Source organism: Erigeron canadensis, chromosome 1, assembly GCF_010389155.1.
Source record: "Erigeron canadensis isolate Cc75 chromosome 1, C_canadensis_v1, whole genome shotgun sequence".
Classification (NCBI taxonomy): Eukaryota; Viridiplantae; Streptophyta; class Magnoliopsida; order Asterales; family Asteraceae; genus Erigeron; species Erigeron canadensis.
The window spans coordinates 3,060,830-3,205,008 of NC_057761.1; the positions used below are offsets into that span (position 1 = coordinate 3,060,830).

A 144,179-nucleotide genomic window follows, 5' to 3' on the forward strand; every position below is an offset into this window, starting at 1 on the left:
TTATGAAATTTATAGGGTTATGTGATAATTTGAGTTTATGAGAAAATATGAGTTTTTGCTAGTTAATGGAATATGGATGAAAATGGTAAGTTGAACTACCTAATGTTAATCTTGAGAATGGAAGTAACTCAATGACAAATGGGTTGAGTTTTGGGTTTAGAAAGGCTAGTGTTTGAGTATGAATAGGTTGAGCTAGTCAAGTTGTGAATGTAAGCTTAATGCATTTTTATGATATGATTATAGGTTGAGCTTGTTGAGCATTATTGTTATAGCTTTGTTGTCCTTGTTGCGGAGGACGTGAGTATATTTGCATACCTTTATGTATACGTTGGGCTAATTACCATGAGATGTGAATGTTCCAAGCATGGTAATTGGTTCGGTGTTAAGCCCATGTGAGGTATTGTTTATGAGGCCTAAGAATCCCGATTGACATGATTGTTATAATTGGTTAGCTTATATGGATCCATATATGTGTTGTTAGAGTGCAAGGTGAGCATGTAAATGTGTCATGACGATGCCATAGGTTACATGTAATAGTCCTTGTACATGCCCTCCTTCATATTCGTAAATGTATGCAAGTATATTCACTAAGCCTTTGCTTATATTTTAGTTGTTTACCATTTTATAGGTGGTTCCGGAAGAAGGAACTAATTCTAGTTGAATTGAAGTGTTGATTTTGGAGTGCTAGTTGACTCGAAGGTATTTTTGGCCATTCACGGAAGAATGGTATTCTTTTGGTTAGAGACTTAGTGCATCCCACCTCATATGGCTCTTGGTACAATCTTGGCATTTTGAATCTTATGGATATGTAAATTGTACATTGTGGTGTTTGTAACTAGTCTTGATAAATTGAAGTCAAAATGGTGTTTTGGATAATGTGGCAAATTGGGTAAAGTACCCATGAGTTGTTAAAATGGTGTTTGTAACTAGTCAGATTTTAATTAAGAAATGTGGCACATGCATATAGCATGTAGCACACCTAGGCGTAAAAAAAAAAAAAAAAGAAATTTCTTAGTTTTTCTTTAATCGAGTCGTGTCGTTTCAAGTTGGTATCAAACCCGAGGTTTAAGTGATTTAGGTATTCCCTCGCGTAGAGAGTGCCTAGACTTAAACCATAGTTGAGACTCGACCTTAGGTGACCGAAATTTTATATGGGGCCGAAAGATGAGTTTGATGATGCTAGGTTATCCACTTGTTAGTATTTAAAGCACAATAAGAAGCCGGCCTTATTGTGGTTGGAATACTAACAAATTTATAAACTCACAGCATCAAACCCTGGACCGGTTTTGTATAAAGTTATAGGTTTTGACCATAGCTCGTAGGAAGGAATAGGTTGTGTGTTTAAATCAGTTTGTTTATTCTTATTATAGTATGGAAGAGCAACCTCACCACGAAGAGACCGAGCATAACGAAGAAGAAGAGCCCGTATTTAATGAGGATAGTATGGATATATCCGATCAAATCGGGAGAGCCTTGGAAAAGTACACTCCTGTTTTACTCAAACTGTTGAATGCTACATTGGAAGGAGTCGTGAATGATCACATTGCTTAGATGATCAAGGAAGAAGTTGCAATTAATGTGCAACGAGAGTTCAAAAAGAGGGATGCTAAGGATAAGGGCAAGAAAACCGAAGATGAAAAGGAGGTGGAAGTTACCGGAGAAAGAATCTATAAGAAGAAGTTCACTTTTCTGGATTTTGAAGTGAGTCACCCACCCGAGTTTTACGGTGACCGTGATCCTATTGTTTGTACACGTTGGATCTCGGAAATAGAAGGGCATTTCGCACTAGTCAATGCCCCGAACATTTGAAAGTCTTATTTGCGGTGGGCATGCTAAGGAGTGATGGTAAGAGATGGTGGGATGGGTTGTTGACCATTAAGATGGGGGCTCTAGATAACGTGGAATGGCCCGATTTTAAGGCCATGTTCTTTAAGGAATTTCGGTCGGAGGCCGAAGTAATGAAGTTGAGAAGTGAATTTCTAAATGATTGTCAAGGAAACATGAGCGAATTTCGAGCCCAATTCTTGGACAAGGCTCAATTTTGTCCGGAATTTCTAGAAAATGACTAATTGCTCAAAGAACAATTTTATTTGAAGTTGAGGAAGAACATCCGGGAGAAGATTAGTTTGCGCCAAATGGAGTCTTTCTCCATGTTGGCGGATGTGGCCCGGGATCATGAGATTGAGATGTCAAGAGTCGATGAAGGTGTGTCGAAAAGAAGGTATGAAGATGTAAATTCTCCAAGCAAGCGGCCTAGACAAGAGGGTAGTTCCGGGAACCACTCCAATAAAAGAAATGTCCCATTTTGTTGTCAATGCAAGAAGAATCATCCGGGGGTTTGTAGAGCGGCGGACAAGGGTTGTTACACTTGTAGGAAACCGGGGCACACTAGTCGGGAATGTAGGTCTAAACCTCAAAGACCCATTATATGCTTTAAGTGCTTTGAAGAGGGGCACATGAGAAGCTCATGCCCAAATTTGACGGAGGAGGAGAGGTTAGAAGAAAGAAGAAGAGAGGCGGAGAGGAAGAATGCCCAAACACATGGGAATCAAAGAGGAAGGTCCTTTTAACACTCCGTGGAGCAAGCAAGAAACACCGATGATGTTGTCATAGGTACATTCCTTGTGCCTATGCGTATTCTCTTTGATTCGGGAGCGAATAGATCATTTGTTGCTATTAGAATGATTCATGTTATTCCCATGTCTAAGTCATGTTTAGAAAATGCTTTGCAAGTTGAGGTTGGTAATGGTAGGATGGAATTAGTAAAGGAGGTGTATAGAGGGTGTGAAATAAAGATTTCTTCGAAGATCTTTCAAGCCAATTTAATTCCTTTTCCAATGGGAGAGTTTGACATAATCTTGGATATGGATTGGTTGAGCTCTTGTAACGCTAAAATCGCATGTGACGAGAAAGCAGTATATTTGAAGACCTCTAAGGGCGAAGACTTGGTGGTTTATGGTGATAGGAAAGAACGTTCTATACCCGTGTGCACTTTTGCTCGTGCCAAACGTTACATATCCCATTGATGTCACGCTTATCTTGCTCACATCGTTGATGTTGAGAATAAACCCCTTTCTATCGAAGACATCCCTATTGTTAAAGATTTCGTCGATGTTTTTCTCAAAGACTTGCCGGGTATTCCTCCCGAACGGCAAGTTGAATTCTTCATTGATCTCATTCCGGGGGCTAACCCCATTGCTAAAGCTCCCTACCGTTTGGCTCCTACGGAAATGCAAGAAATGATGAAGCAACTCCAAGAGTTACTTGATAAGGGTTTCATTCGACCTAGTAACTCTCCTTGGGGTGCACCGGTACTTTTTGTAAAGAAGAAGGATGGAAGCATGCGAATGTGCATCGACTACCGCGAGCTCAACAAAGTCACCGTAAAGAACAAGTATCCCTTGCCTAGAATTGATGATTTATTTGATCAACTTCAAGGAGCTTCATAATTTTCAAAAATTGATCTTCGTTCGGGTTACCATCAACTCAAGGTACGCGAAGAAGATATCCCTAAAACAGCCTTTCGGACTCGTTACGGTCATTTCGAATTCGTTGTCATGTCATTTGGCCTTACTAATGCTCCCGCGGCTTTCATGGACCTTATGAACCGTGTTTGTCGCCCTATGCTCGATAAGTCCGTGATTGTCTTCATTGATGACATTCTCATTTATTCAAAAAGTTCATCCGATCATGAAGTTCATTTAAAGGAGGTGATGGAGACTTTACGAAAAGAGAAGCTCTATGTTAAGTTCTCCAAGTGTGAGTTCTGGATAAGGGAAGTGCAATTTCTTGGTCATGTGGTTAATAGTGAAGGAATTATGGTGGATCCGGCCAAGATTGATGCGGTGATGAAGTGGGAACAACCCAAGAATCCGTCGGAGATTAGGAGTTTTCTTGGTCTAGCGGGCTATTACCGTCGTTTCATTCAAGACTTCTCTAAAATAGCTTCCCCGTTGACCAAGTTGACTCGAAAGAACATCAAGTTTGAATGGAAAAGCGAGCAAGAGATGGCTTTCCAACAACTTCGAGAAAGGCTAAGTCAAGCGCCGGTTCTTGTTTTACCCGATGGTCTTGAAGATATGGTGGTGTATTGTGATGCATCATCTAATGGTCTTGGTTGTGTTCTTATGCAACGGGGTAAAGTCATTGCCTATGCTTCAAGGCAATTGAAAGAACATGAGAAACGGTACCCTACTCATGATTTGGAGTTAGCGGCGGTAGTCTTTGCTTAAAAAATTTGGCGCCATTACCTCTATGGAGTCAAGTTTACCATCTATTCCGATCATAAAAGCCTCAAATATTTCTTTGAACAACGAGATCTCAATAATCGCCAAAGAAGATGGTTAGATCTTTTGAAAGATTATGATTGTGAGATCTTGTACCATCCCGGAAAGGCTAATGTTGTGGCGGACGCCTTGAGTCGGAAGAGTTCTCATCATGCTTTAGTTGTTTCCCCCCTATGGGTTTTGATCACCAACGATTTCTTGGACAAAATCAGAGAAGCTCAAGAAAAGGCCTTGCAACGAGATCCAAAGAGAGAAAGAATTCAAGGTCAAAGTCAATGCTTCACCAAGGATTCCCGTGGCCTTACCTTACGATTTGGGAGGATTTGGATCCCATTCTCTTGTGAGTTGAAGCAAGTTCTACTTGATGAGGCTCACAAATCCAAATACTCCATCCACCCCAGTGCCACAAAGATGTACCATGATTTAAAAGTGGAGTATTGGTGGCCCGAAATGAAACGTGATGTAGTGAAGTACGTCGACAAATGTTTGACTTGTGCTCAAGTGAAGGCGGAGCATCAAAAGCCTTATGGTTTGATGCAACCGCTAGAAATTCCCAAATGGAAGTGGGAAGACATTACAATGGATTTCGTCACCAAGTTGCCCAAGACGCCTAGAAATCAATTCGATACAATATGGGTGATAGTTGATAGGTTGACCAAGAGTGCCTTATTCCTTCCTATTCGTGAGGCATCTTCCTCCGAAGTGTTGGCAAAGATTTATGTAAAAGCGGTTGTAGCTAGACATGGAGTTCCCATCTCCATTGTGTCGGATAGAGACACTCGTTTTACTTCTCACTTTTGGCGGAGATTTCATGAAGATATGGGCACCAAGCTCAAGCTTAGCACTGCCTATCACCCTCAATCGGATGGTCAAAGTGAGAGAACCATTCAAACGCTTGAAGACATGCTTCGGGCATGTATAACTGACTTTGGAGGCACTTGGGATCTTCACTTGCCTTTGGTAGAATTCTCGTACAACAATAGCTACCATTCGAGTATTCAAATGCCACCATATGAGATGTTGTATGGAAGGAAGTGTCGGTCTCCAATATGTTGGGGAGAAGTAGGTCAAAGAGAAATAGGTAGCACGGAAGTGGTATTGAAAACCATCGAGAAGATTGATATAATCAAGGAAAGACTTAAAGCGGCCCAAGATCGACAAAAGTCTTATGTGGATAAACGGAGAAGGCCAATTGAACTCAATGTTGGGGATCGTGTTTTGTTGAAAGTGTCCCCATGGAAGGGCGTTTTACGATTTCGAAAACGTGGAAAGCTAAGTCCTCATTTTATTGGCTCGTTCAAAATTTTGGCGAAAGTTGACAAGCTAGCATACCGCTTGGAGTTACCGGAAGAGTTATCGGGAATTCATCCTACGTTTCATGTGTCCCATCTTAGAAAGTGTCTCGCCGACGAATCTACTTATGTACCTTTGAATGAAATCGAGGTTGATAATAAGTTGAATTATATTGAGGAGCCTATAACCATAGTAGAAGAAGAGCTTAGAAGAGTACAAAATAAGACGGTGAGAACGTATAAAATTGTACATGGGAGTTCGAGCATCACGTCCTAGTTTATTATCCGTCTTTGCATATGGCTTGGATCACGAGGCCGTGATCCGTTCCAAGTGAGGGAGAGTTGTAAAACCCCAAGATTTTAAGGTCAAAGAAATTAACCCCTTTTTTTTTATAGTTTTGGCATTAAATTAATTTCCTAGTGTTTTATTTTTGAATATGGGGTTAATTTAGTTGGAACTTTAACGGTAGCGGTTAAAATATCCTCAAAAATGGAAGTGGGTCGTGGCACCCATAGAATGTGTCAGCCACACACACCCATCTAATTCTTATTCCAATATTCTTCTTCTTCTTCTTTCACATGCAATCCACCCCTATTTCCTTCAAAATCAAGGTCAAAATACTTTCAAATTCAAGACTAGATATCACCCTAACAATCATCACCATCAATTTATCTCCATTCAAGAGTTTGAAAGTTAGGGTTTTGGTGGTTCTAGGTGGTGGCCGAAATTAATTAAGAAAAGGGAAAAAAATTGGTGAATTGAAAACCTAAGCTATTATCTTCTATTGTGAGGTATTGATTTCTATTTCATTATTTCATTTGTTATTGAGAATTAGGATTTATGGATGAACCATTTTGGGGGTTTTGCTAGAATTTGAATTATGATAGTTTTTCCGAAATTCCTTAGTTAACCTAGTTGTCATTGAGTTATATGATGCATTTGATTATGAAATTTATAGGGTTATGTGATAATTTGAGTTTATGAGAAAATATGAGTTTTTGCTAGTTAATGGAATATGGATGAAAATGGTAGGTTGAACTATCTAATGTTAATCTTGAGAATGGAAGTAACTCAATGACAAATGAGTTGGGTTTTGGGTTTAGAAAGACTAGTGATTGAGTATGAATAGGTTGAGCTAGTCAAGTTGTGAATGTAAGCTTAATGCATTTTTATGATATGATTATAAGTTGAGCTTGTTGAGCATTATTGTTATAGCTTTGTTGTCCTTGTTGCGGAGGAGGTGAGTATATTTGCATACCTTTATATATACATTGGGCTAATTACCATGAGATGTGAATGTTCCAAGCATGGTAATTAGTTCGGTGTTAAGCCCATGTGAGGCATTGTTTATGAGGCCTAAGAACCTCCGGGGCCTAAGAATCCCGATAGTTGATGTGATTTGAGGCCTAAGAACCTCCGGGGCCTAATAATCCCGATTGACATGATTGTTATGATAGTTTAGCTTATATGGATCCATATATGTGTTGTTAGAGTGCAAGGTGAGCATGTAAATGTGTCATGACGATGCCATAGGTTACATGTAATAGTCCTTGTACATGCCCTCCTTCGTATTCGTAAATGTATGCAAGTATATTCACTAAGCCTTTGCTTATATTTTAGTTGTTTACCATTTTATAGGTGGTTGCAGAAGAATGAACTAATTCTAGTTGAATTGAAGTGTTGATTTTTGGAGTGCTAGTTGACTCGAAGGTATTTTTGGCCATTCACGGTATAATGGTATTCTTTTGGTTAGAGACTTAGTGCATCCCACCTCATATGGCTCTTGGTACAATCTTAGCATTTTGAATCTTATGGATATGTAAATTGTACATTGTGGTTTTTGTAACTAGTCTTGATAAATTGAAGTCAAAATGGTGTTTTGGATAATGTGGCAAATTGGGTAAAGTACCAATGAGTTGTTATCTATGTACATTTTGTTGAATGAAGTTTCTAAGGATATTACTTTACATTTTAAGTTCAAATTGTGTCCATAATCAGTGTTTGAAAGCTTGGAAATGAGTCTTAAAGATTGCAAGTTGAGTCAAGTGTTATAAAGGGTCATTTTGTTGTTCAGCGAAAATATGTGGCACGTACAGAAAAGGTATGTGGCACAGTTTTGGTTCTGTTCGGATTTTGGTCATTTGTGTGGCACATACAATTTGGATGTGGCACATAGAAAACTTGAAGTCAGGATATGTGGCACATGAAATACAGCATGTGGCACATATTTGCTTCTGTTCAGATTTTAACTCAAAAATGTGGCACATGCATATAGCATGTGGCACACCTGGGGGTAAAAAAATATATATATATTTCTTAGTTTTTCTTTAATCGAGTCGTGTCGTTTCAGATATAAAACCAATAGCAACATGATTTACTAATAAACATGGATCTACGATAAACAGTCAAACACACTCCAATAGAATCTAAACAAACACAGTAAAACAATAAACGTCTACATGATCACATCGATCCAAACAAATATTTAGCCTACTAGCTTAGCATTATTAAAGGAATAACAAAGTCTGTAAAGATAAAAGACATTGTTTGACAATAAAAGTAAATAGAAGATAAAAGATCTAGACCAAGAATGAAGATCGAAAAGGTGTTAAAAGCTCCAAAACCTCCTTGGAATCTGCAAAGTCGATCTAGGGTTGTTGCTGGGCGGCTAGGGCTGCTGAATCGGCTCTCTCTTAGGGTTTTGAGGGTTAATTCGGCTTAAATAGAGGTGAAAGTCAGTTGCTGAACTGGGCTGACTAGCGACTCTGGTGGGCTTACCAGCGGCGCTGGTCTTGGGCTTGAATGGGCTAGCGGCGCTGATTCCTGATGGCCAGCGGCGCTGATTCCTGATGGCCAGCGGCGCTGGTGGCTTCTGCTGCAGCTTTCGCTTATTCGTTTAGGTCCCGAATCACTTCCGTGTGTCTTGTAACTTCATAGGCTTCCTTCTTGAGTCTCTTGATGTCATTTACCCTCTTTCGCATCTTCCGTGAACCTGCATAGTCATACAATCCATTAAGTACCAATAGTTCCGGACTATTGACTCATTTAAGCATAGAAATGAAGCCTTTCGCTATGGGTTTTTATTACAAAATGGATGCTCATCAGTGATCATATACTAACAAATATAAGAACACCATTCAACAATACAACATTTTATTGATAAATAAAATTTGAATTACAACAAGATATTACAAGTAAATTAACAATGAACTAAACAATACAAGAAAAGTAAAAGAAATAGAAACATAAAAGAAAGAAGAAGGCAAAAAACGGGCTGAGGGTTCTGTTAAACAGAAGTCCCTTAAAACTGATTTCGGGCCACCCAAGTGAACCCGTCAGTTTCTCAGGGTACAACAGCCAAAGCAGTATGTACTGCCGGAGTTAACCAACAACCCGGAATTATACTTTGAAGAACAGCTTGAAGAGAAGTGAAAGAGAAGTACTCTGGGTTTTTGATCCAGATTGAAGAAGTGTTGTTTTTGTTAAAAACTGAAAATCCACTAAGTAACATTTATATACTTATAATCAGTTAGTTAAATGTTTAGTGGGACACTTGTTGTTTTGCATGCTTAAACAACAGGTATTACACTTGAGACTAAGTCAAGTGTACTGCTAGGTGCAAGCCCTGAAACAGGTCAATCCACTGAGCCATAATCGATACATGGAAGCCGTAATTGAATCCACTGAGCCATAATCAAGCCATGGAGGCCATAATTGAGCCGAGTCAAACTAGCCAAAAACAAAGGCGACTTTAAAGCGGCTCGCGGCAATGCGAGCGTGCAAAGTGTGCCACTAAGACGCCACATTACGCCTCATCGGCCACGACCCCGGTCATGGGCGCGGTCGCGGGTGCTTCGCACTCTCCTTGCCCACTTGGGGTGTAGCCCCTTATAAGGAATTATAAATTCTTCTAACACTCCTCCTTATAACACACTTAATGTTTATTCTTTTACCAATGTGGGACAAACCCTCATTAGTTAAGCACACTTTCAACTTCATTTTCACATATCTATTAACTTCAACTATGAACTTGTGTAACTACGGTTTGCACATATGAAACTACAATCTGCACATGTGTAACTACGACCTGCACTTATGAAACTACCATCTGCACATGTGTGACCAACAATCCCACACATTAATAGATATGGTTTTTTAAAGATAAATTCCGACAGTCAAGTAATGCAGGAGAAGTAGGTTTTACCCTTTGAACTTTCCTTTGTGAGTGCACTTAGTCTCCTAGCAGTTAGTAGAACTTGATGTCTTTGAACTAAATCCTTTTTACGTAGACGTTATTGCACATTACACAATACTTTCCCTATTCTAGTTAACCCCTCACTTTCGTGTCCGTTATGGTCATGGAACACTATCCTGATTCTGCGAGAGCTCTAGGAATTGCGCCCCCACAATTCCATTCGAAGCGACCACACTTCTCTCTAACATAGGTGATTGCTCACAATCATTAAAAGCTATAAGCTTAACCTGTATGATATCACTGATTTTATATAGGAATGGGCTAGGAAATTTGCGATTCACTTTATTGTGGTGGGTTATCCCCCCACAGTGACTGCAAACTCCCTTGGTTGTTTTGGGGTGTTCCCCCACAATGACCTCCATTATTCATACCATTAGGTTGTCCTATTGAACCTAGATCATTGGATCTCCATTTACATCTAGGTTAGGTTTTCCTTCGTGCAAGTTTACTCAATGGGCTTTAGCCCCATTCCCCTTGACGATTTATAAACTGCCTCACTACTTAAACCTTTAGTTAGCGGATCCGCAATGTTATACTTTGACCTTACATAGTCAACGCTGATAACCCCTATTGTGAGCAGTTGTCGTATACTATTATGCCTACGACGAATATGTCTTGATTTGCCATTATACATTGTATTTTGAGCTCTACCAATGGCCGATTGGCAATCACAATGTATACAAATAGCCGTAAGAGGTTTTGGCCATCTTGGAACATATTCCAAGAAATGTCGTAGCCATTCTGCTTCTTCTCTAGCTTTATCCAATGCTATAAATTCATATTCCATCGTGGATCTAGCAATGAGCATTTGCTTGGACGATTTCCAAGTTATAGTTGCTCCTCTAAGAGTAAACACATATCCACTTGTGGATTTGGAATCTTTTATATCGGATATCCAATTAGCATCACTATATCCTTCCAATACAGCTGGATCTAGACCAAAATGCAGCCCATAATTCCTTGTATATCTCAAGTATCTTAGTAACCTAGTCATAGCCTTCCAATGCTCCGAGCTAGGATCACCAGTATATCTACTTAGCCTACTAACATCATAGGCTAAGTCTAGTCTATTACCATGAGATACATTAGGCTGTCAATTACCCTTGAATACTCTAATTGAGAAACACCTTCACCTCTATTCTTCGATAGATGTTGCATGGTATTCATTGGAGATCGAGCGACTCTTGAGTCCTCGGGAATGAATTTCTCAAGGATCTTGTCCACATACTGAGATTGACTTAACATTAGACCATCTTGGGTTCGAGTAATTTCATTCCAAGAATGACATCCGCTAAACCCATATCCTTCATGTCAAATCTTGCTTTCAACATATCTTTGGTAGCTAGATTTGATCATACTATCATCACTACTATTTGGGGTCAGATTTTCTATAACTATGATCCTGAATAAAGATATTACTATTTGGGGTCAGATTTTCTATAACTATGATCCTGAATAAAGATATTACTAACATAAGTTTTTGTACACGATAATATATATTATGTTTTGCAGGATCCTGAACTAAGGATCACGATCAACGACATTCAAGAATCAGCCAACGGTCGAAAATAAGTATTTACATTCATCTAGCTTATTGAACAAGAAAATAAACGTGCAATCCCAAGAGAATCGCAACAAACTCAAAGAATAAGCGTGTCAAGGAAGACTCAACGTCTATTTTTCAACCTCAACACATTAAATGTTATCAACACAGAAGATCCCGGATATTTCGGATAATTAGTTAGGAATTTATATTATAAATAAGAGTTGATTGATCGAGAATAGGTTAATTGCCCACACACTTGTACTCATACACACTTATTCACTTCATAGTTGTTTTCTTTTTTGTTCATTAGTTCGATCAAATCACGCTCACCCATATTGTATTGTAATCAACATAAAAATAATAATCAATTTCACTCTTGATGGCTTTTTTCCATTGAGACGCTTCTTGTGAAGTAACCGCTTCATGATATGTTTGAGGTTCACTCATAACCATATAAGTAACAAAATCAGGCCTAAAAGATTTTTCAATCTTTTGCCTTTTGCTTCTTCGCGGTTCCACTTCTTTATCCTCTGATTGTTCTTGATGCTCATCTCGAACAATCTTATCAACTAGAGTTGATATAGTAGCTTTTCCTTTCTCCAAACGAGGAAATACATCCTGAAAAAAGGATGCATTTCTCGACTCATGTATACTGTTTTTGTGTACTTTTGGGTTCTTAGACTCGTGTACTAGAAACCGATATGCACTACTATGTTCAGCAAGCTTTGAGAATTCACAATCGCTACCATGCTTAGCATATCCAATAAATACATAATCAACAATTTTTGGTCTTATCTTTTGAACCTTTGGTGGTGGAACCACCACTTTTGCTACACACCCCCATACTTTCAAGAACTTATAGTTAGGTTTTCTTTTAAACCATAACTCATAAGGTGTAACATCTTTTCTTGAAAGGAATTTTGTTCAAAAGATAGTTTGCCGATAAAACGGCATCTCCCCACATATCTTGGCCTAAACCCGAGCTTATTAACATAGCATTCATCATCTCTTTAAGAGTTCGGTTCTTTCTTTCAGCAATGTCATTTTGTTGTGGGGTATAAGGAGCTGTTTGCTCATGGATAATACCATTTTGAGCACAAATTTCAGCAAAAGGAGAAACGTATTCACCTCCTCTATCGCTCATTAATCATTTAATCTTTTGCTGAGTTGATTCTCAACCTCATTTTTGTACAAGAAAAACTTGTTTATTGCTTCATCCTTGCTCTTTAGCAAGTATACATAGCAATATTTAGTACAATCATCTATAAATGTGATGAAATACTTGTTACCACCGCGAGTGGGAATTGTTCTAAAATCACATACATCGGTATGGATTAAATCAAGTGGCTCAGTGTTTCGTTCAATTGATTTGAAAGATTTCGTGGTTTGTTTTGATTCAACACAAGTTGGACATTTAGAATTTGATTCAATGGTAAAAGATGGTATATAATTTAACTTAATTAAACGACGCATTGAATTAAAATCCACATGACCAAGTCGAACATGCCAAACATTAGAAGACTCAATCAAATAAGCGGAAGTAGAAGCATTTTCATTCATATTTTTCATAGAAATTACATTAAGTTTAAACATACCATTAAGGGCATAACCCTTACCAACATACAAACCACGTTTAGTTAACACAAACTTATCACTTTCAAACATTAAACGAAACCCATTTTTGTTGAGTAACCATCCTGACATAAAACTCTTGTGCAATTCGGGAACATACAACACATTAGTGAACTGGAGCTCTCTTCCCGAAGTCCACTTGAGAATCACATCGCCTTCACCCTTGATCTCGGCAGTAGCGGCATTTCCCATATACAACTTATCTTCACCTGATGTTTCTTTCAAAGTATGAAACATAGTCTTATCTGGACACACATGACGGGTTGCACCCGTATCAACCCACCATCCTTTGATCCCATCGGTGGTTAGATTAACCTCTTCCAACTTAGCAGTGAGGTCAGAAATCATAGCAACAAGAAGCATGTCATCATCGACCATGTTTGACTTTCTTTCCTTGGATTCTTGCATTGACTAGCTCGGTGACCAGATCCACCGCAATTATAACACTTCCCTTTGAACATAGCAACTTTCTTCTTCACACCACCACTTTTAGGACTCAAATCCACCATTTTTCCTTTGCTTTTCTTATCAGGACGCTTCCCTTTACCCTTGAAATTACCTTTTCCCTTGGAACTTTGGCCATGCTCAACAAAGTTGGCCTTAGCAAGTACTTCAATATGACCATCATTTTAAGCAACTCTATTGTTTTCCTCAATTCTAAGACGAACAATAAGTTCTTCAACATTCATTTGCTTTCGTTTATGCTTAAGGTAATTTTTGAAATCCAACCAACTTGGGGGCAACTTTTCGATTATGGAAGCAACTTGAAATGTTTCACCAAGAACCATTCCTTCTGATAGAATATCACCGATAATGATTTGCAATTCTTCAACTTGAGACATAACGGTTTTTGAATCAACCATATTGAACTCTAGGAATCATGCCACAATGAACTTTTTAATTCCGGCATCTTCGGTTTTGTATATCTTATCCAAAGATTCCCAGGGTTCTTTGGTTGTGCTTATCTTACACTACACATTATACAATGAATCAACAAGGTCATTCAACACATAGTTTCGGCAGAGATATTCAGAATGTTTCCAAGTATCAACAGCACTTACCACTTGAACATCAGTACACCCTTCAGGAATTACAGGGGCTGACTCATCCAAGAATCTCGCAAGATTCACAGTAGTGGGGTAGAACAACATCTTTTGTTGCCACCTATTAAAGTGTGAACAAGAAAATTTCTCTGGTTTTTCAGCATGGTTGGCCACAATTTGGGCAACTTGGGTACCCATCAAAGGTCCCAAACTTGTAGAGACAGTATGTCCCACAGATTGAGAAACATAAGCACCAACAATGTTGGTGGTGGTAGAAGCAAAAGTTCCATTTGTTGAGAAGTTCATATCAGTAGCCATTTCTGAAATAAAATAGCAAAGTTTTACTAAAAAACTTGCATAAACAGAATATTAACTAAAGTAAATAACTTTACAGAAAAGTAAATAACAAAGTTTTGGGAAAAACAGTTTTGCAATTCGAATTAATAGAATGGTGTCAAAATATGTATACTGAATAAATGATTGAACCGCCATGATTTTTATGGAATAAAAAATCAAGATGTGAGGGGTCTTTCACTCAAGTTAGGTGTGAGACAACCTCACCTTCACTTTCCCAATACATAATTGGTACAAATAGATTAATAGTAAATGCATACAAGTAGCTACACAACCAATCAGTTGGACCATGTGGTCGGATCTTTTGCCACTGAAGACACATGAGATGAAAGCTTGGTTCTTGAACTCGCATACCGAAAATTTATACACCTTTAGTAAAATATGAAAGCATGTTTTCAACCTTAGGTAGGAGTAATATTGTCTACAAGCATCTTGCCAATCAAGCAGGCGGTACCCATAACCAGTTACATCTAGAAAACGGTATTGCAGTATCTCCTGAAAACGATATTGCAAGTATCTCCTGAAAAATACGACATTGGGAAAATAAGTAAAATTAAGACCCATAACCCGTTACATCTAGATAAGCATCTTGCCAATCAACTAATCAAGATGATTAAAAACGAGTTTGAAAGAAAAAATAAAACACACAGTGTGACTGTTAAATTAATTTTCTTGCTTCCCTGTTTCGAAGTTCTTCCTTAATCATTATATATGATAAAAATAATATGAAATTTAGAAAACCAATCTAAAAGTTCAAATTTTTTTTTTTAATATTTCAATTTTGAACATGTTTGATGAAGGGTGGCAAAAGTAACAATGTGGATAAAATTAATTATTCATAAATCAAATGTGTTATACTTAAGATAAGTAAAATGAGCCCGTTGAAATATTTTGATATTTATATTGCAGGTCAACAAAATATATTAGAAAAATCAAATAAATAAAAGAGTATAAGTGGTGGATCGAAATGGATAGACTCGATCATAGACATGGGGACTTATAAATTTCCTGATGGCATCTAGTCATGTACGAGTCAATTTGATTAGTCTTCATGAAATGTCATAAGTATACGTGTATAACTGTATAATGTCAACTAAATCTACAGGTGGACATTCCCAGCGTGATGAGGTGATGATAACTCAATGTCACCTAAATAGTCTTTGACTTTTTTTATATGAAAGATCATGTGATGATGACTCAATGGTTAGGCGATGTTGCCAACCGACCACTCTTTGAAAAACTAAAATGTTGGTTAAAAGTATTAGATTTGTGTGCCTTGTCGACATTTGATCATCTATGAGTCAGGTGGAATATGCGTGTAATACATTGTTTTGTTGTCAAGATATCGAAAGTGTAAGTACTTTACTTGAATCTATATTTGTGGAATTCACAGCAATGAGCATGTACAATTTTCGGTTTTTTTGTTCACAATAAGTCATTTTTAATTGGATTTACAATTTTATTAAAATTGAAAGTTTCTCACTGTATGATATACACTAACTAAAAAATGTTTCTGTATATGATATTATTACTATTTTAATTAACAAAGTTAATGAGTTTTCTTTAAAAAAAAAAAAAATTCAACAAAATTTTAATAATCATAGAAAAAAAAAAAAATAGAAAGTAGGCTTATGTAACCAATATCTTTCTTCGATACATCTTTATACATATATGCATACATCAAATTCAAATCGATTTGGTTATCTAATGATATTGAAAATTATAGACGGCAATAGGGATGTGCGTGGTCCGGTTTGGTCCGTTTTTGCTAAAAATTTCAACAAAACCAATGTAAACGGTTTGACGATTTTTAAAACCAACTCGTCCAAATTGTTATGTTAAACCAAACCAACCAAAACCAATTAACCAGTTTGGTTTGGTCTGGATAAACGGTTATCATACTTTTGACATTCAATATGTAAAAGCTTTTAAAAATACCAAATTGCAAATGTTTCATAAATACTTGAAACACAAAGTATTTTGAAAATAATAATTGGAAATAAATAACTGAAAATAAAATGTGTACTTTCAAACAGCAACAAACTTTTAAATCCTTCTTATTAACATCAATCTTTCACAGTATATCTTTGAAAAAATTAAGATTAGCATTTGAATATTTTCAAGTTAACTAATAATATATTAATTATAATTTATAATATTTGGAGAAGATTATAAATTTATAATTTATAATCTTTCACAGAGTATCAAATTTTTTTATATGTATATGAATGTGTTATGAAGAAGATTATCAAAAGTTATCCAAATAATAGTATGTATATGAATGTAACACGAAGAAGATTAATTATCAAAGTAAAAAAAGCGATAAAATCTAATGCATTCAGTAATTAAATGTTTACCGGCTGGTAAGTTAATATATATATATATATATATATATATATATATTAAACATACTATTAATATAATTAAATGGTCTGGCTTGGTTAAATCGGTTCGATAAAAGTCTAAAACCACTAACCAAACCATAATGGCGGTTTATTAAAAAGGCAAACCGATGGTCTAAGTTTTTGATTTTAACCCGACCAATTCGTTCAATTATTTCGGTTTAAACGGTTTAGCCGGTTTAGATCAAACCGTGCACATCCCTAGACGGCAACGTGCTTTTTTTGAAATTCGAATTCTTCTTTTATAATAGATCAAGTAATTATTAGTAACTACTATCATTTTACCTGCACAATGCGACGGTAGTAGCGGTAGCGGTGTGGTTATTGTTGTAAAAATAAGTAATGTAAAAGAGATCGTGTAGTTATTTTAAGAATTGATGAATCTATGTTGTAAATTATTTCATTAAGGGAATTATAGATATTTTAAGTAGAGATGTTTAAATTAATGAATAAAAGAGATATAATTAAGTAACCCATTAAGGGTAGAATGGTCATTTCGTATGAGGATATTTTTATGAGAGAGAGTGTTGAAAAGTGATAGGAGAGAGTGTGATAAATTTTATAAAGTAGTAGAGATAAAGTTCATCTAAATTAAATCGGTTCAAACGACCCTAGTAATTATAAAAAAAACAGATAAGAAGCCACCCATTACCTTTGTCCCTCTGCTCGTTCGGCTTGGAGGGACGAGTACACCTTTTGGTGGGACTCGACCCTGGGTCGTTCGCCAGGCCCATCCCTCCATTTTGTTCATCCAGGGATGAGCGTGAATAGGGTTTTTTTTTTTTTTTTTTTTTTTATGTGGCTAATAATGGATGGAGGGAAAAAAAATATGTTTCAAAAGTTGGCAAAACAGGTACCTCTGATAGCCTTTTTGACTAAAACAAGTTTGAAAAGGTGACACTTTTAGTCCTTACCGGCTAGTTTTTCAAATGCCTATATATACACTTCCATTTCATTAAAGTTCATACTAGTCTTTCATATATTCATAAATTTCTCTATACTGCTATACACAAACACATTTTGGATGGCAATCATGACTGTCCGTGATGCAAAAATGGGCATGCAGGGTCACATGCTTAACCATGACAGACACAAGATTGAAGTTAGCAATGTGATTCAGAGCATCACATCCAACAAGGCGGCTAATCCAGCTGAAATCGAACGACTTGAAGGTCGGATTCGTAATGCCGTCAAAGATGAGTATCTTATTTATCTTCGACAGAAAATTGATTGGCTGAATCAAACCATTTTTCATCTTACCTCTGCTACTACCACTTTAACCGCCATTCTAGATTACACGTTATTCTCACAAGGCGTTGTTGGTGGTAGTCGTCCTGATGATTACGAGACTGACCCTGTGAGGAGTACGCATCTCCTCAACCCAATGACGCTGCTGGGTATCCTGAACTATATTGGTACATTGATCGCAACGACAACAACAGTACGGTGGACTCGGAGTGTTAGTATTATGTTTTTAAGTTTTATGTAATATTGTATTATGTGTTTTTATTATTATTAAGTGTGTGTGTGTTAGTCTTTATTAATATCCTAGTATGTATGTTTTAGTTTGTAAAATAAAATGAAGTATTTGTTTTATTAGATTTTGTTATTTTAATGAAGTGTGTGTTTTGTTAGATTTTGTTATAACTTTGAAGGGTTAAAAGTGTAAAGTTTAGATAAAATGGTAAAACTAAATAATTTGTGAGTCCAAGACTAGTCATTGAGGGATGAGTGCATTGGGTGTGTTTTGGGGGGTTAGTCCTTAGAGTATTTTTTGCTGATGTGGCGCTGACAGGACCTAGTCCTTGAGGGATGAGTGATGAGTATTAGGTAGCCTCTAAGTGTGTCTGTTTTAACGACTGTTTAAACAATTTTTTCCCCACATACTTGTACCATTTCGGAGTTAATTTGATCTACTTTCCAAACAAATACTCCCTCCATCCCATTTTAGTTGTCATGTTGACTAACTTTGACTGTAAATAACTTTGTTTGTACTATATAGTAGTTGATGAAACTTATATGAACGAAAACTACATTAAAAACCCAATCCATTCATATATTTTATGTCAAGTGTTACATGATACAAACAAAGTTATTTAGGGTCAAAGTTAGTCAACATGACAACTAAAATGGGACGGAGAGAGTAATACTATAATAGTTGTAATTTGTAACCCTCTCTTGATGTTGTAATTTGTTGGTTACTCGTCTTGACTCCAGTTAGTTTTGTTAGGGCGCACGGAGTGGACAAAGGGCTTCAAGCGGGTTGGCCCAACCCTCCGGGGAACACCACTGCCGGTCACGCGAGCTACAAGCGGGCTGGGTTTGGGCGGTTTAGAAGCCAGCCGAGGGTTGAAGTGTGGGGATGACAGATATGACCGTTCAACGGTCAAAAAAGTGGGCCCCATTCGATTTAGATGCAACGGATACAAAAAAAAAAGCTTTTTCCCTATTCAAACCCATTATTTTCAAACCCACAACTACAAACAACTAAATATACATTTTACACACACTTTTTACACAAAACTTTCACCCCAAACATCTCAATTTTATCACAAAATGGATTCATCTTCCGACTCGTCATCGTATTGCGTTCCCCCTTCTCTTTCCGACTCATCAAACGGGAGCACTTTTCAATTTTTCCAAACGGTTTTAGACGCGTACGAAGACACCAGAAGCTTTACCAACACCCGTAGGTACATCGACCGAGACCGGGTAGACGCGCACGATAGGCTAATGCGCGACTACTTTGTCGAAGACTCCAAATTCGACGAGCCATTTTTCCGTCATCGTTTCCGCATGAGCAAAAGGTTGTTTTTGAAGATTGTTAATGATATTGAAGCTAGGTTCGAGTACTTTCAAACACGATATGATGCTCGGGGAAGAAGAAGCTTCACGGCTCTACAAAAATGCACATCGACGATTAAACAATTGTCCACGGGTGAACCATCAAACACGTATGATGAGTATTTATGCATTGCGGAAAGAACATCACGTGAGAGCCTCGAATATTTTTGTGATACGGTCATTGGTTTATACAAGCCGGAGTTTTTACGCAAGCTGACATCTCACGATGTTGCTCTCATCATACAAGGCATGAAGAAAGACACCACATTCCAGGAATGCTTGGTAGTCTTGATTGTACACACATCGAATGGGCTAAGTGTCCGAAATACTTAAAAGGGCAATACACGAGGGGTGATCATAAGGTGCCGACTATTATGATTGAGTGTGTTGCTTCTTACGACTTGTGGATTTGGCATTCGTTTTTTGGTCCCGCTGGATCAAACAACGATGTTAACGCTTTGAATCAGTTGCCATTGTTTAATTCCTATCGTAATGGAACCGCACCAGACAGTTCATTTACCGTAAATGAACAAAATTACAAGCGTGGATATTACCTTACCGATGGAATATATCCTAGGTGGTCTACGTTTTTTAAGGCATATCCCCATCCAGTCGAAGAGGATGAGAAGAAGTTCAAAAGACTCCAAGAGGCGGCAAGAAAGAATGTTGAACGGGCTTTTGGTGTTCTCAAAGGGAAATGGAAGATTTTGGAGCGTCCCCTCCGGTTCACGACAAAGGAGAAGATTGGGAAGATCGTCACTACATGTAGTATATTGCACAACATGATAATAAAAGACGACGGGAGGGCAATATCACCGGTTCGTATTACGGATCCACCCGCCCCTATTGTTTATGACCAGAACGTGCTGAGGGAGTTACATGACGAAGAAGTCCATCATCGCCTCCGGTGTGATCTGACAACGCACGTATCGGGTTTGGATTTAGCATACCTTGACAACCCACATGCGCAGCCACCACCAATTGAGGCATTGATTTAGGTGTCTTTATTTAGTTTATGTATTTTTTAAATTATGTTTATATTGTTTTTAAATTAAGTTTACGGTTATGTAATGTTTAATAAAATGTTTGTGTAGTTTTAGTTTATTTTAATAAAATGTTTTAAATTTATATTATAAAATGTTTGATTAAATTAAATGAAAAAAAAATAAAAAAATTTGAGAGAGTTGAGAAAGTGATGAATGCCTAAAGAAATAAGTTGGGAGAGTTGGTTGAGAGGGTTAAAAATGAAAAATGAGTTGAAGAGATGTGATTGGTGGGATTTGGGAGGATTGAATTTTTGAGCTACATGACTCCTTGTGCCTTAATAAAAGTTTTGCGTTTCAAAAATAATAATAATAATAATAATAATAATAATAATAATAATAATAATAATAATAATAGTTAGTTTTTCTCAAATCTCGGGTAAAATTCCGCGTAAATTCTAACCTAGGATTTTTGCGGTTTTAGAGGATGGAGCTATCGTTTTCTAGTTACCTGGCTTAAATGTAGGTTCAATAAAAATACTATTAATTATTTCTTAAGACATTGAGTTAAATCCGTTAATCCATATTTGTTATAACAAACCATGCTATTTAAATAATAAGATTAAAATGCTCACTATGTGAAAACGCATATATATATATATATATATATATATATTAATAACGCGTAATAAGAAGCTCACCGACCCTCATAAATTGCTGGAGTTTTTGAGGGAGTGCATCAATGTCAACCCCACCACCACTTCCCTTTTCCTTCTCCGAAACACCTGAAAACCCCCATGTGGGACTTTCCTGCGACTCACACTTTAACTTTTACATTCCACCCCCTTTACTTCCCAGTTGTTGACTATTTAGTCCCTCTAAAACAAGTGAACGAGAGAATCAGACAAACATGAGACCATGTCATTTTCTCTATTCATATTTTGTATATGTATTGTCAAATTAACAATATATATCAATGAAGGAGAATAATTGTTTGTATCAATATCAATGAGGTACATTGAATGAATATGTTTGCATCTAGATTCTAGACAACTCTCAATTTGGTTTATTAATGATGCTAGACAAATTACCAATTTGGTTATTGTTTAAATCACATACATGTCTTTAGGACCTAATAAAATACTATCCAAATCAATAGAAAAATCGTTTGTCCATGAAAATACTCGTATATATGCAACCGAGTACTGAGTATTATATAAAAAATGCTAATTTGCCAAAAATTTTTTTTTTTTTTTTTATAATGTTAACTTTATTATGTACACTCTAGTATCAATTATAATTAAATATATATTACATTTCAAGTCCTCTTAGTTACCGTAGCTATTTTATCCTATTTAAATGACAATTTCATAATTACCATCAACTTTATGGCCAGATACAAAAACACCAAAAAACATTACTAGTATACATACAGATAAAATTGAACAATAGCCAGAAACAACTACCGCCATTAGTAACTATAATACAATATGTTACGTTGATTTTTTTTTCTTTTTAGTCTTTCACACAATAGTTTTTTTCGGCAAATATCCAATATATATGAAACATCATCTTCTTTCCTCCTCTATTAAACTACTAACGTAACGGGGTTATTAATAAATTGAATATTTATCCGGCTAACCAAGCTTGAACACAAGTTCATCTCGGTCAACATTTGTACTTGAACTTTATCAAGCTCGAACTTGAGTCGAGTCCAAAAATTGAGCTTATAGCATCTATCGAGATGAGTCGAACTTGTATAGGCGTGACTCGAGATCACATGGACTTTTCAAGACATATTGAATTCATTTTTGTATATGTATCTTAGTATCAATATTTAGGCCAATGCGAGAAATATACTAAACAAAAAGCACATATTATAAAAGATTGAAACTAGATTCTTTATTATCATTGCACATAATTAAATTGGATTGTACATTTTGTTGTAAAATTTTTATTTGTCATTCTAAATTATTTTAATTCAGGTTTTTATGTATCTAATACTCCGTAATACTTTCAAGATTTTCACCTGTAACTCGATCAAGTTTGTGTTTTGTGTCCTTTTTTACAAATTTTTAAGTCGAAATCAAGCTTGCATCATAAATCTCGTCAAGCTATTGAATAGCACTCAAGTTTAGCATCACTTTTTCAAGTTGAGTTAGAGCTTGATTCGACATGTTGAAACTATATATCAATCGTTGTTGGTCACTTTCGAGCACTATCATCAACCACAAGTGACCATCTAGCACTGCTCAATTAAAGCCATCAAACCCGTCAATATTTCCCACTAAAATTATATAACCTTTCTGCTACTAGCAAGTACTAACACCATATTATGCATGTGCCAATGCTAATAATCAGCGATTAATACCGTGGCTCAAAAGTGTTTTGGGCCGGTCTTTAAGACATATTAGTTATTATGTTATATACTTAATCGAGTATAATTTATGATTCCATAAACCTAGCTAGATAAATGAATTGTTTAACAGCAATCATACGAGATGCTTGCTAAAATTTAATCAACCAAAATATAATAAATAATCGATGGGTTTGCCTTAAGCTTTGGGCAATCAATCAAGAAAGAAACACGTATTCATTGTGATGTATTTCTAAGATCAAATCAATTATCAAAATTTGGTAACGATAACACATGCAAACAGCGTATGGGGACACATCATGTTTGATGGCATTGAAATAGATATAATAAAACATTACTAATCCATATAAAATATAAAGGAAATGATAAATACAATCCTTAGAGTTGTATTTAACGTGTATAAAAAAATCTTGTACTTTCCATATTAAAAGTCCGCCCCCTGATTTTTATGGCAAATGTACAAACAATTTATACACCTTAAACACAGCCCTAAGGGCTGTATTTAGCAAACCCCAAAATATAATATCGATCACCAATATTTCAAAAAACCATTAACATGACGCATAGTATGATTGAAAATTGATATAACGTATTCTTACTATTTTCATGTGGTTGTTTTTCAATTAACTTTATAACAAAAATTATATAACTAATTGTGATAGTACATATTAGTCAAGATGTAAAATATGAATTATGGAACTTTATCGAAATAATTAATGTAAAATCTTTTATATATTGATATCTTGTATCAATATAGATTTATCAAGATTTATATGTAACGTTAAGTTAACTAGTAAGTACGTACATATCAGTTTTTCGAGTTTCCCCATCTAATATAAGTATGTTGGACTTAATTAAACATGAACTAGATAAAATGAAAATGTGTCACACATCGATGTATTTGGTCATGTGCGGCATTTAATTAGACTGTATTTGGTTATGTACGGGTGTGGTACCAAAATACAAATATCAAATTTAATCATGGATTCAAATCTTATCACAAGCAAATGTGGTGAGGGGTCTTAGCAATGCTATATCCATCTACATATGGGAGGGCAAACCCTTTAGGGTATTGTCAAGATTCGAACCCGGCATGAGCATATCAAAATTAGAAGTATTAGCCATTTATCTGCGCTGTCTTTAAAAAAAAAAACAATTTAAATTAGCCATATACATTTGTTACAATAATACATCATCGAGTTAATTATCCCTGGTTATTGGCGTATCTACTAATGTTGTAGACGTGGGGGAGAGCCATCCCTGCTTGAGCAGCACCATTAAAATGTTTCATATTTATGATACCGTATAAATGATATTACATGCAATAAAAATATATAATGCATAATAATGATAGATTTATTAATTAAAAACTGTAATGTGATTTTTAATTCCCTAATTTGAAGATATACATTAGAAACCAACCCAAAAACAACAAAGATAATAAAGAACCATGTCAAACACTAATAGGCTTATTATTTAGGGTATAATACTTGTTCACTTTTAAAATTTCAAAGTCAAATTTTACCAATTTTTATTGTAAATATTTTTATTTGTGTTATATAATAATTGATGAAAGTTCTACCAATGAAGCACATATCTAAAACACAATCAATTCCTATAATTTTTTCATCAAATATTATATAACATAAACAAAAATAATTATAGTCAAAGTTTGTAAATTCGACTTTAAAAATTTGAAATTGGACAAATTTAGTGGGATGACAGGCGTATACTTTTAGCCTTCGAGCTCAAGGATTCTTGAATTTACCATTGTTCCTACTTCCTACTTCCTACTTCCTACTTCCTAGTGTAAAGGTCATATTTTGCGTTGCTAACAAAAACATATTCTTTGGATATTTTTCCTTCGCAACTTGTTTATCCACAAACTAGAAGTTATTAAAGTGTGTGAAATAAATTTATGTTTTAAAGTATTACGAGTAATACTCACGTAAAATGAAATGTTATAATTGAAAATAGTTAGCAAAGAAACCAACATTGTTATGTTTCAGGCCTTTCTTTGGGTATGTTTGGTACAAAAGCTTGGAGCTAAGGCTGTAGTTAAGGGCTTGGGGTTGGAGTTTGACGTTGGGGCTAGGGGCTGGGGCTTTTTTTTTCAACTCTCTTCCTACGCTCTTTTATTTTAAAGACCTTTTGGGGTTTTTAAGAGTTTTTCGGGGCTGGGGCTTTTGATTTCTTATGTATTGACAAACAAGGTTATAATTTTCAAATGAGATTATTTTTAAAAGCTAAGGGCTTTTAAGCTCTTAAAAACCCTTAAAAAACCCTTACCAAACAGTCCTTTAGTATTCTCTTATTATAAAAAGATATCATCAAATTGATTTTTTATGATAATGATGATTTGGAGAATTAATTCGATATCATATCATGAAAAATCTGGACACTTTAACATGTGGTCATTAGGCGTAACTAAGGCTGGCATAACAGGTCATACGAAACCTGTTAAGATACGGACCTGTTAAGGCACGAACTTGTTGAGGTTAAACACGAATACGACCTATTAATTAATCGTGTCATTTTTTTCAAACACGAACACGACACGAAAATTAACAGGTACACCTGTTAAGACCTGTTAAGGAACCTGTTAACATGTATATTATAGAATTCTTGACTAATATTGAAAAAAAAACCTTATGGATACAAAAACTCTTTTAAATCTCAACTATTTTATAGCGACAATAATTCTTACATTACAAAAGTTCATAAACATCTTACCTTATAAAAATCATATATCAAATCATAATATTACTTCTTGGTATTTTATATATATTTATAATCTTAACATGTCTTAACAGGTCCGGATCTATTAAGACACGAATCTTAACAGGTCCGGACCTGTTAAGACACGAAACTTGTTAAGAACAGGTCGTGTCGTGTTAACAGGTTCCGTGTCAAAATTATCAGCCTTAGGCGTAACGCATTTCTATTATTTATTAGTTTAAAACTTGAAAGGAAACAAAAATGATAACTTTCTTTATATTTTGCTTATTTGAAATACTTTAATTCTATTAGATATATAAGCAAAAACAAATTTCATTTGGAAAAAAAGTGTTTGTCTAGGGTCAAAAAGTGGACACATGAATCATAAGTAGGAGTAACACAACAACAAAAAGGGGCAAAACCGTAATTTACTACACGAAAATATCAAAGCCCAACCACACTTGGTGGCTAAAAACACGAATGACTTGAAGAAAGACAGCGAACACCCAACTATTTTTCTATCATTTCCCCTGTCTATATAAAATATACATTTTATATTTTATATATATATATACTCCTATATATCATCACAACTCCAGCAGCAACCACTCTTTCTTATCACCAAATCATTTCCAATTCCCCCATTCTCTCTCTGCTTTCAATCCACCGCCATTCATTCTCACAACCAATTCCGGCAACCATGGCACCGTGCATCAACCGGGCCGCCAGCGACGGCGGAACAATAATCCTAAACAAATACCAACTGACTCGTCTCCTCGGCCGTGGCAGTTTCGCAAAAGTATACCACGGCCGGTCTTTAATAGACGAGTCAAGTGTAGCTGTAAAAGTTATAGAAAAACCAGTAATCGCAAATCCGAGTATGGAACAACTACTTGTTCGCGAAGTAGCCGCCATGAGAAGATTAGATCACCCGAACATCCTTAAATTACACGAAGTGATGGCGACAAAAACAAAGATCTACCTCGTTATGGAACTCGCCACGGGGGGCGAGCTGTTCACTCAGCTCGCCCGACGTGGCAGGATGAAAGAAAATACCGCGAGACGGTATTTTCAACAAATTGTCTCCACTTTATATTTCTGTCATCAAAACGGTGTCGCACACCGTGACTTAAAACCGCAAAATCTTTTACTAGATTGTGACGGGAATCTAAAAATATCGGATTTTGGACTTTCGGCGTTACCTGAGTCACATAAAGACGGGTTGTTACACACGGCGTGTGGAACGCCGGCGTACAGTGCGCCAGAGATTGTTAGAAGGAAAGGATATGATGGGTCAAAAGCTGATGCTTGGTCTTGCGGAATTATATTATTTATGTTTTTAGCTGGGTATCTTCCTTTTGATGATAGCAATTTAGCTAACATGTATAGGAAGATACATTTACGAGAATTCGTGTTTCCTGATTGGATCCCGAAGCAACCCAGGATAATAATCCAAAAGCTTCTGGATCCAAATCCGAAAACACGAATGAGTATCGAGACTCTTATGAGTCTCGCGTGGTTTAAGAAATCTCTTAAACAAGATCTTGTGGAGCATACTCATTTACATGGATCATCATTATCATCATCGTCGCTATCATCTGATGATAGTGGCGATTGTAAAACGAATACTACTGGTATGAATGCCTTTGATATAATCTCGATGTCGTCCGGATTGGATCTTTCGGGTATTTTCGAGGAACAGGTTGTAAAGAAAGAAAGACGGTTTACGGCAACCGGAATAACGGCCGGAGAGATAGAAAAAAGGGTGGTGCAAGTTGGGCAAAAGTTGGGTTATCAATACAAGAAAATGAAAGATAAAGATGTGGTTGGGCTGGCCAAAGGGAGGATTGTGGTGGTGGTGGTGGTGAAGGTGTTGGAGGTGGCGATGGAGTTGTTATTGGTGGAGATGACGGTGGTTAACGGTGGTGGTCGTGATGGCTTTACTGATGTGGAATGGGAAGAAATGAGAGGTGGCTTTCAAGATGTTGTAGTGTCATGGAATTAATGATTTAATGGTAGAAATTAATTACTGAAAGTTGTAAATATTTTCAGTTTGGTAACGTGATTAGGCTTTGTATTTGTGTTTTTGTTTTTTGGGATTTTAATACAATTGGGACTCTGATTAATTAGTATTGTTAAAGGCATGGTTTAGGGTTTGTACTTATAAAACAAATTTTGGACAATGGAATGTAATTTATCAATTTTTTACTTTGTATGTTTACATTAATTTCTTGAATAGTATGCTACTGAATAGTGAATACTGATATCAAATGCTACTAACCTATCTGATTGAATACTACAATAACTGTACCTAATCCCTGAACGAGGTGAGCTATAGACAATCTTACATTCACTTAAAGGTAAAGAGACTGTTTCCATAAGGACTTCTGGGCAGAAAAATGTAAAAGTCGTAAAAGGGTAAAGAATTCATACATGTCTGTCGAGAACAAGATAAGACGATTGAATATTGTTGTTAAATTCAGTTTAATTACAAAGAGTATTTAAGGTTGGTTAAGTTCTTCAATCGAACATCCATAGCGGATGTAATTAAAGTATGAGACACAGATGTAATGGAACTACTTAATCGGCATGGTTTCTAAGTGGTTTCATTTGTCAATTCAGTTTTTATCGTGGAGTAAGTAGGACTGTAGGAGTATTATTGTAATACTTGGTTACAGTCGTTATGAAAACGTGAAGGATCTTCGTTGCATCTTCAAATTGTTAAAATTCAAATATGATGTCGATATGATCATTTTTTCGACACAATAATAATAATATTATATGGTATATAGAGGGTATATACTCAAAGCCTCTTCTACAAGCGCCTAGTTGTTTCATAAAACGTTAAATACATAATGCTTGGACCACTTAAATTTACTTTGGTTATATTATATATACCCATGCCAGTGTCTAGTTGGTTCATAATGCTTGGACCACTTTCATTTGGTTCTGTTGTTAATGTTTGTATAATAACTTCAATTTATATTAGGGTAAATTACAAAAATCATAGCTGAGGTTTGTTCGAAACTGCACTAATCATATCTACAATTTAAAAATTACACGAGACATACCCAACGTTGTTAAAAACTTACACTGACCATACCTATCGCTGACGGCCGTCTATTTGGCCGTTAAGTCAAGTCACATGTCGTGCATGTGAGGTATCAAAATCGTAATTTCTAGTATACTTCAGGTATCATTTGTGTAATTTATCCTTATAAAAAATTATTAAGAATTTTAGAGTTTTATTTATACTTCAATTATTGAGTTGGGTAGATATATGAAAAAGAGAAAAAAAAAAGAAAATAATTTAATTATGAAAAAAGGTTTTTTTTTAATGAAAAATGTATCGAGAAAAATAATTGATACAAGAATGCATTTATTATTATATATATCATTATTATTTTGTTATATTTGTATAGTAAATATAACAAGGATGATAACCATAAAAACCACTAAAGTTTTACTTTTATATTATTATTATTATTTTATTTTTTATGATTTATTCTTTTTGATAGAAACCTATATATAAAAAGATACAAAACAAAAAAACTTTTTAAAAGCAGTATAATTTTTTCATATGATTTTTGTCATCCACTGAGATTAGAGGGGTAAAGCAAAGTTGAAGACTCGTTACGATTTTAAAATATTTCTCAAATTAGCAATATGTAGCATTTTGGGTTTGGAGTTCCAGAGAAAAACATGTTTTTTGTTTTATGCATCCATCTTGAATGCATATTCTTCAAAATGATGCATCCAATAAAAAACATGATTTTTCCAATTTTGAAGGATCAATGTATTGTTAAACACTTAAATAATGATAAATAGTTATGCACTATGTTAGTTTTATGGACTTTTAATGCATCAAAATGATGTATATAAGTGTTCTCAGCGTTCTTATTTTAAGAGTGTTCTTGCCGGAGTGTTACTCTCTATATATAAAATTTAATATAGAATATCTATGCACTTTAATAATTGAAACATATATATAATAATCTTAATAATTTTTTATTAAAGTAAATTACACCGATGATACCTGAAGTATACACGAAGTTACGATTTTGATACCTCACATGCAAGACACGTGACTTGACTTAACGGTCAAACAGACGACCGTCAGCGATAGGTATGGTCAGTGTAAGTTTTTGACAACGATAGGTATGTCTCGCGTAATTTTTAAATTGTAGGTATGACCAATGTAATTTCGAACAATCCTCAGGTATGATTTTTGTAATTTACCTTTTATATTATTAAATACTACAGTATGAGAAAGAAAGTAAACACATAAGGTTTTTCTAATCAACTTATTTGGAATAGCGAGTCATTTTTGACTTAATTAAATGAGTAATAGCTTAACGGGAAATATAAAATATTGTTAATAGCATTATTGCTACTCTCATAAAAGTCTCCCTCTTTTTACCACATGATAAATCAATAATTATCCCCTTTAAATGTAAAGTCAACAACGGTCAACTAAATATTGTTAACAACATATTAACTATCCCTATAGCTTAATTGGGTATCTTGCATTTTTGCCCATAGTGGGTTCTTATTATTTTTATATTCACCCCTTATCTACTTTTTGAGAACTTTTATAAGAAAATATGACCGAGGTCACCTTGCATAAATGATTATATATTGATATGAGAAGTTTCCATTCATGCATGGTAGCAAATATGGATTAGAATAAACTATACAATTATAGAGCAACTATTGACTTATTAAAATTAATATCACTACCAACTTACCTATAAGTAGTAGCAAAGTTCTCAAATTCATTGGAGGATACTAACCTACTACTTAGGACAAACTAATTTTGACTTTGTTAATGACAGTCTCACGTTTCTTTAAAGAAAAAAACATACATCTAAAGACATCATTTGAGTTACTAGTATATATATATACAACTTATATAAGGCAATTGGTCCTAAATCTTCTTCATTTGGTCAAATTTGGTTTGTTGTTTACTTTAGTACTCAAGATTTTTAAACAAGGGTTTAATTTTTAACATGTGATTGTAGTAGGCCAAACATGCATATGTCATGGTCGAATATGTCTTCTAAGTTTATCAAATCCGAAGAGATAAACTTTAGAACGTCGTGTACGTTGCATCTTTCAACCAAACTTAATCGTTTATTATGGACAAGTTGATGGTTAATGACGCATTACACATAAGCTCGATCAACAGCCAACAGCTGAATTCAACATGTGTTTTCCAAATCAAATAATCAATAGTAACAAATTAAGGCAGAAATCTAATTCACACAAACTAGAAACGTAACAACTATTTGAAGTTATATGTAATAACAACTAACTAATGTCGCATAAAAACTATGGTGTGCAAGTTTTGTTATATATATTCTCTCAATAATTGCTTCAATGGTTACATAATTTCCTTATCTAACAACACTACAATACTTAACTTTTAGGTTCTAACTAACCATTTTTCAATCATTAGCAAAACCAACACTTTTTTATTGCAAAATAATGGAGATGACATGCGTAAGAATACAGGAGTTAATTTGCAATCATATATGTGAAGGTTTTTGATGATTTGTACATATGATTAGAGGTTGCAAAGCTAGCTGGTTTGATCCAAAAGATGGGTAATGGGTCACAAAAGACACCTCCAAGACTTTTCTTTTTGTTGTCATTTTTAATTAAGTTGATAACTAAGAAATGCATTATTTTTTAAACTTATTTTTTCATCAACTAAAAATGCATAATGATTTGTAGTTATCTAATAGCTAATGATTTGCTGTTAACACGCTAATTTTTATAAATTGGACTAGTTCAGCTAATGCCTAATATGAATGTTGGTTGAAAAAAAAGACAAGAATGTTTCTGTAAAGTGAAGAAGTTTATATAAGTTAATATTATCTTTTAGTTATAAGTATATAGTTTCTGAACATGGATAATGTAATTAAACACAGATGAAGTTATGTAACCAAATAAACTTACAATTAATATAAGACCACATAAAAATTAGGGAAGTCATGGGTTCAAGTCCCACATGTGACTAAAAGTTAAGGTTTCACGGTGGGTTTTCTGGTCATGCATTTGAGAAATGGAGATGATCGGATGGGCTAATGACCCGTTAATGATCTAACTTGTCTAAAAAAAGTTGCTTACACCCGCAGATACTAAATATAAATATATGATCAGTGATTGCAACTGGTTTACTCTTTGCTGTTGGCTTTGCAGGTGCCAGAAGTGCTAAATTGAACTCATATGACCACATGTTCCTTGCACCGATGCCAAGTTCTGCCAATGCAAGAAGTGTTGAACTGAAAACCAGATAGATGAACTCAAGTTAGTCACTGCCAGAATATGTAATTCAAATTGTTATGACACCAAATCAAATAAGAATTTGACTAGGCACCTAAACATTAAATCAGGCTCTTTTTATAAACAATTTTTATTTTATGAAAACCTAACATCAATAGACACCTAGTTAGCCAAATCTTAGTAACCGGATAGTTTACCACTTCTCCATGAAATTGGTCGATAGAAGTTCTTAGTACAAGCAACGACTTCTATGTGTTGCGACGACATAACATTGGAACTATTTCATTTAAAATAGGCTGCCAAATGGAATATTGATATCAGTTGATCAATCTTGGTTCAATAAATATTACTGTATGTTGCTGAAACGGGTCAACCTGAATCAAGATATGGCAAACTCGATCAAACTAAAACGGGTTAACTGGATGGAGCCTTTAGATGCGGTTGAAAGAGAGAAGCTAAAACATTATAATACAAATATTAAGCTAAAATATCCATTTCCTATTCACCAGATTGTAGATACTTTGGACACATATAAGGTGTATGAAATTGCCAGATTGTAAATAATGTCGAAATTGAAATTTAATAAAACATCAAGCAAGAAAAGAAATGTGAATAAAGGTAAAAGCTTAATATTATATAAAGCTCAAACACATCCCAAAAGCCCTGGAGATTTACAGAATCATTCAACATCTGGTCTTCACATGAGTGCTTGTATCAGAATACAAAAATAACTCATTAAACTAGTTAAAAAGTATATCAATAAAAAGTCATAAAGAATTCTGCAGATAAGAAAATGATTAGCATACAGATGATACAACAGTATTTTTTTAACACTTGGTGACATCTCACTTTGGACTTTAGTATTGCGGCTTATATAGCATAAAGATGGATCTAGCACATAAGTTTTGACATGCTAGATCTAGCTTAACTAAGTTATAAAACTTTTGATCTATACATGGATAATACGTTTTGATACAAGTGACATTTACCCCAAATGTTCTAAGGAATTAAGAGAATTAGAAAAGTTCAAGCATCAAATACCCTATGGCTTAGTTTTTGAAATTACCCGTTTGACCCGTTTGCGACATCTGTAAATACAACAGGCCAACGAGATAAGCGTATTTGACAATGTGTGATATTAGTGTCAGAATGGTTTTTCCAAAACCAAAAGCTAAACTGTTCTTGGTTTAGTATTCATGATTTTTATGCTGTGCCATTTCTTACTAGATAAACTGTTTCTATTGGCATTTTATGCGTACGTAGACCGTTTACCAAATAAGTCAGATAAAATTTTTTGGAAGTCAAGTCACTGCCTTCAGGTTTTGAACCGATGGTTTTCTTCCTATCAAGGGAACTGGTAGCCTGGAACCAGTAAATTTTTTGTGTTGTTATCTAGGCAACCACTATTTCATTTAATGTAATAAATCTTGCCAGACAAGGCAAATTCAACCCACTGATTTCAAGGAATGAATCGGTTGGTCTGGTAATACGTTTTTATCTCTAGTTTCTGGTATACCGCTTTGAAAGTACCATTTTGACCCAAACCGGTTTTCACTCATGATCAATCCTACCCAATTCACTACCTTTAAACTTATGCCATTATTTACTATTCCACGACTAGTAATTTACATGATATGGAAGTAAAATTTTGTGAGTAGGGAGATCAAGATAGATTTACAATTACCTGCTGAAACAACATCATGTATTAAGGACACATCTTTCATCAAGTGTGATCCAGCATGCTGTTTTATAAAGCTTCATCCTATATTCAGTGTGAACTACAACAAAGTCTGTTTGTTGTGCTGATACATGAATCGATACTCAGGACAATTAATTGTAGCTCCATGAAGGAATAACCTCACAAGATCATGAAACACAAAAGAAAAAATCAAGATTCTATAAACTAATAATTAGTGATACAAGATTCAAAATATCTACGAATTTACATCAAAGTAATCCAAGGTTCTAGATTTCTTCCAATAGTGAAAGTCAATCATCACTGACTAATATCTTGAAAAGCCATACTGACAACTGAACTGAGAGTGGTCAGCCATGCTTCCATACCTCTTTGGTAATCGTCTCTCCACACAAATTCAAGATTCTTGATTGCTTTCTTTGGAGCTCCACGTTTCATGAGAACAACTCCAAGTGATTTAAAAGTGGAATCATTAGGTTGAGCACCACATTCAATCATCTCGCAGAGTAACACTCTTTCAAGCATACCCCTCTCTGAGTACATTCTAGACTTCTAGTAAGCGAATACTGTGTGATTTCAACCTCAAAAATCCTTTTATCCATCTACTTTCATAGCAAAGAAAAGAATGTACAATTATTGTATGTTAAATCTTCTTACAACTTTGCAAGTGTCACTTTTATTGTAACATTCGATAACTAAAGGAGATACATTGATAAAGATATTGAAATCAAATCTACACACATGATGTTGGTCATTAGTTAGCGTTACAAGCAACTGGAACTAAATGCAAGTTGTGTTTTAAATTAAGAGTGGCTCCATATTTCTCACTTGTATCAAGATCTTCGGGTTGTACTCCACTCGGGAGTTCCCAATTGAAGTGGTAAAGTAGTCTGGCAAGAGGAAGCTCGACATTGGCTAACCCCAAAGTCATGCCTGGGCATATTCTTCTTCCTGCCCCAAACGGAAGAAATTCAAAATCCGTTCCTACTAAGTTAACCGAAGTCTCATTAAATCTTTCCGGATCGAAACTTTCTGGATCACTCCAGTGATCTGCATCACATCCTATTTTCCACGCGTTGATAATAACTTTTGTACCGGCGACTATATGGTATCCACCAATGTCACACTTCTCTTGACTCTGTCTGATAAGCAATGGAGCAGGAGGGTGCAACCTTAAGGTTTCCTTAATCACAAGTTTCAAGTAGTCAAGTTGTTGAATATCCGACTCATGGATCTTTTTCTTTCCCTTTGCTACATGCCTAAGCTCGGCTTGTGCTTTCACCATTACCCTTGGATTTTTCATTAGTTCTAACATCGCCCATTCTATTGTCACCGATGAAGTATCTGTTCCAGCTACAAACATATCCTGTGTCAAAATTTCAAGGTCATGGATATAAGATAAAAAGTTGCACACCTATATTTCTAAGTCCACTAGTGAAAATAAAATAGCCAAAAGTAAAGAACAATGCAAATTAATGATTTGTCGTAATAATATAAAAACTTACCAACAGGACAGCTTTCACATTATCAGAAGTCAATGGAAAGTGAAGTCCACCATCATCTTTGATCCTCAAGAGAACATCAAGCAGATCTTCATTCTGGTCGCTCAATCCAGTTGCATTGTGTTGTTGATGGTCTGAGATAATGCGATTTAAAATTTTATCAATCTGTTTGTGTATCTTTGTCAATTTCTTTCTCGTACCTGCAACTAGATGCAGAACTTTGACAGAAGGAAACACATCTGACGCATCAAAACCACCCGACACAGATATTATCTCTTCAATCAATGCAAGAAGCTTTTCCTGATCCTTGCATTTGCTTCCAATTGAAACTCTAACTGCAATAGCATTCATCATTGAGAATATCTTCTCACTAATATTGATTGTTTCTGACCCGTATGGTGGCAAAGCTAGAAAATTTATACCAAAACTAATATTAGTATTGTTTGTATACCAAATAACACTAGAATTACTATAAAGAAAAAGTTGTAGACAACTGAGCTCAATATTGGCTTACATGTAGTTTTACCCCTAATGCCAATGGATTCGATGAGACTCCAAGACTCTTCATCGCGAATAGATTCAAAAGATCGGACTTTTTTGTCACTCAGAAGCTCCAAAATGCATATTTTACGCATTTGTCTCCAGTACTCACCGTAAGGTGTGAAAACGATACCTGTATAGTTATATCCAATGATTTCAGCACCAAGAATCTTGGGCCTGCTAGGAAAACAGAGATCATGGGTTTTCAAGACCTCCTTAGCCAAAGCAGGAGATGAGATTACGACTGCAGAGACTTCACCGAGCTTTAGATGAAAAATTGGTCCCAGTTTTTGGGCTAAGTTTCCGAGAGCTCGGTGTGGGAGATCTCCAACTAGGTGATGCAAGTGTCCAAGTAAAGGGAGCTTCCATGGTTGCGGAGGAAGGTTTTCGTTGCCTGATGAGCTTCTGTGTTTAGTAAACAAATAGAAGAAGGCAATACAGAGAATCAAGAGAGCAAAAAAGTGGATTTGGAGTTCCATATAACTAATGCTTAAAACTCAACTGCTTCTTAGCAGGTCTTAACTTCATAACTAGGTGGTCCAACAACTAGATATTTGGCAGCAGCCAGCAGTCCAAGATGTGGTTAATGACTTTCCAATTATATAACAATGTTTATTACTGTATATATGTATCCAACTAGGTATGTATTCTAAGTATTTAGCTTTTGAATTCTTAACATATATTGCATGTATTTATGTATAGATGACATCTTATGTCCGAGAATAAAGTGTCGGTTTACAAACATTTGATTAGCAATCGAAAGCTAGATAAAGATAATAAACAAGATTATATTAAAATACATATTAGTAGATATAGATTAATGTATTAATCGGATACATTGACCCTGATAGAGAACAAAGTGGCAAAAGAGAAAATCTAAATGCACGCCAGAGTGTCATTGACATTTTTGCAATAATTATGACATTTTTAATTAGGATTATTACTTCAAAATGTAAACGACTTTACACGAATTGTCATAACGTGTATTGAACTTTAATCCTATGTATTGTATGTAATGAAATTATAATATATGTGCATTGTCTGTATCCGACCAATCAAAAACGTATAAGTGACAAACTTATATGGTTGCCACATATACCCGGATACATACAATACACAGGATTTGAAAATTAATTACATACATTGTACAAAATTGAAGTTTCATACACAATATGATAATTCATGTAAAGTTGTATACATTCTAAGGTACTAAACCCCGTTTAAATGCAAAATGATTTGTAGTTATGTATTAGCTGTAAAACGTTAACTTTTATAACTGTACAGCTGCAGCTAATGCCCAATATGAATGTTGGTTGAAAAAAAAAGACAAAAAATTGTTATTTCTCTATAGAACATAAGTTTAGAAAATATTTTAGTTATAATAGTTTTCGGACAACAATGTAATTAAACAAATAAAAACTTATGCAACCAAATAAAATTACAATTAAACTGCAACATATAAGACCGCATAAATATGATCAGTCATTGCAACGGTTTACTCTTAGCTGTTGTTGGCTCTGCAAGCGCTAAAAGTATAAAATTAAACTCATATGACCACAGGTTCTTTGCAATGCAAGAAGTGTGATTTGAAACCAGATTAATGAACTCAAATCCGTAAGACCGTCACTGCACGAAGAAGTAACTGTTATGCTACTAAATTGAATAAGAATTTAACTAAGCACCTAAACGGTAAATCAGGTTCTTTATAAGTTTATATAAAACAATTATTTAAATATGAAAACCTATCATCATAGACACCTAGTTGGCCAAACCTTAGCAACCAGATGGTTTCTCACTTCTCTGTGAGTACACCAAGTTCTTAGTACAAGCGACGACTTCTGTGTGTTGCAACTTCCTAATATTTGTGCCATTTCATTTGAAATGGGCAGCCAAAGGAAACATTGATATCAGTTGAGCAGTGTAGTTTTAACAAATATTACGAGTATATTGCTGAATGGGTCAAACTGAATCGAAATTTGGCATACTCCAAACTGAAACGGGTCAACTAAATGGAGCCTATAGGAGCAGTTGAAAGAGAGAAGCTAAAATATAATATTACATTATGAAGCTGGCTAAATTAGTAAATTGTAGGTATTCTCAAATGGAAATAAGATTGTAATTAATGTCAAACTTGAGATTTAACAAAAACATCAAGCAAGAAAAGAACTTTGAATAAAGGTAAAAGGCTAAAAGCTTAATATTATATAAAAAGCTTAAACACATACCAAAAGCCCTGGAGATTTACAGAATCATTCAACATTTGGTCTTTACATGTGTGCTTGTTTTGTATCAAAACACAAAAAGAGCGCATTAAACAAGTTAAAAAGTATCAATAATAAACCATAAAGAACTCTGCAGATACGGACATAATTACCATACGGAGGATCCAACACGTATAAGTAATTTTTTATTTTTTTTTAATGGCAACACATATAAGTAATTAACTTTTGAAAATTAATATTGAAGCTTATATAGCATAAAGACGATCTAACACATAAGTTATTCGCACGCCAATAAAGAACTAACCATCTCCTGAATATATCCAAACTGACTAAATTATAAAACTTTTGAAATTTAAATGGGTAATTTGTCTTAAAACCATGAATTTTAATGCAGATATTCTAAAGAACTAAGAGAATAAGAAAAGTTCAAGCATCCTATCCACTATGGCTTAGTTTATGAAACTTACTGGTCTAAGATAAGACATACTTGGGGAAATAACATACTTTGTACCCTGGCACCAGTAACGGATGTAAAAGAGTCGAGCGCACAGATGTATCTGTGGTTGACACTTGAACACAATATGGACTTGTGTGGTTATCTATGCAACCACTACTTAATTTTATTTAATAAATTTTGCTGGATGAGGCAACTTCAACCCATTTAGTTTTAGAAGTGAAACGGTTGGTCTGGTTTATGTTTTTATCTCATATTTTCAGAAATAAACAAAAGAAGATAGAAATAGCTAGAAATGGGTTAAGTGGGTGGAACGGAGGGACAATCATTTGAACTCCAGTATACTTTAATGCATACGTCATATATCATCTACTCGGGTTGTCGTCATAAGGTTAACTACAATTTATTCAATATTATAGGACAGAAAAGTTTGTTGCCAGGTCAGCTAATTTAACTTTAAAAACACACTAAAAGTATTCATTTTGACCCAAACCCATCTTGATTCATGATCAATCCCACCCAATTTGCTACCTCTAAACTTATGCCAATATCTACGATTCAACGACTATTAATTTACATGATATGGAAGAAATATAATGAGAGAGTGGAGATCAAGAAAGATTTTTAATTACCTGCTGAAACAACACCATGTAGTAAAGACACATCTCTCATCCATGTGATCCAGCATGCGGCTGTTTAATAAGCTTCATCCCATATCAGTATGAGCTACCACAAAGTCTGTTCGTTGTGATGATATTTGAATTGATACTGAAGACAGTTGATTCTAGCTCAGTGAAGGTATAACCTTACAAGAATCACGAAAAGAAAAATGCATACTGGCATCATGTTAACGTTAAAAGCAATATAAAACATGAACTGATAATATGTGATCCAAGATTGAAGATTCTATGAATATACAACAAGATTCTATAAACTAATAATTAGTGATACAAGATTCAAAACATCTATGAATATACAAAAAAGTAATCCAAGATTCTAGATTCCAGTCCAATACTGGAAGTCAATCATATCATTGATCACTAATATCTTGAAAAGCCATACCAACAACCGAATTGAGAGTGGTCAGCCATGCTTCCAAGCCTCTTTGGTAATCGTCTCTCCACACAATTTCAAGATTCTTGATTGCTTTCTTTGGGACTCCACGTTTCATGAGAACAACTCCAAGTGATTTAAAAGTCGAATCATTGGGTTGAGCACCAGACTCAATCATCTCCTTAAAAATTGTCACAGCCTCCTTGAATCTACCATCGGAAGCATACAATCCAAGAACATGATTATAACTCAATAAATCAGTCAATATCCCCAATTCTCTCATCTGTTTTGCAATCTCGAAGGCTTCCTCAAAACTCCCAATTTTCTTGTACATACATAACATCATGGCATAAGAAAACTCATTAGCATTCCCATTTCTTCTCAATTTTTCAAAGATCTCTTCAGCTGGTTTTACCATTGATCGCTCGGTGTAGAGATCAATCATACAATTTGAAGAATAAACATCTGGACCCACGTCTAATCTTTGAAGCATGTAGTAGGCTTCTTCTGCATCTTTTAAACACCCAACTTTTGTGTAAAGTTTGATTAGAGAATTACATATAACACCATTCATCGCCAAACCCATGTCCTTCATTTCATTGACATAATGTAAAGCTTCTTCAATGTTTCCAGCATCTGCATAAGCATTGATCAACACACCGTAAACAACCACATCAGGTTCTATATTGAATCCAGCCATCTCTTTAAATAAGCCCACCGCCATTTCCAAATGGCCTAATTTCACGAAACTTGAGATCACAGCGCAGTATGGTATGCAGTCACTAACCAATCCAGATTCCTGCATCTTCCTTAAATATAAAGTAGCTTTTTGTGGGAGGTCAGCACTCGCTAAGGTTTGGATAAGTGAATTATAGCTGCATTTATCTGGGAACACACCATGGTCATCCATGCTATCAATTAATCGACATGCTTCATCATACTTCTTATTGATGCCATAAGCTTTGATCATGACATTGAACTCAAGAACATTAGGATTTCTTCGTTCTTGACAGCATTTGAAAACTTTCTCAGCTTCTAAAATATGACCACGCTCTCCAAAAGCATCAATACTCGCAGAGTAACACTCTGGACTCATCTTCCCCTGAATATGAAACCGATTAAACCATGACCATGACTTTTTAAGCATACCGGCCTCTATGTACATTCTAGTAAGCGAAGACTGTGTGAACTCATCTATCTCAAGGTCCCTTTTATCCATCTCATTTACAAGTTCTTCTGCTTCACTAACCATATGTCTTAATGAAAAAGCATATAAAAGCGTCCGGTAACTCACAGCATCCGGCTCAAGAGAAGCCTCTTGCATCTTTTTAAAGTACCCTCTAGCCATAACGATGTTGTCATGCTTAACATGTAAAGAAATAAGTATATTATACGTTCTAGTATCAGGTACACACTGATGCTGATCCATTTTTTGCATCAATGATGCAACTTCTTCTAACCGACCATGATTACCAAACATGTGAATCATCGTATTAAGCGTCACTGTATTTGGGACAATACCTTCTCGAAGCATCTGCTCAAATATCTCAGACGCGTCGTTTACCCTACCAGCTTTCCCATATGTATCAATCAAAGTATTATACGTATAGGAGCTCAAACTAACATTAGTTTGTGCATCACCATTCAACGTCACAGCTTTTTTCACTACGCCATTAGCACCAACCTTCACAGTCTCAGGCACGGCCTGCGCCACACTTTTACGCGCAGACCACTTTTTGAAAAACTCCTCGGCCTTTTCAAACTGTCCAGCGGTTTTATACATTTGAACAACAATCCCCATAGTCACCTCATCAGGTTCCATCTCTTTCTTATTCATTACCTCCAACCAATACATCGCTTTCTCTCTAACGCCTCCTTTACTATAAACATCAATCAATGTCCCATACGTAGAATTTATCGCCTCAATCCCATTCTTCTCCATTTCATCCCTCAACATCTCAAGCTCATCCCATTTCTGAGCTTTTCCTAGAATCCTAATCATAATATTATAATGTATCACATTCAACTCATAACATCCTTTCCTCTTAAACCACTCGAAAATCTCCATAGCCCGTTGCCAAACTCTTTGCTCCTTCAAAATTATCGTCCTTTCCTTATTACTTAACCTCAATTCCCACGGCTTAAACGCTTCGTCTAAATCACTAACTCTTTCCAAAGCTTCCAATATAGCAGGTATACACCCTCCATACCTTACCCATTTGTTGTTTCCCTTCCTTACCACCTCATTCTCATTCACGCATTTCGTCGAACACTTGGTATGCAACTTCTCCTTTCTTAACCAAACTTGCGCATTTCGTCGAACAGTTGGTGTGCATTTTTCAAACACACCATTTTCTCCATCTGGGTTTTCAAGAAAACCATCTGGGTCAGTTTTCGGTCTGAAAAAGATAGATTTTTTGTTAAAATCATGAGGTGGGAAATGGTGTTTCTTGATGGGTGGTTTTTGAGGCAGTGAAAGATTTCCATTGTTGTTGGATTTTGAAGTTGTGCTGGTGTTGTTGTTGAGTGAATGAAGAATATGTATATAATTTGTATCTATAGGTTGAAGCTTGATAAACATATTTTTGGAAAATCAGATATAATAATAGTCACCAATGTTAATATCATTGCCTGCTGCTGCTGGCTATGTTGTTCAAAAAACTGTTATATGAAAAAAGATATTGTTACTGTTAAAGATATATATAAATATGTAAATTAGATAAAAACAAAAAGCCGTCTTAGCTCAGTTGGTAGAGCGCGTGACTTTTAATCCCGTGGTCGTGGGTTCAAGTCCCACAGACGGCGAAACGCTTTTTGTTGAACACTTGAACTTTTTTTTTTTTTTTTTTTTACTTTTAATTTTTAAAAGAATTGAGTCTCTCTCAACCATGTTCCTTCAATTCCTCCCTCCTATTAATCATTTTAAGAACCATGTGAAGGATCTTTATACAAATACAATCAATCAAATCGCTTTAATTTTTTTCAATACGCTGGAGCTGGAAAAACAGTGTAGATTAATTATTTTAAAATATGAAATTTTCAATTAGTAACTCATATCGGATGCAATGGTTCGTGATACCCTTGTGGAACACTCACGCTTCCCTCAATCAAGAACCCACACCATTGTATGGGACTTACAGTGGCTCTCGTGTTGCATGGCCCGTGATGCCAACAACGAATCGATTTTGGTTTTTATTTTCCATGCATAGGTTAAATAAATTGATAAAAAAAGATAAGTAAATCCTAAACTAGCGGTTGATTAGTAATGTGTTGAAGGTGTTAGTGGTTGAAAAGTGATTTGAGGTATTTTCTAAGGGAAATGATCCCTACACAACCATTTTTAGCCTTACACAACATTGTATGCATTATACAGTTGTACAATACAATCATATAATGCATACATTGTTGTGTATGGCAAAAACATATTGTGTATAGATCATCTCCCATTTTCTAATGTGATGTCTTTTTCAAAGACTAGTTGGTGGTTTAGGGTGGAAAACTCATTGTTAATGCTCACATACAAGGAAAAAGGTAATTGTATATCTACCGAATAAAAGAAACATAATCAATACAGAATCGACATGGATAGTAGTTAATGACCATATAATATATGGCAAACAAATAGAATCAAAACGTAGTATGTTTCATAACATAGTATATAGAGGTGCACAAAAAAACCGGTTAACCGAACCGATTCGAAAGTTAACCTATAATCGTAACCGGTTAGTAACCGATACAGTACAAACCGATTATAGGTTAGGAAAAACCGCCGGTTAGTAATCAATTTGCACTTTCAAAACCAAAAACCGATTCCTAATCGGTTAACCGATAATCGGTTTTTATTTTTAGTTTTAACCGGTTAATCGATTAATTATATATAATTGGGATTGTTTTTTATTTTATAATTACCACTCACCACTTACTGGATGATATATATATATACATCGAGATATAAAAAGAAAAATGAAGTCACATACGTCTGAAATGAAAGAAAAAAGCATCAGAGACCGGAGAAAGAACCAATTGATCACCTCTTCAAGATCCTCTACTGAATCACCTCTTCAAGATCATCAAAAATATTACGTACTGTGTGGCTATGTGCCTGTGGGTGTATGTGTGTTCCACTAACCGCCCAGTCATATACATATATATATATATATATATCGATATATGTGACGGCCATGAGGGGTAGATGATGATGAAGAGAAGTAGTGTTATTAATGGTGTTTGTGGGTAGATCTGGACGGAACAACTTGTTTTATGTTGGGAAAAAGACCCGTTTTGGCTTATATATTATTGATAATGGGCGGTTAAAAAAATAACCTATTAGGTTAACCGGTTATTATTAACCGGAATCGGTTACTCAAATAAATAACCGGAACCGGTTAACTGGTATTTGCACCTCTAATAGTATACAATATATAATTAAGGACATATTAATCATATTATCCAATTCTATCTTGATTCAACTTAAGTCATACAGAAACACATATCTAAAGCATTTTATGTTTTCTATATTGATGTGCTATTTCTTAATACCACAACATTTTGACATATGTAATCCACTCATTATCATTCATTCATCACCCCCTTAATTTTTCCATGTGGCTTCATCTCATAATTATGAGGATAATTAGGTTGATCTATTAGGAAGATTTATCATTACTAAAAAAAACAACACATCACAAACATCTTTACTACCATTTCCTAAACCTTTCTACTCGATTCATTGATCTTGTTTACATAAAATGATACTTCCACAAATGTTTCAAGACATGTTTCGATGAAAGATGGCCAACGACAAATATATACATTTCGTAATGCAATTAGAACCTAGTAGTTACCATACACAAATATTTTAAGCCAATGATCACAAATGCTTAATAACGTGAAGGCTTGTCAAGCACCAATTTCCATCTAATTTACTTTATTCAAAACGTATATACATACAGTTAAACAAGAAAATGTTGCAAACAGATGTTATACATGTACAGGTAAAAGTTTCACTAAAGCAACAAAGACAATGAGGGAATGTGTCGGTGAGCTTTGCCATCGGTATCATTTGCATCAAATCTGCCTAAAATCATGCTGGAAGTGAAATAATGAAATCAATATGTTGACATTGTTGTGTTTCAAAAAATAAAAATAAAATTAGAAATGCATTGAGATTGTTTCCCGCTTTTACGTCAATGAAACACCCCTTCACTTGCAATACTTCTTGAACCAAACTCCAATGTTAACAAAGCTTTCAAAATCTGATTGTGGTCTGCAACACAAAAACAAGCAAATCATACTTCAATCTCTTAACAAAGTTATGCCAATGTTTAACAAATTTCCACGCGGAAAATTGTGATTTAGAAACTAAGGATGCATGGGTTGCTTTTGTAAGTTACGATAAAACCCTACGTTGTCAAGGTCCGTATAGCATAGTTTGGAAGATGTTTACCTGCTAATAGGATGTATGTCTTCAGGGAAAACGATAACTTTCACAGGAACTCCTTTCTCTTTTAGTGCCCGCGCAAACTTTGCATTTCATAAAAAGACTAGACATTAGTATCGGCATACAATAGGATAAAAACATAACAATAATACACTCAATAACATATTGTAATTGTTGTGTATGGTCAAAATTAGTTGTGTGCATATCATTTCCCAATATGTATATATAGCTATCAACGATCAGTTTCTTTCCATCCCCCTTCAACTCTGCTTTTTATTACAAACAATAGGCAAAGTCCATTTCTTTCATTTCACATTTCATTTGTTTGTATCTATTTATCTATTATCCTCGCATTTCACATTTCGTTTGTAGGACTGTACTTATTAATTAATCACTCCTAGAAACATGCACTATGCAACACAAAGCATAATTGCTCAGTTGAGTGAGAAAATTTAAGATAGGGCCCACAGATTTAAAAAGCAACTTTGATGCATTCAGACATGCTGTTCTGTACAATTCAAACACATAAGAATAAAAAGCAACAGTACTTACTTGCAATCCGTTTGAAACTGGGACACGAAGATCTTTAGCTCCTAAGAGTAACAGTGTTGGAGTTTTCACCTAAATGTATTAAATAATCAGTAGAAATACCCAAGTGCAACATCAAATTATTATCAATTAATAACTGATAAACATGACAGAAATCATAGGTACAGTCTTTGTAACCTTTTACATAAGAAGATTATATATTGTCATTCTGGTACATACTTGGTGTAACATTAAATGGTATGGATAGCATATTGTGTTCATATCAGAAAAAAATACCACACATGTTGATGAAAAAATGTGACATTTCCGTTTAAAATGTCTTATGAACGCTAATACATATCTTGTTTCTTTAACAACGTTTACTGAAGTTGAAGATTACATACTTGACCAATGTTCCGATTAGAAACTGCCGATGATGATACTGATTTGTTTCCAAGATTATTTTATCACTTGTTAATTAGATATGACTAACATCAAAAAAACTTCCCTTAGACCTTGTGCGGTTGCACCTATAAGTTGTATACGACGAAGGGAGGTATATTTTATCTTCTGCAATGATTATGGGTACCTACTGAAAAGCTTAACTGGACTTCAACTAATTTAATTTTATTCAAACAACAAATCTTGATTGTTGCAACTTCAAATGGAAATAATTAGTTCACACTCAACAGTTGCTATTTTAAAGAAGTTATATATAATAGAAGGTCTCTGTAGTAGATTCATCTAAAGAGCTCAAAAGTGGACCTTCTTAGAAGCTTTGTAAACATTTAATCATTGATACAAAGGCTTAATATTAAAATATAGTCAAACATACCTTTGAAAGATGTGCAATAGGGGATTTTTCATGAAAAGTCGTGAGAAGTTGAGGCGGAGGAGCCTCTGTGTAGCTAGAAACTCCATCAGTTCCAAATGTCTCCACAAAGCACCAATCTGGTATATCAGATGTACCAACCATCAAAGCAAGATTACAAACAGGGTTCCTGGCAGCGGCTGCAGCAAATTTATCTGGTGCCTGCAGAATATAAAACACGAGTAGCTAGTCACTACCCAAGATGTATTAGATACATGAAGAAAAGCTGAAAAACCAACTTTTTATACCTGGCCAATCAAGTGTGTAGTTAAAAACCCGCCATGGGATCCACCAAGCACTGTTATCTTGGATGTGTCTGCAAGCCCCATGTCAATGGCATGGTCTATAGCCGTGAGGACATCATTTACATCCTTCAAACAAACAGAGAAATTAAGATTAAAATAATGGATTATTACGTTTAGTGTTGATATTTTGCCTTTTTTTTTAAAGAAGATAGAAAATGAGGTTCCCTTAAAATAAAGAAGAAAACTATCACCAACAGTTAAACAGATATTTGATCAATGCTATAACTTTGTGCCATGACTGCCGGTACATTTTCTTTCTCGGGACGGACTGGACCTGGCCAGTTTTTTCTTAACAAGTGATGCCATGGACTCAAATCAGAAATTGTTGCCAAAAGGTTATCAGAAATGATGTGATAATGTGATATGACGAAGTTAAAATTTTTAGTGCTGGCATGTTCAAAAATAGTTTTACTACCCGGTATATGGACCAATTTTTTTTATTTTTTTTTGTCACTAGTAAAAGAGAGGTGGGTCTAGGATTTGTATCCAAGCTATGCATCATCAGAAAAAAAATAAATTAAAAAAAAATTCAGTAGATGCGTTACAGCAAGTTTTTAATTTATTCTATATCTTATACGATAAGAAATGACTTCCAGATAGGTCTGCGCATGTTGCAAGCATTATATATTATTTAGTTGAGCCTCATGTTTCTATCACTTTTGGTCATGACATCAAACCCACTTTGAAAAACGACTTGGCTAGCTCCCTTTACTATAATGATGAAGTTACAAAAACCAATTAGGGGTTAAAATGAAGCCAATTGGATCGCAAAAACTGGTTGAGATGCCAAAAAATAAAATAAAAATGAAAATAACACCTGTAGATTGGCATAAACATATTTCCCTCTAAGACCATTATTTGATCGATTAACATGAAAAGAAAAGGCACCTGTGATCCAATATTCCCCAAAAGTGATTGCAATGCTTCCTCACCAAATCCAATTGAACCTCTGCAAGACATTGCTATTAGTATTAAGATAAAGTATCAAAAATAAAGTTAAGAAAAATATAAATTCAAAATATTTGGCTATTTGCATATTATGTCAAAACTCTACATGTAATTTATGTATCCATACAACATGACACCTACATTGTCTATCAGAGTTAATTGAAAATCTAAACTTCAAAACTAACACAAATTACAAAACTTGCAGTCAATTCTAAACCAAGTAGTATAAAGGAGAAAAAGTCCAATGTCATAATTATGACAAACTGATCTTTTGTTGGCACTGAAGGAGTTCAACAACTTGAATAACTTTACTAAAAATTAATGAATCCTATTTTTAGCATTAGAATGATAATTTAGAGTAGTCTCCTACAATACGCATCACAATTATCTGAATAACTTCGAGTAAAAGGAGTAGAAAACTTGCCTATAATTTACAATTAACAGGCTATAGCCAATTGAAGCAAGAAAACCCAATGACTTCGAGAAGCTCGTTAAGGAACTGCCATGAGGGCCTCCATGAAGGATTACAATCATTGGGTCACAAGAATGACCTTTTGATTTTGAGGAAACATATATCGCTTCGATTGGTTTGCCAGCACCTAAGATAGATAAAGTTACAAGCTAATCAGATGCAGATCAAACAAGCATATAAAGATACAGAACACGTTCCAAAATAAGTAAAATATGTTTTTGGATTTCCTAAAGGCCGTTTGATAGGTTTCCATAAGAAAATGTTTATATGCTAAAAGCAGATCAACACTTCCATTCATTTACATCATATGTTTTGTCATTATCCTTTCACTACATTCATTTACATCAAAAATTTTGTCAAAACTTCCATTCAATCTTACATACTTCAATTAATGTTAAGGTGGCCCAAATTAGATATTTATTGCTACTTGCACCATATAAATATGGGAGCTTAAGAAAATGAAAATATCTCATGATTACATATTTATAAAGATATAAAAGTTGCATCTTAGTATGTATAAAGAACTGCTAGGATACCTTTTGTAACATTCTCAGAGACATTCTTGACTGGTATCTTCAATATGTCAAATTGGAGAGACGAAAGTAACGATTTGACCTGTTTAAATCACATCCAGATAACAAACAAGTTAAAGTGTCTCTCTAAGACCTTCATATAGAAAGATGAACATACTTTCTCATGACTTTCAGATGTGGGACTTGAAACATCCAGCCAGCTCCAAACAGCATCTATAGATTCCTCCTTAAGTAGACTACCGTATTTGATTTGCGGGACGTCTATAAGGCTGCTACATACTTCAAATGGGAAGAGGAAACCAAATGGATATGTTTAATAAAGCATGTTTATAAATAATGTATCATAATATACATAGTCTCAACAAGGGTTGGACAGACCCACCGATACTTTTTGTCCATATATTTTTATGTTCTACAAAGAAATAATGTATATGGTTATACACTAAGAAGTAAAAATATTAATAGAGCACCTTTTTTAGCACAAAACAACTTAAGAGTTTGTAAGCATCTCAATACACTTTGGGCAATCCCCTTTGGCCTTTCAATCCATCATTCCCCTTTACCAAAATTTTTCTTGTTTGACAAAATAAAGATAAAGTGACCCAAATCAACCCATTTTCTATGTAGTTACAGTGGTCCAGAATTATATATCGGTCAAGGACCAATATTTTAACCATCGGTTAGCGCGGTGAGATAGGGGTAATTTTAATTATGCACTATGATTATATATATTAGAATCAATACTTTATACTTGATAGAAATATTAAAAGTCAAGCTTAAAAGTGTCAATATTTGAAACATCTTTCTCTTTGATAAAAGAGGATCCCAAAAAAAAAAAGATTTTAAAAAAATGCCAAGTGGCAGCTTCTCACTTTACTTCCTCAACATTCCCGTCAAACGTCCATCATACACAAAAGATTTATCAGTTGATGCTTAAAAAATTACCCTGAACCAAACCCTGCATCTTCAAAATACAGAGCAAACAAAAATAAACTAGCCCTAACCAAACCTTCCCTCATATGGATCACCATCCCTCCGCCCCCCCTTCATTAATAGGCGTCGCTTCACTACTACCGGAACTATCACTGGCCCCTTTAATTTATCTGCTGTAACAAGTTTCTTCTTATTTGATTTTTTCTCCCTTTGCTAATGCATTGCTGATAAATTAATCATTTATCTATGTAATGCATTGCTAATAAATTAATCATTTATCTATGTAAATATTTGTATGAGTAACTAAACTTATTCCTGCAATTGAAAACTATATGATTGTTTCTATACACACACACACACACACACATATATTATAATCATCATATCTGTATTTATATCGAACCTTGGATTGCATGTGATTTACCATATACGTGTGTTTGTCTATTTTAAACTCGTTATAGTGTTTTCGAAACATATAGTAAATAGAAACAATGCTTTTTTATCTCAAAGTTCGGTATCTGCTTCACACTTTTACTGAATATTTCATTAATGTATAATAAAGCTAAAGCGATTCCCCTAAAAAAATGCATATTTATTATAGATTACCTATCTTTTTCTTACCCATATATTGTTGAAGGTATTGAAAAGTTTACCATCTGAAACTGCTAAATTGCCAAATGAAATGCATGAGCTTATGTTGCATACTCGCATGGTACAAGCTGAACTTTAATAAAACCGAATGTGAAGAAAACATATGTTGATTTCGTGCCTGCAACAACTATTCGTGGAGTAAGGAAGCATGTGGCTGTAGGGGTAATGACGGCCTGGAAACTCAGGTGGTTTCCAGTACCAGAAATAACTCGGAAACCTCTGCTTGCCAGACTATAGCTACTCAAGGTATTGTGAAAGGTGACTACTGTGCAGATAACTTATAGAGTTATAGTACAAGATCCACAAGATTGAAGAAAATTGCAGAGATGGGGGTGATGGACAGGAAAGCGAGTCAACCAGTAAAGATTGGTTCAATCTTGGAAGAAGAGGATCCGGGCAATCTGGTTTCAGAGAAAAGTTTGGGATCAGGTATGTTTTTGCACATGTTTAACTGATAATAAACGTTGGCTCTATCATTGTACATTTTATTGACTTGAAGCTGATTTAGTTGAGAAAACTCCTCAATGCGCAATGGTAAATTTGTATATAGGCAATTAATAGATCAAGTAACTACTATCTATGCAATGTTTTAAGTTCTCACATTTTTGAAAATCAGATTACACAGGAGTTGACCAATGTGAATATAACTCTAACATATATGCAGTGAACAAGCTAAGTTTATCCAAAGAGGATCTGGTTTAACAGACCAACATTAATTCATTGATACTTGATTTGAGCTTTTTTCCTTGCATCAGAACATTTACCTGTTATTGTAACTAGAGGAACAAAAGATCTTGTCATATACCATTAATTCAAAATATGACCTGAAGTTATATGTATGTGAGAAACATCACATGAGTCAAACATATCATTTGAGAACACCAAAGATAGTGTTGAAAGCTACTCAAAGGAAAAAGTGGAAGACGTCTGCAATATGTTTGACAATGTGAATTTAGAAAAGAGACAGAATGGGAGATAAGTTTGTTCTGAATAAGGTTGATAACTTTGAGGAAGAGGATGCTTATGTGGGTTCAGAGGAACATTCAGACACCTTGCTCTCTGATTAAGCAAGCTTTATTTCAGCCTTTCGGGTAAAACCATGTCTACAATTTCTGGTTCTATTCTTTGACCACTATCTTTATTCAAGTTTTAAACTGAATGAAATTCCGTTCCATAATCTAATCCAAGTGATACTCCAAGTTGACAACTTGAAGACATGTCCTATGTTGTTTCAGAGATGAAAAATGAGTCCCTCGAGAGCAGTGGTAAGTTTTGTATGTCTAATATAGATGTTCGTGCATTGCTTGAATGATAGCAACTCCATGATATATTTTTTTTCCAGGATTTACAACTAAGGCAAGGGATTTTATTAACTTAAACTATGAGAATCTCAGTGAACTCTCATAGTTAGATAAACCAGACAACAATTATGTTGCTAAGGAAGTGACTGAAGAGGGCATGAATTTTGGACCTCTTGCTGATTAACATGTGAATATTTCCAAAAGTCAAGGTATGTTTAAGTTATTAACAACGGTGTCTTCTCCTTACTAAAGTTAGTTGATTTATAAAAAGGTAGTCTGTTTTGGCTTCTGATATAGGTCTCAGGTTCAGTCATCGAGTTTTGTCATTAAAGATCGACTACCTGGTCGCTGTGCACTATTGTTAATTGACTACAGTTTTGGTTGAAAAGTTTAATAAGGAAACAGCCCAATCATTTGTTAGTTTGCTTCATCAAACACTGCTATCATGCCACCATTTGTTTTGGGTTTCAGAACTTTTGATCTTTGATTGGGTCAATAGTGTTGAATACAATATAACAACAAATGTGTATTTTTTTATTTAACATATCTTATTGGCAAAGCTTTTATTCAAATACCCGGATTGAATCCAGGTTGATTAGCTAGTTAGTGTTAATACTTGCAAATATTAGTGTTTTTGTAAGTTTGGGCCAAAAAAAATTAAAAAAACGCTATTTTACCGCTATTTAGACCGCGGGCACCGATATCCGTAAAATAGCGCCAATAATAGTGGGAGTGTGAGACCGTTATTTTGATTGAGGAGCGCTAACCGCTATAGCGCCACTATTGATTGCATAGCCCATTTTAGATCAATGTGCCAAATCGCAACCTCTATCTACGTATTATAATTTGCTCAATAAAATGGTGGAAAGGTTAGTTATAACTATTACCAGAAAGGATGTTGTTGCCATCAAGTGCAAGTAAACTCCACGAATGATCTGACTCACTGGGAGTGAGTTTTGAAACTTCCCCACTACAAATAGAGTCCAGTGCCAATTAGAAAAACTAGAGCGGAAGAGAAACATATTTGAGGAAGAGCCTGACTATATATACCTTAAAACATTCACAGAAATTATTACTCCAGTGCTGCGCCAAATAGAAGATAATATCATTGTAGATCCATCTGAAAGCCACGGGTTGCTAAGCACATTAAAACAGTAGATCCCCGGGAAACAACCATCCTCGGGACACATCACAACAGGAACCTAAAAAAAATGATTGTTTGTGAGCTCCATATATAGGATAGCATTATGGCAAAAACAGCTTTAACTTCACCCAAAATCTATGTTCAGAGGCCAATATAGCATTTGACTTGGTAATTGGCATGAAGGGTAAGGACCCATATTATATTCATAACGGGTCAAAAGGTAAAACTAAAAAATTATCTCCAAATGAAATAAGTCAACGTCAACCCATTTTGACCTGCTACCACCTAGCCAGCCCAACTGTGCAATTTGCCACCTATAAGGCTAGACACTAAACAGTTCAATTTGTCATCATATATCAACTCACCACATCAAGAATCTTTGAAGGACTTGGCGCTCCTTCATTGTTCCATTCAATTTTATGGAGAGATTGTGTAGCAGAATGTGCCCCAGAGTCTACACAAGTTTTGGAAGACAGAAACAAAAGAAACGTCCCATCGGGGCTGAAAATTAAAGAAACTGAGTTGTTAATTTGCCCACTACTTCAATATTTCATGCTCTAAGGTCTACCAAGTATACATCAAATGAGGTAGAACTGTAGGAGCACACTTACGTGAACCGTGGAAGAAAAGCACTACTTGTGCCTTCACTTAGATTTGTTAGTGATGCATCATCTATAGCATTATCTTTCATATCTGATCCAAATGATGGAGCCTTTACAGCATACAAGGCACAGGGCCTATTGAAGCAATAAATCATTCCAAACTTCCTAGTGTCTGATGGCCACCCAACGAAGACCAGATACTCATGTAACCCTTTTCTTGCTGGAGCCCATACAACTTGTCCGACACTCAGTGACCTCCCAATCCCATCAACTGGGCGGACATCTCCACTGCAATAAATATAAAAATAAAAATAAAAACACATATTTATATATAGATTTCTCATCAAGACAAAACGAGGCCATTGTCTGACCTGTTAACTTCAATGACAAATAAAGCAGGCTGCCTTTTTCCAACATAGGCTTCACCCCAGTCTTCTTCCCAATCTCCTTGACCTTTCCAGCTACTACAATCCTTATCGGTGATATTGGAACCGCCATCTTTCTTGTAACCGAAATCATTAAATGTTGGCTTAGGGACAGCTGGTTCCTCTGCAACATAAGCAATTAGACTTTCATCTGAGCTCCATGAAATTCCCTCAAACCTGATCCATTAGTAAATATAACTCAATACTCCTTTACCAAGTTTTATTACAACTGAATATCAGTGCCGGCCCAATTATTATAGAAGGTTAAATGGTTGCTTTGAGCCACCATAAATACAAGGCCCCCAAATTATTTTTGTAGTTTCTAGACTTTTGTATAAAATAGATATGTGGCATACTGGCATATTTCTATTATCTTTTTTTTTACCTTTGATAGTAATATTTTTATGGGATGAACATCTGCACCTTTGTTTTTTATTAGTTGATGAGATTCAAAAGCACAATGAAAGGCAACAATGCAGGTGCTTTTTACAGTTATTAGGTAAAACTAGACCCCTAAAATTAAGTTTCGCTTAAGGCCTTTAAAATGCTTAAGCCGGCACTGCTGAATATCATCAGTCAATCGCATACTCAATTTATAAATGGATATCCACACACCATCTAGTTATGTGCTTAATTTCAGAAGACCATTGACAGAAAGACTTACCATCCATCTGCATAAACAGAGCCATGCACGGATTGAGGAACACGAATCTCCTTCTCTAACTGAAGCTGACCCCAAATTTCAAATTGAGTGGGTGAATCATTTTCAGGATTCCGTACTACAAGAAGTTTTGTTCCTGATGGTGAAGGAACCATCAGGGATGCACCTGTAACTTCAACTGGAAAAGGTGCCCACTCAACATCTAAACCACCATTAGAATTTCCAGAGATGACACTGGACAACATAAGTTTCTTCTTCTTGTTCGCTAAAAGATTTGGTTGGCTAATTGAAAACATTGTGCGAGTTCCCCGGCCTGAAGTGTAATTTAGGAACAGGTTAGTGAACCATCTTTAATAGCAGAAAATAAGGCATAGAACTTAAAATACGTAAAAAAGAAGAATCTTTGGCAGTAATCCTATAATAACTAGCACATTAAAGACAAGGACATTTGGATTGTGGTTTTTGTACTAAGAATCTCTCCAATTAATACATGGCTTTTATACTTACGCATATTTGGTGTATAAAAAATTTACTAAAAAGGATTCATTATGGGTTCGTTGGATACACTCTTACTGGTTGCAAGGTGAGGAATGCGTAAATTGCTTACACTGAGAGAGTAGTTCCACCAACATATTGCTACAAGTTAGAAAAAAGGTTTCATGTGGTTTCATAATTGATGTTCTCCTGGATCTCTTGACCAATTCTTTTGTAAAAGAGAAATATACGCTGCTGGCCTGGACGTTGATACCAGTTAATGATCTCGTAGAACATGGTCCATCGAAGTGGACTGTCAACTGATTAACTATCATTGCAAACCTCCAATATAGTCCAACGCTTGTCCTCACTAACAACAAACCTGACGGACTGTTTTGGAAGGAGCACACTAGGAAACTTGCATCATTCTTAGTAACCAATGTGTGGAAGGCTAAAAGAGAGGAAGGTATTGACGTTCCTTGGGCTCATTAAGTTTTGTATTCCAGCACATGCTTTTACAATGTCTTTGGCCGTCAACCGACTAAAAACGCAAAACAAATTGATCGGTTGGAATTACAAACAAGCTAAGGTACTGCCCTCTTTTTACCCCGACATAAATAAAACAAATAAATAGGGCGTATGCAAGAATGTGTACCATTGGAAGACTTGGAGGTCCATGCTTTGTCAATGGTAGACATGTTTGTGAATTCCTTATACAATTTAGATTGAGCAACATATTCTTCCTCGACGAAGGCATCTGGGCCGGCTGCCACTTCCTTTGTAAGGCTAACTCCAAGAGCATCCATTCGTGAGCAGACCCGGAGGCGTTTACTAAAAAATCAAGTCACAAACATAACAACATATAACTTTTAAAGACATTTTCAGTAAATCATCACTATATCAAATATACAACATATCAGCAAGATCCAACTCATCATGTGTTTGTGTAATAAAATCAGAACTAAAACTGTATTTATATTTAAAACTAGCGATACGAACTATATATACATAGGAGTTGGTTAGTATAAAACCTTTTTTTATCTGTACATGACCAAACGTGCTTCACAGTATTATACATTACAACACTCTAAAGCACGTTTAGTGGTTTACGGCTAAAAAAAACTGGTGTACGGATCATCACCCTATGGAAAAACATATAGTAGAGAATGAGACGGTTGTGCATCACATTTAGGATGACTATGCATCAAATTCTATATAAAAGTGACGCACAACGATACACACATGTTTGTTACCTATCAACATCTCAAAAAAAATTTTTATCTTACACCGACTAACTAAGGATTTTTTTAGTTAAATTAAAAGAAGGCAGATTAAGATAATAAGATTATTTGCAACAATAAATAATAATAATAATAATAATAATAATACAATAACAAGTATCTATGCTATGCATGTTTAATTTGCTTCTAATCAGAAATCATGCTAATCGCAATTAATCAATTAATCAAAAACCATAACCATCAAAGCCACTAGAATCAATAAGATTAAAAGTCAAACTTTATTATGTATATATATACATATAAGAATAAGAATATTGAAAACGAAAAAAGAGAGGTGGATAGAAAACGTACTTACTATAATAATGATGGTGATTTAGGAAGGAAATTGGGGGTTTTGGGTTTGGGGAAGTGAGTGAAGAAGTGATATAGTGGAATTGGAGTGTTTGTTGTAGTGATGATACTTTTTTGTAGCACATACATGATACGCCAAGATAAAATGACTCCTCCAACCTATGCTATTTCTATTAGGAGTATTTTTTTAATTTTAATTTTTCTTTCATTTTTCGCTATTCGAATTTGCACTATTGATTTGAATGTTATTAGTATGTTAACAATAAATTTTTACCCATATCTTTAGACCATTCCCATGCTTGCAAAAATTTGGATCGGTCGGTACATTAGAAAGTAAAAAAACTTAATAAATATCTTTATACCGAACTGATTTTTTTATTATGTAACTGACGTCAAATGTTAGATTATCCCCATGATTTATTAAAATTTTGGCCGGTTGGCATATTTGACAATACAAAATTAATAAACATCTAGGTTCGGTCTTGAGGATTTAAGTATGCTCATGTAAAATACTTCAAATAATACAAAACAATATTTTTAAGGGTTTGGAACCTAGTCAAGTTAGGCGGCTTATCCTTACGCCGATTTTATTAAGTAAATAATGCAATACACCATTCAAAAAATAAATAAATAAGAACACAACATAAGAATCACCTAAAATGATGTCTACGTGTAGTTTTTGTTGCGAAATATTCAGTTATTTTGCCATAATCTACATTAACTAGCAAACTACTTTCGATACTTAAAATTGTTCACCCATTTAACTACTCTTGATTCATAGTATTTCGTACAGAAAACTTCGGTAACTTTAATTTCGAAAAACTCCTTTTTGCGGATGTTACCGTGACTGGTATAGTTAGCAAAATCGATATGCAAGTAAAACATTTGGAAACATATTCATTTTCTTTGTGAACTTCATAATTTTAATAGATATCCGTGGTGTTTCTCCCTCATATGCTACACTTAGCAACATGGCTTGCAAAATTTATAACTCCATAAACAAGTCATTTCTATCAATATCATAATCTTTATCATCTGTTAAAGCAGATGCATCAAACATGAAATGGAAAATAGATTCAAAATCTTTCATTTGTTCAAATCTAGTAGTTATTTGTGAAAGAGACATATCCACTAAAAAAAGAAAGTAATCAATTTTAAAATTATCTTTAGAAGATTGTTGTTCTCTTTTATTATTTAGAATCTCATCAAATTGCTAATTCTATTCAGGTTCAATATCAATATCTTCAACAACTACCAATGATGACTAGTTCAACTGGTCAGGGGCACTCTCAGGTTTTACCTAAGGTCTCGAGTTCGATCCTTAGGGATAGTAAGTCTTGGGGTTTTTTCCTCCGAATACTTGTAACGGCCTATAGTCAACATCTCGTTGGGTACGTACAAGGCTTCACCATTATACGGTGAGGTTTCTCTGATGTCGTGTACCGACTGAATGTTCGAAAAGAAAATATATCTTCAACAATTTGTTTAGCTTCAATAATAGCTTTATCAAGCTCAGTTTCTCTATAATTGCCAATAAAATTAACCAATTCTTTTAAACTTTTAATTGCAACATCAAGAAGCATATCTCTTTTATCATACCAAATAACCAAACTTAGAATAAATTCAAAACTTGAAAATTCATCATATTAGTGATTTGGCATCTTTAATCACTTTTCCATCATTTAATTTTCATTGAAGGAGTTTGTGAAGGGTGTGCACTCGAAAAGCATCATTGGAAATCATTTCCAAAAGGAGTTACTTTAAGAGCCAAAAGAATTCTCGAGTTAGTAGTTAGTACATACCGATCTTTGTGTAGTGGTCTAATGAGTCAAAAAGAAGATTTTTTGTTATTGTGCATCAAGATAGGAAGGCTAGCCTACAAATTGTAGTAACAAATATATGGAAGATAAGTTTCTTCTATGGTAGGCTACAAGGTATTTTACTTAAAAAAATGAAGATTTTTTGTTATTGTGCATCAAGATAGGAGGGCTAGCCTACAAATTGTAGTAACAAATATGTGGAAGATAAGTTTCTTCTATGGTAGGCTATAACGTATTTTACTAAAAAAAAAACTTATGGTAAATGTGTTGTTAGCTATGGTTCTGACTTTGGTACATGCAATTTCATCTATAAAAGATGCATATGGCATGAGTTAGAGATATAATCAAGTCAAAAAAAGTGCAATCAAGTTTTACAAAAACAACCTTTCAAGATTATTTTTTTAGTATTACATACTACCATTCTTGTATCCATATTTTAGTCTCCAACTTTTATTTAATCAAGTGTCATTTCATTTTGAGTATTTTTTCATCATATTTCCAACAGGGTTGCATCAAAAACATCGCAAAGTGAAAATCGGTGATTCGGCCTTCGCTTGATGAGGTTTTTTCTTGTGTCACGACACAATTTTCAAACCTTTTGTAATCTTAGTAGTAAAAATTTCGGGTACCGTCTAGATTTTATTTATTGTTGATTATTTAAATTATTGTAATTGTACTTGTATATTTGATCACTGTTATTTTGCTAGTGATCCTTGATCAATAGATATATTTTTGTTGTCGATAAAAAATAAAAAAAAATCCTTAGCCAGGACTTGGTTCCCTTTCACCGTTCCATACAATTTTATGAAGAGAATTTTACACTTTTGACAGATAAATATAAAAGAAACTTCTCAGTTGTGAAAAACATAAGACATATGTATAGGTATTTGATAACCATGTGTCCCCGCATTATCAAAACTATTGGTTCAGGTAAATTTAGTGTTTGTTTAGCACTTGTACAAGAATGATGATTTGCTTACAGCAAATAGAAAACTTCTAAGATGTATATATTTTTGAGAAAAGAGTTCTTCATCATATGATATTAATTTTAACTCTTTAATAAAGCATTTCACTCTTTATTTTTTCTTCTTTTTTTTTTTTTTTACTTTTCAGCCTTTAATAAGACTAATATGCCTCTAAACATTTTATCTTCGTCACATTTCATCCTTTAATCAACCAAAAACATTCTAAATAATTTCCACCCTACACCCATAAAATAACTACACTATACATTTTAAATCAAAAAATTTGACATTAATAATCACCCCACCACGGTCGTCACCCAACCACCATCGACTCCGTTATCACCCGTCCCGCCACCACCACCCGTCGCCACTACCGCCACTGTCGCTGCAGTCGCGTGAATCGTAGAAAGAGAGCACTAGTTATGCCTTTACTCAGTTTATCAATGTTGCATCTTCATCATTCTCTCTGAAAATAGAAAGACAGATTCGAAAGTACAAGCACAGAAAAATTTAGCATATTTGAAGATGAGGCTTCTTCATATCGGTAAATAACCACGAGGTCTATTATTTGTACAATATTTCATTCCAAGCTTTCTAGTGACCTAGTGTCAAATCGCCACCGCCTATAGGGTCCGTGATTTTCATATATAATAGCAGCTTTCTCATTAGTAATTAATCATTCTAGCAAAAATGCTAGGTACCTGTACGTTTGTTTATAATACACAAGTTCAATTCCTTTATAAAAATAAAAAATTAGTGGCAAAGTTTAGGGTGACAATTAACCATTAATTAATCAAATCTAAACACATGGTTACTTATGGGAATGATAATAGGATGATCGATCAAAGGATTTAAAAACGTACTTGTCCTCAAATTAGAATTAGAATAGCTAGCTAGGAATGTACGTACGTATAATATTGAACGAACACATCACGTACTTAGCAACAATTAATTAATATTATAAAAATAATAACTACATAAGTCGATTTAACTAAAAAATAGTACTCAGTAGGTATTCTATTCATATATTCATAAGTCATAACATATGCTAAAAATTTATTGAAGCATAAACCAAATCAGGAAAACTATAAAATATATGAAAGGAAGCTCTGGCCGGGCGGGCATCGGATCGATCAAGTAGAAGTAGAATTATTAGTGTTGGGACTATGATAACACTTGTTCACCCTTTCAAGTTCGTTACAGAACGGAGTTGGAAAATCCAGGATTCGTATACGTTGCTTGAGCTCATCAGCACAATGTTTTTCAATCATATGTTTGTACTCGGCAATCACTTTTTTCTCGACACCGTCTCGTGCATAAGTGCCAACAGGATACTTGTGAGTAAACGCGTACAACGAATACACATAAAACTGGATCCCTAAACCTGTAGTCGTCAGCATATCCTGATAATCATGGGATTTTTCTAACGAGAAAGAGAGGTATTCCTTTTCGTTTGCGTTAATTAGATGTACACAAAAAAGGATGCTCGCAATTTAAATCAGAAGTATTATGCAACAGCATTTAGTTTCTTCATTGCAATTGAAATTGCAATTGCGATCAGAATTGCTGATGGTGTCAATGCTCAGAGGTTCGACGACTCTCCTCCTGTTGGAAGGTACGAATTCGAACATCATGTTATCATGATTACCTGCCATGATCACGTAAGTGTAGGCGACAAATTAATTAAAATCGTAATTTGTGATCGAGAACGAAAAATTAAGATTGAATTAATTGATGAGTATTTAGCTGGCGGGGTTATTATTGTTATTGTAAGTGGGCTTCAAATTAATGTAAAAAGTACTGTAATTATTAAGCAGACCTAATCCTAATTCACTTCAAAGATGCCTGGTATCCCGATCATAATTTTTAATAATCTGACCAAACTATTTGCAGTGACTGTCGCTGCAAATAGTAGGCCCGGACATAGTACACTGTTGATTGACATAGTCAACAGTGCAGTTTTGTCTTATCCACTATTTGCAGCGAGAGTCGCTGCAAAAAGTCATATAAAGACAAAACTACCCATTAACATTATTGATGTACAATGAACTCCTAACGTAAGATTCGGAAAAAAAAAATAATTCCTGCGATGCAAAAAATTAAAATGAAATAAATTTTGCTTTTAACACCAATTTACTCTCTTCAACCAAACCCATGAAAGATTTCAAAACTTTCATAACCGGTTTTCAAAGATTTGTGCGTTGAAAACACCAAATCTATACATAAATTATCGTTTTACAAATCAAATAAAAGGAGAAAAAAGTGCGGTGTGCAGTGATTCGGTGGTGGTTTGCCGACGGTAGTTATTCGGATGTCTAAAAATCTGCAATCATCTTCTTCATATTTATTTATTGATTTAATAATAGTAATAATAATAAGAGTTATTACCTTTGAGAAAGAAAGATGGAAAAAAAAATTTATACGTAAAAAGATAGTTGGATCCGAAAAGTTTGTTTTGAATGAGGGAGTAGATGAATTTGTTTATTGTTGTGGAGAGAAAAAATGATTGATTTAGGATAAAAATCTGAAAGAAGAGCTTTGTTTATATCAAAATTGGGCCCCACAAAAATATTTGCAACGACTTTTGTTAGTGGAAGATGACGTGACAATACTTTTTGCAGCGACAGTCGCTACAAAAAGTGTTGGTCGAAATACCAAAAGTTAAAGGTCGGGATACGAGCTGCGACTTCAAATTCATATGTAAAAGGTACTGTAATTATTAAGGAGACCTAATCCTAATCCACCTCAAACTCATGAAAAACAATGGCTAAAGTAAAAAACAAACAAAAAAAAAAATTATTAATGAATTAACTTTCATTAATCTATATATATATCTAAAAGTTCTATCAAGCAAGTGGAAAAATTGACGTATTATTGACGATTTATCGATGTGTACTTAATAGGATTAATTACTTTTCTTTATTATAAGGTTTTTATTAGGTTAATTAATGATATTAAAAACTAATGACTTAATATTATATAATTTATTTAAATAAAACTATGTAAAATGGAGTGTTGTGGCTTAATTAAGTTTTTATTAGGTTAATTAATGATATTAAAAAATAATGACTTAACATTATATAATTTATTTAAATAAAACTATGTAAAATGGAGTGTTGTGACTTAATTAAATAGATGTAATTAGGTTCCTTTAGAATATTTAATGTGCAAATATAAATGATTAACTTCATTTTGTTTAGCCCCGAAAATCTATATTGAAATGTACATGTGAATTATCTTCCTATAGACTATTTAATGTGTCAATATAAATGTTGAAGTTTAACGTGAAGGGTCATGTTGTTCTTGATGATTTCAGTTCTGTTATATGTTAGTATATCTAAAAGTTCATATCCGGTATGAATAATCCACTCATTCTTGAGTTGTGTTGTAAATAAGGTTTAATGTAAAAATTTGGTTGTAAATAAGATAACCGGCTGACCCGGTCAAGCCATCAAAACATATAATATAAAGTTAAGTAATAGTTACTTTTTTTTAACACAAATCTTCTTAAGATCAAAGTTAAGATGAAATTTATGATGATGAATTTATGACTTTCATTGATAATTTTTATTATTCTTTTTTATTTTTGTTTTGTTTGATAATAATTAAAGGGTCGTGGGTTAGTTATTTGATGATGCTTAGAATTCCTAACTATAGATTGAAGAAGTTGAAGGGAAAAAAGTCATCAATTCTACTATAAATAAATGGTCATCAATTCACAAATTAAAGAATTTGTCTTCAATTCATTCTTTGTACTGGTCCTTAAAGAAAATGATAATTTATTTATACATATATATATATCTAAAATTATTCATTTTTCTGATTTTAATATTTGGATGAAAAATTCTGATTTCATTTTTCTTTGTTTTCAGGTGTGTGTATGCGCACTTTGCTCTTTTGCTTCTTCTTCTGACGAGTTTGTAGATTGTCGAGATTTATATGAGGTTTTGCAGAAAGACGCCAGTGATACAATTGTTATATGAGGTTTGTTTATTATTTTATTAAACCCCAAATTTTTCTTCTTTTCAATTAGCTCTTTCGCATATGAAATTGTAATTTGTTCTTAAATATTTGTGTTGCAAACTAGGTGTTTGATAAAAAGTCTAAATGAGACTAGGCTAGAACTTTGTGTTTGGTTATGGCAGAAAATGGGTACACAACATTCTTTATGGCTGACACTTTTGATTTGATAATCATTTGGTTTTGTTTTTTGAAATTGTTATATAATGGTTATGAACATGGAATAAGCTTGATGGACATTACGAGGACTTACTAAGGCTGTGAAACAAGTTGTGGAGTCGTGAATTTCATGGCTTTTAGAACCGTTGTTCCAAACTGTTTTTGTGCTTGAAATGGCTGTGAAAACTTTTCATACATTGACTGTAGGGTTTGGAAATTTTCATTTTTGGAGGGTTTCTTGGGCTGACACCTAACCAAAACGTAGATAAATTTTTCAACAAATCTTATTTTGGGTTTCTTGAGTTAGTGACAAATAATAAAGACCATGTCACTATAACCCTCTTTTTAAATAGATTTTTTTGTGTGTTGGTTTATAAGTCTCATAGTTGTTTCTTTTAGTTTCTTCTCTAAATATTATTAGTATGTTTACTATATTTCCTGCAATTCATATTCACAGCTTCCATTACTGCTGCAGATAGTGACAGGAAATTGAATTGAAACTTACAAGATGTACTACACTCGGGTGCATCCTAAAAGCACACTCGATCATCATGATGTATAATTACTCACTGAAACCCTATGATAACCATCATTATCATTATTATTTCTATCTAATGAATGAGGAGTTTGCTTAAAAGTTCAAAATCGTCTGCCCTGCCCATCTCCCGAGCATATGCTTCAACATGAATCACATAAGGGTAGATTATAAACCTTATGATATTTCATTTTTGTAATGTTAATATAGGTCATTTCATTTATATCACTTTGCTAATGATTTTTCTTGATGTGCTTTCTCTAGAGTTTGCATCGCAGCATGGAAATGCATGTCCCTATTACATGGTGTATGCTTTATCTTTCCTATGTTAGTCATTTTTTTTTCATCATTACATTATACTTCCATTCAATTTGAATTTTGATATTCACTACCATAAACCTTAACATTAAGCCTTCACTTAAGAGATTAATTTAGATAGGCTGACAAAACAAACAAGGGTACATACTTTAAGGCTAACATAGAACTATTTTAACCTGATTTAAGACCCAACTAAGCGGGGCACAAATTAACCAGTAGTTTGGGTTAGCATCTTACCCAAAATACAATGGTAACATTTTGGGTAAAGATTATTTTGGGTGTTGACCAAACTAAATGGGGTGTTATATTTATTTACTTTGTGCATTTTTTTTCCGGGCGTGTTTTTTTTTTACGCCTCTCGCCTTCGTCCTATTTGGGGTCTTTGCGCTTTGAGGTCACCTTCGCTTTTGACAACTATGTTCCAGATCTTTCTTTGGTTATACATTTCTCTATATCAAAGTTGCTCAAAGTTTCAAATTAAATCCAAAACAATCACCAGCTACCGTACATTTATGGCCAACCTACATACACCCATTCCTAACCCAATACAAAGGTAGCTAACTGATTGGTTTGGATGTTTATGCTTATAGCTCACTTCAAGTTGTTCATTACACTTTTTATTAATTAGAGAGGTTGCTACTTCTTATTAGAGTTAGTGAGTTACCAAGATGGTTGGGTTGGGTTGGGTAATGGGTCAAAATATGTTTGATTTAATGGGTATTCCTAATAATAAAAAATTATCTTTATCTTTACAATGTATATAAAAATGATTGATTAAATGGTTTTAGAAGGTCTTATGCAGGTTCCATGAAGTAGAAATAGACTTTGATCTACGGACAACTTTAAGTCGTTTCGAGTTTTGCCAGGTTTCTATTTCTTATTTTTATAAAGATTTGCTACCTCAATCTATGTGAAACGGATTGGATAAACGTACAACAGAAATGTTGTGTACATAGAGTTAGGACAAAAATGTTTGCACATGTACGACAGAAATGTTATACGTGTAATTAGGATAGAAAAGTCTCCAAAACCTTGAAAACTCAATAGTATAATTAGGACAGAAATGTTTGTACGCGTACAACAGATCACCCATGTTGATCCATTACATGGTATCCTTTCTCCCTACATTAGTAATTTATCTTGCTGGGAACCAATGAACATTAACAATTGCTTAATTAGACTATTATTTCATAATACCTGCTGCACAAGAATCATATATGTTCAATAACAAAACTTCAAACAGAAACAATATGCAAACGTACGAAACAATCCGTGAAGCCCGGCCGTGCGTAGCGCGGGCCTTCACTCTAGTTAATTAAATAACAAACGAAATATAGAAACCTCGCTTTCCTTAATTATTAATGCGAGTAGTTATTTATAAAATTTATCAATTTTTTAACAATGTAACCCATGAATTAGTGGAGTTGATAAATCTTCCCTTATAAATTTGTTTGCAGATTTTAAATAAGGCATGAGCATATATGACTCCAAGCAATTGCCGAGTGCTTTAATGTTATCGTGTCATTCTTGATTGCATGAAAGTTATATGATTAATCTTATAATCTTGAAGTTCCTCCTCGAGCTTAATTGAATGGTATATTAATGTTTACGTTTGTATATATATTATTTCAATCTATCAATAAACTAAAATAGAATTGAAATATTGAAATATTCTTATAAAAATATGTAGCGTAATTATTAATCAATGTGTGTTTTTTTAATTTATTTATTCTATTAAATTATTCTTTTTTAATTATATATATATATATATATATAATTTTCTTATTAGAAAGCTAATTTTCATATAGTATTAAATTAACTATTGGCGTATAGATCAAAACATATTATAACCTTATAGTTTGATTGATCGATTTCTTATTAATTAAATTGTCTTTTTCTTTCTAAACTTTTCAACATTTTGTTACTAACGAAATACTCGTATTACTTATAATAAGTTATTAATATGAAAAACTTTAAAAATTTGAGTTTACGATCCGAAATCACAAAGTTATTTATCGTCATCCACTATGCTTACAAGTTTTGGTTTTGATATGATTGTAAAATTTAATGTAAATTCAAAACTTTAACTAAACATATACTATATTTATCTTTACTGTTTATAATAATTTAGCTTTGATCATCGGTTTACTTTAGACTCATATGTGAAGTTTAAATACGCGGGTTCGATCCTTCGGAGTGCCCAAATCATGTGGGGATTAGGATGGAAGTATTTTACCGGCATCATATCGCTCATACGGGGTGGGTCGATGGGTATCTAGTTGTGGTATCGCGGCTAGGGTTACCCCATTACCTTTTTCAGATAGCAATTATTTTTTTCCTTTTCTCCTAATATGACAGCTACTTCGTCATATTGTAACAATGGTGGGTCCACTTACAATGATGCCACTTTGGATGAAAACTATAAAAATAATGGGTGGAGATTCCCTTAACTTGATTTTAAGTCAAATTGAGAAGATCTTAGCCGTTGAATGAAAACTAATGGTCAAAATTTAAAATATCATCCTTGAATCTTGACTTTTTATCTAATTGTCAAGATTATCTTAACAAGACTTACATAAAGATTGAAGAAAGTCGTATTAACCGAAAAAACGCACTAGCACGTATCATTCATAACATAATTTTTCTTTAACATTGGAAAGTATGAAAACCTTGCGAGAAGCTAGAAAAGACATATACATAACATATAGATAATGGGAAGAAACATCACATAATCTATACTATATTATAAAAAGAATAGCCCTTTTTATTTTTGGTAATGTTGAAAATATGTAATATTTTCACTTAACACCCCTTAAAATACTTTCATATACACTATCCTCTTAACATTAATGATTAAATTACATTGTCAGTCTTTTATCATTTAAAATATGTCCATTAACCTTTTACATCAATTATATACACAACTCACCATCGCTCCACCACCAACAGTCGTCCAACCATCACACCGTCACCGTCACGACCACCGTCGCATAATGCGGGTACCGTGCTAGTAATTATTAATTAATACTCGTACCATGTACTAAAAGAAGAATTGAACCATGCATATAATAAAATTAACCAAATTAATCAGGAAAATTAAAAGTAAAAGCAGATCGATAGGTCTTGATCAGGTACTGTACTTGCTCATTCTATCAAGTTCGTCACAGAATGGAGTTGGAAAGTCCGGGAATCGTATACGATGCTTGAGCTCATCACCACAATGTTTCTGAATCGAATGTTTATACTCGCCAGTGATTTTATTCTCGATAGCGTCTCTTGCAAAAGTGCCCAAAGGATAATTGTGGTTAAACATATTCAACGAATACACGTAAAACTCAATCCCATAATCTGTGGTCTTCAGCATATGAGAATATTCATCCGATTTTTCTAATGAGTAAGAGTATAGTTGTTGGTATACGAGATAAATCGGACCTCCAAATGAAAGGATGATCAGCAAAATTGAAAGCGTAATCAACATGCATTCACATGCTTTTCGACCTTCTTCTTCTCGCTGCGAGATCTGACGATCAACGCCCAGAGGTTCCACGACTGTCCTGTCGGAAGGCAGTATCAACACAACGGTTTCACCGTCATTCTCCGCCATGATCCAGAACGAATATTAATCTTATTAGGGTTATTATTGCCATGATGCGTTGTTTGATTCTCTATCACTATAAGAAAATGAAACAATTGTGACAAAAGTTTTTAGGGAGGACAAAATGTCCTTACTAAAAGTCACTAGAAGACAATAAATCTGATATGTGTTGAACTTTTAGTTTGACCAACTTTTTTGCAAGGACGGTCCTCCCTAGAACCAGAATTTATATTTATTTTTGAATTTCTTTTTGGAGTCAAAGTCAAAAGATGTAAAAATAGATTGGACTTTTGTTGACTATACTTTTCGCGAGGACAGTCCTCGCAATAGATAAATTTAATTAAAATTAATAAAAACTGATATAAATAAATAATAGTTTCAAAAATTTAAATCCCACTCAAAATTTAAAAACTCCTGGTTTTATTTTTTTTCGTATTCTTTTGAAATTTCTATTCCTTCCATACTTGAAAATATTTCTTGAAAAACTTATTGCAAGGACATGTCCTTTCAAAAGGTTTCTTCTTTTCATTTTTAATATAATAATGTATTTATACATGTTTAAATTTTATACTTAAACAAAGTGATGTATTTTATGCAATCTATCATTAATCAAAAATAAATTAATTTACTTCTTTAAAAGAAAAATTCTCAAATGAAAGTTAACATGTGCAATTAAATAAAAAATGTATTTTAGCACTCTTAATTTAGTTAGTTAAATACTTAAATGTTTTACTAACCTGAATTATTAAATGTATTGTACAATATTTTGAACTTGGTTGGGATTTTGTATTACCTAAACTAACTAATAATTTTTTTAAAAAGTTTTATATGAGTTTATTAATTAATATGTAATGTTAAAATATATTTGATTAACATAAGTAACTAAACACAATAAAATTATATATTATCTTTAACATAAGTAACAACGCTATTTAACTTTTTAAATTAAAAAAAAACATAATTACCTTATTAATTAAACAGATAAGTTTATTACGATAAAACATTTGTATATAATTTAACATATACATTTATAAATAGTCAAGGTTTTTATCTGTTTGTTTAAACTTGTTATACGAGTGAAAAAATAAAAGGTTTAAGGCCAAATGCATGGGTTATATATATAATAGGCCCAACAGGCCCAAATACACAAGTAATATACATACTTGGCCTTTTAGGCTCGAACAAATGATTGAGAAACTTACCGTTGTTGTCCCTTTTGTTTTCTCTACCATTATCGGTGTCATCTGGTCATGACTTAAGAGCCGGGTAAATAAAAGATAAACTAGTAACACAAACTTTAGGTCATTAATGCTTAAACAATAAATCTAATGAGAATTTGTTTATAGGGTAGTGTGAGTTTAGAGACAACACTAGTTAATTAGGCAAAGTGAATTTAACGAAAATCTGAGTCGTGATTAAGTTTTTAACAGACTAGCAAGTAGTTAGAATAGTATTTGGTCGTACCATGAAATCGGAATTGTCAAACAAGTATTTTAATTTAATTATTGTTCTTAGGTACGTCTTTCAAACTATTTTCAAACTAAGCTCATCCGAGTAAAAAACACACACGACCCATTTGCAGATTTGTGTAGATGATAAACATACTTGGCCCAATAGGCCCAACTACATGAGTTTTATACATAGAAAGCTAACTAGATATGATTAGACTAATACTAGATATGAAGCTTATGAAAGCTATTGGGCCCATTTAGGCCCAATGATTAGACTAATACTAGATATGAAGCTTATGACAGCTAACAGAGAGCGAGAGAGATAATTTTATATATGTACATACATATATACACACGAGACAACAAGCAAGGTTTAAGACCCAATAAGCCCATTCAAGTGAAAGGCAAACACACACGACCCATTTGCACACTTATGTAGATGATAAACATACTTGGCCCAATAGGCCCAATTATACGAGTTAGATACGTACTTGACCTGTTAGGCCCATATAAATAATTAAGAAGCATACTGGGCTCATTTAGGCCCAATGATTAGATTAACACTAAGATTATGAATGTTATGAGAGAGCGAGAGACATAATTCTCTCTATATATACATACATATATACACATGAAACAACAAGCATGGTTTAAGGCCCAATAAGCCCATTCGCGTGAAAGACAGACACACGCGCCCTATTTGCACACTAATTTAGGTAATAAACATATTTGGCTCAATAGGTCCAATTACACGAGTTCTATACATACTTGCTCTGTTAGGCCCAAATGAATGATTGAGAAACATATTGACATTGATTAGATTAACATTAGAAATGAAACTTATGAAATATAAAAATGACACATCACATCAATCAACAAACAAGGTTTAAGGTCTGGTCTAATAGGCCTATTCGAGTGAAAGACAAACAAACACAACCCATTTGCCATATTTGTACAAATGATAAAGATATATAACCTAATTGACCCAAATACACGAATTAGATACATACATGGCCAGTTAGTTAGATACATATAAAATGAATCTACACTTTCAAGTATATATATAATTAAAAAAAACATAAACTATATAAAATTATAAATCAAGTTTATAAATAGATATCATATAGTACATATACCAAATAGATTTAGTCCAGTGTCAAACACACGAGAGATTAAAAAATAAAATAAAATAGCTAAACTATATGAATTAAATAAAGAATTTTGCTTTAGTTAAACTAAATAAAGATCGAATTATTTTTTTTAAATAACATAATTTTGGTCACATGTTTAATAATTTAACTTAGGTGATGTTTGTTTGAAATCTTAATAAAAAAATCGCGACTTAACTAAAAATACTTAATCCGTTAAATCAAAGTATTTGTCTTTTTTAACTTAACAAACAAAAAATAATTATATTGACTTAATCTACACGACATTATTTATCTATTCAGTCACTTTATCAATTCAATAATTTAATGACTAAAAAAACACAAACATGCCCTTAGAGAAATTAAAAACTATGATTAATTGATTAATTAAAGTTATGTTAAGTTTTTTTGATATGTACTAATAAGATTTAGATGTATTTCATCCATATATATATATATATATATATGTTTTAGGTAAAATAAAACAAGTATTAAAATTAAACAAATAAAACAATAGGTTTTTCTTCACTGAAGATCACCGTGCAGCATGAAAATCATTGTGTATCAATTGCTTCGTGAATCTTCGTGCATCAATTTAACTATGATCCAAGGGTCAAGATCATGTCTTATTTGTTTTATTCTAATACTTGTTTTACAATACCCAACCCCTATATATATAATACACGATTCTATATATGTTGTGTTTTTTTATTTATAATTTTTATATGTTAAAAAGATATAATTAAATAACAAATATTAATTGATTTACACTACTTTTAATAATGAAATGTTCATTTGAAAACTAATTTTTTTTGAAAATTAGAAAACTGGTCAAAACATACTGTGATCTGAATTGTTTTAATTGTGTTTTGATAAATCACAATATTTTTTTTATTGTGTAATCTAAAATACGTTGTGTTAACTTTAAATCACAGTGTGTTTTTGATAGCGTTGTAAATTAGAAAATTGTTCAAACACACTGTGATATGAACTTAACACAATGTGTTTTCGAAAAACATATTAAAAACACATTGTGTTAAATTCAGATCACAATGTGTTTGACAGTTTTTTAGTTTCACGGAAATTTTAATTTTTAAATGATTAAAACCCACTTTTAATATATTGAAATATAGTAAATGTTATAAAAATTCTAGTAAAAGTTAATGCCTTAAAAAACTCTTCACCTAAAATAAGTCCTTCCAGTTTACACCCCAAAAAAATTGAAAATCCCTCCAATTTTTTCACCTAAAATCAAAACCCCCTCCACTTTTTACCCTGAAAATCCTCACTCTTTCTTTATCTCAACTTCACTTTTCACTTCAACAAAAATAGAACCCTTTCATTCTCCTTTCTTCCTCTTCTTCTTTCTCTCAATCTCGCCGGGAAAATCTAACAGCCATCGCCCCTCCTTTACAACCGATCCTGCCACCGAGAAAAAACTTTCCAACGCCGCCTTCCTTGTTAAGCTACAACTGCCTCCGCCGCCTGCCACCGGAAAAACTTTACAACCGCCGCCGCTTGCACCGGGAAAACCTTTTGTTGCCAAGAACCGTCGCTGCCGGCAACTGGGAAAAAAACTCACCTATGCTCTTTTCTTGTAAGTTCATATATATTTTAGGTAATTTTATAATTTATTTTGTTTACTTAATGTGTTTATTTAATTTTTCAGAAATATAGTTTTTAATTAAAGTTTCAGTTAACCAAGATCTTGGTGTTATTGAGATGAAGTTTCATATTTCATTCGACATCTTCTATTTTGTAAGGTATGTAAAATCTTGAATTATTTTAGGATTTTTCAACTACATACATTATTTAAGATGTTTAATTTTATTAATTTATCTTTATTTTACGAGATTTCCAAATTGCTAATTGTTTTTTATATGGTTATGTTGTGTGTACAGTTAATTAGATGAATATATTGTTGAAGGAAGAATCATCTCGAAGGAAGCTCTTATAGTGGTACTAAAATGTATACATTTGTTTGTTTTTTGCATTTTTTTTAACGGTTAAACTACAAAAATGAAAAAATTGTTACAAAAATAGGTGGTGTAAGATTGAAAGGATGTATGTATTATATGAAAATAATGTAACTATTGTATATTGTATATTTGTATGGGTAAATATATTGGTTGTTTAATTTTAGACTAAATTTTTGTGTTTTAGTTATTGTTTGTTTGTTTATGTCGATGTTGTTTATGGTATTGTGGTGCTTTAATGATATTGTTATTGTTGTGTTTTATAATTTGGAACGGAAACATAAAGTTGATCGGAGAAATTTTTGCCGGAAAAATTCTGGTGGGAAACTGCAATTGCAGTAAAATTCAGCTAAAAATGAATTTTTTTTTTAACAAGGAGAGTCCTCGCAAAAGGTTATAGTAAGGACATCTTTTTCAAAAAAAATATATATTTATTGCGAGAATAGTCCTCGCTAGAAGAAGCGTATGTACTGTAGCGATATACCGTGTATATACATATTTATTAATTATTAATGCACATAAATCTTCATTTATACATATAAAATAAGATTTATAAAAATAAATGTATTTTATTTATAGGGAGGTCTGTCCTCGCAAAAAATTAATTTCCAATTCTTTTTTATTTTCTTTTTTGCTGGTCAATGTTCTCGCTATAAGTGGAAAAAGTTCTCGCTAAATACTTATTGCGAGAAGGCTTTCGCGACAAACTTATTGCGAGGACATGTCCTCGCTAAAGAGTTATTGCGAGGACAATTGGACATTTTGCGAGGACATCCTTCCTCCCTAAAAGCCATTTTTCTTGTAGTGATTGATGGTTTCGTCTAGGCTGTCGTTGGTTGCAAAAGTATGGTTGCATTCTATGTTGCGCTCCCCATAAATCCTGGAGTCGGATAGCCGGTATTTGAGTTCTGAGATATTCCTTGTAAGGACGGTCTTAGAGCTCAAATTTATATGGAGTTAATTTCATATATTTCCTTTTTAGTTTTCGTATTCATTAGGTTGTGATATTGGTCATACATTTTTTATTTCTCTTTTTATTTAACTAAAGTTGAAAAAAAAAGGAAAACTGGAATCAATATTTATATGGAGTTAACTTTCATATGTTTCTTCTTTAACTTTTGGATTCATTAAGTTATGATATTTGTCATACACTTTTTATCTCACAATTAGAGCATTCACAGTGGGAGGCACTCATCCTCCAAGGACTAGTTCCTGTCAGCACGACATCAGCTTAAGGACTAATCCCCCCAAAACACCCACAATGTCAGAACTAGTCTAGGACCTATCATTTATTTATTTTTAAATAACTAAAAATACATAATATATATAAAAAAAAACTTAGAAAAACCATTCAATTAATTAAAAAAAAACATACTTCATTCATAAAAACTTAAAAAAATATATAAAAAAACTTAGAAAAAAAAATTACAACACACATTAAACTAGAAAATTAAAATGAAATTGCCTGGTACATAATAATAGTTAAAACAACATATTAAACCAACTAAAAAACCTACTAAACACCGTCGGGACCTCGGATGATCGGTGTATACTCTGCCATTAGCTTCTTCTTCGCGTCCTTGATGAACCTCTTTTCCTCCTCGTCCAACTCGGTCGTCCCTATGAATGAAAGTGCCGAATACATCGTCCTTTTCGTTTCTTCCTCGCGGATCCAAGCTAGTGACTCTTTCTGGGACTCTATGACATCCTGTTTGGTGTTACAATGCCTCTCGAGTCGGGCTGCGATGTTGGATGCTGATGATGACGGAGCTGAGCTTGCATCGGAAGAGGCGGAAGTGCGGGGAGTCTTTGGTTTAGCTGGATGCGCATACGGGTCGGGCCCGAAGAGTTCATTTTCTGTGGGAACGGATGACGCGAAAACGAACCAAGGACGAGTGACACCTAGTGGTGTGCACTCATCCTCCATTGATGGACGAATGTGGGAACGAGCCCACTGTGGTTGCTCTTATCATAGGATTTATATATCTTGAGACTACTCGTCCAATAGACGGGCCTTAGCACTAGTATAGAAACAAACATGGAGATTTCAGATTGAAGTTTAAGAGAGGAATAAGTAATTAAGATTGCAATATGTGTTCACATAAAGCACACCATACACATAATACGAACATATACTTTATCATATATATAGAATAACCAATCAAACATAATACTGTAATAATTAATATATAGTTTATATAAACCAAAAGACAGGCTTACTTAAACTTTGCATTTAGAAGATTAATTATTGCAACAAAAATATGAAAATTAGAAATAATCGAATAACTACAATATCTCGAATTAAACTTTCAAATGAAAAAACTTAGTTAGATATAAATAATTACATTTATAAGTTTTTGATATGAAAGTTAGAAATGTTTTATAAGATTTTCCATATAATAATTATTACTTTACATAATTGATTGACTTCATCCATGCATGGCCTTATTCCAGACAAACAAGCAAAAGTTAATGAAAACATGCATAAAAATCACACAAACACATAAATTATTTATTATCCATGATGGATGGGGCGCATGAGGAGTTGATGGACTTAGTGGTAGGTTGTTGTTTGGAACCACTTGCGATTGAAAACGAAAGTTGTAGGAGTTGATGCCAGTGAAGATGCCGTCGTCTTTGATAGTGGAAACCCATTGACCAGAAGGAAGGTCAGTCTGAGTGTAGTAGAAAGGGACATCACAAGCAGCCTTTGTACACATCATGGTCACCTTGATAGTAGTTGATTTTGGAACCGGAACGCTATAGGAGGATTCTCGATTAAACGTTGTTGCTATAGAGCCTCCCCACTCATGCGTATAACCAACTTCAGTTGACAACTCGACCTTCCCAGACGTGATAATCGGCACTATGTCGGTTTCGAATCCTATATTTACACCAAATTTTAATTGAATGATATATTTGTTAGAAAGAAGAAAAGATTGCGGGGATCAGAAGAAATCATCATTTTCTGGAATAAAAAGATATCGATTTTGGCAGCAAGAAAAGAAATTTAGTTTCTAAATTAAAGTATAAACCTTCTCTATAAATAGAGGGTTAAACTGTGTATTGTAATAATAACAATCATTAAAAATGTAAGTATTTTATTTCCCTCTCATATCAAAGGCTGTATAAACTTATAGTCTAATGTGAATCTCATATTTTCTATATTAATTGTTAATAATATTGACTTTTTATCATTCCCATAATTTTAAGCAAGTACTATCTCATCCTTTTCTCTTAACATGACTGCAAGATAAAAGTAGTATAGCAAGAATCTCAGTAGTAGTAGTAGTAGTGTTCCGAAGGCTGTGCTAGCTCATTCGTTCAAGTTCGTCACAAAAAGGAGTTGGAAAATCCAGGAATCGTATGCGGTGCTTGAGTTCATCACCACAATGTTTCTGAATGGAATGTTTATACTCGCCAATGATTTCGATAGCGTCTCTTGCAAAACTGCCCAAAGGATAATTGTGGTTAAACATATTCAACGAATACACGTAAAACTCGATCCCATAATCTGTGGTCTTCAGCGTATCCCGATATTTATCTGATTTTTCCAACGAGTAAGAGTATTGCTGTTGGTGTGCGACATATAGACCTCCAAATAAAAGGGTGAACATCACAATTGAAAGCGTAATCGGCATGCATTGACATGCTTTTCCACCTTCTTCTTCTAGCTGTGTGATCGGACGGTCAAGGCTGAGAGGTTCGACAACGACTGTCTTGTTGGAAGGGGGTATCAACACAACGGTTTCACCATCATTCTCCGCCATATATATATGATCGAGAACGAAAAATTAATATTAAGTTTTTTTGTTCAAAAAGTGTGAAACGAATTTTTGATGCCATGATTCTCTAGATATATAATAAGGTGAAAAGTGAGTTGATCTCAAAGCAAACTAATCCTAATCCACTTCAAACTCCCCGCGTAATATAATGCGTGTGGCGATTGTAAAATTACTTTTTGTCGGTGACATTTGACGATTTTTTATGGCGGTTCGAGCCTATGGTTTGATAACGTAATTTGTTACATTATGCTTGATTGGGAAAAAGAAAATTCAAATGAAAACATTATTTTATCCTTTTATGCGCATTTTAACTTATGAAATACTTGATTTGTATGTCATAAGACCTCAAAATGGTTGGGAAAAAAAAAAAAAAAAACCTTGTTTTAATTACAGTTAATACTCAAACAAAAAATCCATCATCGAAAGCTGAGCCAACAACTTTTACTTCAAGATGTTTAGGACGTGGTCCATAAAAGTTTTGAGGGCATAATAGCAACTATTATAACTGAAAAAACAAAAAATTAGCCAAATTAGTTACTCCCTTTCGTCCAACAGAACAAGAGCTTCAATTCAAAATGTGACACAAGCTATCCATATTATATTGTTTCTTCATTCCACGCATCCCAAATCAGAGTATATTATCCTTTTAGATCAAAGATTATTTAAAGTTAAAAGATCGAACTTTACCTATAAATTTGAATGTTTTGTGAGAGGTGAAATAAATATATTTAATTAAATAAAGGACCTACAATGAAACACAGGTCTTGATTTTTTCTTCTATTTCAAAACACCCAACTTCATAGGTAAAGTTGATCCTTGACTTTAGAGGATCTTTCTTTGGAAAAACGAGTAGATCAAAGAAATAACATCCAAATATTACAGGAGCCAAAGAAGCCAAGACCGGCAGACAACAACCCATTACGATTACGGTTTGGAAACAATAGCATTGAAGATACCCAGCCGGTCAAACAATTCTCTTGGATGTTATTATGGAAATAATTGTTCCTAACTTTCCAAATAAACCACCACTAAATGAACAATATGGCTTGATATCTTTGACGAGTTCCTAGACGAATCTTGAGATTATCACACCAATTAATCACATCTTCAAGAGGAGCATCAGGAATGTTCAACCTCATCCAGGACCGCAACAAGTCCCTACTACTCATGATTAAATGGCATTTCTGAAGAATATGATCTATTGTTTTCATAAGACATGTAACTTGATGGGACTGGGGCACTGGGCTATTTCCTTTCAAATTCTAATTATTCCATATTTTTCATTTATAAATTTAAACCAACCTGGATAAAGATATTGTATTGAACTACACGAAGCAAAGTATATAGTAATTAACAAGAAAACATATAACAAGAAACTACATGTGTGTGTTTTGGTTAGATTGACATACAACAGTTATCCTATTAAACATTGCTACATACACTACTCCTTGTCTATGGAGGCCACCGAACTTTTGTTAAAGTGTTGCTTCAGCAAGTGTAATTCTGAATAATTAAAGGTACTGTTGTACAGAATAGATTAATAAACCAACAGATTTGGAATTGGCCTCATTTACACCAGACATTTGGAAAAACAACTTACATATATAGATTGATTCTCTAGTCCAAACTGATGTATTACTTACAATACTTCTTGAACCAAATTCCTATGTTAACAAAGCTTTCAAAATCTGATTGTGGTCTGCAATGCAAAAACATGAATTCAGCAGGACTCTAGTGTTTTGTAATATGGAGCAAAACCATTGATGGTTTGTAATATGATTAATGATTTCATTGAAAAGGATGGATGAAATTACATTCAAATCCTAAACTAAAAGATAAAAATTTGCATTTATAGAAACAAGAGGTTATAACAAATGTATATCTCATGAACAAAATAACATGTTATATGAAGTAAAATTTAAAACAGGAGTTTGCAAATTTCCACATACATTTTTAATTCATATATGTATATAGAAGGGAGGGAGTATATCCACGGACATCTCTAAGAAAATCATGTTATTCTCATTCTGTCTCATGAGAAAAAGTTGATAGTTGACTTATGAGGCCATGGCAAGACTAGAGCAAATAACTGAGATTTTTTTTAGAATAGCGTGTTAGTTGGTTAGTGGTTCGAATCCTAGCAATGAAATCTAAGCGGGCACTATGCTAGAAGTTGGAATCCAAAGGCACCCCTGGAGACCAAGGGTGCGATAACAGGGCCCGCACGCGTCTGAAGAGGTAAATTCCCGAAACCATGGGGAATTGAGATTCAATCCCTGGTGTCCAAGCCAACATCCCCTCCCCTAGAACCCCCAAAGAGGGCCCCAGGTGGCCACTTAAATCTAAGACCAAGTGGTTAAATAACTGAGATTTAGCAACCAAGAATGTGTCCGTAAGCATTAGGTTGACTTTTTTAAAGTGAAAGCAGACTTCTTAAGGAACGTACTATATCTAAGATGGGTCATTTTACTATGTAATGACAGATGAAGGCTTGTTAATACACACCATAAAGAGTTTATATGAAATACTTACCTATTAATGGGATGTATATCTTCAAGAAAAATGATCACTTTCACCGGAACTTCGTTTTCCTTCAATGCTCGTGCAAACTTTACATGTCACATAAATGTTACACACTAGTTCCAGGCATACAACAAGATGACAATACAAAAGAATAATAAAAAAGGAACATAACAAAAAATGTTAGGATTTCTCCCATTTGTGTTATATGAATAATTTTTCTTTCTACAAGAGACTCGAGGTTCACTTTTTTCTGTTTCTCATCTTCATTTTGTCAGTCAATTATCTATTTATTTTCCCATCTCCATGGAACCACAACATGAAATAAACTAAATGCAGATGCACATGTACTCCTATTTAAAAAGACATTACCATCTACAAAATATCATAATCTGCTCATTTTAAAAACCAGAAGAAAAATAATTAAATGAATCTGCAGATACTATGCAAAGCAATAATACTCACTTGCAATCCGTTTGTAATCGGGACACGGAGATCTTTAGCACTTAAAAGGAATAGAGTAGGAGTTTTCACCTGGAAATATTGAATAATTAGTAAAAAGCTAAATGCACATCAAAATAATTATAAACATACAAAACTAATGATAAACTGGTAGTCATGTAGACTCTTTTATACCAGTGGTTATTCTCATGGGCATAACAATGGATTGCATAGACGGAATAGCTTGCATTCACAATAAAAAAGAAATCTGGAAGCATTCTATGTAGCCACTATTACTACCTAATGATTCACATCAGATATCAACTTTAAATGTAAAGATCATTGGATGTTTGTCAACATATAAGTGTTGTCCAAGTCAAAATTTTGTATACACTAAGAGTCTCACTAAAGAATCGTAAGACAAACTAAAGTGGGTCGTCGTTAAAGATTTAAAATTGTTGGTCAACTTTATATGTAAAAAGGACTGGCAAAAGCAAACCTTTTGAACATGTGAAATTGGAGACTTTTCATGAAATAATGAGAGGAGTTCTGGTGAAGGGGCTTCTGTATAGTTAGAAATCCCCTCATTTCCGAATGCCTCCACAAAGCACCAATCTGGTATATCTGATGTACCAGCCATTAAACCAAGATTACAAACAGGGTTCCTCGCAACAGCAGCAGTAAATTTATCTGGCGCCTGCAGAACTTATACCTCAAAAAAATAATCATAGGTGGATATGCAAAATACAAGTAGAAGAACCAAGTTATACAATACCTGACCGATCAAGTGACAAGCTAAAAAACCACCATGTGACAAACCCACCACCGTTATTTTCGATGGGTCTGCAAGCCCCATGTTAATGACATGATCTATAGCTGTAAGGACGTCGTTTACATCCTTCATACAAAAAAAATAAAAATAAGAAAGAGAATGGAAGTCCATTTCTTCAAAGTGAAGACAAAAGATATATTATCATCAATCACTGAAAATTGTTCGCCAATGGTCAATAAATGTACAATGTGAAAAACTGTAATTCGAAGATTTGGAATTTAGGTGCATTCTGCTTAAAATATGTGTGATAAAGTTTTGGGCCATCCAAATTTCTGGAAAAATAAACAACTCAACTACTTTTTCTTTATAAGTTGATGTTAAATAACTCACTGAAGTAATCCCAGTGGGTGGGCAAAACACGACAAAAGCACAGGTAGAAAAATGTAAAGGAGAAGCACCTGTGATCCGACTTTTCCCGGAAGTGATTGTAGTGCTTCCTCGCCAAATCCAAGTGAGCCTCTGCAATGACCTTGCTAGTAAGGAATTGCTTCCAACAAAAATGAAAGAAATTAAGAAATTAACACACTAATAAAATACATTGTAGATATATTTTGTGTTAAAGCGCAGACTCTCCCTCTCCTCAACAAAACAGCAGATATATTGGCTTTTAAAGTCAAAGGCATTGGAACTACAAGGTTGATAAAGATTACAAAAAGTTCCAAGAAACAAATGCCGATAAAGCGCATTTAGAACATGTAGGATAAATAAGAAAAGAGTAATGTCAATTTTGTGAGAAACTACACTAAACTTTCCACTTGAGAGGCATCAAGTTGACCTTAGAGGTCAAAGCAAACTACTTTTATTGGATGAATCTTGTTCTATCAGATCCAGAAAGCAGTCTCCTATGATAACTTATAGATTATCGAAACATTTGAAATCAGAAGACTTGCCTATAGTTCACAATTAACAAGCTAAAGCCAATTGAAGCAAGAAAAGCTGAGGACTTTGAGAAGCTCGTTAGTGAAACATCTTGTGGGCCTCCATGAAGGATTACAACCAGTGGGTCACAAACATCTTGCTTCGTCTTTGAAGATACAAATATTGCTTCAAAAGGTTTGCAGGCACCTAAAATGAATAAAGTTACAAGCTTACTAAAACTGCTACAAATCAAACAAGAGCATACGAGATACAGAACACCAAGTGGATTCCAAAAATATCTAGCAACCGACTAAAATAATGTTTTGAGTATGCTTTTGTATTTTCAAAAGAATGTTAACAATTTATTTTTACTTCGAAAAATAAATAAAAAATAGCATAAAAAGGTTTGGCAAGCGTTCAGTGCGGGTGAGTGGGACAAAACTTATGTTCATTTTGTGGGCATGGTTATCAAGTAATGGGGCCAACAGTTAGACCCTTGTTGCTCCTTACACCGTATAACCAGGATCCGCATAGTGAATTACGTAAATTGTGGAAGCTTATAATCACATTTATCTTTTTGATAAAGGAAAATTGCATCTAAGGGTAACTTTAATGGATTTCAAACATGGAAACCTTGGGTAAACAAACTCCAGTCTTAGATGCACTTGTACTTGATAATTTTAGGAATTACTCGAATTCGGATACCTTTCGTGTGGTTCTCAGGGTCACTCTTGACAGGTATCTTCAATATATCATATTGGAGAGCAGACAGTAAAAGGTTCTCCTGTTAAAATCATATCAAGGGCATTGCTCAAAATATAAACAGAAATGAATTAATCCGAGTGTTTCCAAAAGAACTTCAAACAGCTATATACATACTTCCTCTTGACATTTGGATATAGGGCGTGAGACATCTAGCCAACGCCAAACAACATCTTCGGATTCTTCCTTGGTTAGGGTAGTACCATATTTGATTTGAGGGATGTTTATAGGGCTGCTACATACTTCAACAAGGAACAGTAAACCATATATCTGTTTAGTAAAATTTGTAAGGAATTATGAGTCATTATTTAGTGTAGCAAATTCAAAGGAATGGTACAAACGACTTAATAATTTACTACCAGCAAGGATGTTGTTGCCAACAAGTGTAAGTAAACTCCACGAATGATTTGAATCACTAGGAGTGATTCTTGAAACTTTCCCACTACAAATAGGGTGAAATGCTAGTTAGAAAAGCTATGGTGCAACCGGCACATCTTTAGGAAGAGTGTGATTATACGTATATACCTTAGCACATTTATTGATATAATTACTTCAGTGCTGCCCCAAATGGAAGATAATATCATTGTAGATCCATCTGAAAGCCAGGGCATGGTAAGCATGTCAAAACCGTAGATCCCGGGGAAGCAACCATCCTCGGGACACATCACAACAGGAACCTACACAAATTGAGTAAAATATTTGACTCTTTGTCATAAGTAAAATAAAGGAATCTAAATAACCCGAATCAAGGCCTTGCCATCAATCTATATGTTATCATGATGAACAGTTTGAAAGAATTTTGATCCTACCAACAGGCATAAATAGCAAATCAAGGGCTTGAAATCGTTAAACTAGACAGATGCGTGTATCAACTGACCACATTAACAATCTTGGCAGGACTTGGTTGCCCTTCACTTTTCCATTCAGTTCTATGAAGAGAATTTGTAGCGTTATGTGCCCCAGAGTCTACAGCACTTTTGGCAGATAAAAATACAAGAAACTTCCCATCTGGCCTGAAAACCAAAGACATAGAGGTATTGATAATCATGTGTCGACAGCCAAAAGCACTACCAAAACTACTCATTCTTGTAAGTCTAGTGTTTGTTTAGCACTTGTACAAGAATGATGACTTGCTTGCGACAAATAGAAAAGTACAAGATTTATATATATATACATATATTTTTGAGAAAAGAGCTTTACATCAAATGAACGATGTGCACACTCACGTGAATCGTGGGAAGAAACCACTACTTATGCCCTGACTCATATTTATCAATGATGCATCTTCCGCATTCTCTCTGAAAAACAGCAGACAGATGCTAACGCCTCGCAATACATTTAAACAAGTACAGGAAAAATATAGTATTTGAAGATGAGGCTTCTTCATATCAGTGAATAACCACCTTGTCTCAAGTTCACTAGTTGCCGATCCAAACAATGGAGCCCTTACAGCATACAAGGCACAAGGTCTATTTGTACAATATTTCATCCCAAGCTTCCTATAGTCTGATGGCCACCCAACGAAGACCAGATATTGATGTACCCCTTTTGTTGTTGGAGCCCATACCACTTGTCCAACACTCATAGATTTCTCGATTCCATCTACAGCACGAACATTTCCACTGCAATAACGAAGCAAACATGGAAAAGGATAATAGAACTTTTATTTGAAGAGTTCAAATAATGAAAATTTCTGGTGGATGTAACCTTCTGATATTAATGACAAACAAAGCAGGCTGCCTTTTCCCAGAATAGGATTCACCCCAGTCCTCTTCCCAATCCCCTTGACCTTTCCAGCTACTAAAATCCTTATCCGTGGAACTTCCGTCTTTTTTATAACCCATATCATTAAATGTTGTTCTGGATAGAGTTGGCTTTTCTGCAACATATGCAATGTGCGTTTCATCAGAGCTCCATGAAATTCCCTCAAACCTGATCCATCAGAAGATATAACTTAATACTCCTTTCAAAATGAACACAAATTTTGACTAGTTACATACTTCTATGCAAGTATTTGACATTAGCCAGCTCTCAAAAACACTCCTCTATAATGACAAAATAAAACTATTTTATGGGTCAAAACTAGTACAATAAATATTATGTATTCAACACCAATGCACAAAGAAGTCATCTTGGAGCATGATTCTTTATTGGATTCATCTCTGCCAGGTATATCCAGAGTAATCTTTTTTTTTTATCAAAATAGAATGGTGTATTTTTGTCTAGCTTACAATATCGCGTTTTACGATATTCATCACTTAATTTGCCTTAGAGACCCTTTTTTCGTTATTCAGATTCTTATCTATCGAGATGATATAGGCAATGCAATAATCGTTGTGTGAGCTACTTATCTTCAAAACAGGTATCTAAACACCTGACTTAAGAAGTTTTTAACATTTGAAGATTCCTGATGGGAATACTTACCATCCATCTGCATACACACAACCATGCATAGATTGGGGAATATGAATTTCCTTCTCTAACTGCAATGACCCCCAAATTTCAAACTTAGTAGGTGAATCATCATCCGGATTTCGTACTACGAGAAGTTTTGAGCCCGATGGTGACGGAGCCATCAGAGATGCACCCGTAACTTCAACTGGAAATGGTGCCCATGAAACATCTAGACCACCACCAGAATCTTCAGAGATAACACTTGACAACATAAGCTTCTTTTTCTTATTGGCTAAAAGATTTGGCTGGCTAAGTGAAAACATAGTATGACACCCCTGCCCTGCATTATAATTGTATCTTTCTTAACATATCCAAACATACACAAAATCCCGAAAAACACATAGCACGTCAATAAGATATAAAAACAGAATTAGAGTGAGTGTATATAATACCATTGGAAGACTTAAAGGTCCATGCTTTGTCAATGGTAGACATGCTTGTGAATTCTTTATATAATTTAGATAGAGAAGCATATTGTTCCTCGACGAAGGCATCTAGACCAGCTCCAACTTCCTTCTCGGGGAAAACATTACAGCCATCCATTCGTTAGCAGACCTGGAGGCATTGACTAGAAACTCAATCCGGTATACTAAACAAAAACAATTTGAAGTTCAACGAACTCACATTCAAAGGCAACTACTTTATGTCACCTAGTAAAAGTATTTTAATTCACATTTATGAAACATATAAATATACCGAACAAAGACCCAATTCGCCATAAACAACACAAAATCAAAGTCTTGGGTTCAAGCCTGGGCACCCCAATAGCCACATTATGGATAGGCAGGCAGTCATTTCAAGGCCGGTTTCTGCCACAAATATACTAAACAGAGAAAATGGGGATTCTACTAATCTGCCTATATATAAAAGTATTCCCAATAATAATCATATCAAAAAAAAAGAAAATCACACCCTTCAAATTTAGTACACAATACAAACACTTTGCAGTGATAGAGGCTTAAAGTTCAAACTAATTAAGGTATGAGTCTCAAAATTCTGAATTACTTACTTTAATGACTAAAGTGGAATGTAAGATGATGAAAAGCAAATAACAAGTTGAATTCTGCTCCAAAGTTGAAGCTGATCACTTCCACAAAGGTATGGACCGTATGGTATATAGTATAAAAATATATATGGGTTTTGTGGATTGTGATAGGCTGCAGTTTAAATGAGTTGTGTGTAAATAAAATATTCACAAAAAATCGAAAAAAAATGATACAAACTTGTCAATACATGAAAGAATAATTGGAAGGAATAATTGAGCTCAGAGCTCGTTCCTTTAAAATATTTATAAATTTTCCTGAATATTTTAACTGAGTTTTGAAAAACATGTGTGTGCGATAGACTGCAGTTTTCTTAGGTTGTCGTTATTTTCCTGAAAATTTTGAACTTTCTACTCATTTAGTCATACACATCTTTTTCAAAACTCAGTTAAACTAAACTAGTGTTTTTTAAGGGTGGAGGAGGGTTTCCCCACTCCCTCCCCTCCCCGAATTTTCTTCTCCTCCCCTCCATTTTTGTTAGGAGCACCTCGCCACCCATCTCCTCTCCTCCCCAACATTTTCTATTTGATTTCATTTCTATTTATTTTTAAAACTAAAACATTTTATTTAATAAATTAAAACTAATACAATATTAAATAAAACAACAAAATAAAACACCAAACTACAATATTAAACGAGACGACAACACAATACATAAATAAACTAGCGATCGATGCCTGGGATAAATGTGCGATGAATATGGTCAATGAGATCCATCCGAAGATCTTCGTGAACGCTTGAGTCCTGTATCTCTCCCCATCGATCATCTGATGGCTGTGGTGCCGGTTCTTACGGATGGGGGTTTCTTCCATTTGTCGTGTCGGTTCTCTAAGTATTTTCTATTTTTTTTATGATACCAAAAGCTCGCTCCACATCCTTCCTTGCAGCCTCCTGTGCCTTAGCATATCGAATCCTTTTCTCACTGGTTGGATGAGGAATCGTTTTCACAAACATCGCATATTTTGGGTAGATCCCATCCACGAGATAATACGGGTACTTATATTCGGTTCCATTTACAGTGAAAGGAACCAACGGTGTTGTGCCGTCTTCAAAGCCATTGAACAAAGGAGATTGGTTCAACACATTAATGATTGTTGTTTGATAAAGTATATATGTATATATGATATATGTTTGTGTGTGATTTGTGTAAGTATGAAAGGAAATAAAAAAAAAAAAGAGTTTGCTGTGTGAATGAAAATGAAGAAAAAAAAAGAGAAATAGATATAGAAGAAGAAGAAAAGACCATTGGTGAGTGGGCCCCTCCTCTTTTTTTTTAAGCATGTAACGGTCGATTTTATAGGCAAGAGAACCGGCACAGTGGTGCCCAAACTCCTCCCCTCCCCACCGGTACTGGGGGGTCGGCGCGGTGTGTCATCCGATACCGGCCCGGTACTGGTCCCCTCCCCTCACGACTCCGTCCACCCTAATAAATTATATTTTAAGTTAAATAAGTTCTGTAAACTATATAATATATTTTAAATACGGAAAAAAAAAACAATGAGATATAGACTCGATACATGTCAAAATTTTGCATGTTAACCATTATCATCAAACGTATTTGTATATTTCTTATTTAAAGCTATTTTTAACTTTCTTCCACCTAAACATTAGGAACCATACTCCTCAGACCTTACTATAAAATCCAACCTCCAATGAGCATTAAAATTTAAATATTTAATGTGATTTTGACCCTCCTAACCATCAATTTCACTCACAATCCAATGAGAGTCCTTTTGAAACTATCAAGTCGCCAACTCCACTTTCGATTTCCTTTGGCATTTTTGATTCCAATGGTTATGATTACAACAACAATTAATCTCTAGTTCACTAATGATTCTGAGTCAGTGGATAAGTTTTCTCATGATTTGTTACTCAAAATTAATGAGCCCAATAATATTTCCTATGTTAGACAATGGTTTCACGACGGAAAAATTCGTTGATGTGATGGATTTGTCATTTTTACTACACTTGAATCCAGAGAGCTCTTTTTATCTAGTGAGTCTCTTAAACACACGTTTTTTAGTGTTAAAGCTCCCTCTGTTAATTTTGCCTGGACAAACGTATGGTGTGGGTTGAGACAGGTATTCCTAAAGGTGCATCGTTTGAAATTAATTTCCAGGTTGTATTGGGCTCATGGGGGAAACACATTTTCATGACCTCTCAATGAGGTGAAGTGTGTTCAATGGGAAAGGTTTGTGTTATCACGCAATCAACTAGTTTTATCTATGAAGAGTTGAATGTCGTTTTGGATGATAAGACTTACGACATATGGATTAGAGGGTTCATTGTTTGGGAACCCGATATTCTGAATCTATCTTCCCCAGCCACAGGTTTGGACAATGGTGTTGATTTGGAGGACTCACTTAATGGTAACTATGAAAGTGATGACAGATCAGCTATAAGTGCTTCTTTTGATTTGGATCTTTGTAATGATCATTTTGATGGTGATTTTGGTAATGGTGTTATTGAAGATAATGTGGATGTTATCCCCTCGAATAAGGTTTCTTTTGAAGCTAATTAGAACTCTAGTATCCGAGAAGTTGTAGAAGAGTTATCCTCTCTTTGAAGAAGTGGTGCTATGGAATAACGACCAGCTCATCGTAATAATGGTTTGGATGATCATAATGTTTTTATGCTCAACATGTTATTACATTAAGATAAGTGCCGGGTTAGGCTTATTAAAGCTGATGCAAATGAGAATTTAAAGGGTGCAAATGAGGCATCACCACAGCAAGATCAATCTATCAATGAAGTCCCTAACAACAGATTACAGAAACAGTTGTCTTCGTGCGTAGTCTCCATCTACGCCTCGGGCTACTGATCTAAAACTTGCTGAAGATTATTGTTTTGCGTGGCTTGATTATGTTGGTTCTCTAATTTCTGATGAGTTAGATCATGAAAACCGTTGGAGCTATAAAGACCCCTCTGTTGATGTTCAAAGGTTGATATCTTGCGCAACTACATAAGTGGAAAGATTATTTTCCTAGTGATTCTAAGATTTGGAGATATTATGGTAGCATCAAGGAATCTGTTCTCCTTCACGGTGCTTTAAAAAGACGAACAAAGGATGTCGGTTAGATCTCTTTTCATTTGTGGTATGATGCAACGAGTGTCCGGCTTTGTTCATGGGAAGTCATTCTTTTTGCGTTATCTTGGGATCTCTCTTGTTTTGTATCATTATAATTATTCACTTCCTTATTTTCTTTTGTTCGTTGGATCGTGTCTTGTACTTAGTAGCTTCTTACAAACTATTTTTTTAATAAAATTTAAATGTTGTTCTAAAAAAAAGCTATTTTAAAACACATATAATATCTTAATTTGATTTAACTGAATGTGGACATTTTAACCAATCATTACGTTTTTTGGTAATCATAAGTCTTTTCAAATCATCATTTTTATTTCATATTGTGGGGGGTGGTGGAGGGATATTGATGTATGAAAGATTAGACGGTTAATAGTTAAAGGTATTTGTTCAAATGAAACCTTAGTTTTTCTTGAATCCTAAGGGTTTATTCTTAGCCCTTGGATCAATCTCATCAATGGTTGAGATTAACATTTACCTCCTAAATAAAATAAAAACACGAAGGGGTATTATTGTAAGTTTGTTAAATAATACAAAATTCCTCTTTTCCCATTCCTTTATTCCTGATGGACACACACACACACAAGAACACATAGATACACACTAACACACACGCTTTCCCTCTTTCCCCTCCACAGACGACGACAACCACCACCACCACCACCACCACCGTGTCTGCCATCATTTTTGCGCTCCCTCTCTTTGTCGATCTCCATTTCAAACCACTAGCAACAACAACAAATGGATGATGTTTTAGATATCACTAGAGTGATATTTTATGTAGTTTGTGTTTTTTATATAAAAAAATAGACAAACAAACCATTTTTATCCATGATTTGTAGTTTTTTTCTATCATTTTTGTTTTTTCATATGATAAGAAGTTGTATCTTTGGTTGTTATTGATTAAAATTTTTAAATTGAGGTTTGCCCACTAAGGGTTTGATGAAATGTCTAAACCAAAGTGTATGTACTCAATCAAATTTGATTATATATACGTATTTACTGATCATACAGCTAATCATACTTGATTTTACATAGATCTATTATTGAATTTGTTTAATTTTATTAGTATTTAATTGACTTTGTTGTTTGGTACAATATTGCTTACAAAGTGTTTGATAAAATGTCTAAACCGAAGTTTCTTATATATAATTTAGAACCAAATCACATTTGATTGAGTATTGCATACAAGGTGTTTGATGGAATGTCGAAAACAGAGTTTGATAATAAATTTGATCACTATATATTTGTGAAGTGTTAATAGTTAATTCAACTTCCTAATTCTGAATGTAGTATTTGTTGTAAACAATGTATACGTAAAATCATATATTTGTGTAGTATTTGTTAAGGAAGCCATTTAGTTTAACTCAATGTGTATATTTTTTTGACAATGTATGCGTAAAATCATATATGATTTTGTATAAGTTTTGCACACTGTATGCATAAAATCAAAATTAATTTTAAATAGGTTTATTTGTATGGAACTCATTTGTCTTGTCTCAAGTTTATGCGTAAAATCATATATAGTTTTGAATAAATTTTTCATAGTATATGTTTAAAATCAATTTTGATTTTGAATAAGTTTACTTGTACGGAAGCATATACAAAATCATATATGATTTTGAATATGTTTAATGATACCGAACTCACTTTTTTTTGTCTAGATGTATGAATAAAATCATATATGATTTTGTATAGGGTTTTATAACCATCTTTTAGTCTACTAGACATAAGATAAAACTCTACCAAACAATATTAATTATCTTTGTTGATTTATAACCATCTTTTAATTTAAATTAGATTATGGGTATGTTTTACAATGAATTTTTGAGGGTTCTTAGAAGTTTAAAGACATAAAATTTTAAATATAAGTCTTACTTTGATGTGTTATTTAGAAAATAAGGGTTTTTTTTAAACAACAGAATTACTATATTAAAAAAGCGAGCTAGCAAGGCGCTAGACGCTAAATAGACAATTACAAAATTTTAATTTATTTTTAGATGATATGTTTATTAATTAATGAATAAAAACCAAGTTACATCTGAATAATGGGTAAGCGAATAATAAGTTGCGCCATTATCCCTTTTTGAATCGAAAAACCTATTCTACTGAATACAGATCCTTGGTTCCTCGGGCTTTGTGAGTCTTTGTGGACCACCTTCTGCACCTGCTCTAAAAAACAAACAGACTGGGTTAGAGATGTTTTATGGGATGTGCTTAGGCGTGCCAGAATCTCAGCCAAAAAAGAAGCCCATATTATTTTTCTGACTGGTCATGCGGGAGATATACGTACCATGCGTCCTGCGGACGTCCATGCGTTTGGCTGGTCGTGCACGCATGCGTCGACCTCACTGGGGTGTCCCCATTGGTGGGGCTACGGGACAGTGGCTTGGGCCAGACAGTTTTGAGGGCGGAAGCTAGGAAGGTTGTTAAGCACGAGGCAACATGTTTAGAGAATCAACACGTGTTTATTTCGTTTGCCTTCGACATATTAAAAAATTAAACAACACAATATACTTTATATTGTTCCCGAAACATTAACTGTGAAGGTTACACAAGAAGTGGAAATAAGTTTTTATATAATTAAAGGAAGTGTTGGTGGGTTGTAATCAGCATAGGGACAGGGTATTTTGCAAGACATGTCATCAAATCCTTGTACTTCAAGTGGTTTAGTTTTAAAACCCTTCTATCATTCACCCTTTTGATTGAAAACTCAAGATCAAAATGATGAGTTATCGATACACAGATATATTATCCCTTCTTGTTGCTGTTTTAGCCACCACACATTTTCTATCATCGAATCTGGAGTATGTTAACAACTTCATTAAGGAGTTTAAGGATATCACATTATTTCCAATATCGATTATTACGAGTATAAAGTTAGATGGTCATCACCACCACCATCATGGCGAAAAGGCCAAGAAATTCGACATATGTGATGATTTTCCGCGTGATTCTGTGCCTGCTGATACCAATAGCACGACGACTTTTTGCGTTGATCGTAATGGATGTTGTAATTTTACGACTGTCCAATCAGCAATTGACGCAGTTATCACGAACAACCCTAAAAGAACTCTCGTATGGATTAATAACGGCATTTACTTGTAAGCTGTTGTCTTTTTTAGCATTTTAGTACATTACACAAAAAGAGATCCTTTTTACAAAATGGCAAGTGAATAAACATATTATCATGATATTATATTTATTGACTTACTCGTTATGTCGAATTTAAGTGAAAAGGTAGTAATCCCTAGGACGAAACCAAATATAACGTTTCAAGGGCAAGGATATACTTCGACAGCAATTGTTTGGAACGATACGGCTAACTCATCGCATGGCACATTCTACAGTGCCTCCGTGCAAGTATTTTCTACAAATTTCGTAGCTAAAAACATTAGTTTCATGGTATGTATGCAAGACTATAACAACACATTCAAATATTGTAGTAACAAGGTACCTTGTGAAAAATAACATTGGGTACGCTTGTTATATTAGTAACAAGATTTTTTTTAATGGTCAAATTTGTTTGATCAATGGTAGAATGTGGCTCCGATACCTAAGCCAGGAGACGTCGGAGCGCAAGCAGTAGCCATTAGAGTAGGAGGAGATCAAGCTTCATTTTGGGGGTGTGGATTTTTTGGAGCACAAGATACACTTCATGATGATAGAGGTCGACATTACTTCAAGGATTGTTATATCCAAGGTTCAATTGACTTCATTTTCGGCAATGCAAAATCGCTATATGAGGTACGGCCAAAAAAGAAACAAAACTAGATAGAAAGTTTTGATTAAAAGACACTCATATGTATGGTTTTGCATGGTAGAGTAAAATATGTAACCGTACTTCAAATATAAGTTATTTTATATTGTGCAAAACATTAGCCTTAAAAGGGTTGATTTAATTGACAATGGAGATTATATATTAACAATCGTTACTTATACGCCTATCAACATATATTTTATATTCAATTTATTTTCTAAATATATTTATAACAGTTAGAAATTTTGTTACTTTAAAACCTTCTTAAGTAAATATCTTGAGGTAGTCAAGTAAATGGTTAAAAAACGGCCACGGGAATTAGACTATGTACGCCTATCAATAAGTCTCAATCGATCGACACTTAACATATATTGGTACATATTTATATTGTAATTATATGTAAATGCATATAGTAGTTTTATCTAGTAGCCAAGGCCATTAGAGTCGTTTAATATAATTGGGTAGATTTGTGTAGGATTGTCAGTTGATCTCAATGGCACCACCGGTACCGGTAGGACAAAAGAGCATAAACGGAGCAGTAACAGCACACGGAAGAGCATCTGCGGAAGAAGACAGTGGGTTTGCGTTTGTGAGATGTAGTCTCGGTGGTACGGGAAGGATATGGTTAGGGAGAGCATGGAGGCCTTTCTCTAAAGTTATTTTCGCTTACACGTATATGACTGACATAGTTGCGCCTGAAGGTTGGAATGACTTTAATGACCCCACACGAGATCAGTAAGTATATTATTATCGCATTTGGATACGTTTTCGGTATTTACTATATAGTAAAAAAAAAATTGATGAAGGTCTGTTTTGATCGATCGATATAATGACAGGAGTATATTCTATGGAGAGTATATGTGCACGGGTGATGGAGCAAATTCATCAATGAGAGTTCCCTATGCCCAAAAGCTCAATGACACTCAAGCCTCTCTTTTTCTCAATGCTTCTTTTATTAATGGTGACCAATGGTTGCAAACATAAATCGTATCAATTATTTGCCCCACTAAAGATGTTATTTCATTCAACATAGTATTACGTTTTAATTTGTATGTTTGAAATACTACATTTCTTATTTCTTTTAAACCACAAATTTCAAAAGAAGCCCAACTATGGCACTAGCTAGAAACTTAAGGGAGACAAAACTATACAACCATATATACTATACAAACTAGAAATCAAAATTATACTATTTAATTTAAGGAATGTTATTCATTTTAACCGATGCATAATCCAATGAAAAATCGTAGCTTTGATGTCACAACAAACCCTTTGAGTCGAGAGTGGTTTCCATTATGTTTAATTATATAAAATCAATGGTTTGTGATCCATAAATAGTTTAGATTTACATTTACAAGCATAGACATTACGGGTCAAGATTATCAAACCAAAGAATGATGAAGTGACCAACTGACCATAACTTCGATCGATTAAATTAATATATCCCCAAAAAAGAAAGCCCCTCGACCACTTACGACACAGCTTCTAAAACTTAATTTTATTAGAAAATTTCATATATATCCCATTTTAAAGACATAATTACATATATGTCTTAGGTACAAGTTTTTAATGCATAAATACAATGTTTTTAAAGCATGTTTTGGGCATATATGTAATTATGTTTTTAAAATAGGACATATATGAAAATCTCCCAATTTTTCTTGCTACATCACACCTTTTCATTGGATGACATTTTTCATTTTTTAATTAAATATCCACTATGTAGGTCCCGGATGTGAGTTTTTCCCAAAGTTTTATGTTCGAGTATTGGGTTTCCCATTTTAAGGTATTTTCCATGAGGTGGGGGTTGGAGGTTCAGGAAGTCGCTGGTTAAAATTGTCTCGAGCACGTCTAAATCGAAACTAACGTTAGAAAGAAAAAAAAAAAATTTAAAAATCTCTATATTACTTTTAAGTTTTAACAAACATTTTAATTGATATTATTCATGATATATCTATACACTATATAAATCCCTACTTGGGTTTTGCTAAGTATGTCCTGTGTGGCATGCCTTATGAGTGATTAAAACAACTAAAATCCTATGTGGCATGTTTATGTTACACTTTTTCATACGGTTAAGTTAAATTGGAGGTTACCAATCAGACATCCTTTCCCTCCTCTTTTTGCTACGGTTAAGTGAAATTTAAATTTAAATTCTATAATCGTATGGCAGTTGTAACCGTCCATCTTGGTGCCTATAAAACCAACCCATCGATCACCTTCTCACCATATAACACACACATCGAATCACTTTCCGATCATCGCTTCCAAAAATCCCGTAATGATACGTGAACTTCACACAAACCACAACTCGTGTTCCATAACTGTAAGGATCATCAGGTTGTGGAAACAACCGGTGTATGGCAATGTGAACAACATCGGAAGCATCGAGATGATCTTAATGGATGCAGTGGTTTAATGCTATATTCGTTTATACAAATATAAGATACATCTTCCTCTGCTTGTGGTATGTAAAATTAGTCATCAGTATTTGTTAGATCTAGGGATATTTCATTTTTTTATAAATAAAATTAACAAACTTTTTATATATATTATTGTATTGTATGAGTATGAAGTTTGTTTGTGTTATAGTTTAAGTAATCCACTTAAAGCTATAGTAGCATTGATAATATTACTATCTTGGCCAGTAACTTATGATGATATCAGTCCACTTATCATATTTTCACATCTAGCTTTAGTATTCCATAGTTATAAGATTTTGTTACATATGCAATTATAAAAATGATGTATAATATGCCAATTGATTATATTCATATTGAACTGGCAATTCTTATCTTATGTAATGAAATAGTGACAGATGGATTTTCAAATTTTAATCCCTCTGCATGACATACAAGTATCACAAGAATTATGCAAATCCTTGGTATGTTAAGTTATTAAACATTTGATGATGAATTTTTCTGCAATAATGATAGTGTTTATATTCCTATATATCTAATTTCTTTGTATATTGTATGCAGACTTTGCCTACTATCTTTAGTAACAACTTACCACCAAGTTGTAAATCAATTAAGTTGCTAGATTATAATAATAAGGAATATCACGTTTCCGGTAAACAAGTTGAAAACAGTCGTATCAGAATTTCAAGAAGTCAATGGTCAAAGTTCATCAAATCAGCTAACGAAGAATCTCCTTCTCCAACTTTGTGTTTCAAATTAATAAAGGAGATGACTTTTCAAGTTTCTTGCTTTCTTAAAAATGGTTGGCAGGTTATAGAGAATGGTATTAAATGTGATATGATAAAAAGTTGTTTACTTCATGTGACTAAAGATACACCTAAACGTCAGGTTAAAACTTTACAAACTAATTATTAATTAATACAATTGTAATGCCTAAGTATATTTTGGTACATTAATTGTATCAGAGTTGATATTAATTGTTATTTTAAAGGAATTCCCGGCATTTTTCTTGTGGGAATTGAGTTCTAGAAAGAAAAAGTAGGAAAATATGTTTGTTAAGTTATGTGTTGCCAAACAAGAGTATCAAGTTAGAGTTTTATATGACTACTCAGGTGACAAGAAACTCGGCTGTGCACGTTGGTTTACAGGACGTACGTGGAACAAGTTTTGTGCTGAAAATCATGTTAAAATCGGATGTATAATGATGTTTGTCAACGACAACAATCTGAATTTCAGTGTCCGAGTTTTCAATGAAGACGAAATTCAAGTTGATAATTAACTGAAAAGTAAGTGTTGTACTGTTCTGGCATAAATGATTTCCTTCTCATTAATATATATATAATTGGGAAAAAATTTTCTTATTTTATATCACGACTACTATTACGAGGTTAAGATCGATGTGTTCTTATGATACAACTGTTGCATATTATGCAGGTTTAGATTGACCTTTTATAAGTTGTTTTTGGCACCTTGAAGTGGTTGTGAATTTTTGGATGTACTGTTGCTGTAAAATATATGGCTGCTCACTTTTGAAGGTAGGGTACGAAATTAAAGCCTGATGAAAAAGGTACATAGTTCGACAATCTGATCGAACTTAATTAGAATAATTATTTGATATCTCCATTAATCATGTTTGTTTATAAGGTATGTAGTTTAAGTAGTCTAACAAATCATATGCTATCTTAGTCGTGTTGCTTTGTATATTATGTACTTTAAGTTTTAGTTTAAGAAAACATATGATGTATTTTGTGGCTAGGCTAACCACATGGTTTTGTGGAAAGTTATGATGATCTACGTAGATTCAATGATGTGTCAATTTGGAAATTAAAGTAATGCCATTAGTATAGGGCTATATTTTTATTTCGTAAAAAAAAAGTTTCTTGTTTTGCACGAATTGCATTGTCTCATAATTGCACTTGCGTGATGCGACTTTATGTCACAATATCACACACTATTTGTAACTTATCTTGTTTATTATGAATATATCTGATTTTTAAATGATTATGACATTTTATTATAACATTGTTCATCAAATGTTGCTTTTAACAATGTCTATACGGTCTGTTAATATAGGTGTATAGATATATATAGTTTTTTTTTTAATTTTAATTGTATACTTGCAAGTCTATTAATTTTTGTCATTTTTTTAAAAAAAGAATCAAAGTTGTCATATTTAGTAAAACATATTATCTTGAAGCCTGTATCAGTTACCAAAAATTTAGATAATTTAAGTTTTAAAAAAATCTAAATATACTTGGTCAGATACAAAAAACGGTTTTCCTTCAAAAGTAGGATACGGTTTTCATAATAAAGAAACAATCAATTTCGATTCAAATTCAAATTTCAAATGTAAAATGCCTTTGAATAACTAACACCTTTCTTATTAAATTTAAACCTTATATCAAATTAACTTAAACCTCATTTTATCACCAAAAACAAATCACATATACTTACTAAATCATCAAATTTTATAAGTGCAATTATAAAATTTAGAGATGCCTATAATATTGAATAGGAAAAAAATATTTGCATGCAATTGGTGAGAATCTATTAATAAACTTTTCTTTTTTTTTTTGTAGTTTATATATATATATATATATATTAATAATTACCCCAATTAATCTCTCACACAACATACTTCTCAAAGTTGTAATCACATTTACAGCCATCTCTATTTGTCAAGATCACTCATATATTGTCAGCCATAGTATCGTTAGTTTATTTGATTACACCATTGATAAATTTTTTTGATTGCAGTATGAGTGCAGATCCTCCACCCACCGTTCTAATATGCTTGCATCATGGTGGAGAAATGTTCAAGTTACGCCAAGGTTATGAATATGTTGGCGGTAGGTTAGTGATGATACCTAATGTCAAAACAAACGAATTTCTGATGAATGAACTGCGATCATGGTATTATAACAAATTCCCAATGTGCACAGATGAAGTATGGTTTAGACACAAACAACCAGGAAAATCACTTGGGGATAAGAATTCGATTCAAAAACTTTTTGAAGGCATAGACTTGAATTGGTTATATAGAATATCAAAAAATGAAGTAGCAATACATATATATGTGATGAAGTTGCGCCATACCACTAAGAGGTATCCATAATAACCTATTGTAATAGTCTTATCTATATTGATTTGTACCCTTTCATAGTGAGTATCAATATTAGTCAAAATGAATTTTAACCACTGACAAGTATCAAATTTTACAGATTTATTCGAAGTCCTCCAACTATTGTTAGAATATGCTTGCATTATGGCGGCAAAATGATTAAGTTACATCAAGGCTATCAATATGTTGGTGGTGGGACAGTGATGATTTCTGATGTGAAAACAAAGGAATTCATGATCAATGAATTGCGAGCATGGTATTATCAAAATTTCCAAAGTTGTAAACATAAAGTTTGGTTTAAATGCAAACGTCCAAGGAAGTTACTTAGTGATCGAGGTTCAATTGCTTCCGTTTTCGAAGATCAGCATTTGAAATCATTATACAATGTTACAAAAAAAGACGAACCAATAGATATATATGTGGTACATTCACCCGGTTCCACACTGATGTGACTAATTTATACCCATTACCCACATCATTATTGGCCATTTATTTATATGTTTTAAGTCTACTTTGTGTGCATTTGGCGCGTTTATGGTGTTTGTTAGTAGTTTCAGGCGCTTAGCAGGTTACGTAGTCATTTGGCTCACATTTGGAAGACTATTGGCTAATACAATAATTCATGAAGTCGAGAGTTGATTTATGCAAAAGAAATGATGAAAGTGGCGAGTTGAAAGTTGAAAACGAAGTTGTCGAAGTCTTTGTGTCCACTGCGACGCAGTGGAAATGCACATTTGCCCACTGCGCCGCAGTGGTTATTCATGCACGAGTGACTTTTGTCCAGTGAGATTTGGCTGCGCAGTAGTGGTCGTAATCGAGGATCACTGCGCCGCAGTGATCAAGCAAGTCAACAGAGACAAGTCGTAGGGCACGACTGCGCCACAGTGGTGGGTGTGTACGAGCCCACTGCGCCGCAGTCACCCATTTTGCACGCAAAGATTTGGCAGAGATATTTGGCTGCGCCGCAGTGGATGGCATGCACGATCCCACTGCGCCGCAGTCATCCATGTTGCATACGAAGGGAATTCCAGTGATATTTGGCTGCGACGCAGTGGAGGCCTTCACATGACCACTGCGCCGCAGTGGGAGGCTGGTCAACAAAAGTCAACAGCCGACTTAAAGCCTTATTTTTCAAGAGGTATAAATATAAACCCTAGGCACGAATTTCGAGGCATTCAAACTCTTTCTAGGAGCTGCTCTATCAGGATTCTTCCTTCTCCAATCAAGTGTTTCACTTAGGCGGACTCATTGAAGATATTACGGGCACCCATCTAGATCGTATCTACATTATTGTCTTGCAAATTATTTTCTTCAAACAATTGGTACTTCATGTTTCTTTTCCGTTTCTTTGATTATTGTGAATTGATCATGAGTGGCTAACTGTTTAATCATCCACCTTGATGAAACTAGACGGATAATGTGATTGCTATATTTTTAATTTAAAAGGGTTTATTTAATTATCGTTGTTCCGTGATCTTGATGGTTTTAATTCTTTTCATTTAATTAAAATCGATATTGGTTGCATATGATTCTTCGTTGGTGGTACCAGTCGAATGTGTATGTGATTTTAAAACGGTTACTTGTCTATAAGTAATTATCACTAGTTCATGGTATGATAGTGAATATCATTTTAAGTAAAGATTAAATTTGTCAACGTGATTGATATCGGTTGGTGGTACCAGGTTATTGTCACATAGGTTCAATTGATAATTTGATAAGTAGATAAAAACTGATTGTTAGAAGAATTGTCTTGGTCTTGGTGGTACCGGCTTGGGTAATTAGACTAGTCAGGTGGATCGATAAATTATTCATGGATGGTGGTACCACGTGAATAGTTTAATCTTGTCACGACTACCTTTTAAACTCTTAAGAATTTGTTCCTCATCAAATGCAATCACATTTGAAGTCAAGGGAAGTCAAGGTGGATGACTTTTAATTATTTTGTCTGAATCTTTCTTTAATTTTATGCAATCAATTGGCAAATCAATTTGTTTAATTGTCAAAGGGAATTTCGAGCAACACCTGTTTTCCAAACCATTTAACAAGCAATTAATCATTTCACAGTCCCTGAGAACGAACTCAGACTTACCTCTTTGCTATATTACAAACGATCGGGTCCACTGCCCGTGAGTGCGTAATAGTTAGTTCTTTGGTAGTTTTAGTTTACAAATATTAAAGCTCAATTTGGCACATCACACACCGAGACAGTAATTTGACATTGTTTTTGTTTTTTCAAATCAATATTTTGTATTTGCTTTAAATAAGATGTGCACATGAAGTTTGGTTCTGATTACAATCATCATTATTGTCTTTACACTTTCTTTTCAATCTAATAATACAAGCATGTGAATGTTATTACTGTTACTATTTTGCCATGGGTACATGAATTAATTCCAACTCCAGTAAATTGTGACATATTGCTTTATGATATCTATACATATATGTGCAGACGTTGCGTACTTAAAGATCTATACAATTTACGTCAAAATTTTAGGAGTCTAGGCACTAGTATATTAGGCACTAGTATATATATATGTTGATCAAAAGTTTTATTGTCGTAATTTCGTTTTACTCGTAACTTATAAGTATGATGATGATCCGAAATACAAGCCCAATAAATAATATAATATCCGAAATGAAAGCCCAAAAAGCCCAACTAAAACTAGGGTTTAACGAAACCATAACCTATTATACTTGTCACCATATTTTCATTCACTTCTTTGCCCCATCTCTCTTATCACACACCGCCGGAGCAAATTCCCTCACCATCTCCATCAATGGCGCCAAAGCAAAGAACCCCACATGCCTGCCGTAACCCAGATCTCATCAGGGGTGTTGGCAAATACTCACGTAGCCAGATGTATCACAAAAGAGGTTTGTGGGCCATCAAGGCCAAAAATGGCGGCACTTTCCCTACCCACCCGAAAAAGACGGCTGAAGCTCCGGCCGCCGTCAAGCCGCCTAAGTTTTACCCGGCTGATGATGTCAAGAAACCCCTTGTTAATAAGCGTAAAGCTAGACCCACCAAGCTTAGGTTTGTTAAGTTTGTGTTTTTGTTAATACAGATATATAGATATAGAAAATGTATGTAATGTTTTTTCGTTGTTTTTAATGAAACGGTGTCGTTTTGTTTGTGGGTTTTGTAGGGCAAGTATTACTCCTGGAACAGTTTTGATTATTTTGGCTGGTAGGTTTAAGGGGAAAAGAGTTGTCTTTTTGAAGCAGCTTACTTCTGGATTGCTTCTTGTTACTGGTGAGAATATTTTTTATTTACTTTTATACTTTTTTTTTATATAAAATGATTATTTGTTTATTTTTAGTTTATAATGACATTTTGAAAATGGAATGTTTTGATTTTGATATCTCTATCAAGGATTGTTTTATGGTTGTTTAGTTTGTGTTTCTAATTATAACTGTTTCATTAATTAATAGAAGTACTAAAACAACAAAATCTCAAGCAAAATGTGTGTGTATATGTATAGTAACTTGAATATAAGTTGCATATGAGCATATAAAAGGTATGTAGACCTATAACCATGACATGTAGCATACAAAATTATGTAAACATAACTGCAACTAAAGAGAGAGTGATTAAAGTACTAATACTGACAATGAAAGTGCTAATATTGTGAGTATAAATTGTATTGAAGTGTTACATACATTATTCTAATCAATGTTAATAGGTGTATTTACAGCGCAGTATCATGCTTACATTGATAATATAGTGATGAGGGTGGATGTTATACGTTTGCTGGGACGTTTTTTATTGTGATTTATATGGTATTTGTTTGCGTAGTTGAAGAATTGTTTTGTGAATGTTGGTTGGTTTGATAGGCCCATTCAAGATTAACGGTGTTCCACTAAGGAGGGTGAATCAGTCCTATGTAATTGCAACTTCGACCAAGATTGACATTGCAGGAGTGAATGCTGAGAAGTTTGATGACAAGTATTTCGGTAAAAAAGTTGAGAAGAAGAAAAAGAAGGGTGAAGGAGAGTTCTTTGAAGCTGAAAAGGAGGTTCGTTACTCAACTATTTCCGAACTTGTTTTTTTGATGAACACTATTGTATTTTTTAAACTTCTGAGTTAAATATCTAAAATGGGGCTCTAATGATTTTTACATCCTATGGCTTGTTGAGTGTCAGTACACTTATAATGGGATTGTAGAGTCAAAATTGGTATTCGTTTTTTGATACTTGTTTTTCACAGAACAACTGTTTTTATACTTGTTTTTTGATGCCCACTATCGTATTTTTAAAGTTTTTAAGTGAAGTATCTAGAATGGCCCTAAATATTTTTCACATACATGAGTTTCTTGAGCGAAATAAACTTCTCAGTTATCATATATTTGTAGAACTGATAGATGGTCATGTTTTATTTTGAAATAAGCATTATTTTTCACATAATGTTACATGCTAGTTGGTCTGTTTCAAATACCTTCGTAGTCAAAATTTTGAATGAAGTTTGAGAAATCTTGTGTTGAATGTATGGAATTTATGTAGGAGAAGAACCAGTTGCCACAGGACAAGAAAGATGATCAGAAGACAATCGATGCTGCATTGATAAAATGTATTGAGGCCGTTCCAGAACTGAAGAGCTATTTGGGTGCCAGGTTTTCACTCAAGGCAGGCATGAAACCCCATGAGCTTGTATTTTAGATGGACAGCACTTCTCTGCTTAGGATTGAGCTTTGTCTGTTGGAGTCTGTAGCTTTCGTGTTTTTTGTCGTTTTAATTTTATACTATGCTTGGACTAGATTTCCATTTCATTTGCCCCCTCTGGTTTATCTGATTTTTGGAACAATACTTGAGTTCTCTAAATTGCGATTGGCTTCAATTTTGTTGCTTTTTGGTTCTCTGTTACAGGTAAGTTTCTCTTGGGGATGTTAATAACATACTAAGGTTGACTCATTAACAGTGAGATTTGAGCCAAGCCAATGACTATAATTGGATTGCAAACCTAAATGATATTGTATAGTAATTTATAATATATTTATCATAATTTATAAGTTTTATGATAGATACACAATAATTATACGTATGATGGGTATATCTGAAGTACAGCATTTGTGTGTGTAGTACATAAGTTTTGGGTATCACTAATTATGTGCGTAGTTATTTAAAACCTTGTCAATTTTCTTTGAACTTGGATACAAGAGTACATTTTTTATTTTATTTTTCTATACAATGAACCAAGCTTTGGGAAATCCTTGACCTAAACAAACTTGAAACTCCAAATAAAATCTATGAAAATACTATAAAAATTGTAACATAAAAGAAAATTGGATAAGGGAAGAAAGAAGAAGATTGAATAGGGGAAAAAAGGATAGATAATTACATAAAAAAGAGACATTCTCGAGTTGAAAGAAAAGAAAAGAAAGTTGATAGTTAAACGTATTCTTAAGTTAGAAAAGAAAGGATAAAAAGATACAATTTTTACATTTATAGCCTTGTAGTAAGTAAAACCTTTATATAAGTTTGAGGGGTATAATAATAATTTCACCACTTTTCCTTCCAAATCTTGCCAAAAGTGGCAAGAAAGTTTTGGGATCAAAACATCGTATTTTTCCCTTTCTTTTAAAACAAAAACTCAAGAATACAAAACTAAAAGTTTCTTACCCTTTCTTTTCTTATCTCTTCAAAATAAAACTCAAGAATGCACTCTTACTCTACACCATGCTTCTTGCCTTCTTGTACTCACTTAATCAATTGAGTCCGTTAGTACCCCAGTTTAACCAAAAAGCACATTAGTGTAAACCTTGCAATTTAAAATCAAATTGTTAAAAAGAGTATTTTTTTTTTTTATTTACCTTTGCCTTAGGTTACACGGAGTAGCTCGTTCCCTCCCCTTTTTTTCACCCGGAACGCCCCACCTCGGCCCTGGGGAATTCCACTTCCTTATTTTTCGTGCCCAGTCCCTTTTCTAACGCGTCTTGCGTTTTGTTTGTTTGTGGAGTTTTGAACATTGATGCATCAGTTTTTTTTTTTTTAATATATATATAACAATTATAAAAAGAAAAAAGATAAGGTTCCCTCACTCCAAGGGAATGAGAGGAATGTCCATCTTACTTATTGGAAGTCACATGTCAAATATTTAATAGGTTGAGAGGCATTTCCCTAATGTTCTACTCCTAATAGTCTTAAGAACCCAAAAAAGATCATTCCTTTTTTTAAGTGTTTGCTTGAGAAATATGACTGGAACTGTAGTTGGGACCAGACCTGGAGCCAAAGGCTACATTGGAGTGGTTCATGCCTTAAAAGTATGTGGCAATCTATTTCTCAAAGAATAGTCTAACATCAGTTAGAAAGCCCTATTTGAAGCAAAGGATAAGTTTGAGGAAAAAAGTTAAAGAGATTCAGTGGTTTTTTATTGAGGTGGTTTTTATATTATTTTAGTCCGAATGTTTTTCTCAATTTATACTCTATTATAAAACAAATTATTCTCTCCTCTTTTCAACTCTTTATCTTTAAAATACCCAAAATATTCCTAACTCACATACTAAATCTATCCAATATATACCTAAAACATTTTCCATCCATATTTATCCAAATTATCTATCTCTTTTATTCATTAATTTAAGTATTTTCACCTAATAACTCTATAATACTATTAATAAAGTTATTTACAAAAAATACATACCTTAACCATAAAATAACTACATTACCATTTACATCAATTACTTTTAGATTAATAACCATATCGTTACCACCACCGCCACCATCACCACCCGTTGCTGCCACCACCGTCGCATTGTGCGGATACCCATCTCATACCTTATTCAAACAAAAGTATATTTTTAAAAGAAATCTTTAATTAGAGCATTAAATTTTAAAAACTCTTTATCAAGCTTATTCTAAAAACTTTTTCTAACACGTCTTCAAACCTTTATTGGAAAAAATACCTACTTGTTTATCCAATAGACCTTTTGGATTAGACAATGACACATACCATCACTATTATTCATTGATTATCACAAACATTTTAAAATATATATTGGATTATTATATAAAGAAGATATATGGTCTTTCTACCTCATTTCATCAATTTAGTCTGTATAATTTCCTTAATAAACTTAACATTAGAGCACCCCTAATGTACTCCGTATTGGGTTTCGAATACAGTCCACACCATTGGGTGTGGCCGTATTCTTGGCGTATTGGTCGCGTATTGAACAGCTTTGTGGTGGCTAATACGGAAGTATTCGAGAGTTTTGAGCTTTTTTTTGTTTTTTTTTTTAATATCCTTCTCTAATATATATATATATATATGGGAAAAGAGAATATAAGGTTGTCCGACCCCTAAGCTTAGGTGTGAAACCCCTCACATACTAAATTTTATTATTTATTGTTTAATAAATAAATGTATGGGCACTCGTGATTTTTATGGTTTAAAAAATTAATATGTGAGTATCTGACATCTAAGCTTAGGTACCTAACAGCCTTATATTCCCACCCTATATATATATATATGTGTGTGTGTATGTGTGTTGTTACAGATTTTCGTGGTTGACTGTATTCTCCTGCCGTCATACGTAGGTGATGAAAACTTGGGAAGAAGATGACTCTTTTTATATTATATTATTATTATTGTTAATGTTTTCATTTTAATCCTTATGATTATATAGTAATTTTAAATTTAACCCTATAGTTTCATATAAATATTACTATTACCTTTATATATATATATAAATTTCTTATATAAACAACCCTATAGTTCTTATATTATTATTATCATTATTGTTTAATAATAATATTATTATTATTATTATTATTATTATTATTATTTTATAAATATGTTTTAGTTTAATTAATTAAAAGTTTGAGAATAAATATGTTAGAGTGTATTAGAATATATTAGATATATTAGGTATTGGGTGTGAATTGGGAAAATGTATTGGAAAGATATTTTTCTGATGTGGCATTGATGTGACAGTGTGTTGGAATGTATTGAAGGCATTAGGGGTGCTCCTAGGGGCAAGGGTGTAGTGCCACAAATTGGCTCTTTGGCAAGTTTTCGGCAAATCAAAATGCACCACGTGTTTTTGTCAAAAATTAGCCAAAACTTGCTAAATAACATGGTGTAGTGCAACAAAACTAGCCAAAACTTGCCAAATTGCCGATGCCATAAAAGTTTTAGGTTACCGGAAAAGATAAAAAAGTGACCTTTTTTAATAATAAAAAAATATATACTTGGGCTCAGATTTTGGGGTTGGGAATTTCGGAAGTCGGGGACGCCATGGCTGCCAACCCGAAGGTTTACCCCGCCAAGATATATCCGGATCATCCGAGTCCCATTTTTACAAACATTTTGTATCATCTCGCCCATTTAACGTAACACCGACAACCTAAATGTTCAACGATTTCATCATTGGCTAAACCTACATTTTCCGGCTACCTATTGCTTTAATGGAACAAAATACGGCAAATTACCAAGGAATGATCCGGCAACACTACAACTAAGTTAACACTACCAAGCTAATCACAAACATGCAATTAACAGTGATGTAAAAAGATATAAATATACGTATATAAGCATAAGCAGCAGCAGTTAACCAGAAAACCCAAAAAAGGGCTCGCCGAAAAAGTGTATAAATCAGATGCCGTAAAAAGGAGTCACCAGAAAACCGAAGCAACACCTGAAAGCCCAAAACGGATCACATGCAGCAAGGATTAAACCAGAAAACCCAAAAAAGGAGGTCATCGGAAAACCGATTAAACCGAAAACCCCAAAAATGGGGTCGCCGAAAAACCGATTAAAGTAGCCAAAGAGCCAATAATGTGGCAACTACACCCTTACCAAAGTCAAACAACAATTTGGCTCTAAAAAAGTGAACATTTCTGGCTGGCAACCACCGAAAACCAAGGGGTTTCCGATCTCACCGGAATAAAGGTTTTGTACGTTAGGAGCATCGACAAGTTTTTCCAGCATGGATTCCGGCAATAGAAGCCAAGAAAACCATAGGATTATCCTCAAAATCGAAAACCTCCAAATTAATTTTTATTTTTCTGTTGTATAAAAAGAGTTTTGGCACAAGAACAAAAAAGAACGATCACAAGGCACGCTCCTAACGTTCACAATGATTGGCTAAAAGTGACTGATATATATCTGATGTAACTTGCCAAAACAAGCTGATGCACATGCTATAGGCTTGCCAAAGAGCCGAATCTAGCCGATCCATTTTGCCGATAAAACTTGCCGACTACACCCTTGTAAATAAATCACCCATATAAATCCTATGGAAAAGCTTGTAACCTTTCACAGAACACTCTCAATCATGCTTATAAAAATCCCATTACTAGTTCTCTAAACAATGACCACCTTTATCTTCATCCTTGGAAAATTTCTACCACCATACCATGTTTGACAATTTTTTTCTTTTCTATCATAACTTTTATATTGCAAACTTTTGTCATTACTTTCCTTGCTTAAATGTTACACCTGAACTTTCTTATCCAATAATAGCTTTCCACCCATTTTAAAACTTTCCATACGCTTCTTCCTTTTATTTCATGCTTTGTATGTAAGAGCAAACTTTAGCATGACTTTTTCCGTTATCTTTCTTCTTTTCTGTTTAACCCATTTGATTTATGTTCAAACAAAAAAATTTATGTTCAAAAAGAAAAAATCCATTTGATTTCTTAGATTTTTTTTATTTTTCTTTTCTAACATCCAATAAAGATTAATGTCCGGCTATTTAGGGGTATCTATTGAGAAAATGCGCCCTATATGCCTACGAATAATAGACAACGGTGGCCGGTGGGTAGTCTTAATCCATCAAAGTTATCTATCCCGGAAAAATGGGCCGCCCAAAGACCCGATATGATAAAATACGTTTTTTTTTTAACTTAGTCGGTATTCCACATCAAAGAACACCTCACCGTATAATGGTGAAGCCCTGCATGTACTATAGACTACGAGATGTAGACCATAAGTCGTTACAGGTGATTCAGGAAAAAACCTACAAACTTATCACTCATGAGAGTCAAACCTAAACCCTGTGAGAAAAACCAAATATGCATCTGCCAATTGAACGACTAAAACCCGTCCTAAATTGTATTTGTAATTGAGACTTACAATCTCAAATCTTTATCTCCATTTCACCATAGCAATCAAGCACACTCTGAACAAAATTTATCACTTTATTGTATGGTTTCTCAAAGGAAATCAAATAAAAATATATTATAAATTCAGTCAGTACATGCGGCACCGGATAAAAGTGGTGGACGACCAATGAGTGTTTTGAATCGTCTAACACACGAACACATAAAAATCATGTTTGAAATTTGTTGGTGATATATTCCAAGATAAGACAGATTATCTTTATTTAATGATGTAATTGATTGGGTAAAATATATAGAAATAATATAATTATGATAGAGTCTATATATAGACAACTTTTCAATACTTAAGATTTTATATTTTTTTAAAAGTGAATTTCGCTTGAGAACTTCGTGTCGCGATTTGACAACGGGAGGTCTAACATACGTTGTCTTAACCGGGTCCGCGCTAGAGAGCTCTCTGGAAGTAGAAATGCCTATATAAAATACCCGATTGGGAAAAACCCCCTACTAATCTTTCCGAAGGCACGACGATGAATAGAGGTAAACCCTGCCTCCTCAGAGTCCAGATATTAGTTTAAATTTATTTATTAATATAGATTATAGATATAATAAATTAATACATATAAAATAGTAATAATTTATCTGTCTTAAATTATTGTCCCTAAATAAATAGCATACATTTTAACACATATATATGTTATTCAAATGATTTTCATTTAATAGAGTTTATAAATCCCCTTTCATTTTGAGTTTGAGACATATAAAAAAGAAAACTTAACACTAGACTTTAGGAGGTGGACATATTTGTTATCAGTTATCGCTTCTACATTCAATGTGTGAGTTTCAATTTTTCAATTTTTAAAAAACTGTTCACATTAAATGTCATTATTAAAGTTCGAATCATTAATATCTAACCCTTAACATTTTAAAAAGAAAAATAAAAAAAATCCTTTCTAACAATACCTCCATGGTCCTTTCTAACAATACCTTTCAAATTTCCATGGATTATGGATCCTTCTTGGCGATTTTAATGCTCTTAGAGACCCGGATGAACGCATGAACTCCAACTTTAATCCCTCTTGTGCAGCCGCCCTTAACGCCTTCATCCATGATCACGGTCTCTTAGAATACACTTTACATGGGAACTCTTTCACCTATGTATCTGACAATGGAAACAAGAATAGCAGAATTGATAGGGTACTTGTTTCGCCAGAATTTATGGAACTTTGGCCTGAAGCTGCCTTCACCACTCCTTGATTTTTTTGCAGGCAAATAGATAGGGAACAACGAGCATTGGAGGAAGTTGCCTCTCCTTCGACGCGATCTGAGTCTAACACTCAATCTGCCAATCAGAAGAGTCAAGGTACTCAATCTATTGAACCCTTAAACTCTTCCAAATCTACTTCTTTTTCTTCTACTAAGGGTGAAGAGTTGGCCACAACATCAGCCACTCTAGCCACACCCTCAACCACCATTTCAAGATCCGCCTCTAAAAGACCCATTGTTGAGGACTTAGTGCCTCTCAATGTTGCTAAAAAGAAAAGAACAAAGAGAATTGCATCAGCTTCATGGGTTGACAAAACAATAATAAGACTTAAAGTCCCCCAAGGTGCATTGGAAGCTGAGGAACGTTCCAAAGCTGACTCTGCCACCCAAGCTGATAAGCCAGATTCACCACACCCATCTGCACTTTCCCAAAAGAGTGTAGATGAGTTAAAGGGAACAACTACTTCTGTCCAACCCTCCAAACAGAGTGAAGACATTGAAACAAAGACCTCCTCCCAAGGTCATACTGTGAGTCCATCCATTTCACCATCATCAGCCTCCCAAAAGGTTGATGATATCATTAAAGGGACAACAGTGGATCCATCCCAAATCCAAATAGAGTCAGAGTCTATGCACATCTTTCCTGAGGATGATCAGTCAAAGGATGCAAGTATTGAACGCCTTAGTGACACTGCTTGTATTCCCTAAGCTGATCACACTCCTTCTCTCTTACAACACTCTGAGTCTGCACAGGCTGCCAATGTCTCTTCTAGATCACAAGAAGAGATACAGGCCTCAATAACTCTCCCTGGGATACTTTGGTGCCACAACACACCATTGTTGAAGGGCAATCATCTACCCTTAACATTACACCTGCAGGGTCTGTGTCTGCATCTGTCCTTGGACAGAGGGATCTTGTAGGTTACATGGCTCTCTTTAGGGAGGTCATGCTAGCCCCTTATGCAACAAAAGGAACCATTGATGGTCCTCACGATGTCAATGAGAATATAGTCACTATCTCCGGAAGTGACTCTTCATTCGAAGAAGTGCTTGTCCATCCATTCTCAAGGGATGCTCTGATGGAAGATGCCAGTGGATGTGTTGATCAAAATCAAGATCAACAAATTCCCACTGGCCTACAATCTGAATTACAAGTCAATCCTTCTCAGATTGTTCAGCACATCATCATTTCTGAAAGATCTGCTCATGAGACTCACTCTCATGAGAAAATGCACCAAAACTCCCATAGCCTCCACCCCCTTCTATATGAGCCCAATAACCCTGATTTTAAGGGTTGCAGGCTGCTCTTTCCAGAGTGAGTGGCCTTTAGGCCAACTGCAAGTTCTTCCCAAGCTGCCACTATCTCATCCTTAGATATGGTAAATCAGCTCACTGAGTTCATATCAACCTCTAAGGTTGAAAACTTAAATTTGGTTGAAGGCTTGGTCAAGATCCAAAAGGTTCAGGAATTGACGGATAAGAAGGTAGAGAAGCTCTGCCAAGATCAAAAACAATTGGAAGAAAAGATGATAAAGGCACTTGAGGTGATGGAGAAGAAGCGGAGCAAGCTGACATAATCCCTTGATGGTTTGACAAAGGCCATCAATGAACAATTGAAGTAACCAAGAGGACTCTGGGTTAGTTTGAACAGTCAGCCACAAAATTCACAAGAGATGTTTCTATTGAGCTCAAAAATGCAAACAAGTCACAAGCTGACTTTAAAACCGAGCTGGTAGAGATAGCCAAAAGTGTGAAGTCCAATCTGAGGCTCCTTCATGATGACAATGTTGATCTTCATAGAGAATGGGCAGCTAGCAATTTCAGAATGGATGTGTTAAATACTAGGTTGAGTGGAGTATTTGCAACCCCAGTCAGCTCCTTCCCTGGTAATGATGACAAAAAGGGGGAGAAGACAAATGAAGAAATGACTGATGCTGAAAAAGAAATTGAAAAAGAAAAAGAAAGAGCAAAGGTCAAAAAAGAGGTTGCAGAATACTTAGACAAACTGAAAGCTAAGCAAGACCAGACAAATGCTCAAAGGAATGCCTTGGATAGTAGAATGGTAGTGTTTGCTTCTGCTGAGGAGAATGAGGAAGCTGTTAGGAGATGTGATAATGTTGAGGGGGAGGAAACTGATATTGTGATGAATGTTGTTGGAGAGATAAGGAAGGAATTTGATGAAGGAGATGATGCAGAGGAAGGAAAGTCTTCGTAATATGTCCCTGCACAAGTTGTCCCAGCTTCCAAAGAAGTTGCAATTGCTGATTCCACTTCTAGTGATGACACCACCACTTTGAGTCAATTTATGTTGAAGAAAAGTGTATCTGGTAAAGGCTCAAGTGGTGTGAAGGTCTTGACTCAAGAAGAAAAAGACTGGGAGTTTGCTGCAGAGAGAGCTCAAGAGATGAATGTATCCATCAAGGATGCATACAAGATGATTGTGGAAGACAGGATGGAAAGATTAAAGCTGACAGCTCTCGAGTCTGATCCTGAAATGGCCAAAGCACTTCAAGAACAATTTAATAAGGAAGATGAGGAAGTATTACCAGTTGTAGGATCAAAGAGAAAGGCTGCAGATAGAAAAGAGAAGAGGAAGGTGGTGGTTCACTCCAAACCATCACAGAAGGCAAAGGATGTTAGGGAGAGTTCCAAAGCTCATGCTGGACAGGAAGCTGTGGATAAGAAAACAAAAGAAAGATTGAGTTATAGAAAATATCCACAGACCATCCTTCAGGTTATATTAAAAAGAAGGAAAAATCAATCCATTCCAAGCATCAGATGTACTAGAGAAGGCTATGAAAATACTTGGGAAACCTATGATCTTGACAAGCTGTTTGATCTAGGTTACACTGAATGTTTTGAGCTACATGATATCATTTACAAACAACCCAACATTCATAAAGAGACTGTCTTGGAAGCACTTGAGAAGAAACTGGCAATAATTGTGAAAAATAAAATAGATATCTCAAGTCTCCCAAAACCAAGATACTATGACATGGAAGAAGATGAGTCTGAAGAGCCTTTGAAAAGAAGAACAAAGCATGTCAAGCTTGATGGTCATGAAGGTGATCACACAGATTTCATCAAGCAATTGAACCCTTCAGAGCTACTTGAGCAATTGGCACCAGAAGCTCTAGACAAACTTCTTGGTCATCTGAATCTGTCTCTGCCTGCTAGTATTCAAGATGCAAAGTGTGGATTACATATAATTGAGCCTGAGCATGGGATGTATTTTGCAAATGCAAGAGCGCAACTTGTCTTTCAGAGAACTGCTGAGTTGAAACAGGTACCAACAATGCACCTATTTACCTTGTACAGATTCTGTGATAATTTTGGTAAGCAAGGAAATGGGTATGAGCAGTTTCTCATTGAGGAAGGGTTGGATAGGAAAGTTGATGTAACAGTTGCCCCTTCATTTGAAGTTAAACAAGAAACTGTAGATATCTTAGGAAATTAAGTGAAGTGTTTGTAAGATATTCTCCTTTGTAATGCTCATTATATATATTCAATCAGTTTTTCTTGTTACAACTTCTAGTCTGATCAAAAAGAACCCAAAAGATTCAAAGGGTCAAATCTGTTAGTAATATTTTACTGATTCTTTGTAAGTTGATAGTTAGATAAGTGTGTAGGGTTTTGTCATCATCAAATAGGGGGAGATTGTTGAGTCCCAATGCATGTTGTAAATTTAATGATGACAAATCTGTATGTAAACACTTGTAAATCTTTTGGTTCTTGTATAGTAATCTGGGTAAGTCTAAGCTGACACAACTCGCGACCCAGATTACGCTTCATACTTTGTATTTGTCATATCTTATGGAAGCAAGTGTTGTTCAAGCTGCATCACATGGTTATAGCATTCAGTCCAAGTCAAAGAGGAGGATTGAAGATAAAAGATCAAGTTGTTGGTGGAAGACAACTTGGGATTAGCAGTCAGCTTGGAAACACTTAGACAGATTTGCTCTTGACAAACAAGCAATCTGTGTCTGATAATCAAGTGAAGATTACAACTTGGATTTGTTGATAAGGACGTATGACGTGACTAGGAAGGTTCCTAGAATCTGGGTTGGTGGTTAGATTTACATATGCGTGTCCATACTTTTATTGGACGATCAAAATGACGTGCTGTAGGTTTGGGGACCACAAGTACGAGGTAGGCACGTTCCAATATTCCTTTGATCGTCCAACAAAAGAACAATACGTGGCTTATTTGGACACCAAGAGAGACTGAAGCTTTCGCCTATAAAAGCTACAATCCTTGAAGGCATGTGGGTGACATTCCTTTGAATCATTCTTTACAAAAGTTCTCTCTGCTCATATACACAGCTTGGTCCGTACGAAGTCAGCTTGGGCTGCTTCTCTTGAGCGAGAACTTATTTGATTGTTGTTTGTCATTTCATAGGGTTGTTTAGATATTGTAGGTTATCTTGTTTCCGCAACAACCCTGTAATTCTTTGTATAGATTATTTCTTAATAAAGGATTACATTTGAAAAACGCAATCTGTGTGTAAGAATGTTTATTTTTAGCTTTATTGTTTTATTGATTCTTATTACTCATACTGTTTAATCTATTTATTAAATCAATTAAAACCTCTTTATAAAAGAAAGTTAAGGAAAAACGAAGCAGTTGTATTCACCCCCCTCTACAACTACTTGTGTACATTATACTTTGGTATCTTGTTACACCTCCGGGACATAACAGATGCCCAACCACGGAATTTAATTGTGAGCGTGGTATGCCCCAAGGTGATCCCCCATCACCCTTTCTCTTTATTATTGCTATGGAGGCTTTCTCTAGCGTGGTTCAACGGGCCACTGATATTGGGCTTGTATCTGGAATTCGACTTCCAAACTCAGGGCCGCATACTATCCATCTTCTATATGCTGATGATGTGATTCTCATTGGCTCTTGGTCTTCAACCTTCATAGCCAATATCTCCAGAATCCTCACCGCTTTTCATCTAGCTTCCGGCCTTAAAGTTAACTGGCATAAGTCATGTTTCCTTGATATAAACCTTCCACCCGAATCCATCCTATCCTCAATGACCATCCTCAACTACCAAAGCGGTCACTTCCCATAACTTATCTTGGTCTTATTGTTAGTGCAAATATGTGTAACAACACGATTTTATCATTTGAATTCACATCAACAATTGCGTTTGGTTAGTGTGTGTGTTCTTGGTGTTTGTGTGTGTTTAGAGAGAATTTTGGGATCAAGAGTGTGTTATTCAGGTGTTAAGTGTTGAGTGTTGTTCAAAAGTTATGTCAAGGTTATGCCAAAGTTATGATTTCTAAGGAATTGAGGGTTATTTATAGTCTAAAATAACCAACTATGCTAATTAACACAATTAGCCCCTCAACCTTAGAAATCATCAACTCATGACTTAACAACAAGTAAGTCCATAACTTAAATTACAATGTATCACTATTTTTGGATTTCTAACATTCTCCCCCTTAGTGATATATTGTAAGGTCTGAAGTACGTGTTGGTTTGTCTTGTAGGAATGAATTTGATGAGCCCGGTGATGAAGACAATTGGTGAGTTGAAACAAGTCTTCAAAGCTTTCTCATTGTCTTTGGAGAACTTGATTCAGCATTGGTCTTGGACTTCTTGAAGTTAAATCATCTGTTGATTCTCAATGGTCTTTGTGAACAGAGAATGATGAGTGTGTGTGTATTAAATCTTCGAGGATTGTTGAATCAAAGATCAGAGTTGTCTTTTGAAATGCGGAAGGTATGAATTTGTCATGAATTCTTCAATCTTCGAATCTTGAAGTCTTTTCTTTGAAGTCTTGGAATGAATTTTCAGAGATATGTACTCTCCCCCTTTGAAGTGTGCAATGTAACTTTTGGTAAAGTGTTGATGTATGACTTTGAAGATCTAGTATAAATTGAATTGATGAAGACTCTTTTGAAGCTTTTCTTCTTTGTCTTGAATCTTCAATCTTTTGTCCTTTGAAGCTTTGATCTTTGTCACATCATCTAAAGCACTTTTGAGAGTAAACATTTGAATGAGGATTTGAAAAGTCTCTTATGAAGTAATCATGTTCCCCCTCAATTCATGAATAATCATAGTCTCTTTGATTTTTGAAAAATCTTGAATGTATATCCTTTTCTTTCAAGATGAATAATCTTCAAGTTGAATTTGGAAACCCTTGCAGTTTGGAATGAAATTGACAAACAAACTTTGAAGAAGAATGATGAGTTGATGTCACAAATGAAAAAAGAACTCCAAATAAACTTGAAAACTTCCACCAAGAAGCTGAATGATAGTATCTCGAAAAGCAATTGAAACAACCAAACACAAACTTTTCTCCTTGTCCTTATCAATCATTTAATTTCTTCTCCTAATCAATAATCAATCATACTATTTTCTCCCTCTCATAATGACAAAGTTGGGAACCAATGTCATTATGCAAACATTGATTGATTTGATTGTTAAAAGAAATAATCATGACTAAAATCTAGACATTATGCACATGGAGAATTATCAACCATCAAAACATCAATCTAACCAAATAAACCAATCCAATTGTTCCTATGGGTGACTAAAATGTAAGATTGAAGTTGTTGGGATAAACATTTTATTATGGTGTTGGTGTTTTCTGTGTTGGGGTGATGAGAAAAGAAACCGGATAAGAATGATCCGTTTGCATTCAAAAATCGAAAGGATTAATGAAATGACCGAAAGAAATGTATATCATTTATCGGATTTCCTATGTATCATTGAGAAATGCACAAAGCAAACCTCTAACATAGTTTGGTCTTTTGGCTTTTCAACCTCAAGATTGCTTCAAAGAATGTAAACCATGGTCAGTGTCACTTAAGCGTTCGATAACCATATTCTACTATCCTTAAAGACTTTTTAGGAAAAATCCAAGGTCACAATAGACTTCATGTTAACTCAATAATTACAAAAAAATGCAATTATGAGACCTACGTTCAAAGCTGGAAATGATGTTAGCAATGGTAGGATTTCCATTTGATCATCGTGAAATATCAATTAAGATATCACTACAAATGTTCCGGCTATATCACAAAGATAAGCATGTATATCACAAAGATATGACGCAAATGTGTCCTAAAGAATGAATAACGATCAAATTAATGATCAATTATGATTTGTGTGAAATCAATGCAAAGATAGATCACAAATCTCCGTGAGAAGTAAAACAAGCATTTGTTAAGAAACACTTGAGTAGTTAGGTAAAGATGTGCATCGCTTCATTGGGTCCATGAAGGCTTCTTCAATATCGAGATATCAACAAATGACATTCGATAGAAATGTGTTTTACCCGGCGATTTGAGAATTTTAGGGAAGGGTATCAATTCATTTAACCCTTTTCTCACAACATTATCACCATAACCTCTCACATTTCGACTTTACTCCCTCCAACTTAGTTGCACAAATTCATCATTACTCAAAAATACCCTCACTTTCTAATGAAAGAAATGAATACTCCGTGGTTAGAACTCATCGGCGATGATGAAATTCATGGAGTATATTTTTGAGAAAAACCTAGTCGCTCATGTGCAAACTAAACACCAAACTTCCTTTGAAAAAAAATTCATCAAATGTGAAAAAAATGTTTAAACAACACATTTGAAGTTTGAAATCACAAACTCCCCCTTAATCTATGCAAAGATAGATCAAAAAGATTTTCATAGAAAAGATGGAGCAAAAATGATTTGTGTGAAATCAAAACAAGTTTTATGAAAAATGAACTCAATCAATTGTTCAAGATGAGACAACTAAGGAGTACACAAAGACGTTCAATCCTTTGCTTCTCATATCAACAATTGAGAGTTTTTGAATCAGGTGTAACAAAATTGCAATCAACATCTTGTACTACACATATGCATTCATATAAGACCACTTGGAAGTACACAAAGGCGTTCAATTCCGCGTTATCTTATATCAATTTATATGCATAATAATCATGAATTAATTCCAATTTTGAAATATAAATAATTTTGTTTTTAAAACCGGGTTGCATACAGAGTATATGCAAGCCATTTTTGAAATAAATAACACAAATAAGCACGGGTTATACACTGAGTGTGCATAAGCCACGAAGTAATAAATATATCATTTAAGAACGAGTTACATACATGGCATATGGAAGCTACTTTAAAATAAATAGTTTAATGAAGAACGGGTTGCATACAGAATATACGCAAGCCATTTTTGAAATAAAAGAAAATTAAGAAAATCTTTTTGTTATTTTTCAAAATTTTTTTTATAATTTTGTATTTGATTTTCGTTTTCAACTTTTTATGATTTTTGAAAAATGAATCAAGAATTTCTTCCATGGTAAAGTGAATCAGGGATCAAGATTTAGCATACCAAGTTTAGAGATTAAGAAATTAAACCTCTTTTCGTCCAGTGGTTTTGTGAACAAATTAGCGAGTTGGTAGTCAGTTCCCACAAAGTAGAGTTCGATGTCACCTTTCTCAACATGATCTTTGAGAAAATGATATCTCACATCAATGTGCTTTGAGCGTGAGTGGTTGACTGAGTTGACAACAATTGCAATGGCACTTTGAGAATCACAATAGATAGGGATACGATCATATTTCAGACCATAATCGGTAAGTTGTGTTTTCATCCATAACACTTGAGCACAGCAACCAGCAGCAGCCACATATTCAGCTTCTGCTGTTGACAGTGATACACAATTTTGCTTCTTGGATGACCAACTTACAATCTTATCCCCTAAGAATTGTAAGGTACCAGATGTGCTCTTGCGATCAAGCTTACAACCTGCATGATCTGCATCTGAATAGGCAGTTAAATTGAATCCAGTATCCCTTGGATACCAGAGACCAAGATTGGGTGTACCCTTCAGATAACGAAAAATTCGTTTCACAGCTTGGTAATGTAAATCAGTCGGAGAGGCTTGATACCTAGCACACATACATGTTGCAAACATTATATCTGGGCAAGATGCTGTAAGATACAACAACGAACCAATCATGCTTCTATACCTCTTTTGGTCAAATGGTTTCCCATTTTTGTCAGCATTAATGTTTGTTCGAGCAGCCATTGGGGTTGAAATTGAAGAACATGTAGTCATATCAAACTTTTTCAACATATCCTTTATGTACTTACCTTGTGATATAAAAATACCAGTTGGTAATTGTTTGATTTATAAACCCAAAAAGTAATTCATTTTCCCAATCATGCTCATTTCAAAATGATTGACCATTAGAGATGAAAAATTTCGGCAAAAAGTTTGACTGGTTGACCCAAAAATAATGTCATCAACATATATTTGGACAAGTAAAACATGTTTACCTTGCTTACGAATAAACAGGGTAGGCTCAATAGTACCTTTGGTAAAGCCTCCTTTGAGTAAGAAAGTAGATAAGGAATCATACCATGCTCGGGGTGCCTGCTTCAAACCATAGAGAGCCTTGTCTAACCTGTAGACATGGTTTGGCTTCTTAGGATCAACAAAACCTTCAGGTTGCTCCACGTAAACTTCTTCTTTGAGTTCTCCATTCAAGAATGCTGTCTTCACATCCATTTGAAACACAGTGAAGTTTCTGAATGTGGCATAAGCTAAAAATATACGAATGGCCTCCATTCTTGCAATAGGAGCGAAAGTTTCGTCGATATCCACATCAGGTTGTTGGCAGTAACCCTTTGCAACCAATCTAGCTTTGTTCCTTACTACAACTCCATTTTCATCCTTCTTGTTCTTGAAAATCCACTTAGTGCGAATTGGTTCTTCTCTCCTTGGATTTGGAACCAATCCCCATACCTTCAGTCTCTCAAACTGAGCTAATTCATCTTGCATTGCTTTAACCCACTCTGGATCACAAAGAGCTTCAGAGACAGTTTTGGGTTCGATGTTACTCAGTGCAAGTGCAACAAGACACTCATTGACTGTAGTACGGGTAGAAACACCAGCTTGTGGATCTCCGATGATCTGTTCTGTAGGATGATCATTGCGCATACGTGACCACTTGTTGTCATGAGGAAGAGGATCTTGTTGATGAATGTCAACATTATCATCATTAAATCCAGAGTTCTGTTGAGCAATGGAATCATAGCTTGGAAGAATTCTTTCCTCAAAATCCAGTGGTACGTACACATTTGGAGTATTTGATGGATTTATTGTTTGGATGATTTGAGAAGGTTGTTCTTGAACATTCTTTTGAGAATAAATATCACTTGAAGATGATTCTTCTTGCTCTGCAAAATTTGAAGATGATTCATGATTGTTGTCAGGAACTGGTTCATTTATTTGAATAGGATCATTGTTCGAAATTGGTTCATTGATGACTTGAGGTTCCTTTTCTTGAATCGGTTTTGAATTGTAGAATTCTTCGAAAAGAATATCTAACTCTTCACTTGTTGGAGTTGGATATTTCTTGAACTTTGAAGCTAAGGTAGACGTCCTTGAGGAAGCATTTGAAGTACTTGGATCACTAATTGTTGGTAGCAAACTTTCTTGTTCAAATATCATGCCAGACATCTCGTCAAACCAAACATTCATGGTTTCTTAAATCGTGTTTGTTCGACGATTAAAGATGCGGTATGCAATCGATGTCTTTGAGTAACCAACAAAGTAACCTTCGTCACCTTTCCTTTCAAACTTTCCAACATTTTCCCGATCATTCAAGGTATAACAGACACATCCAAAAATATGGAAGTAATTGATGTTGGGTTTGCGTTTGTTAATAACCTCATAAGGAGTTTTCTCATGACGCTGATTGATGATGGACCGATTTTGAGTGTGACAGGCAGTGTCAACAGCTTCAGCCCACATGTTTGATGGTAACTTGGAATAAGCAAGCATTGTTCTTGCTGCTTCCACCAGCGTACGGTTTCTTCTTTCAACGACACCATTTTGTTGTGGGGTTCGAACAGCAGAGAATTGGTGAGTAATGCCTTTTGATTTGCAAAATTTATCGAAGATGGCATTTTTGAACTCGGTACCGTTATCTGAACGGATATAACGGACTGGAAGTTGAAGATTCACTTGAGTGGAAGTGATGAAATCGATCAAAATTTGAGTTGTTTCATCTTTTGAAGCAAGAAACTTGACCAAAGTGTATCTTGAATAATCATCAACGATAACCAGAATATATCTCTTCCTGTTTTTATTTTGTACTTTCATAGGCCCACAAAGATCCATGTGAAGCAAATGAAGAGGTGCCAAAGTATGTGGAATTTTCTTTGGTTTATGAGAAGTTCTCTTGATCTTCCCAACTGCACAAGGACAAACATGCTCACTCTCATACTTGTAGTCAGGCAAGCCTACAACAAGTTGCTTGTTGACTAAAGTATTGATGGTTTGATAATTCAAGTGAGATAGCCTTCTATGCCACAACCAAGAATTTTTCGAGGTAGCTTTTGAAACAAGACAGATAATCAGTTGGTTGATTATCATCAAGATTAACTGTGAAACGATTGTCTTCACGGTCTCCGCATAGGATATCAATTCCATCTAGAGTTTGGACTTTGCACAGAGATTGTCGAAAAAGAACTTGAAGGTTGTTGTCACAGAACTGTCCAACACTGAACAAGTTATGACTCAGACCTTCAACATAATGAACTTTCTTAATGACAATTCCGTTTCTTTCAATATCTCCATAACCTAGAACTGGAGCGAAATTGTTGTTTCCGAAACAAACAGTTCCCATGAATTTTTCAACAAAATTCTTGAGCAATGATTTATTGCCAGTCATGTATTTTGAACCTCCGGAATCGAGTATCCATACACAGATGGTTATTTCCTGCAATCAAAAATTTAACCGACTTTAGGTACCCACTTAAAGACAGGTCCTTTGTGGTTAGTTAACACAGGCAGGGGGTATAACTTAGGATATGCATACAAACATGCTTTCAAATAAACATACTTGTTAACAAGCACATTATCAACAAGCACATTTGGATTAAACAAACGAATATTAACACACGAATCAAAAGTAACATGTCTACCACCATTCAAACCATACAAATAAAAACGAGAATTAACATTGTTTACACCATCACAAGGCATTGCCTTGGCATCATTAACATTTGTTTTCAAAGATGACTTAAAAGATAAATTGTTTGAAACATCAGAAACAAGCTTCTTCTTACTACCCGCTTTTCTCCTTTGCCTTTTCTTCTTTTTCACAACTTTAGTGATCTTAGGTACTAATGATTTAGCTACCCATTTAGACTCACTAATCAAGCTCTTTCCATCTGTTGGATTGGCACTAAGAAGATTAGAACGAGAGTTTTGAAGCACTTTTATCTTTTTAGACTCTTTTGAAGGTGCAAAAACTTTTTGTTTCTTAGGTTTATCGTGAGAAAACCAGCCATATCTATCCCTATATCTAGTTGCACCATTTGTGGCATCCCTAGTTAGCAAAACAGAGCTAGACCTAGACACTTTAGAAATTGAACTAGAATGAGAATTAGATGAAGAAACATTTGAATTGATTTCCAGAAGTTTCACTTTGTTGTATTTGATTTTGGGAATGGTCTCAACTTGTTTGGTTTTAACATGCTTTTCCGGGGTAGGACACTTCGTTTTTAACTTATTGATTCTTGGTTTAGTGACAGTCTTTGGTTCAGTCTTGATGAGTTTGGAAATAACCCGTTTCTTTGAATAATATGAAGTTGGAGCTTTGAAAAACGATTTTGGAGATTCCTCTTTTGATTCAACTTTGATTTTGGTAGATTCAATCTTTTTCTCAGTTTCAGAATCAAAAACATATTCTCCCTCCATGAATTTATCAAAATCATTTTTGGTGAATGGTGAAACCGGAGAGATTTTTGAAAAATCAGGAATCTTGTTTTCCAACTTCACACTATGGGTAATCTCAGGAATGAAATCAACTTGAACTGACACTTCTTTGGTTTCACAAGAAATCAGAGTAGAAGTATCAACACCTATACTAGCACAAAGCTTAGGGTGAACATCTAACTCTTCAAAAGAATCACAAGTGAAAAACCTAAAGTAGTACCATATCAAAACTAAACTATGCGCAAGTTCATCATAAGATAAATCAGATTGCACATAATCATCAGCTATTACAGTAGCAGCATTTTGACATGAACACTCAAAAGAATCAGTCAAGGTTTGGGTGGAGGAAACAGTAGATGAAACACAAGTAGTCTGAGTGGAATGGTCTACTAAAAGACTGGAATCAGTTTGAGTGGAAACATTAACACAAACTTTCTTGATATCAACAACAACTGATTCATTCTTTGAATTTGGTTTTTGAGACTGTAGATTATTAATAAGGTTTTGTTGAGACTGTACATTAAAACAAACACAGATGTTTTTCCTTTCTCCACGATTTGTTTCTCAGATTCGGCTTTCTTATCTCCTTTCTTGGAACCAGTTGTTTCACCTTGTTCAAAACTCTTGTGATGATATTGTTCCTTCTTTGGAAATGTACTTGTTGATGAAGTTTGAAGATTGTTGTTAGTTGGCCTCGCTTTGAAATACTTTTTCTTGAAATGCTTGGTCACATCGGCAAGAGCTTGGTAGAATTCATCAGGAATACCATCTCTTGAAGCCAAGTAATCTTCTCCCTCCTCATCAGACGAAGAAACAACAGTCATTTGTCTTTTAAGAGCCTCAAAAACCTTTCTTTCAACGACCAATGCCAAAGGATCAGTAGATACAACTTCTGGCATTTTGTTGAATGAATATCTGCTTAGAACTTGTTGCTCATTCAACTTGAAAGATTCATACAGAGTATGAATGGTGAATTTGGTCAGATCTTGATGTTGCTTGATTTGAGTTCCATAATCTTCCCATTCGGGACCAAGTGCTTTGATAAATTTGATGTTCAGCTCAATCTCATCTTTCTTGACCTTGTTTTTTCTCAGTTCATTGATCACATTGCAGAATCTGTAGTACACGGACTCAAGAGATTCATTTGGTGATTTCTGAAAATTGTCAAACTCAGTTAAGACATTTGTCAGTCGAATTGTTGAGGTGACATCAAAACCTTCCATTTGTCTGGCAACTTCATCCCAAATCTCCTTTGCTGTGTCGTAAGAATCAATTGAGCCATAGATCTCATCAGGAAGTGCTTGGTACAAGCATGACCTAGCTCTGTTGTCAGCAGCAGTACGATCTCTTTGTTCGGCATTCAAAAGATCAGGAGTCAAAATAGCACCAGTAGTAGGATGACGATGCTTAGCAAGTCCATTCATGATTGAATCCTTAAGCATGTGACCATTAGTCTGACGTTCCACATAATCCATGAACCTTTTCTTCCAAAGTCCATAATTACCATGATAAAGAACTGGAGGTCTTGTATCAGTACCCAGAGACAACGCTTCACGAGTAGTCATTTGAAATTGATTTGAATTGAGAATTGAATTGATTTTGAAGAAATTATGAAACTATGAAACGATCTAATTTGAAATGAAATGAAACGATCTGAATTGAAATGAAAATGAAACGATCTGAATTAAAATCGTTTTAAGAAAGTGAAATGAAACAATGTAGAAGAAGTGAGAATGAAACGATCTAAATGTGCAGGAATGAAATGATCTCAATGTGCAGGAATGAAACGATCTAATTGAAACGATCTAAATTGAATTAAGAATGAAACGATTTAAACTGAAACGATCTTGAGAAGAAGAAAATTGAAACGATCTAAAAGAAATCGTTCTGGTTCAAAGAAAATTGAAACGATCTAAAAGAGATCGTTTTGGTTTCTTTTCAGGAATCCTCAACAACTTGATTAATTTCAAGAAATTGAATTGACTAGAACCAATCCAAAGGATCAGTTAGCCACAATCAATTCTTCACACTACAACCACACTTGTCAAAATGATCAAATTTGAATTGTTTTACAAGCCACAACACTGAAACAACACTGAAATGTAAGTATCAAGGAAAGAAAACTGAAACGATCTAAATGTGATCGTTTTAGCTTTATACAGTCGTCTTCAACCTCTGAACATGAACAACTCCATTGATGATTTTTAAAACTTCAATATCTTTTGATTTTATGAGAATTGGAACATGAAACCACTTGCAAACAGTTTGTTTTCATCTCAGCAACGATCCGATTAACACAATTTAGCTTATAACACAACAAAATCAAATCCCAAATTTTGGCGCCAAAAACTCAAAATTTGAACTTTTGATCCAGATCGAATTAGAACACGAAACTTGAGAGGATTATGTTATTAACTATGAGGAATCGAATGGTGAACAAACATTTGTGATTTTATCTGATTTGAGAGGTTAATTTTTGGATTTTCAGTGAGAAAAAAAAAACGAACAGAAACAGAAAAAAACAGAATTAAAGGTGATTGTTTGATGATTTGTGATTGAATTCAGTTATGGATTGAAATCAAAAATGATGTTTTGCTCTTGGTGGTTGCATTACACTTATCCGCTCCATGCTTGACAGTCTTCCAACCCACTACTTCTCTCTGTATAAGGCTCCGGTATGTGTTATTTCCAAGCTTGAATCAATTCGCAAGTCTTTTTTCTGGGGGGGGGGGGGGGGTTCTTTATCAGTGAAAAAGATCCCATGGGATTCATGGGATCGTATTGTCTCTCTAATTGGGTCGGGAGGGCTTGGGTTGGGCTGCTTGCTTGTTAAAAATTTATCTCTCCTTGCAAAATGGTGGTGGCGATTCCGGCGTGATCTTACCAGACATTGGGCCTGTGTCATTGTTGCTTTGCATTCTGGACGCCGCAACTGAACTCCTCTACCCCTTCGCTTTAACATGGTGGGAGCTTGGAAAACTATTTCCAAGCTAAACTCCTACCTTTACCCTTTTAATGTTTTCTTGGAGCTTCTTATTACAAGTCAAGTTGGAAATGGCTCTTCTATACGCTTTTGGTTAGACACTTGGAATAGTGACTGCCCCTTTCACTCTTGTTTCCCTGATCTCTTCAAACTCGAGATACAAAAGGATTGTCTAATTCGAGACCGTTGTACGGGTAATGGTATTTTTTCCCAATGGGAATGGAAATGGTCTAGACCACCAGCTTTACCTCTTGAACTTCAGCAACTCCAGAACATGTTGTCAAAGATTATGCAAGTCAACCTCACCACTTCTCCTGATTCTTGGAATTGGGGAATGGGTAACTCGGGGCTGTTCACTACCAGCTCATTGAGATATACACATCAAAACTCTAAGTTCGGCCCTCCATTTTGGACCTTTCCCTGGAACCGGCAAGCTCCTCTTAGGGTAAATGTTTTTGGATGGCGCCTCGAGATGAACCGCATTGCAACATCTGATCAACTCCTCCTTAGGAACATCCCCATCGCGCCACGACCATGCCCACTCTGCACTAACTCCGAGGAAACTGTACAACATTTATTCCTCCGCTGCTCCTTCACATCAGCTATATCGTCCCTCATCTCGGCATGGACTAATATCACACACATTACTAAGCCTTCCACTGTTCGAGAACTATTCGGCCTCCACAAAGACCCGACCATTGTTCCTCGTAAAAAACAGCACGTCAACCTTGTCATCCTTGCCTTCTGCTAGACGATCTGGAAGCTTAGAAATGAATGTGTCTTCTCCAACAAGTCGCTATCGTTCCGCCATGCTTTCAAAGATACCAAGTCCGTTAGTTTTTTATGGTTATCAAATAGATCCCATGGTTCAAACATAACTTGGTTCCAATGGTGTAATTTTAGATTTTAATTCTCGGTACTGTGTCCTGTATTGTATCTAATGCCTTGCTAGTATTTTTCTATGAATAATATATTTGACTATTCAAAAAAAAAAAAAAATACCTACGAAGTTACTGAAAAATGCCTTTTGCATCAGGCTTTGAAGTGAAAGCCAACTCAAAAGGATCATAAGTAAAGGGTTAACATCGGAGATAGATTGATAGTTCGATGTGAAAGAGTTTATTTTTTATACTATATATACTAGTGTTCAGGCCCGTCCAATGGACGGGTAATATCAAAATATATTAATCAAAACTAAAAAGTTGGAATTCAAATATATTAATTAGATACCGAAATCAACTTGGAAATTTGCTAGCTGAATAGCTACTCCATCGGTCAAAATAATCATTAAGTTTTCCATTCATTCACCATTGACCAGGCTATGAATGGTAGTACCCTGCAAATAGCAAAAAAAACATGGAAAAAACTGGAAAAAACTCTTAGTGTGTTTCTATGTATTTAATCCAATTTTAAATAATAAACCCCAAACAAATTAACCATAAGAATTGAATAAACATCTTTGCATACAAAATCCTACAGGAAAATTATTCTGAATAAAAAAAGGAACCCAACCGAGGACATTCTAGACGTCGATCAAATGGTTTTATTGGCTAATGCAAGAAAGATAAGGAAACAAATTCTTGATCAAACCCCGTCCAATGAACGGGTAGTCTCAAAATATATTAATCAAAACTAAAAAATTGTAATTCAAATATATTAAATGGATACTGAAATCAACCTGGAAATTTGCTAGCTGAATAGCCACTCCATCGGTCAAAATAATCATAAAATTTTCCACTCATTCACCATTGACCGAGCCATGTATGGTAGTGCCCTGCAAATAGCAAAAAAAAAACATGAAAAAACTCTTAATTTGTTTCTATGTATTTAATCCAATTTTAAAAGATAAACCTCCAAACAAATTGGCCATAAGAATCTAATAAACATCTTTGCATACAGAATCCTACAGGAAAGTAATTCTAAATAAAAAAAGGAACACAACCGAGGACATTCGAAACGTCGATCAAATGATTTTATCGGTTAATACAACAAAGATAAGGAAACAAATTCTTTATCAAAAAAGGAGTCGAGCAAAAGAACTAGCAAAGCCATCTCCTGTTGTGTTAAATCCTAAACATAACATGGATTAAAGGGTTTTATCTAAAGGTATTATTTAAAATTGATATCATGCTTTTCATAAGATCCGAAGTATATCTGTTATACAAACACTAAAATGACGAATTGTTTCACCATGCTAAATAATCATACTAAAACATTCAACACCATCTCAATATGTGACATTTTCCCCTGATAGAATAACAACGACTATAAAATTACACCATTAATGAGCTAGTTTCAAAACAGATTCAAAAATAATCATAGTCGATATATTAAAATAATCAGAATCTTACTCATAGCAAATTTCGACTTTTTATCTAAAAGCTTATAGGAAGATATAATCGTAAATCTTAAGTATACACCATTAATGAGCTACTTTCAAAACAGAATCAAAATAATTAAAGTCAATATATTAAAGTAATCAGAAACCTACTCATATTAAAGTTAAACTTTATATCTAAAAGGTTATAGAAAGATATAATCGTAAATCCTAAGAGTTGATATAGGCTACAAATACAAAATTTAATATATAATATTTAGATTTGTTAAGCCATATATCACAACTTAATCAATACGAAAGCTAAAAAGGAAACATATGAAAATTAATTCCATATAAATATTGATTCCAGTTTACCCCTTTTTTTCCAACTTTAGTTAAATAAAAAACTTACAGTTTCTTATATTCTAAAAGTGTAAACTACATAATTTGAAAAATACATATCAATTGATCAACAAATACCATCTCAAACGGTTTGATTTTCTTCGGGTTGTTTCACTCCGAAACAATCCATACATGCACAACACGGAGTCGTAAATGATGGCTAACATGTGTTGGCTTAAAATCTTCTAGATGAACTAATGTGGTTATATTTTTTGCTGTTGAAGAAGAAACTATAACGAACCTATAATGGATAACAAACTAAATTTAAAAAAATAATAATAACAATAACATAAGAATTCAATGTTAAAAAATAATAATAATGATTAATTACGTGCAAAATATATAAAAAGAAAACCCTTTTGTAGTTAATCGTAGCTTTTTTTTGTCGTACGTGAGTTATATTATAGATTACCAATAAAACCAAAAAGTGTAAATTAATTATTTTAAAATTGGGCGAAATTGTAAATTGGTGATGTGGAACAAAAAAGTGTAAATTAATTCTTTATAAATGTAAATTGGTGATGAAAAACAAAAAGTATAATTAATTATTTTTAAATTGAGTTAAAGTGTAAATTTGTGATGAGAAATCAAAAAGTGTAAGTTAGTTATTTTAAATGGGTTATAGTGTAAATTGGTGATGGAAAACCAAAAAGTGTAAATTAATTTAGATTAATATTATAAAATTAGAGAATTAATAAGGAGGGAATATTAGGCTCTAGGAGGAGGATTAGGGGTGCCAAGTGTACCCTCAACCCCTCTTTTAGTTATATTATAGATTTTTTAAAATGTAAATTGTAAAAACTTAGGTGATAATTTTTAAACCAAATTTCTATACAAAAAGTTAAACAACTAGGATATATATTGTCCTCTTGTATATTTATATATTATCAACTAAAATATTCATATCACCTCGAGTCGCCCCCGGTAACATCAGTATTTGCCTTCATCATACCACCGTCACTATAACGTTACTTACGGGGTAGTCTTTTGGCATAATTAAAAGGGTTTTGCTGATCATAACGTGAATAAAATTAAATATACATTAACCATAAGAAGATCAATGGACTAGAATGGAGTGTAAAAGAATAATCATGGAATATGAGCAAAATAAGGCGGCTGATTTAAAACCGCGCTCCAGATGTAGATGGGAGGTAGACGGGGACGAAAACTCCAGGTTCCTTCATCGTCTTATCAACAATAGAAGGGTAAGTAATGGAATACTCGGTTTAACGGAAGACGGGGAATGGGTCTCTAAGCCCTCGTTAGTCAAGAACAAGGTTTACAAGTTCTTTAAAGAGAAGTTTAAAGAAGATTGGAAAGTCAGACCCAAATTCGACTGCTTGTCGCCTTCTGTTCTTTCTGATGCATACGCGTTGGGCCTGGTAGAAAGGTTCTTGACCCATAAGATCAAAGCTGCGGTTTTTAACTATGGGGGTGATCGGGCTCCTGGGCCCGATGGTTTTAATTTTAGATTTGTAAAGAATTTTTGGGACCGCCTGGAAGGTGATTTTTTTAGGTTGTTTAACCAGTTTTATGAGACGGGAGAGATCAGGAAAGGGTGTCCTTCCTTCTTCATTACCCTCATCCACAAAGTGAAAGACCTTGGAAGCTTAAACGACTACAGACCTATTACTTTGGTCGGAATTATCAATAAAGCTCTATCCAAGGTTCTGGCGAACTGTTTAAAGAAGGTTTTGAATCATCTTATCTCGGTCTCGCAATATGCCTTCTTTAAAGACAGATTGATATTGTATGGGCCGCTTATTCTTAATGAGATTGTCTCGTGGGTGAAAAAAGAAAAGAAGAAGATTTTCTATCTTAAAGTGGACTCCAATAAAGCATACAATATTGTTAATTGGTCTTTCCTCTTATCGGTGATGGAACAAATGAGCTTCCTGGCCCGATGGTGTAAATGGATTCTTGGGACTCTTTCTTCTAGCAAGAGGAGCTGTACATGTTAATGGTTCCCCCATCTTTGAGTTTCAGTGTTTCAAAGGAGTGCGGCAAGGAGATCCGATCTCTCCTTTTCTTTTCTTGATAGTTATGGAAGGTCTGACTAGTCTGATGCGTAGAGCACAAGACAATGGGTCATTACAGGTATCCAACTCCCAAATAATGGTTCATTTATTTCTCATCTTTTATATGCAGATGATTGTACCTTTATGGGGGAATGGTCGGATGAGAACTTGAGGAAGATCACCAGAATCCTTCGGGTTTTTTATATTGTTTTTGGCCTCAAAATAAATTTAAACAAATCCAATCTTTTTGGAATTGGTTTAAGTGAAGCGGAAGTTAAAAGAATGGTTGTTGTTTTAAAATGTAAAGATGGTGTCTTACCTTTTGATCACTTGGGAATTAGAATCGGGGGCAATATGAACCGGGTGGTAAATTGGGATTTCTTGGTCAATATTTTCGAGTCCCGACTTTCTCTTTGGAAGTCGAAGGCTGTCTCTATGGCGGGGAGAATTACACTCATCAAATCGGTAATGGAGAGTATTCCAACTTATTATTTCTTCATTTTAAAGGTTCCCGATAAGATTTTGAACCACCTCGAGGGTTTGATCAGAAGGTTTCTTTGGGGTGGTTCTACGGATAATCAGAAAATTCATTGGGTTGCTTGGGATCGAGTGGGTTCCCCGGTGGCTGTGGGAGGTGATGTGACTAATTTATACCCATTACCCACATCCTTATTGGCCTATTTCTTATGTGTTTTAAGTCGTTTTCGTATGCATTTGGCGCGTTTATGGTGTTTGTTAGTGTTTACAGGCTCTAAACAGGTAACGCGTTTATTTGGTGCATTTTTAGAAGATTTATTGGCCTAGAAGTTGAGTTGAATTGTCGAGAATTGATTTAAGTGGAAGAGATGGCTAGTTAAGCAAGTTCAAGATCGAAAGAAGAACTTCCATACAATTATGGGACTGCACCGCAGTGGGGATGTACTTAGTCCACTACACTGCAGCCCAAATCCACGGAAACAATTGAAGATTGCTTCACTGCGCCGCAGTGGGGGTTGCATGTGAATGACTGCACCGCAGTCATTGGAGGAGAAATATAGGACGTGTAATCAGACTGCACAGCAGTGGAGGGTTCGTAAGCCCACTGCGCCGCAGTCACCTTGAAGTCAAAGTCAAACCAGACTCACTGGGCCGCAGTGAATGCACGGGAGTTGAAGGGAATTGGACGATTTTGCATCAGATTTTTGGAGGATATAAATACAAAAGCCTAGGTCGAAAAAAAGGTTATCAAAAATCTTTTTAGGAGCTGTTCTATAAGGGTTCTTCAATCTCCAATCAAGACAATTTATTAGGCGGATTCGTTGAAGATTCACGAGCACCCATCTAGATCGTATCTACTTACTGTCTTGCAATTTATTTTTCATCAAACGATTGGTACATCATGTTTCTCTTCTATTTTAATTATTATTGTGGATTGATCATTAGTGGCTAAACGTCTAATCATCCACCTTGATATAATGAGACGAATAATGTGATTGCAATATTTTTAATTCAAAAGGGTTTATTCAATTATCATTGTTCTGTGATCTTGATGATTTTAATTCTTTTTATTAATTAAATTTGATATTGGTTGCATATATTTCTTTTTTGGTGGTACCGGTTGAATGTATATGTGATTTTAAAACGGTTACTTGTCTATGAGTAATTATCACTAGTTCATGGTATGATAGTGAATGTCATTTTAAGAAAAGATTAATTTTATCAACGTGATTCATAGCGGTTGGTGGTACCACGGTGTTGTCACATAGGTTCAATTGATAATTAGATAGTCAAACAAACTAGTTGTTAGAAAAAGTTGTCTTTGCTTTGGTGGTACCGGCTTGGGTAATTCAACTGGCAATTAGGTGATTCGGTAATTTGTTCACGGTTGGTGGTACCACGTGAGCATCTTAATCTAGTCAAGGTGATCTTTAAATTCTAAAGAATTTGGACTTAATCAAATGCAATCACATTTGAAGTCGAGTGAAGTCAAGGTGGATGACTTTTAATTATATTGTCTGAAGTTCTTTTCAAATTTATGCAATTATTTTGCAAACCAATTTTACTTTAATTGTCAAGAGGATTTTCAAAGCAACACCCATTTTCCAAACCATTTCATAAAGCAACTAGTCATTTCCAATCCCTGAGAACGAACTCGGACTTATCTCTTAACTATATTACAATTGATCGGGTCCACTGCCCGTGAGTGCATAGTACTGAGTTTTTAGGTAGTTCTAGTTTTATAAATTTAAAGCTTGATTTTGTACATCAGGATTTCTTGGGCTGAGTGAGCTGAGAACTTGTAACCATTCTCTCTTTAGTAAATGGGTTTGGAGATTCAGATGTGAACACTCAGCGTTATGGAGGGCTGTGATCAACGCACTGCACAATACCAAAAGATGTTGCGAATCTTTGCCTTGTAATCGCTCTCTGACTGGAATTTGGAAGACCTTGGTTGGAAGTGTTTGTAAAATTTCAGTTGCTGGGGTCAAGTTGAACAGGTTGTTCAAAGGAGAGGTCGGGGATGGAAGTACTATCAAATTTTGGCTTGACTCATGGGCCTGTGAAGAACCACTCAAGGATCGCTACCCTCGATTATTCAAGCTGGAAAGAGAAAAAAAATGTGTGGTGAAAGAAAGGTTCGAAGCTGATAATAGAAAGCTTGGAAATGCATGCAACTGGACCAGAAAGTCTCTTTCGGTCGATGAAATTGACGAGTGGAATAATCTGTTCCATCTTCTGTCACCTGTGGTTTTGACTTATAATCGCAATAAATGGAAGTGGATCGGGAGTTCTGATGGTAGGTTCTCGGTTAAAAGTGCCAAAGTTTTCTTGCGAAGTGGGGTTGATTATAGCGAAAGGTTCGTGTTCAATTGGTCAAAATGGGTAACGAAGAAGTGTAACGTTTTTATGTGGAGAGTTTCTCTGGATCGGCTCCCTACTATGGTCGCACTTAAGGCTAGGAAGTGCACATTCGAGAGTACCATTTGTGATCTTTGTGGTGAAGCTGATGAAACTATAGAACGTGTGTTGTGCTGTTGCAATTTGGCGGTCTCAATCTGGTATAGAATTGACATTTGGTGCAAAGTTAGCTGTATCTATTTTTTTCGGTTAAAGACATTTTCGAAATTGATAAGCATGCGGGCATGGACAAGAGAAGCAGAAAGATCTTTAAAGGAATTGTGTTCGTGGCTTGTTGGTGTATTTGGAAGGTAAGGAATGGGAAGAAATTTGAAGGAGAGACCGTTGGAGCCGAAAAAGTGTTTCATGACATTAAAGCTTTTATTTTTCTTTGGTACAAAAATAGAACTAGGAATGGCTCCCTTACATGGGAAAATTGGAGCTCCTTCAATGTTTGTAAATTGATGTAAATACTGTTTTATTGGGAACTCCCTTATTTGGGTGAGTTAGCGATACGTTAATGATAGTTACTTTTCAAAAATAAAATGTGATATTGTTAAACTTTTTTATAGTTAAGGAAAATGATTAATCATTCTAAAAGTTAGCCTAAAATTTTTTATAAAAGCTTCTAAACATGACAAGTGTTATCCACTAATTTTCTTTCTTAATCTCACCCCTTAATTTTGTCATATGTCTTAATCAAATAGTTAGGAAGATTATTAGACTATTGTTTTAAGAGTATTTATCATTTCTCTATAATTATATATCCACACCAATATTTTTCAATATAGATACCATTATTTTAATAAAAATCTTAATAATTAGGTAATCATGATGTTTTTCTTTTTTTTTTTTATTGTATTTTCCTTTTTACTTTTGCTATAAAAAATTGTAATAATCATGATATACTAATCATGATGTCTTGTTGCTTTTTTATTTTTAGTTTACTTTTTTCATTTGATTTTTGATATAATAATCATGTTGTCTTATTACTTTTTTCTTTATATATATATATATATGTATGTATGTATTTATTCTATTTCATTATTTTTATTTATAATATCATACATTTTACTTTTTATTGCAATTGAAAGACTAAAAATATAATAAATCATTAACATGCACCTTATATAATTATACATAATAGTAGAAGATACATAATATTAGAAGATATAAATAATACTCATAGATAATAAAATATTTTAATAATTTTCTTAATCAATATTAATACAAGTTCTCATACCTACTGAATTACGTCTAGAGAATTTAATCTGGTTGTACATATTTTGTCTATCCAAAAAAGGATTTTCCCATGCCCGATCAAATGCGTGACTAGACCATTGTGGATGCGTAGGAGGTACCGGAAAATCTTCTTGTAACACCAGTCTCACGAAATGAATACGATTGACTCGTCCAATTACACAAATATCATGTGGTTGTGAACTTGGTGGGCTAGTAAAAAGCGGAAAGCACGTTGTCTCCCCATCTTTGCTCAAAAAAACAACCACCACATTATACCTTGAAGCAATGAGTAACCCAGTCTCTGGCATAGTCATCCAATATGGTGGATCTGCAAATCCTTCTTTAAAGTGATTCAGCATGTACTGAAGTGATTGTACGCCTTCTTTGTTAAAAATTGCAGTGTATCTTGCATTATGCACAAATAACTCATCCAATAAATCCATACGAATTTGACGCCAATCATCTTGATGACGACCAATGCAAACAGCCGTCGCTCTAAATCCACAGTTTCCATCTCCTAGTACATTCTGAACCTGTGTGATATACGGAAGAAAATCTTCGAATCCTTGATCAATTAAATAATCTTTATCGTTCATACTTGGATCTGGATTTTGGGTTTCGGGTGTATACATATATGGATTTGGATTGTGGGTTTCGGTTGTATACACATATGGATCTGGATAGTATGCATTCTGGTGTTAACTTTGGCTCATAAAAGGATCTTGAAAGAATGGTTGGCTTGAATGAAAGACTTCCGGAATATCATACATTAAATTTGAACCACTCATGGGTGGGCCTTCGTCAAATTCAAAACAGCTGTCAGCCGGGACCTCATTTAGGTCAAATTCGAAACATCTATCAATTGGGACCTCATTTAGGTCAAATTCGAAACAGCTATGTCTGGCCGGCTCATTACACAAATTGACATAATCGGGAATGGTTGAACAACTATATCTTGTTGAGGAAAACTCGACACGTTTTTTTTGTTGCGATTTCTTTGGTCATCCACGGGTATTTTTTTGAACTCGCGGTTCCCGAATGTCGGTTGTACTTGGACTGAATATATTCTTCAACTTTCTTAACCAGCTCTTTCTTCCATCTTTGGACTGCTTGTTGTAGTTTTCTTTAAAATATTCCAGTACACTCCCACAACTAACATCATCATCTTCCACAGATGTTGCCGGTGAAAAATCTAACTTTCTCCAAAAGATGTCAATCGAATCCAATGAAATACATTGACCTACATTAAAAAATAAGTAAGTATTGTATATACAACTTTTAAAGAAATGTTATAAAAATAAATCTATCGTATTATACTTACCTGAATTTATATACTTCGAAAGTTCACAAGAACATGGTAACCCACAACTGTTGCGAAGTCGGCAATCACAATCTGAAGGGTCTACTTGATGATAATTCGTAAGAATTATATTGAGAGCTTCATTGGAAACAAAACCATGTAACATTTTGAAACATCGTAGATTGTGCTTCTGATAACGGATAATTCTGCTTTTTTCGAAGCTTGCTTTGATCGCCGTATGTTGAGACTGAACCAGACGATTAATACAGCCCACAAGTTCATGTAAAGTGCATCTTTTAGATTTCAAATATTTCTTTAGGACCGCATATTGACTTTCTACTCTATTGGTGTTGTTGTTTCCAAAATTGAGATGTTGATCAATCCACACAGACACAAACATTTCTTTGTATTTTTCCAACCAAGTTTCATTCAAATACTTAAGAACACCTAAATGGTAACATAAAGTTGTATGAGAAATATAAAAAGAAAAAAAAGTATACGTTGGGAGATTAAAAAAAAATGTTAAAGGCGAATATAGAAAACATACGTGGATATTTTGTCAAAAATGACTGAAGTTGATTGTAATTTTCCGTGAAAGAATCCATGGTTGTAGACTTCTCTAGTTTACTCCATAATTCATTAAAGTTGCTCCAATCACGTGTTGACTTGATAGTTTGCCTACAGTGGTCGAAAATATTCCGACTGATGTGAATTCTACAAAGTAATTGAGTTACATCTGGGAAAATCTCTATGAATGCATTTACTAGAGCCAACTCTCTGTCAGTAACTATAACACGTGGGTGCATGCAACAGTCTAAAGTCAACTTAAGACAATTTAAGACCCATGTATAGTTAGCTGTCCTTTCATTTTGTATAAATGCATAATCTATCGAAAAGGTCTTGTTGGTCGACATTACACCAACAATCTCCACAAAAGGCAAATTGTAATAGTTGGTCCTGTACGTGGCATCGATAATCAACACATGTGGAAATGCACGCCAAATACTGAATGATGTTTGATGCACAAAGAATAGATTTTCTAGCTCGTTCGAAGCAGTTGTAGAAAATTCGTAAACATAATTATTAGAATGCAAAAGAGCCATGAGAACCTGCATTGTACGTTTGAATGTTTATAATAAAATGACAAGATTTCTAAAAAAAAATAAAAAAAAATAGCCATGAGAACCTGCATTGGAGAATTGCCTACTTACTCGGCCATGCAAAGTTTAGTGCGTGCGTTGTAGATCGTACTAATTGTAGACACATTACTTAGAGTCCTCTCCCTAACGATTGATAAAATTTCACGTGGGGGCATATTCATCGCTGTCAATTCTTCAACCAAACTAAACTCATCTTGAGTTAACCGCTGTGCATATTGATGACCCTCCATACTTTGTAAAGGGCAATGATTATGTTCATCATATATGACTGCTAACGTCCAATAATTATATTCATCTGAATATTTCGCTTCTAATTCGAATGGACAGTCAGTTTTTCTTGTACGGGGAGCTCTAATTGAACCCTTCTGTTTATATTTGCCGCCATGATCACACATCAGTACAACTTTATACACGAAACCACTAAGATAACTGTTCGATCTTTTGGTGACAATGACAACACCAACAGAGTATGCCACGTCCTTTACCCAATTCATCAATTCTTCCTGGGAGCTAAACACCTAAAATAAATTATATCGTGTTAGTTTTTATCGAAAAAATTATGAATTTAAGACATATAAGTATTACAAGTTTACTTAATAATCATAACAAAATATAAATATAAAGATAATAAATAAATTTAATAAAAAATACTCAATAATTATGTATATACCTCGTTGGTGAAAAATTCTGGTGTAGTCATAAAAAATTTATTGTCTTCCATTGGATGATTTTCCGAGAATTCTGACATAAAACTCATATCAAAACTTTAAAATATGTTGTTAATAAAGACAAGTTAAAAAAATTTCAAAAACATATCCTGTTGTAACTATTTTATTTATAAAAATAACAAAAAATGTTGATTGATTAAAAAAAATTAATATAAAATTAATATTATTATTTTAAATCAATTTAAAAACTTTTAAATACTAATAATCAGTTTTATAAAGATATTTATGTTTTATAACTCTTCAAAAGTTCAAATACTATCAAAACCTTTTACATATATAAGACCTATATCCCTTAAAAAAAAAAGAAAACACACTCATTCCCAAAAAAAAGTCACGGCCTCCCCTTTCTCCCCCCCTCTCTTCCTTTCTCCCCCCCAAAAATCCTCCGCTCTTTTCTCTCCCCCTCTCTCCCCCCAAAAAACCTCCGGCCACTTTATCTCCTTTATCCGCCGCCACCCTCTCTCTCCCCAACAGAAAAATCTCTTTCCCTCCTCCAATCGCCGCCGCCCCTCTTCTTTCCCTTCTCAGATTCGGCGGTTTATGATGGTTTTTGTTTAGATTCTTTTTTTAGATCCTAAAATGGTGGCCGGAAGTGGCGGTTATGGCAGGGTTGTCTGGGTTCGTGGTCGGGTTCATGGTTGGATATGCCGGCGATTGATGTATTGTTTTTTTAGATCTGAAAATGGTGGCCGGAAGTGGAGGTTATGGCAGGGTTGGCTGGGTTCGTGGTCGGGGTTCGTGGTTGGATATGGCGGCTGTTGATTTCTTCGTTTAAATGGTGGTGGTTGGTGGTGGTCGTGGCCGGAAGTGGCTGAAAGGCGGCGGTTTTTTGCTTTTTTATAGATCTGAAAATGTTTTTCTTAAAGGGTGTTGGGTGGTCGTGGGCGGAGTTGGGTGGTTGTGGCTTGAGTTGGGTGAAAGTGCTGGCGGCTGAAGGTTGTCACATGGGGTGGCCGGAGGTGGTCACATGGGTGCTTGCCGGAATTTTCGCCGGAAAGATTTATGTTTGTATATGTGTTGTTGTGTAAGTGTATGTACATAATCTAATGTGTACAAAGTAAATCTAGAAAGAAATTAACCTTCTTACTGCTAATTTGTTGTAAATCTCATTATGATAGTTTTAATTTCATTATGATGGTTTTAATTCACTATTTATATTGTATTATATTTGTTAGTTGATTCATTTACTTAATTTTTATTTGCTAACTGTAATTTAATTGTTTCAAAATTACAATAAATTAACTCTCTTTTTAAACAAATTATGTTTTCAAAATTTTGACTAGTTTTGAAGTTACACTGTATCTCTCCAACTGTATTTTTATTTTTTCAAAATTATTCTTTTATTTAAATAAACAGATTATAAAGAAATTAATAAGCTGACAAAAACTTATTAAAGCATTTGACTTAAAAGATGATAAATATGTCAGTTTTTTTAAATACGAGCATAATACCCGCGCGTTGCGGCGGAATTTTGTTTTAAGAATAAGGTAGATTCGAGGGTAGTTTAGTCCAACTGTAGAGGTGGGTATAGAAAGATGTATTAAGGTGAGGGGCATTTTAGACTTATCAGATTTTTAAAGACTTAAAGCTAGTTTGTTTTATAAGGGAGTATAAATATATAAAAAAAAGAAATTGATAGCTATAACAATACTCAATTAGAAAACCTTAATTAAGAAGAGGTGGTCCCTTTACATGAGAAAAACAAAAAACGGCTGATAAAAAAATATATAAAGAAAAGCAGAAAATGATGGTGTCATAGGTGCGTGTTTTCCAATACCACGCATGCTATTTTCATCTTCCCAAATTACCCTTCCCTTTCCCCCATTATTTACCTACTTTATCTTTGACTCCCTTTTTACTCACTTATTTTCAACTCTCCTCTTCTTCAATTCATTCCAAATCATCATTTTTCAAAACACTTCTTTCATCTCTTTCACACACACACACACACACACACACACACAGTTGCCATTTCCGGCCGGCATGGCGACGGACCCACCGGAAGGCTACGGCGACGATTTCCTCGAACAAATTCTCGCTATTCCTTCATATAACAACAACAATAACAACAACAGCCACCACCACCACCACCTTGCCGGAGCTCCTGACTCACTTTCCGTTCACCATCAACAGAATCAAACCGTTTTTCCGTTAGGTTTAAGTTTAGATAACGGCCGTGACCCAATCGGACCGTTTTCAGCTCATCAACAACAACAACAGCGTGTAAGTTGTTTTTTTTTTTTTTAAACCCTAGCTAAGTGAAATACTATATATTTTATTCTATTTTTGTAAATTTGAAAAGTTGAAGGGGTAATTGTGAGTTTTGGTGAAGTTGGAGGGGGTGTTTTGTAAATTGAAATTAATTATTTTTTTTGTTGTGAATCTGTTGCAGGAGAGAGTTGGAGCAGGAGGGAGTATGAATATGAGTGGTTTGTTTCCACAGTTTGATAATACTAACATGCAGCAGCAGCAGCAACAGTCACACTCTCTTATACATTCTGTTCCTCAGGTTATTATTATTATTATTATGATTATATCGTATTGTCGAATATGCATTTCGAGTGTTTTTGTATAGGGATTTATGTTGTTGGTTGCCATGATTTAAAAGGGGTGTTTGAATTATGAATTTGTTTGTTTTGAAATGGTGTTTTATAAGCGTTGTAGGGGTCGGATTGTCAGTTTTGGATAGTTAGTTACTTAGTTTGCAGTAGAAGTTACTTATTGTCAATGTGTAAATTGAAGTTAGTGAACTAGCTCGTATAGCGTTGTGTTGCACTTGCTTTATATACTCTTCACAGTTACGAAAATGGTGACTAAGCACGTTTGATAAGCTGTCCATTATTGGTTTATCGTTCATGTCGCTATTTTGAATTGTTAACTTTACATATATTGATACTACGGTTCTCTTGTGTTATATACGATAACACGGGATTGGGTAGAGGCTAAAAAATGACAAAGCTTTTTTGGCCGTCAAAGGTTTTATCTTTATTTTTATTTCTTTCTTAGAGAAAGAGAAGAGGGGGGGAGGGGGATACCCTAGTGGGAGCATCTGTAATGATATCTCGTGTACGCATATGAACCCTGGTTATTGTCACGGATCGTTAGAAATTCTGGATTTGCCAAGTGTATGTGTGTCCTTTTTTTATCAATGTATTTGGCTTCTCAACTGTTTATTATTACGCTTTACAAGAATTGAATGGGTTGGGTAATAGTTTATGAAGTCCAGTGACCAAGTTAAGAGATAACATGAAAGCATCTTGTTACTTATTGCACTTTTCCCATACTTCATATGAACTAAATTTGACCTTGTAACGTATATGAAATGGCTGTATGTATCCACTATAGCTTTTGCTTGGATGGTTTTGATTATAATGTATGACATCTAGCAATGGTTTTGTGGTTCTTTATATGTTAATATTTCCCTTTTATGGGTATTCTCTACTATAATGGATTTACTTAACAGGCTTTTCAAGGGCAACCAACTACTAGCACAGCCGTGAGTGTGCCCCACCCACCTACTATTCGGCCCAGGGTACGAGCTCGGCGGGGACAAGCCACGGATCCTCATAGCATAGCTGAGCGTGTAAGATAAGCTATGCAGACCAACTTTATCACATGTGAAAGAATGATATATAATATGCTTACCATCATGTAATTTCATTTGCAGCTGCGTCGAGAAAGAATTGCAGAAAGAATGAGGGCTTTACAGGAACTTGTTCCCAGCTGCAACAAGGTAAAGTTCGAGATGATAGATTTTTGTAAAGGTCGCAAATTAGGCAGGTCCTCCTACATAGTTGGTTTAAAACTGGTAATATATATGTCAGTCACCATGGGCTGGGTTGGGCCGACCTGCCTGTACTTTTTTTTCTTTGCTTGTATTTCGGAAAATATTAACAAACTAGTGTGATCACTTCTACTAAACTATACATGTTAAGATTTTTTATAAAACAAAACAATTTAAGAGTTTTCAAGCATATAGATACAGCTAGGGTATTTTGACTCAATAAATATTCGGAATTTCTGACTTCTGACTGTTTTAGTTATGCGCAAAACTTCTCAATTTGCTCTGTTTGGCCTGTTGTCAATTAACACACACCGAGCATGACCCATATCTAATAATTGGATAGAAATTGTCATCTCTATCTTTTGTTATGAGTGGAATCCAAACTGTATTTATGCTGGGCTGTTGTATTGCTAATGCGTCTCTTATACAGACTGATAAGGCTGCTATGCTTGATGAGATTCTGGATTACGTCAAATTCTTACGACTTCAGGTCAAGGTAATAAGTTATCTAATAAGCGCATGTTTATTACTATCTAGTAACTATGTATTCATATTAGTTTCAACCACATGGCTATCCCTTTGGTAAAATCTTGTTATTGTATTTAAAAAATGCTTGTATTTTAATAAGACGTCGAAGATAAATTGATATGCATTTATGTTGTATTCTACTTTTAAGCACAAATTTTGAAATCTTACGCTGATTATGATATGGTTCAGCATCATATCTGTCAAAGTAGTTTGAGATACAAAAGCTCCTATACATGCATCGTTTTCAATCTTGCATTAAGTTGTAGTTTTTTATGCCTTTCAATCTTGCATTAGGTTGTAGCTTCACTGACTGACTTAACAGGTTCTGAGCATGAGTAGGCTGGGTGGAGCTGGTGCAGTAGCGCAACTTGTATCTGATGTTCCATTGCAATCTGTGGAGGTAATACTCGTGAGATCTGTTCCCACATTGTCCCATGAAAATTGCAACATTTGGCTTCAGTCATAGTTTAAGGAAAGTTTTAATGATCTGAAGTGTCTAAGTGAACCCACAGTATCTTTTATTTTGCCGATTCTTAGTTTTTGGCAATTTCCTTCCGATTATGAGGTATGAAACTACTTATGTCAGGCTACTTTAGCACCAAAATGACAGGAGACAGTTATCTTTTAGCCGTAATAACATGATTGTCAAAAGGGTCTAACCTGAGAATAATAGTGTAGATACTAAATACTAGTAGGTCCTTTCCTTAGCAGTATCAGCAATTCCCTGCAACCTGTTCGTTATGTTTCATAGTCCGCTGTCGCACCAAAATGATAAATTAAAGCTTTTATGGGTAATAATATAACTGTCAAAAATTAGGGTCAAACCTGAGAACAATAATCTAAATTCCAATAGGCCCTTCCCTTGACGGTATCAGCAGCTCCCTGTAACCTGTAGGCTGTTGGTTCAAAATTTGTTATAGGCGTAGTTGATTAGTTTATCAGCTTAGCTGTTTCCATAAAAACTTAACCAAAAATAATGTAATTGCCAAAATTCAAGGTTTAAAGTACAAATGACAATAAAGCAGTAACGTCTTAACCGAAGAAATATTAGAATGTTAATGGAATGAGAGGAATTAAGAAGTTATCGCATTTCTCTCTGCTGATTCTGTACACTTGTGTATTTTAATAGATCATACGAAACAACCTTTAAAGTTTAAACCAGACTGGGGATTTAGGGTTTCCGGCTATGATATGCACTACTTACATCTTCACCCCTTTCCAAGCCATGATTTCAGAAACATCCAGAATTACTTGTTTCCAATGATGCATCCAACATCATAAAGCATGGATCTTATGGTGTATAATGTTGGATTGGAATGAAACTACCTTGTTTGTGGTGTTTGTAATTGAGAGCCGAGAGCACTATTATTGGTACTTTATGATAGTCACGAAAATAAGCTCTAACAAGTACCATATGATGTTTTCAAGTCTAGAGCCCTGATACCAAGCAATGATCATCTATTTCTCTGTTAAGTTCTCCCATTTTTAGAAGTAGATGTAGCGTTTTGTTCTAGGTAACCATTCTATCTGTATATAGTTGAAAGCTTGAACTTCAGTATATGTTGAGTCCTAAATTGAGTTTGGAAACAGGAGTTCATGTAAAAAGCAAAATATCAAGAACTTTGGAATTTTGGCTGTTACGCAAACAGTTCCTTCAACCTTATTATTTAATTTTGAAGTTAAATCTTTTTATTTTTTATTTTTAATGAGTCAAGTCTTTGTCATACTTATTTTTCAAGTTTTTACTATGCCAACTGAAGATTATTCTTGGAAATGGAAAATGGCTTTTATTACGTTGCTGTTTAATGTGTTTTGTTGGTTATGTAAATATCCCTTTCCAAAATCAGAATAAATTGATCATCTGTATGTGAGTAGGTGCCATCAGTTTATTTGTGGTGTGATGATCATGGGTATGAAAGTAATTTGAACTTGGCAACTTTCTGAACAAGAGAAATATCAGAATGTGAATGGACCGTAGATAATCAGCAGTTAATTTAATTTCCCCTTTCCTGTTTCCACATGCTTCTTTTTAGGATATACCGTAAGAAACGACTGCTAAACCAGCCGGTGTAAAATGGTTAGGGTATGGCTGCCAGAAAGTTTTTTCCAAAGTTGTATTTAGATAACGAATTTCCAAGTTGTTCTACGGTACCAGATTTTTGCAAGTGTATTTGTGTAGGCCTACCCCTGTTTAAAACTGATAATGTCAACAGAAAAATGGTACTCTTTCTTATGTTATATCTTGAATTCTAGCTCATTTGTCAACAGAAAAATGGTACTCTTACTTATGTTATATCTTGAATTCTAGCTCATTCTTTTTTATATATAGGGGGACACAAGTGAAAATGGATATAATCAACCAGCATGGGAGAACTGGTCAAATGATGATACCGAACGGGAAGTTGCAAAACTCATGGAAGAGGATGTTGGAGCTGCCATGCAATTTCTCCAGTCAAAAGCACTATGCATCATGCCCATATCACTTGCTTCACTAATCTACCCTACCCACCAACCAGATGCTAATTCTTTGGTCAAACCAGAACCTTCTGCACCTTCCTAGACCAATAATCCACTGCACGTGCCTACAGAACTCCTATCAGCCCTTATGTTCCATATGTCGTTCATATATATGATAACTAGTACTTCTCTCTTTTCAGTCAGTTGTGGCAATGTGATGTTAATCATAAGCCACAAATTTTGCTCCCCACCCCTCCATCCTATCTAGCTTGACGTAGATCAGATTGGGTGGCATTGTGTACGAGGGAATTACAGAAGAAATTGCAGTTCTCTCTATATTTAACCTTGTAAAGTGAAAGGGGGATATGATCATTGTGTGCATTCCTTGTTATGATCTGGAATAGTGGGTATTTAAATTACTTATTATGCAACTAAATTGTATTCTGAGATAGTCTTTTGACGTTGATAACCAGTGTTAGTTCTTTGCTGTTTGTTTATTACTATCTGATAGATTTGGTTAGTGTCGGGGTTATTGATGACAGTTGTTTATGATCCATTTGGTTTATCTTGGTATATATTTGTGCACCATTCAAGATAGTCGATGGCAGATCATTGATGTGCGTACTTTAAACCAGCCTGGTGCTTTAGAATGTTGAGCCAAGTTTTTAATTGCTTGGCCTTTAAATTTTTGTAATGAGTGGGTTGGGTGAGGTGTGTAGGCCTGTGTTTGGTTGCTTGGCATACAACTGATTAAACAAATGCAATAGAAGCATGTATGGTTGTGTGAAGGTGGGTAAACTAATCGCAGTAAGCAGAGTATTCGTTGACATATGATTGTGTTCAGCCCTTGTAGACTTCTCCAGGTTTCTTTGATTTAAA

At 34.5% G+C, this 144,179-nt stretch overlaps 14 protein-coding genes, 2 long non-coding RNA genes and 1 other non-coding gene across 21 annotated transcripts; 10 read left to right on the plus strand and 7 right to left on the minus strand.

The window, feature by feature from the left end:
- The first annotated feature begins 19,367 nt into the window (after nucleotides 1-19,367).
- On the plus strand, nucleotides 19,368-19,988 carry LOC122589661. Its single transcript, XM_043762015.1, has one exon. The coding sequence runs from the start codon at nucleotides 19,368-19,370 to the stop codon at nucleotides 19,986-19,988; it is 621 nt and encodes a 206-aa protein (XP_043617950.1).
- A 41-nt stretch (nucleotides 19,989-20,029) lies between these two features.
- Nucleotides 20,030-20,653, plus strand: LOC122589752. Its single transcript, XM_043762108.1, has one exon. It carries the CDS (start codon nucleotides 20,030-20,032, stop codon nucleotides 20,651-20,653), a length of 624 nt encoding a protein of 207 aa, XP_043618043.1.
- A 5,592-nt stretch (nucleotides 20,654-26,245) lies between these two features.
- Nucleotides 26,246-27,934, plus strand: LOC122583001 (CBL-interacting serine/threonine-protein kinase 7-like). Its single transcript, XM_043755438.1, has one exon. The coding sequence runs from the start codon at nucleotides 26,434-26,436 to the stop codon at nucleotides 27,736-27,738; it is 1,305 nt and encodes a 434-aa protein (XP_043611373.1). The 5' UTR covers nucleotides 26,246-26,433; the 3' UTR covers nucleotides 27,739-27,934.
- A 6,402-nt stretch (nucleotides 27,935-34,336) lies between these two features.
- Nucleotides 34,337-36,344, minus strand: LOC122585186 (germacrene A hydroxylase-like). Of its 2 annotated transcripts, XM_043757297.1 has the most exons (4): nucleotides 35,734-36,344; nucleotides 35,420-35,626; nucleotides 35,223-35,353; nucleotides 34,337-35,083 (listed from the first exon to the last, which is right to left on the minus strand). In XM_043757297.1, the coding sequence occupies exons 1-4, from the start codon at nucleotides 36,236-36,238 to the stop codon at nucleotides 34,472-34,474; spliced, it is 1,455 nt and encodes a 484-aa protein (XP_043613232.1). In that variant the 5' UTR covers nucleotides 36,239-36,344; the 3' UTR covers nucleotides 34,337-34,471. The 2 variants fall into 2 exon arrangements, with proteins under 2 accessions (XP_043613232.1, XP_043613230.1); XM_043757295.1 differs by having other exon boundaries at nucleotides 35,223-35,626.
- A 2,968-nt stretch (nucleotides 36,345-39,312) lies between these two features.
- Nucleotides 39,313-42,110, minus strand: LOC122584678 (pentatricopeptide repeat-containing protein At3g23020). Its single transcript, XM_043756724.1, has one exon. The coding sequence runs from the start codon at nucleotides 42,067-42,069 to the stop codon at nucleotides 39,466-39,468; it is 2,604 nt and encodes an 867-aa protein (XP_043612659.1). The 5' UTR covers nucleotides 42,070-42,110; the 3' UTR covers nucleotides 39,313-39,465.
- Nucleotides 42,111-42,220: 110 nt separating this feature from the next.
- On the plus strand, nucleotides 42,221-42,293 carry TRNAK-UUU. Its single transcript has one exon. It is a non-coding gene; the product is annotated as a tRNA-Lys (tRNA).
- Nucleotides 42,294-44,372: 2,079 nt separating this feature from the next.
- Nucleotides 44,373-54,420, minus strand: LOC122604718 (acylamino-acid-releasing enzyme-like). The gene is made up of 15 exons (XM_043777592.1): nucleotides 54,306-54,420; nucleotides 53,588-53,765; nucleotides 53,226-53,504; nucleotides 52,980-53,115; nucleotides 52,521-52,672; nucleotides 52,358-52,440; nucleotides 48,743-48,864; nucleotides 48,589-48,667; nucleotides 48,005-48,179; nucleotides 47,521-47,581; nucleotides 46,576-46,698; nucleotides 46,292-46,489; nucleotides 45,481-45,549; nucleotides 44,935-45,011; nucleotides 44,373-44,754 (listed from the first exon to the last, which is right to left on the minus strand). The coding sequence occupies exons 1-15, from the start codon at nucleotides 54,328-54,330 to the stop codon at nucleotides 44,691-44,693; spliced, it is 1,821 nt and encodes a 606-aa protein (XP_043633527.1). The 5' UTR covers nucleotides 54,331-54,420; the 3' UTR covers nucleotides 44,373-44,690.
- Nucleotides 54,421-60,747: 6,327 nt separating this feature from the next.
- On the plus strand, nucleotides 60,748-63,840 carry LOC122604736. The gene is made up of 3 exons (XR_006324538.1): nucleotides 60,748-60,768; nucleotides 63,026-63,137; nucleotides 63,808-63,840. It is a non-coding gene; the product is annotated as an uncharacterized LOC122604736 (long non-coding RNA).
- Nucleotides 63,841-67,312: 3,472 nt separating this feature from the next.
- Nucleotides 67,313-67,789, minus strand: LOC122589853 (chaperone protein dnaJ 49-like). The gene has a single exon (XM_043762209.1). It carries the CDS (start codon nucleotides 67,787-67,789, stop codon nucleotides 67,313-67,315), a length of 477 nt encoding a protein of 158 aa, XP_043618144.1.
- Nucleotides 67,790-71,679: 3,890 nt separating this feature from the next.
- On the plus strand, nucleotides 71,680-72,505 carry LOC122604728. Its single transcript, XR_006324537.1, has 3 exons — nucleotides 71,680-71,976; nucleotides 72,049-72,142; nucleotides 72,281-72,505. It is a non-coding gene; the product is annotated as an uncharacterized LOC122604728 (long non-coding RNA).
- Nucleotides 72,506-75,666: 3,161 nt separating this feature from the next.
- Nucleotides 75,667-76,125, minus strand: LOC122589950 (chaperone protein dnaJ 49-like). The gene has a single exon (XM_043762314.1). It carries the CDS (start codon nucleotides 76,123-76,125, stop codon nucleotides 75,667-75,669), a length of 459 nt encoding a protein of 152 aa, XP_043618249.1.
- A 1,330-nt stretch (nucleotides 76,126-77,455) lies between these two features.
- Nucleotides 77,456-85,294, minus strand: LOC122604689 (acylamino-acid-releasing enzyme). 4 transcript variants are annotated; one of them, XM_043777560.1, is made up of 19 exons: nucleotides 85,017-85,266; nucleotides 84,400-84,562; nucleotides 83,978-84,287; nucleotides 83,261-83,485; nucleotides 82,957-83,175; nucleotides 82,780-82,851; nucleotides 82,431-82,566; nucleotides 82,079-82,230; nucleotides 81,913-81,995; nucleotides 81,671-81,795; nucleotides 81,497-81,575; nucleotides 80,824-80,998; nucleotides 80,332-80,392; nucleotides 79,877-79,999; nucleotides 79,601-79,798; nucleotides 79,126-79,194; nucleotides 78,673-78,749; nucleotides 77,741-77,839; nucleotides 77,456-77,660 (listed from the first exon to the last, which is right to left on the minus strand). In XM_043777560.1, exons 2-18 carry the CDS (start codon nucleotides 84,548-84,550, stop codon nucleotides 77,776-77,778), a joined length of 2,319 nt encoding a protein of 772 aa, XP_043633495.1. In that variant the 5' UTR covers nucleotides 84,551-84,562; nucleotides 85,017-85,266; the 3' UTR covers nucleotides 77,456-77,660; nucleotides 77,741-77,775. The 4 variants fall into 4 exon arrangements, with proteins under 4 accessions (XP_043633495.1, XP_043633501.1, XP_043633508.1 ...); XM_043777566.1 differs by having other exon boundaries at nucleotides 77,456-77,839; nucleotides 78,673-78,731; nucleotides 85,017-85,281; XM_043777573.1 differs by lacking the exon at nucleotides 78,673-78,749 and having other exon boundaries at nucleotides 77,456-77,839; nucleotides 85,017-85,282.
- A 5,565-nt stretch (nucleotides 85,295-90,859) lies between these two features.
- Nucleotides 90,860-93,067, plus strand: LOC122590048 (probable pectinesterase 8). Its single transcript, XM_043762415.1, has 5 exons — nucleotides 90,860-91,236; nucleotides 91,366-91,537; nucleotides 91,673-91,879; nucleotides 92,368-92,627; nucleotides 92,729-93,067. The coding sequence occupies exons 1-5, from the start codon at nucleotides 90,860-90,862 to the stop codon at nucleotides 92,874-92,876; spliced, it is 1,164 nt and encodes a 387-aa protein (XP_043618350.1). The 3' UTR covers nucleotides 92,877-93,067.
- Nucleotides 93,068-100,132: 7,065 nt separating this feature from the next.
- LOC122603859 (60S ribosomal protein L6) lies at nucleotides 100,133-102,277 on the plus strand. Its single transcript, XM_043776692.1, has 4 exons — nucleotides 100,133-100,467; nucleotides 100,580-100,686; nucleotides 101,268-101,449; nucleotides 101,934-102,277. The coding sequence occupies exons 1-4, from the start codon at nucleotides 100,211-100,213 to the stop codon at nucleotides 102,087-102,089; spliced, it is 702 nt and encodes a 233-aa protein (XP_043632627.1). The 5' UTR covers nucleotides 100,133-100,210; the 3' UTR covers nucleotides 102,090-102,277.
- Nucleotides 102,278-128,297: 26,020 nt separating this feature from the next.
- On the plus strand, nucleotides 128,298-132,416 carry LOC122590149. Its single transcript, XM_043762518.1, has 3 exons — nucleotides 128,298-129,156; nucleotides 129,355-129,858; nucleotides 131,473-132,416. Exons 1-3 carry the CDS (start codon nucleotides 128,298-128,300, stop codon nucleotides 132,414-132,416), a joined length of 2,307 nt encoding a protein of 768 aa, XP_043618453.1.
- Nucleotides 132,417-133,315: 899 nt separating this feature from the next.
- Nucleotides 133,316-133,975, minus strand: LOC122590252. The gene has a single exon (XM_043762613.1). It carries the CDS (start codon nucleotides 133,973-133,975, stop codon nucleotides 133,316-133,318), a length of 660 nt encoding a protein of 219 aa, XP_043618548.1.
- A 4,456-nt stretch (nucleotides 133,976-138,431) lies between these two features.
- Nucleotides 138,432-143,803, plus strand: LOC122606859 (transcription factor UNE12-like). The gene is made up of 7 exons (XM_043779742.1): nucleotides 138,432-138,754; nucleotides 138,924-139,040; nucleotides 139,995-140,114; nucleotides 140,199-140,264; nucleotides 140,746-140,811; nucleotides 141,166-141,243; nucleotides 143,173-143,803. The coding sequence occupies exons 1-7, from the start codon at nucleotides 138,515-138,517 to the stop codon at nucleotides 143,401-143,403; spliced, it is 918 nt and encodes a 305-aa protein (XP_043635677.1). The 5' UTR covers nucleotides 138,432-138,514; the 3' UTR covers nucleotides 143,404-143,803.
- Nucleotides 143,804-144,179: the final 376 nt, after the last annotated feature.

Bases quoted from the DNA above. Each gene is read 5' to 3' on its own strand.
- LOC122589661 (XM_043762015.1), top strand. From the start codon at position 19,368: ATGGATTCATCTTCCGACTCGTCATCGTATTGCGTTCCCCCTTCTCTT.
- LOC122589752 (XM_043762108.1), top strand. From the start codon at position 20,030: ATGATTGAGTGTGTTGCTTCTTACGACTTGTGGATTTGGCATTCGTTT.
- LOC122583001 (XM_043755438.1), top strand. From the start codon at position 26,434: ATGGCACCGTGCATCAACCGGGCCGCCAGCGACGGCGGAACAATAATC.
- LOC122585186 (XM_043757295.1), bottom strand. From the start codon at position 36,238: ATGGAACTCCAAATCCACTTTTTTGCTCTCTTGATTCTCTGTATTGCC. The intron at 35,627-35,733 runs GTAAGCCAATAT...TAAATTTTCTAG, and splicing joins CATTAGGGGTAAAACTACAT to CTTTGCCACCATACGGGTCA. The intron at 35,084-35,222 runs GTAAGTTTTTAT...ATTTTGACACAG, and splicing joins ATGTGAAAGCTGTCCTGTTG to GATATGTTTGTAGCTGGAAC.
- LOC122584678 (XM_043756724.1), bottom strand. From the start codon at position 42,069: ATGTTTATCAAGCTTCAACCTATAGATACAAATTATATACATATTCTT.
- LOC122604718 (XM_043777592.1), bottom strand. From the start codon at position 54,330: ATGGCTCTGTTTATGCAGATGGATG. The intron at 53,766-54,305 runs GTAAGTCTTTCT...CTTATGTTGCAG, and splicing joins TCTGTTTATGCAGATGGATG to AGGAACCAGCTGTCCCTAAG. The intron at 48,865-52,357 runs GTAATAGTTATA...TCCCATTTGAAG, and splicing joins TGGCAACAACATCCTTTCTG to TATGTAGCAGCCTTATAGAC.
- LOC122589853 (XM_043762209.1), bottom strand. From the start codon at position 67,789: ATGGCGGAGAATGACGGTGAAACCGTTGTGTTGATACTGCCTTCCGAC.
- LOC122589950 (XM_043762314.1), bottom strand. From the start codon at position 76,125: ATGGCGGAGAATGATGGTGAAACCGTTGTGTTGATACCCCCTTCCAAC.
- LOC122604689 (XM_043777560.1), bottom strand. From the start codon at position 84,550: ATGGATGGCTGTAATGTTTTCCCCGAGAAGGAAGTTGGAGCTGGTCTA. The intron at 80,000-80,331 runs GTGCTTCTCCTT...TTTTGTATGAAG, and splicing joins CGGGAAAAGTCGGATCACAG to GATGTAAACGACGTCCTTAC. The intron at 79,799-79,876 runs GTATTGTATAAC...TAAGTTCTGCAG, and splicing joins CTTGTCACTTGATCGGTCAG to GCGCCAGATAAATTTACTGC.
- LOC122590048 (XM_043762415.1), top strand. From the start codon at position 90,860: ATGAGTTATCGATACACAGATATATTATCCCTTCTTGTTGCTGTTTTA. The intron at 91,237-91,365 runs GTAAGCTGTTGT...GTCGAATTTAAG, and splicing joins ATTAATAACGGCATTTACTT to TGAAAAGGTAGTAATCCCTA. The intron at 91,880-92,367 runs GTACGGCCAAAA...AGATTTGTGTAG, and splicing joins ATGCAAAATCGCTATATGAG to GATTGTCAGTTGATCTCAAT.
- LOC122603859 (XM_043776692.1), top strand. From the start codon at position 100,211: ATGGCGCCAAAGCAAAGAACCCCACATGCCTGCCGTAACCCAGATCTC. The intron at 100,687-101,267 runs GTGAGAATATTT...TTGGTTTGATAG, and splicing joins TGGATTGCTTCTTGTTACTG to GCCCATTCAAGATTAACGGT. The intron at 101,450-101,933 runs GTTCGTTACTCA...GAATTTATGTAG, and splicing joins TCTTTGAAGCTGAAAAGGAG to GAGAAGAACCAGTTGCCACA.
- LOC122590149 (XM_043762518.1), top strand. From the start codon at position 128,298: ATGGAATATGAGCAAAATAAGGCGGCTGATTTAAAACCGCGCTCCAGA. The intron at 129,157-129,354 runs GTACATGTTAAT...TTTTATATGCAG, and splicing joins TTCTTCTAGCAAGAGGAGCT to ATGATTGTACCTTTATGGGG. The intron at 129,859-131,472 runs GTGATGTGACTA...TTTGTACATCAG, and splicing joins TTCCCCGGTGGCTGTGGGAG to GATTTCTTGGGCTGAGTGAG.
- LOC122590252 (XM_043762613.1), bottom strand. From the start codon at position 133,975: ATGTATACACCCGAAACCCAAAATCCAGATCCAAGTATGAACGATAAA.
- LOC122606859 (XM_043779742.1), top strand. From the start codon at position 138,515: ATGGCGACGGACCCACCGGAAGGCTACGGCGACGATTTCCTCGAACAA. The intron at 138,755-138,923 runs GTAAGTTGTTTT...AATCTGTTGCAG, and splicing joins ATCAACAACAACAACAGCGT to GAGAGAGTTGGAGCAGGAGG. The intron at 140,115-140,198 runs GTAAGATAAGCT...TTTCATTTGCAG, and splicing joins CTCATAGCATAGCTGAGCGT to CTGCGTCGAGAAAGAATTGC.